The sequence below is a fragment of the Ammodytes marinus genome (genome assembly GCF_949987685.1).
Source record: "Ammodytes marinus genome assembly, chromosome: 1".
NCBI classification, from domain to species: domain Eukaryota; kingdom Metazoa; phylum Chordata; class Actinopteri; order Uranoscopiformes; family Ammodytidae; genus Ammodytes; species Ammodytes marinus.
In genome coordinates, this window is record NC_137230.1 from 8,937,795 (window position 1) to 9,081,973 (window position 144,179).

At 42.1% G+C, this 144,179-nt stretch overlaps 4 protein-coding genes across 4 annotated transcripts; all 4 read right to left on the reverse strand.

Moving 5' to 3' along the window:
• Nucleotides 1-797: 797 nt before the first annotated feature.
• On the reverse strand, nt 798-4,607 carry cplx3b (complexin 3b; the record flags this gene model as incomplete). Its single annotated transcript, XM_080031212.1, has 3 exons — nt 798-1,022; nt 1,283-1,370; nt 4,444-4,607. The coding sequence occupies 3 exons, from the start codon at nt 4,605-4,607 to the stop codon at nt 798-800; spliced, it is 477 nt and encodes a 158-aa protein (XP_079887338.1).
• A 31,070-nt stretch (nt 4,608-35,677) lies between these two features.
• On the reverse strand, nt 35,678-86,548 carry cskl (c-src tyrosine kinase-like). Its single transcript, XM_080039844.1, has 13 exons — nt 86,381-86,548; nt 55,100-55,184; nt 52,351-52,464; nt 51,287-51,399; nt 45,034-45,253; nt 41,274-41,367; nt 40,212-40,277; nt 39,987-40,086; nt 39,679-39,769; nt 38,812-38,885; nt 37,644-37,839; nt 36,831-36,917; nt 35,678-35,864 (listed from the first exon to the last, which is right to left on the reverse strand). The coding sequence occupies exons 2-13, from the start codon at nt 55,112-55,114 to the stop codon at nt 35,682-35,684; spliced, it is 1,353 nt and encodes a 450-aa protein (XP_079895970.1). The 5' UTR covers nt 55,115-55,184; nt 86,381-86,548; the 3' UTR covers nt 35,678-35,681.
• Nucleotides 86,549-92,460: 5,912 nt separating this feature from the next.
• LOC307249693 (enhancer of mRNA-decapping protein 3-like) lies at nt 92,461-111,397 on the reverse strand. Its single transcript, XM_080026543.1, has 7 exons — nt 111,356-111,397; nt 110,370-110,542; nt 109,388-109,569; nt 104,275-104,637; nt 96,648-96,801; nt 94,310-94,527; nt 92,461-93,364 (listed from the first exon to the last, which is right to left on the reverse strand). The coding sequence occupies exons 2-7, from the start codon at nt 110,531-110,533 to the stop codon at nt 93,030-93,032; spliced, it is 1,416 nt and encodes a 471-aa protein (XP_079882669.1). The 5' UTR covers nt 110,534-110,542; nt 111,356-111,397; the 3' UTR covers nt 92,461-93,029.
• Nucleotides 111,398-111,720: 323 nt separating this feature from the next.
• Nucleotides 111,721-115,599, reverse strand: cyp1a (cytochrome P450, family 1, subfamily A). The gene is made up of 7 exons (XM_080034315.1): nt 115,498-115,599; nt 114,214-115,088; nt 113,953-114,079; nt 113,750-113,839; nt 113,368-113,491; nt 113,098-113,184; nt 111,721-112,814 (listed from the first exon to the last, which is right to left on the reverse strand). Exons 2-7 carry the CDS (start codon nt 115,051-115,053, stop codon nt 112,517-112,519), a joined length of 1,566 nt encoding a protein of 521 aa, XP_079890441.1. The 5' UTR covers nt 115,054-115,088; nt 115,498-115,599; the 3' UTR covers nt 111,721-112,516.
• Between the last annotated feature and the right edge of the window lie 28,580 nt (nt 115,600-144,179).

Consider the following 144,179-nt stretch of genomic DNA (forward strand, 5'->3'; position numbering starts at 1 on the left):
AAACGACTACTACTGGCTGTTGTTTGGTCTGGCTGTGTGATGATTAGATTTTTCCCAACATAAGTGATCAAATTGTTCCCAATTCATCTTGACACATACACATGGGCTACTCGCTGAGCTTGTGCATGGCCAGGTCTATGTATGTGTGTGTTTCCATTCCAAACAAGCAGCTGATCTCAGCGATCCTCACTTGTTAAAAGGTGTGTGTGTTCATCAGTGAAAACAGCTGCTGTGTGTTTTCAAAGCACACCTGAGACCAATGCTGCAGAATCATATCAGGTTATCGTCAGTCACATGAGGTACATGGGAGAGAGGGGGAGGAGGGGGGGGGGGGGTTGATAGACAAATGTTAGTCAGAGGAGGAGATGCTCTAAAAAGGCAGAAATACTCTCATTGGTCCAATCTCAATGGGGCGGAGCCAAATAACCCCAGTCTCTCAGAGGGCAAGTTAGCTCATTTGAATAAATATGAATGCATTAAACATCTGTGACTTTTATCTGAAGGTTATCAGGAAAGCAGACTAATCTACCTCGCCTACGAGACACTACGGTCACATCTTGTTTTTCCACATAATAAGCAAACCCCGAGGATTCATAATGTCTGCCTTCTCATCTTTTAATTTCTGTATTACTCTTTGCACGGCTAGAAAAAAACGTTTACGATGCGGCTCAAGCCAAATTGACATTCCACCAGAGCAATGAGAATACTTCTAACACTAGAGCAGCTCTGCCTTTGAACCATTATGTATGTTAAACTCTAATCTTCTGGCTCTCAGAGTTGGCCGGCCAGGCAGCAGATCACATGAGACTGCAGTTCTCCGTCTGCTTCTTGAGGTCTTCCAGTGTGGCCTGGGCTTTGTCTTTGAGCTGGTCCATGTCTACGTTCTGGATGCTGGTCAGCTGGCCCAGCACAGACTGCTTGTGTGCCTCCTCCTGGCCGTCCTCTGCGATCATCTTGGCCAGCTCTGTGGGCAGGTTGACATCGTCCCCCGCCTGCTGGATCTGGGTCTCATCCAGCTCGTTCTGGAGGTGGAGATACACACACATTCAGGCATGTCAATATTGATACACCCAACAGGACAGCACAATGGAGAACACAATTAGAACAAAAGGTTCAAATCACAGTACAGAAAATATATGGTACTAGAATTGATAGCTTTTTCACACATGCAGAAATTCTGTTATAGACATCTTTATGTGTGCCTCTACATGGCTATAAATGCAGGGATGCACAGTTTATTTTTCTTACAACAGTTTACAAAAGTAGAGTTGGATTAGTTTACCTTTGGTAGTCTGTACTTATCCCGGAAATGACTTCTAACTGTGGCTCTCTCGGCTTTCTTCTGGGCAAAGTTGGCTTCTCGTTCTTGTCTGTAAGAAAGGAAGAAAATTATTATTTTTTGGCAGAGTGAGTGGGAATAGCAACGCTAAATCCAAACACCACACATGTAAGGGGGCGGGATATCCACCTAATATTACAAACAATCCACACATAAAATAAAGTTGAACATGTCACGTGGAGTTGCAACTCTGTGCTTTAAAGCTAGAGTTTCAGAAGCTTTTCATATTAAATGACTGTCAGTTACATTCAAGCCAATGCCAAAGGAGTTGACACAAAGTTGATCATGCCTATCAGATCGACAAAACTCTATGTATTTCTCAGTATGGCAGCGTTTCCACATTTGTGTTGCCCCCTGACACTGGCGCAGGCGCTCAAGAACAGCCCAAGAAATGTTTCAGTTGTTGGGTCAACAGAACAACAGAAGTTACACACTATAGCTTTAGAGGGGTGTTTATCACCCTAACATTACAAACAATCCACACATCGCTGTGCTTTAAGAGCACCATACGGCTGCTGCTGCTGCGTTTGGACCTTTCAGGCGTTGGAGTTTAGCATTTCCATGTCAACAGCAGCAGCGAGACGCCACAGGGGGGGAAGCAGAATATGTCATGCATCTGTTTAAGAGCCCCAGGTGCAGCATCCTGTCAGTCCACTGCTCCCCTTGATTTAAGTCCTCTTGGGATGTTGACTAGAGGTAACCTACTAACTACACACTCACTACACCTCCCCCACACTCACAACTGTCAACCCAACCCCATACATATCGTGGATCGACCTCACTTAAGCTATGCAAGAAGGCCACCTGCCTCCCTAACTGCTCATGCCATGCCCATTTGTGTGTTTTCATCCTTTAAGGCAGGAAAAAGAGGCTTTAACTTTAACTAAGAAATGGCTGATGACTCCTCAGCCATCTTCAAATATCCTTCGTGTCCAATATTCATCTGTCAGCCTGTTAGTCATTTGTCCTCTCAAACTCCCTCTTGCCAACAATCCAGCCTACAGTACAATGATGCCTCCAGCAGAGGGCAGGCAATAGGCTGCTGGCAGTGGCAATGCTCTCTCTCTACTCGATGTCAACGGCATATTTACGGCCTCAGTGTAGTTCATAATAGTCCCTCGTAAATTGCCAAATTTGCTGGAATGCCTGTAATGTTGTCAGTCAACAATGTGACATGATGCTCAACAAAACTAAAGACCGCGTTTCTTCAGAGTCAGTGAAATAGCAGTAGGCGCTTGTAATGAAACACAAGCAGGGCAGTGGTAGCAGAGGTTACATTGTGTGCCTGGAAGGATCATATCATCAGCAGCTTAATGTAAAGGCGGAGGGACAGTGTAGGACCACGGGCAGGGTCGGCAAAGTGTGTGTGCCCATTGTGTCAGGGGGAAGGTCGTTCTATGAGGAGTTGCAGCGTCCATGGCTGGCTGTCTGTGTGGGAGACCTCTGTTCACTTTGTATTAACACGAGCAACATAAAACACCAAATGGCACATGGGCCCACACATGTAGCCAATGAGCAAAGCTTTGTGTCTTCCCCGTCTCAAGGGCATAAGATGACCTGGGTTGTCACTGTGCCCCGGGGGGGTTAAGGTGATAAAATGTCTACATGTGACAATGTCAGGCCACACACACACACACACGCACGCACGCACGCACACACACACACACACACACACACACACCATCTCCCTCCCTAACTCTGCTTTAATGTGACTCATATGTCGCATCTCTGATTTATGCTCATGTTTAGCATGTCTGATTGAGCTCACTTCCAGCGAAGGTCACATCATGACGGCAGAGTGTAAAGCATCTCTCCCTGCCTGTAGAGCTCAGTGTGCTGGGCTGAGTTATAGGACTACACTTCCCACTCGTGCCTGCGTATGTGAGGCACTTTGGTTCAAAAGCGTTCATCAAATTGTGTTGATGGGATTGAGACATGGATTATTTGTAGTATTTGCTCCACTCACAGAGCCTACATGCAGTGCTGGTTTGGATGCCTGCAACAACAATTTTTCTATACAAATCTGGATGCTTTATTCCACATTATTAATCTATGACAGCTTTTTATATGACCTAGACACTAAACACCTGATATGGGACGTGGAGTCCTACTCTAAAAAAAGCAGCACAGTAATCAATAGTCAGTTACTGCCTGCTGGGTGGACTCTGTTTGCCAAATGACCTTGTTGTTACCTTATACCAGTAGATAAAAAGATGTGTACATCACCAACATGAAAAAAAATATTAAGAGAAATTTGAATGAGAGAAAGAAGGATAAAAATACCAAATGAACGAGTACATCATACATACAGTATGAGAGATAAATGAACTTGTATGTTCATGTAAACAGACTAGTATTCATTTGTTTGTACCTTGACATGTTTCGACTACTTGTAGTCTACTAAGTAGTCGAAACATGTCAAGGTACAAACAAATGAATACTAGTCTGTTTACATGAACATACAAGTTAATTTATCAAGTTAGACTAAATTAACCTTTTTGAGTTAGTATGAGAGATAGAGAGACGCCATACCATGCCAATGTATCCACCTTTTCTTTTTTTTTTCTTTTTACAGTGTACAGTTAATTTAAAAAAAATCAATTGAAACCACCTTGAGTTACTGGTTAAAGTCGCAGAAAGAAAGAGCCGAACTAATTAATATTAGTTCATACTGTCGGTAGTTTGGCGTCTGATAATTCGATTAGAGGTTCGACTTTTCCCACTTTATTTACCGCATGGTCTGGCTCATTATTCAGCTGCACGCACAGCAATGGGAACATGTTTCGCCCTGGGCACGAATCCCTGTAGACATGTTACAGGAAAACCAAATTAAAAAACGATGCTACACAATTTTGCTCATAAGCTAAGTGACGGCGAGCTCCCTGGGCGAGAGGAGCAGCTGTGTGTGTGGAGCGCTCATGTTATTGCATTGATGCGTAAAAAAGCGCGCGGCGCACTGGGAGCGCTCTGCTATTGACATGATATACACACAAAGAAAAACGCACAGTTTAAATATGTCATGCTCCCACTGCTTTGAGGAAACACATTGTAGGGTTTTTTCATTGCTACTTCACAATAAAACAGCTTTTCAATCATTGCCTTACTTTTCCTCCTCTAACTGTTCCTTGTACTGTTCGAATTCCTCTTCAGTCATCCCCGCCGCGGCCGCTTCTGACTTATCTCCTCCTCCTTCTGGTTTCTCCTCCGCCAGTCCGCCCGTCATGCTCTTTATCTGTCCGCCCACCATTTGTTTCACCATGAAAGCCATGGCTGAACCTCGGAGAGTCTTCTATGTGAAAATACCAAGAAGTTGAAGGCTTGATCAAGATGCGCTCTTGGATAGGTCGGCGACGGTGGTTAAACTATCCGTCGAGTGACTTTTAAACCGAACGTCTGGAAGAGCCAGCAACTTTCAGAGCTTGGGTTGGAGCAATCAGAACCCAAGACGGAATTATTCCAACGGCGCTTCGGAAGCTGGCACTTTCAGCACCACTGGCCCCTGGACAGCTCCGCGCCGTGGAAAGGATGGAGAGGAGCTCGCTCAGTTTATGAGTCAACAAGTTTGGCGCTGAACTCTACCAATCCCGTGACTCCTCGTCCGCAGCCCACCACTCCCTCCGCCCAATCCAAGACACCGCCGGACTGGGTGTGCGCTCGCATTGCGCGCGACGGCATCGTCATGGGGCCGCTCCCCTTGATTCGCTGTCTGATTATAACTCAGGCAGGACTCCGGGAGGGGGGACAAACAACACGTGACGTGCCTCAGTGTCTCCTTTGGCTGTTGTGGTGCTCTTAATGTCTCTCTCAGGGTCATCTGCGCGCTGGAGCCTAAAATGCAGTTTTGTCAACACATAAAAAGCTTTACTAATTGCAAATGAGTCAAATGGCTGTACATTAACCCAGGGCGTGAGTTTAGTTTATTTGTCTAATCCCCTAGAAATGATTCTGAGACAAGCCGCTGTCTTCTCTATTACACTGCACACATTCTAAATCTTACCCAGTGCATTGGTCTAAATTATAGTAAAAAAACAGCATGTTAATAATTGTGAGTTCAATACACTTGAATACAAGAAATCTTATCAAGGGAATCTTTACCTGTTCAATTGGCAGATTTCAAAACATTTTTTTTTTTACTTTTTACAAGTGAAATACACCTTGTATTGCTTGTTTTTGAGGAGGCATTTTCTTTCTTCCAGTGAAGGTCTGTTTGATGCACACGAACAAACCCATTTGAACAGGATGAGAGGAAACTGATATAATAGATGCATATTTCATTGTTAGCAGATATCCTCTATCCTCCATGTGCTTTTCAATGCCCTTGTAAATATCTGAACCTGCAGGAATTGGAGCTGACATACTGCAGTTCACATTCTGTCTCGATCGCCATATTAATTCTGCAGTGTGACTCATGTGTCTAGGACCCCCAGGCCAGTTTATCATTTCGGTGTCTTCTGCTTATCTGGCCTCCTATAAGATCCTTATCATCCTCTCATGTTACCATGTCCTGTGTGTTTGATGGGGTAGGTGGGTGAACTTCCATCACCAGAAAATATGCTTTATTAAAACACTGGGTGGTTCTTGATGTCACAGTGTGACAGTGTTCAGCTGAAAAGCCTCATTTAAAAAAAGAAGAAGAAATATATGACCTACATGTGCTCTCTCTCTCACTCACTCACTCTCTCTCTCTCTCTCTCTCTCTCTCTCTCTCTCCCCCTGTCATTTGTGACATCAAAGTGTGAGAAGAGAACTTTGAATACAAGTCAACATCTTCGGCGTCCTGATCCTCGCAGCAGTCTGACACATACCCTGGCCTACTTTAGCAAGTCCCTGTGGCTCAGGGGAGACAGAGCTAGTCTTCATGTCTTTTTGTCATTGGCTTAGCGAGGCCCGGTTAACCTATACCTGGCCCTCCCTTTTTTTAAATCCCTCTTCAACTTCAAAGCCCATGAATAGATGGAAACATAACGCTGTGAATAAGATCAAAAATGTAATCTCTGTGAAATAATTCAATGAAACAGGAGGAATTTGCCTTACCAGCATGTTACAACATGTAATTATATCTTCTGGCTTTCGATATTCACCCCCATGGGATCTGTTCCAAGCCCAGGTCTCACTGACTTTTGTATGGACTATCAAAGAAAGCACTGACTACATTTGCTCCGGCAGGTATCACAGCATGAGGTCTTCATCCAAAATAATGAAAATTACAAACAGACAAGAGAAATTCATACCTTTCCGTGAAGGGGCCTGCAGCCTTCACACAATGAGATGCTCTGGTAGCTGAGCCTTACAGAGCAAGTGTGTTGCTCTAGAAAGGGAGAGCTGATACTGGATTGCTGGAACACACTGTTGGTGTTGTAGGCCCAACTCACCGACACGCTAGTTATTGAGAGGGTGATGACCTATTGCCCCTGTGGACAAGCCCACACTCTACAGTCACAGCCAACTCCACACTAAAACCTTTTATTCCTATTTTGTAAAACAGGTTCTACTTGTGTAAACCATCATTTAACATGAGAAGCTTCGATTTTAACCTAAATATATGACAAAATCCAAGTGAATTTCAAAACTGCATTTGCTATTCATACTCAAAATATAGCCTACAAACCAAGTGAAAAAATGGGTTTTATGTTTTTCATTTCTTTCCTTGCAGAAAATGAGTGCCTCGTGAAAATATAGAATACATTATTGCACATTCAACATAACAGTACAATTAAGATACTTAAATAATTCTGACTCTTTTGTCTCTAAATAATGTCATAATCAGTCAAATTGAACATTACAGAATATTATCGAGTCTTGCAAAAGAGGATGCAATCAGCTGTATGTAAAATATGAGCATATGGCAAAGAAATTAGACCTTCACGGTCAAATACAGAAAAATAAGTAACATTACTAAAAATACCTGATTTATAAATATCTCGTGTTAATGCTAGCTACTGTATAGCTCCTGCTTGTGTTCAGTTGATTTGACTGTCTACTCAGCTTTGACTGATGCCTCAATGTACTGCGAAAAACTAACCGTTGATGTATACAGTATATTACGCATATTTGCATGCAAAGGCCACACAGATGTTTACCTAAAAGGCCATGCATGGTTGCACACAAAGCTGACATGTTACTTTCCCTTACTGCATGAACATCTGTCCATAGTATTTTTCTTGTAAAATCAATTCTAATTGGTTCAAATCAAATCAGAAGCAATGTACAGAAAAACTATTCAGATGTAGAATTATGAAACGCACATCATAGGATAGTAAACATTTGGCCTTTGAATAAGAATGCGAAGAATGTTTTTAGGGAAAAGCAACAAAAAGGTTACAGTAGCGTGACATATTGGGGTTTGTTTTGAGGCAGGAGTGATCACGGTGTGAGTCAACATCACCGAAAGCATGGCGCCTGCTCCCGCCCAGTCACACTTCCAATTTGGTTACACTTGATCTTCTAGGATTAAGAGCCTGTGTGTGTGGGATTGGGAAATATGGGTTTATATAGCCTACACCATCACACACACACACACACACACACACACTGATCCTCAGCAGCTGGCTGTCACACCTTTTTGTTTCTTAAGACATGAGATGACAAGGGATTAGACCCATCAAACAAATGTGCCCTGCAGCAAACACTATGCTCATTCAGGGAGTGGAGGTGATGCTAGTTTGCGTGAGTAGCGCCCCCTTTATGTGAAAAACTAAAATATCACGATAATTAGAAGTGAAAAGTGCTCTTTCGTCAACGACAAAACCATTGTTTGTGTCTAGAATACATCTGAGGCCATTTGAATGGGCCAAAGGTGAGCTGAGATCTATTTCTACCTGCGCAAGGTCTTGACCAGAGATGGAACAGACAGGTGGGGTAACAGCAGTGTGGCAACATATGGTGTTGAGTGAGTCCCCCCAACAGAGGTGGTTTGATGCCCTGCAGGCTGTCCAGGAAGTGTTGACTCCACGGCATGTGAGCATGGCAACTGTCCACCCAGCTAACATCAGCTACCCCCCCCTCCATGAGCTGGATATGTGGCCAAGACAATCTTTTACCTCTTGAAATGTATACAGTATTGCTGTATAACTGAGTTTGAAACATGGTTTGTGTAAATGCCTAGTGCCCTTCCATGATGATGGTGTAATGGTTGCATATGCTCTATACTTTGCGCTGTCTTCACTGACATCCTTGCTCCAACAACTTCAGGGTCACCTGAATCCCTGTATTGCACCATCTTGCTTGCACTTGCAAAGGACTTCAGTTTGGACCTCAGTTTGCAGCTATTTCCACGGAAGACGATGCCGATCAAGATTCTTGGTAGACCCAGCCATTTTCTTAGGTACCAGCTGACTTTACTCCTGTGGTTCTTGATTGTACATATCGAGATTTGTAGATCAGCAATAGCCACAGTTTTATCGCAGAATTGTCGTTGGTACATCCATGCCTTGAATTCCCAGGGAGGCCCATCCTGTCCACCTCTCTCTGTCCACCACCTTTCAGCTCTTCACATCTGTTCTGGAATGAAGCTTCGGCTTTAAGCTGGTGTCATAGAGTTTTCTCAAGCTCTTGTTCTGGCATCTGACCTTACCCTTTTCCGTACCACCTCGGATATTGATTGTATGTGCTTCAAAGACATTCTGCCCATATATAACTAAGCAAAGGATGTGTTATAATGTGTGGACGCGCCTGAAATGAAATTCAACTAATGGAGGTATTTTCCATTGCTGTATTTAGATCCAAGAGTATTAATCATCTTCTATGAGTTGAAGTATGTATTTTGTGATTTGCTTCAGATTCCAGACATACACCTTCAGAGTGGGGCAGTGGCTTCTAAACGAGTCCTTCAAGACAGAAAAAAAATATGTTTACCGGAAAAAGTGGCAACTGAAACAGGAACCTATACTGGGATTCTAACTACACAGTGGCAGTGGGAAAAATAAGTGGCTAAGTGACGCATGTAGTGACTGCAGAAACAATGTGCAGATCAAAAGTGAGAAAGATGAAACACAGATGTACAGAGAATTGGCTCCAGTAGGTTGTGAAGTTGAGTGTGAATGGAACAAAGGCCCAAAATAGCCAGAAACATCGCAGAGCAGCTGCCTGCCACTAAAATTGCAATCAGACGGGACTGCGATGTAGAAACCAGAAACACAAATGATCGAATGGAATAAATGGAATGTCAGAACTGTTAAGAGATGTTGCAGCTGCAAACAGTACCGCAAGATAAGCTAAGCAGTGTCTCCTTTGCACTCTCACAAAAGCATTGTTTTAATAAAAACTGAAAGACAAAAGTGGAAGGTAACTATCCTGATGACAAAGATGATACAGCAATACAACCAAATCCTTCAGGGAAGAGTACCTCATCATGACAAGATGAAGAATTAACAACAGGATATCAAACACAAATTAAAGCAACAGTGACTTTGGACAGAACCTCCATAGACTGCAGCTTGATCAAGAAACTTCATATTGACTGGGTTGCCAAGAAGTTAGCAGATGAGGAGCCTCCAAACATCTGACCAGACAACAACAATTCTGGAACCCAATTTTTCCACCCACCTTTATGTACCTGAGGAGTCAATAGTTTACGGCTACTCCCAGTAGTTCCTTTCAATTGAACTAATTGTTGCATCATTTGTGGAAACATTTTGGGGAAGGCCTTTCCTAATTTGTCAAGACAATGGTTTTCTAAGTTTGGTGTGGAAGAACTTGACTGGCTTGCAACAAGCCATGACCTCAACCCCAACTAATGCTTTTGAGATGAACTGGAATGCTAACTGCCAGCCAGGTATTATCCCCCACCTCACTAATGTTCCTGTGGCTGAGTAAGCAGAAAATCCCATCATCAAGGTTCCACATAGTGGAGGTTGTTATAGCAGGATATTAGCCTTTATCGTTTTGGAATTAACTGGTCATAGATCTAAAATGTGTACAATGTTTGGTTGTCCACATTTTTGTGTATTTTGTTACAAAATTGTCCAAATTGACATTTGAGCTTACAACTTCTTATCTAGGGTTCCCCTTTGTCACCTTACATCTTATTTGCAGAGTCTCAGACTCTCTGTCCCTGTAATAAATCTCAACCCTGCTTTAACTAGTGTTGTTTAATCCACACACTGTGCATGAAGTGTGCTTTTGTCCCCCTGTAAAACATCTTTCAACCTGCTAAAACCACTTTAAAGAAACTAGCCTACATCAAATGCAGCTCCAATCTCCATGTGAGCGCGTACAACTATGTAACACGCTCCACTTCTGTGCGTTGAAATGCATGAACTTGTAGTAGCTTTAAGTAGCTCTGGTGGGTTTAAACCCATTGCAGCTTTATTGCCACGCTGTACCCACTGGGCTACAAAGTGGGCTAAGTCGCCGCGCAGTGAGACAGTCTGTGATACTATCTGTGTGCTGGACGTCAAATGATAAAGAGGAGGGGATTTTCAATCCACATTTCAGTAAGTCGTTTATATGAGTGACCCTTAGTTGCATCTCTTACGAATTACAAGCAACTAGTATTAGGCAGTGCAAATCGAATGTAATGAAAGAATGAGAGACATTAGCATAAGGGAAAATGTCATTTTACTGAACACGTTTTTATTTTCAGGAGACAGAAAAAAGGCAGAGAGAGAGAGAGAGAGAGAGAGATTGGTAGCGGGAAAGGTCATGGGTCAAATTTGAGTTCACATTATGAGCATATGGCTGGCAGCTAAGCCCGCTCAGGCGCAGTAATTTCGCTGCCTATTTAAAAATGTTGCCTCCTCCTTTTACACCTCTCCCTCAGCGCAATGTAACACATTTGCTTTACTCGTCTGCCTGTCTGCTCTCCTAACCTTTTTCCGCTCATCCTCCCTCACCCCACCATCACTCCTTCTTTCCCTCTCTCAAATCCCTATCATCCTCATATTCTCCATCCATCCTTCCATCCCTCCCTCCCCCCTGCATGTCTTCCCTGCCTGATTTAGACCTCTTGCCTGGGAGAAACATCAGAGCACAATGAGTTAGTGCTTGCTGAGCTTAAATGGAATGTGAAAACTGGAAAAAAAATTCTCTTTCATGAATAGATGGAAACAATCAGCGGTCAGTGTGAGGGTGAACGGAGGATAAAGAGAGGAGTGAGTCAGGGATGGAGAGAAATGGCTGCTGAGACGGGGTGAAGGTCAGAGCAGTGGAGATGGAGCAGCAGGAAGTGACAGAAATTGATTAGGGTCTTCAATACCAAAAGCCCTTTTTTTGAAAACAAATGGTCTTCGTGCCATTCATGACCTTAACCATATACTGTAGATAAGCTTGTGATTGTTTATGTGGGGTTTTAAGAAGAATGGGTCTCAATTTGCAAAGACATTCAGTTTTCTTTGCACAGAAAACACAGTCTCTTCTTAGTTTCTCTACACCCGGTTACATTTATTAATAGTGTGTACGTGTATGTATGTGTACATTTCACAAAATAATGCATCCACCCAAGCAATTCTGGGGAACACTTCTTGTCAAAATCACTTTTTTGTCAAAATCAGTAATATTTCCTCACAATCTGCAACCTGAATGCACTGTGTGAAAAAAAAATCCAGTGTTTATACATGGCCTAGGCTCTGTAAAATGATAGGCCTATGTAAACAAAGTTGCCTACCGGTAGCTAGCAACATACCCGTTTACAGAACCTAGGCTATGTATTAGCACTGGATTTTTTTCAGCTCACACAAAATATGGACATCTAGCTGATCATGAGGAGATATTGACTCATTTTGACAAAAAGAGATTTTGACCACAAGCATTCTCCAGAATCGCTGATACCACCTTTGGCTTAAAGCTTGTTTGGGGAGATTTTAATAGCTTGGAGGAGCTTAGCAGTATTTAGCCATGTGTATTTTATTTTTAGATTTGAGCCATAGTGAAGTTCTGTATAGTTGACCTCTTTTACGGTCTCAAAAACGCTATTTCTTTTTTTGTATAGCTTTTCATTTGCTTCTTTTAGGTATTTTGAATATTTACCTTTGACTGCTCGTTCCTTTCTGCATGGTTCTTCACATGGCTAATGTTAGTTCGTCTTGGCAAGCTTTAGGTAGATATCGCTGTTCAACTGACCGTACAGAGTTTTTGGACTTACAACTTCTCTCTTCTTGTGCAGCTGTTCCATTGTAATTAAGCATTGACCTGTAATGGACACTTGTGGCCAATATTGCCTCGATGCAGCAAATGTTACATATGCGTGTGAAATTGATGCAAGTGCTGTTTTGCCTCAGATGTGTTGACCTCTTTAGGCCTTTGTAATGAGTTGATTTAAAAACTCTTGTATCAGAGTGTTTATTTCTGGAGCTCTTTTGTGGCTGGCAAATGCTGCAAATTTACATCCCGTGAGGTTACATTACACTCGCCTTTGTAGCCGTGTATCATTCACTTTCATCTACATTTTTTTTTAATTTTTTCGTTGGAGCATTAAACCATCATTATAATGCAATTTGCAGAGTAATTACACACTATACAGTATATAGGCTACTTAATTACTTCATATTTCCCATGATGCTGCATGCCATATATTTTCAATACATCTTGTCATCTTGTCGTGACCCTGAGGTTTGCCTGAAGCTTCATACTCCATCTGTTTCTTGTGAGTTGGTGAGTAACATCGTCTTTTTTTTCTCTCTCTAACGCAAAGACACACACACACACACACACACACACACACACACGCGCGCGTGCGCACACACACACACATTTAGGAACAGACACAGATATGCACAAACAACCCTCAAAAAACATCTTCTGGCAACTAGCGGTTAGCAATGACAGCTAAGATGGGGGTGTTGGTGTTGAGAGGATACTCATGTCTTCATCTGCTGCCATAACACACACACACACACACACACACACACACACACACACACACACACACACACACACACACACACACACACACACACACACACACACACACACACACACACACACACACACACACATTTTCCCCATCTCCCCTCATGTGCAGCCATGCCAGCAACATGCATCCTTTTATCCTCATTACATAACTGCCTTCCCCCACACACACAATGAGAAGGTATGACAGAAGTTGTAACCTCATGTCTGTAACATGCTTCTCACTACTGTTTCTCCTGCAAACACACACACACACACACACACACACAAACACGCACGCATTCGGGCGTGCTCCCCCAAAACTTGGTGGGTTCTACAATTGAAAACAAACCAGAGAGAAGAGGGCTGGGAAGAGAATGTCTGCCTCAGGAATGAGAGCAGTTTTCTAGACTTTTGGAGCCCCTTAAAATGTTGCAGGCTGACACTTGGGCTCTGACCGTCTGTGCCACACTGACCCAACTTCCTCCGAAATGTCTTCACTGACCACGGTGTGTGTGTGTGTGTGTGTGTGTGTGTGTGTGTGTGTGTGTGTGTGTGTGTAGATGTTTGTTTGCCTTTGCGAGAAGCCTCTCTGTCTGACCGTTCACTGGAAGGTTATGGGCGCTGATGTTTACACGGTCCCAGCGAACACAACCATCTAAGGACAGCTGAACCACTGCAAACATGAGGGTGTGTGGAGTCTGGGCCGAACAAAACAGGGGCATTCGTATGAGCTCTAATGTGCTATAAAAAGCTTTTAATTTGCACTAATGCAAATTTGACTTTATGACTTTAATTAGAGCGGCATGCAAATTCAATGTTCTGACTAACTCGTGGTGAGAAGCATGTATACTTTCATACTCCAGTCAATGAAGGGCAAGACTTGATGGAGAAAAAAGCTAATTAAAGGTGGAATGAGCAATTCTGGAGAACGCTTGTTGTCAAAATCAGTAAATATCTCCTCACAATCTGTCCATACTGTGTTTTTGCACTGAAAAAAGGAGGTGGTAATACACAACCTATAGGCTCTTTAAACTGACATGTAAACAAAGGGTTTGTAAAAGCCGGTAGCGAGCAACATGCCTGTTTACACAGCCATGGCTGTGTATTTACACTGGATTCTTTTTCAGCGCGCACACAGTTCAGACAGGTAGCGGATCTTGAGGAAATATTCAAGGATTTTGACAAAAATCTATTTTGACTTCAAGCATTTTCCAGGATTGCTGACTCCACCTTTACATTCCCATCTCTACCCTCTCAATCTACCAAATTTGTCTGACTTCTATATTTGGTCTTAAACATAAGCTCTGTATTTTTTGTACGCAACATTTTTGACAACTTGATCTGTCCATTGTAAACAGACACCAAAAGGTCAGCATCCTGACGTATGCTGCAATTTAGAGCTTCTCCTCCACTATACTGTTCCTCCCTCTCTCGTTGTACCTCTCTTAACACACACACACACACACACACACACACACACACACACACACACACACACACACACACACACACACACACACACACACACACACACACACACACACACACACACACACATTTGACTTCCTCACAGAGCCACGGCTCGGGACAAAGTCCTCTAAGCCGGTCATTGCCTGATGACCTCATCTGATCTTGGCCCTCACACATCACTGCTTCTGAATCCCAATTATCCTTAGAGGCCTCATATCTCTAAACACCAAGCACACACACACACACACACACACACACACACACACACACACACACACACACACACACACACACACACACACACACACACACACACACACACACACACACACACACACACACACAGTGATTTTGTGTTGTGTTGTTCCCCATGTGAGGAGGGAGTATGACTCAGTGTGTGTGTGTGTGTGTGTTGTGTGTGTGTGTTGTGTGTGTGCACATGGAGTGGAGTGGGCTGGTTGTAGGTGGGGCTTCTCGTCCTCATCCTGTCACATCCTCTGTTCCTCTGTCTGCTCAGGTTATGACTCTACACATAAACACAGACAGAAAGTCTTATAGACGGACTGCCAAACGTATCCGCTACTTCCTTCAACTCACACTGAGGGTCACAAAAAAGTATTTTCCAAAAGAGACATTTGTTAGATGCTTCAAAACGCACGATGTGCACAGTTAGATCTGGCCTCATCACCCTGACAATATCATGAGAATGATACATACATGATTGATTACTCGAAGACTATTTGTCAATAGAAGAGAGGTTTGTGCAAGACTGGATTACCAGCTGAGCAAAGTGACTGTAACTGTGACTTGGGACTCTGCTTTTTGCTGTTTATCCTTGAGGCTTACCGAGGTCAATCTGTGTCAAGATCTAGCTTCATATTTTTGATCAAGCCAATTAAACAAACATTTTAGTTGATGTTATGCAAAATAATGTGCATATTGTTGCACAGATACATGTTAAACCAAATGATCAAAAGCTTAATGACACACAACAAACACAGCGTATAAATACTGGTTAGTTAATGTGTTGAGGAAATTCATGTATTTAGGGCTAAATATAGCTCAGACAAAATGTTACTCTTCAATATCTAAATATATGTTCAGTGCTGTTTACCCACCAGAGTCAAATCTATTCAGCTCCATAGTATTTGGGATGGAGGCAGAAATCTCCAGGACAATAAGTCAAGACCTTTCCTGGACACATAAAACCAAAACTATCTGCATGGTGTTAAATCAAAACTTGTTCTCAATGACTTGCCTGTGAGAATAAAGGTTAAAATCAAATCAAAATAGCTTTAGAAAGGCATTTCCCCGGTATTTTGGGCTGAATCAACACTTTGGAAATGTTTGTTGAAAACATTTCTAACATTAGAGCCAGGTTTTCCCCGCAGCCTCTCGCCCAGGGTACAGCACAGGCGGAGGTTGCATAAGCTGCTCCTGTGTATTGGTAAAGGTCTCTGCTGCCCAACCCAAACAACATGAGGCCATGTATGCAGCGCTGAAGAAATCCACTGAAGAAAAAAAAAACAGCTCATATGCTCTAGTGAATCAAGCCGTCACCCCTGAAGGCAAATTCATCATCTTCATCCCTGCTGGAGCGCTAACGGTCCCTTCCTTCCTCTCCTCCCTCTTTCCCCAATGTCAGACCTTTTGCTCACCAAAATTCAATTAACTCGGGCTCAATCAGAGCGTCTCTCAATATAGGCTGAAGGCCAATCTAAGCTTTCCACAAAAGTATGCTGTTGACATCTGATGAAGGAGTCAGGGTCGAAAAAACGCCCAAGCCATCAAACTTGCCATGGCCGGACAGGATGTGGGATTTATGTGACAGGCTGCCTGAAGACGTTAACTTTTCCTGGGCGTCATTGGACCCCACCAAGACGTCGGTCTCCTCTGCCACGTGACATAGAAGGCTTTCACACAGGCTAGCTTAGATGTTTACTTCCCCAGCCGAGAGAGAGTCCGTCACGACTTGTCCCCGCTAACCATGCGACCTAGCTGTCACAGTCCTTAACTACACACCTGGCTGATACGCCATGGAGGAACACAGCAGTTATATAAACATCAGAAGAAGACTCTGTGAAGTTTAGCTGCACTGGTAATGATCAAAATATGATGCAAACCATACCTGTCGATCAAAAGAAACGTCACTCAAAATGAGAGATAAACAATAAAACGAATGACATTTTGAGAAGATGAAGCAAGAGAAAATGTATTGAGGGACATGCTCGAAAAGTCTTCCTTGCCACTGAAAGACAAAGCTCAAGATGGAGAAGCCTTTGATCATGTATAGATCTGTCATGTAATAAGAGTGATGGTGTGTAGTTTATACTAGGCACATCATGGATGGATAAAATATGACACATAGGGACTCAAAAACATCTCAAAACTAGCATCTATTTTACATCAATTTTAGGCGACACTGTATTTCAGAAGGAAAGTGTACTTTTTCTTTCACTACATACATTTAAAAAAGAGAGATTTCATCTTTCAACATCTCAATGGTTTCTCTTCAATCCCTGTTGACGTCAAAAAAGAAAAATTTTATCTAGATGATTGAATAGCACAATCTCAGTTAGCTACAACAGTAAAATGCTACTTACATCCCAATACATCAGTATTGAAAAACCAATAAGGTCCTATATAATTGTATCCATCACAGGGTCCATTTAACTGCATGTTGCTGATTATACCATTGTTTGTAAGTAGACTTTAAATGCAAGACCTTTACATGTAATGGGGCTTTGTTGTGTGCAGTGCACATCAGTTTTTCTGAAGGTTCAGTTGACTCTCAGACTTAGAATGAATTAAACGTTATGCTTCAAGGACATGAAAACCTTTGTGAAACATTGCCGCTGTTTGTAATGTGATTGACAGCAGCGCGTTGACAGCCAATACTGTCACATGTTATCTGAGATGATGGATGCTCTCTGGTTCTCCATCTCTTTCTCACTATTTTTCTCTCAATTCTTCCTCGGGACTAAAGTCTGAACATTGAACCATCCTCCTTCAGGATCAGGCACGTGCACAGATAGGTGCCAACGGGTGTCTTAATGAATAAATAAATACATTTATTTTTTATTTCTATCAAATATAAAGACAGAAATGTATGGTATATCCACGAAAAATATGCTTTGTAAATTAAGGAAGTCCTGCGCACGCCCCGCCCCTCTCAAATTAACTATGCAACTGATCCCGACTTGTAACCCAGGTAGGCACTGTTTAGATATGACACCAGCCCAAACGACACTGACTTTTTATTTTATTATCCAATATAAAAAGAAAGCAATGAAGTATGTCAGAAGGATTTGGTTGTAATTTCCTCATTATTAACCTCTGTAGGCAGTACTTGCCAGCAATCAAGCTAGTCTCATTAACAATAAAACTGTTTTCCCTGCAGGGGGAACATACAAATATGCAATTAATTTCTGAAGCAGATAGTTACATGTTGCACAGTATTGATTATTTTCTAAAATAGTTCATTTTCTTTTCTTTTTTGTAATGTAAGTATTTATGTATTTTGTGCTTATAAACAAATCAAATAAATTGCAATTAAATCAACCCTTTTGTGTTTACAACCTTACTGTAAAGTTGAATAAAGTCTGAGAAAATATAAGTGACTGGTAGGCTGCTGGTTTAACTTTCTGGACAAGCAAACCTTAAAATGGAACATAATAACAACCATTTGTCATCCATGTCTGTCCTTCATGACCCTGAGGTGCTCTTGACACAAGGTTACCACTCCAGAAAGCCTGGAACAAGGAGGCACAGAGTGGATGAAGTGAGCAGCTCAATGGATGTGGATGAACATGGATCCATATATGGATATATGGATCAAGAACATTCAACAATAGAATCGACCAAGGTCAGGCTATATGGTACAGTGGAGTTGTGGTGATTTAGATGACAATCTCACTCAGACTTTTACAGGTAAAGTCTGCCTCTGTGACATTTTCCCAAGGGCCATTCAAAAGCCCTTTTTTCTTCACAAATATCTCAATACTTCGATCACCTCTTAGTCAGTGTGGAGTTAGTATGAACGTTCCTTGAAGCCACGTGAGTCATGCACAACATCTCTGCCCACGTCTTTGTGTGGGGGTTTATGAGTAATCCAGGCTGGACTGAGCCTTTAAAGCAAATCCTGCCAGAGTGTGGAAATATTGACAGCTCCTGGCACCTCCTGATTGGAAGGGTTTCCAGGAGACGATTGCTAATTACAAATACCCATGCTGGCTGATCTCCTCAGCTATATAAGCTGTAGGAATCAGTCACTTTGGTTCTCCCTTCATTGATGTATGGTTTGGTTTGGTTTGGTTTTGCTTTGCTCAGTTAGTTTTGCTTTGCACATACATTACACTCTTCACTCACACAGACACAGCACTCATTACTGATTACTGACATTCACGCACCACTTAGTAGCTTACTTTAAACTTTGTTTAAATAAATTATTATTTGGTTAATCTCTTGTGTGGTTTCCTCATTGTCATTCATTCCCTTGAGCCGGGCTGTGACATGGGGGCTTGTCAATAAGTGGTTGGATTGATTAATTGAACAGTTTGGAGGAATATCACACAGGACAGGTTGGTAGTTTGTTTGGGAGCAGCTTCTTTTCATGGGGTATAGTATCTGAGTGCTTTTGATTTAAAGTTGTGAGTGATCTCCCTGGTCAGTTAGGCAGTGTGCCAGCTGGGCAGAGCAATCTGTCCTTCCATCAGTGCACTATTTGTTATTTCGCCTTTTTTATTTTCGAGGTAATCCTGGGTGGAGACTTGTCTCTGGTGGGGGCGAGCGTTTCAGGGCCTTGGCCACATGGCTGAGGTTAACTGAGCTTTGCTTTAAAGAAGCCTCGAGCGCGACACGCCTCAGAAGCCAGTTAGGTTTAGTTTGAAGTAAGGCAGGTACCAGGGGGCTTGCTTAGATTATCATTTGCACTTGGAGGCTTGCTCACTGTGCTCAGCAGTGATTTATTTCTAAAGTTATTAGAAACTGCTATTGTAAATTTTTTATTTTTTATTTTTTGGCAGTATGGCTTCTTTAATGGAAGCGTGTATTCAGTCTCCTTCTGAAACCTTGCTGGACAGCTGTACAAAGGACCAACTGTTGACAATTGCTGATCATTTCAAAATTGATATTGCAACCACACGTCTGAAGGACACACTCAAACGTATCCTGAAGCCGACTTTGATGGAAGAAGGGGTTTTGGCTTCTGATGAAGGTAAGGGTTTACCAAGTACGATGGTTTCACCAGTGGGGAGTCTCACCTTAGATCAACAAAAAGAACTGATGTCATACAAATGGAACTTGAAAAAATTAGAATAGATAAAGAATTGGCTCTTGAAAAAACAAAAATGGACAAAGAGTCAGCACTTAAAGCAATGAAACAAAGAACAGAACAGGCAAAACTGGACATTGAACAATATAAACTGGATCTAGTTAAAGAAGGTAAAATGGCCGTAACTGATATAACTAGGTCTGCTGGTTCATCTAGGGTGGATTGTACTAAGAATCTCAGATTGCTGCCTAAATTTGATGAGGATTTATTTCTTTCTTTGAGCGTCTCGCTGATGCACGGGATTGGCCTGATAGTGAACATACGTTGTTGCTTCAATGCGTTTTTAGAGGTAAAGCCCAAAAGGCATATGCAGCATTAACAGCAGAACAATGCAAAGAGTATAAAATGGTTAAAGAAGTCGTTTTAAAAGCTTATGAATTAGTTCCTGAAGCATACAGGCAGCGCTCCAGAAATTGGAAAAAGGGGGAGAAGCAAACGCATGCGGATTTTGAAAGTGAGCTGGATATACATTTTGATTGGTGGTGTTCTGCATCCAGTGTTGTTTCCTTTGAAGAACTAAACACACAGCTAATGCAAATCTAATGCCAATGAACGCACAAACAAGTGACAGAATTCAAGTGTATGATTTGATCCCATTGTTTTACGTCTCAATGAAATAATATGATAATAGTAGGTCATCATTAATACAGCCAGCTCAACAGTATATACAGAATAAACTCCTGACTCTTTACTCACTTGACTAAAATAATCTGCACCAGAGCGGCTGCACAAACATGGAAACAGTGATGTAAAACTGGCCTCAGGCTGCATGAACAACAAAGGGTTTTTGTTGTAATTCTTATGTAAGGTGTATCAGTGGGACGAGGTCACTACTATCAGCTGAACCAGGGTTCAGATGTCTGCTGTGTCCAAACCACTCAACCACTCACACAGAGACAGAACAGACATTCCAGAGGAGAAGAAAGCACCAACCACTTGCCTTCTCGATCGGAGGAAATTGATCTGCAATTATTTAAAGAATAGATTAGTATTTAAATACTTTTGCAAACACAAAATGAAAACATTTAGGGGTTTGGAGATGGTCCAATGTGAAAATTTGCGTATTTCAGCTGTCATTCTGGAAAATTGTCAAGGGCATTTGTCCACTAATTCATGCGGTTGTATAGACTTGAAAATGAATACAGCAATTGGCAGATAATGCATAATGCATATTCTCAGTTTTACTAGTTTGCAGGACTCAAATAAAGGCAACAGGAATACTGTGAGGTCTCCAATACTTGCTACCATGAGTTATCAAGAGCACAACAGATCACCTCACTGCTCCTGTCCCAGAGGCTGTCAGCTTGAATGTTAAAGTCACCAACTGTCATCTGCACAGTCAAATGTTATGCAGACGACTCACAGCAGTTCAACAAAATAATTTCAAAAGTTGTACCAGGCCAAATAAATACAGGTGTACTGTGCTCATGTGGCTTGTAGATGTTTAAGAAGGCAGCTCAATAGATAAATTCAAGTGAGGAGCAACATTTTCAAATGAAACAAACATTCCTTTCAGACATCTGTTTGCACTGGATATACTATATTTTTTAAATACCATGTGTGAAATGAATGCCAATGTTAACCAGCACGTTCATTTTATCAGTTAATCCCAAAAGGGGATTATCATCGTACGGAAATTGGGGGTTGCAATGTTTTTCTACTCATCGCGCCGAGGATGCTGACTGTCAGGGGGCATCATCTTAGGCCTGACCCATGGGTGAACCAGTCTACCAGCACTTGAACTCCAGATTTGCTTGTGTGGAGCCCATCTGCCCTGGAAAGATGCCACATCTCCAGAACCAGTGGTATGCAACCTTTGATTCAGAGTCCCTTAGTAGTACCCTATTTGAAACGTTTATTTAAACCAGTGTATTAAACCTGTTGGCTAATGTGACTTCCAAACTTGCTCTAAGGTCCTAAGTTCTCAGGTCCTATGTTCCCTAGTCACATAGAAAGCGGGGAACATAGGACCGGGGGAACAAAGGTACACTCCTGTTATTTCACTTTGGAAACACTATGATCTGGTTCACGATTGGGCATCAGTTTTGGTGGAAAAGGGGGTAGTGGAGGAGGTGCCCTATTTTAATCGTCACCCCTAACCTTCAGAGAGACTGTGTATACTATTGCCTAAAAGATGGAAGTTATCTATACCAGTTCATCCCTTTTGGTCCGCAGGTTTTGCTAAACCATGCACTGAGAGTCTACTGAACCTTATAACTCTGTTGGCTTTTTGGTAGCCCTCCACAAAAAAAAAATCATTTCTGGACAGTTGCTCACCGCAATTACTGAGCTGAATCAATAAATGTTGCCCTCTGTTGTACATTTGTACCTATTCCACTAAGTTACTGTAAGGCTTGTGCTTACGTTGAGAACAGCAGAAGGAAGTCCAAAATATTTAAACACAACCTAGAGTTTTCATAAATTCTCATTCCATTTATTTAGTCATAAAGGACAACCTCCTTCAATGTTTTCTTAAAATGAGGTCCAATAATACAGTTGGTAATTATGATTAGGCCTTTTGTATTTCACAAAGTAATGACTCATGTACCAGTTAGCCATCACCATGCAATTACACAAAGTCCACCACACACACATACAAGACATGGCGTGATGTTAATAAGCAACAAGCAACATGATTTTAAATAGCACTCTATAATAAAGCAGCAAAGATGTATAGGGTCCACAAATCAGCACAGGAATACATCACCCATTGTAAGCCACTTGCGCAGTGATCCATTAAATTGAGAACACAAAAGGACAAAGTGAAAGGGTCAAGTGTTGCCCTGAGTGTATCTCTTGTTAGACCTACATAGCACGACATCGGCCGAGTCATCCACATTGGAAATGGTTTTTCAAACAAAAACCTAAACTGTGTACTGCCTTCTGTCTGGCGATCATGGAGAATGCTTGCTATAACAGCTTGCTTTTCTGCGGCTATGTGATTATACATGTCCGCTCACATGTGAGTTGCCACGATGCATCAACTTAATTAATGTGAATGTGAATGTGCTCGGAGCAGCCCAGAGTCATTCCTGCCCACGGTGGAGAGGGGTCTCACATCACTCACACACACACACACACACACAGCTGAAAAAAAACAGGAACACACACATAGCTACTTAGAGCCATTTTCCTGCCTCTACGTGTAGACTAATGTTCTCGCTCTAACATCAAAGTCAAATCATTATTCATTTGTTGTACTTGGTGTGCAATTCCTGCCTAGTTTTTTTTTCTTCCATTTATTTTCTTCTTCAGACCAGCTTCAGTGGGCTAGGGTTGTTGGCTGTGTGGAGCTGCAGCTGCTGAGCCACATACTGACTTCTGCCTTGCATTCATTATCTCCTGTGTTTCTAGTGAGGGTCTGGCTAACAACCCTGCGCAGGCTTTCAGTCCTCATCTGTGTCTTTCCTCCCCCTGCCCTCTCCGTGCCAGGGGAGCAGGAGAGTAAAGCTCAGACGGCGTGTGTGGTCCCCCCCCCCCCATGGGTGAACAGGGGTGCTGGGTGGGCAAAGGGGAGGGGATTCTGTGGGCCCACAGAGCCAGTGTTTCCTTGTTTAACATGTTGTTTGGCACAACTTCTTCCTCAAAAAACAAAGGAAAATCAATCTTGGTGCCAAAGTAAAAGCTATAATGCGTAACTTCTGTCACCCCCAAGAGTAATTCTGAATAATTAAACCTACACAGTCTGCGCTTATACATGAGGTAAGCCTTAGGTGATTGCGTGATTTTAAGTCCTTTTGCTGTATGTCCAGGTTTTTTCTTTGCAGTACAGAATCAACAGAAAAATGTCTTGGCTGTTTCTGGAGCCCCTGCACCAGTTTGTAAATGCTGCCAAACTGAGAAATACAAAGATACTGTGGAGCTGATAGGCTTACTCAACTTTGTGTCAACTCATTGAATGTAACTGTCATTCATGAAAAAATGATGCACAATAGTTTTAACAAGAATTATATTCTGTACATTCAGTACATATACAGTATATTTTACCGAAAGTTTTATTTATTTATAACCATTCAAGACTTCTCCAGACCAGGATGCCTTCTTAATACATGTTGCTGCAGGAGTGAATTGATGTGCTCTCCGACTCCCTTGGCAGCCTTCAAATTACTAACACCCCTACCCCCCAAAAATGTAGCTGTGAACGTACAGTTTTGACAAGCGGGGTTTTATTTGCCGTCTCAGAGGCATTCCCTGAACCTTAATATTACTTACGGTTGGCTGCAGCTCCTCATGTGTCACAACAGTTTATAGTCTGTCCTGTGTGGATCCTCGCTAAGTCGCCTAAACAAAGCCTGGGTCATTTGTGAGGGCGACAGCTCATTTTCATTTGTGAGACAGGAAATGTTCAGACATCTTCTCCTATTCAGTTTATCATTACATCTCCACAACTGTCGCACCATGCATGTTAGTATGGACAGTCTGACTCATTGCTTGGCTATGGTGAATATTAGTATGATTTTAGGGTTAAAATGTATTGTGAATGTTAATAAAGCTGCAAGTAATCCCTGATTTGTGGCAGGTTCTGTGTGTTCCTGCTATGTTCTGCTATAGAGTTGGGTGGCGTAGTCTCTTCTATAAATGGTACACACAAGGACATGGTTTGCTTAGGCAGCCTGCCACCCAGCCCGCCGCTGGTCTATAAAAAGCCATAACAAACTCCTACTTCTTCACGACAGCGAGCATGATGAATCGTCACTGTCAGACTGTTGCTCTGACTCATACGACAAGGATTCATCAAAATCTCACATCGTCTGCCAGGCCTGTCGGGGAGAGAAGATTATGTCAAGCTGAACAAACAAACTTTGGAACACTAGCGTCTCCAAATGGCAGCCGGTGGCCTGTAAAAACCATTTGAATTGCAAAACGCAAAAATCATGTTGCCAAGGTGACGTCATTACACTGCACCTTATGTTCACCAACCCTACCAGTATGTGTTGCTTTGGACCACAGGACACGTAAAAAAAAAAATAGGCAAAGGGGCTTATGTTATTGTGCATGTGGACAGGGCTCTCAGCTGTTGACTTTCAATGTTGATGCATGACATGGATGGTTAATTAGGGTCCCAGGTGTGCCCCAAGATTCCAAAAGTATGAGAAAAAAACAACCCTCTCTCTTTTTCTCCACCTTCACCTTTCTGAAAACCTATGTTCAAAAATATATGACATCATAAGGGAAGAAGTAAAGTACACTCTTTAGTAATCTAATTTAGCACTACCTCCTCCTGTGATAAGCACAGCCCTGGATACCCCTCACTCTAACTGGCAGTTAGATTCAAACCACCAATAAGATTCAGGGTCAATAAGAGACTGACCTTTTTGGAAGGCAGGGCTTAAAGAGATAGGCTCTTAATCGAACCATTTCAGACAGAGGCTAGCAAGACGAGATTGTGAGAAATACGTATTTTTGTTGACGCTACACGAAAACAGTTTCTAGTAAAAACCCAAATTACAGGTTTGTACCTGAAAATGAGCAAACAAAGTAGACCTGAGACATAATTTTCAGTGATGTATAACTGCAAACTCCCCCCTCCATATAAAATGTAATAATTTGATCTGCTAATACAAAAGAATAGTAAGAACAGTTTTAGAGGACATTTTTAATATTGAAATGTATTGATTTTACATTCCTCTTTGACACATCTTCATATGTTAAGTTCAAATGCCCTTTCAGGAGGATGATGTAGGTTACTACTAAAGTTACTACATGGAGTGGTTTCAAAATGGTGGCTCCCAGGGGCCTCAGGGCCCTTCAGCCTCTCCTTGTTGGGATGTGGACTGGCACATTTCCCCCCGCTGGCAACCAGCAGGCTGAGGGGCCCGGGGCAGGGGGAGGTGAAATGTCAAGAGCAACATGCAAATTCATGCTGACAAGCGGTGCAGAGAACATGTTTTCTGCGACTGCAGGGTAACTATTTGGTTATTTAAAGAGGACATCCAGAAGGCAGGGCCGGTCTGACATCACAAGCAGCTGGAACTGTTTACTTACAAGGCTTGTCTTTGTTGTGGTTGTTATCCTCCTTCTCCAGTCTCCCCTCTGTCTGTGATCCATCATCAGCTCTCATAGTGAGACACAATGAGGGTGGGCCCATAGAGGAGACACATGCTGATTCACATTAGTCCGTCATTACACCGCTGCTGCGCTCACATCCGCAAGATCCACTGTCGGACCTGTTGTCTGTGTCCAGCACTGAGCTCCCACAGAATCACCATGCTGCTCACAGCTCCAACAGTCAGCACAACATCAGGACTGTAGAAGCAGATTTAACTTCAAACATTATCCATTCTCTTTATAAATGTGTGTGTGTGTATATATATATATATATATATATATATATATATATATATATATATATATATATATATATATATATATATATATATGATATCGTGATTTTGACTGCTTGTCGTGTTGTCATGTGTCTTGCATTCCCATGATGTGGATGTACATTTCCATGACTTTGGTCCAGAGTGAAATATCTTTAAAAGTATTGACACTATGTTGTACCAACACACGAATGAACACTAATGACTTTTGTGATCCACTGACTTTCTGCTTTGGTAACACTTTACAATAAGGTACACAAAATTGTAGTAGCTACTACATACCTACTACATAGTTTTTTTTTTTTTGTGCTACCTATGTGTTAGGTAGCACAAAAAAAAAACCCAATGTGTTAGGTAGCACATAGGGTTTTTTTTTTTGTGCTACCTATGTGTTAGGTAGCACAAAAAAAAAAAACCTTATGTGTTACCTACTACATAGTTTTTTTTTTTGCGCTACCTATGTGTTAGGTAGCACAAAAAAAAAAAACCCTATGTGTTAGGTAGCACATAGGGTTTTTTTTTTTTTGTGCTACCTATGTGTTAGGTAGCACAAAAAAAAAAACCTTATGTGTTACCTACTACATAGTTTTTTTTTTTTTGCGCTACCTATGTGTTAGGTAGCACAAAAAAAAAACCCCTATGTGTTAGGTAGCACATAGGGTTTTTTTTTTTTGTGCTACCTATGTGTTAGGTAGCACAAAAAAAAAAACCTTATGTGTTACCTACTACATAGTTTTTTTTTTTTTGCGCTACCTATGTGTTAGGTAGCACAAAAAAAAAAACCCTATGTGTTAGGTAGCACATAGGGTTTTTTTTTTTGTGCTACCTATGTGTTAGTTAGCACAAAAAAAAAACCCTATGTGCTACCTAACACATAGGGTTTTTTTTTTGTGCTACCTAACACATAGGTAGCGCAAAAAAAAAAAAAACTATGTAGTAGGTAACACATAGGGTTTTTTTTTTTTGTGCTACCTAACACATAGGTAGCGCAAAAAAAAAAAAACTATGTAGTAGGTAACACATAGGGTTTTTTTTTTTGTGCTAACTAACACATAGGTAGCACAAAAAAAAAAAACCCTATGTGCTACCTAACACATAGGGGGTTTTTTTTTGTGCTACCTAACACATAGGTAGCGCAAAAAAAAAACAACTATGTAGTAGGTAACACATAGGGTTTTTTTTTTTTGTGCTAACTAACACATAGGTAGCACAAACAAAAAAACCCTATGTGCTACCTAACACATAGGGTTTTTTTTTTTGTGCTACCTAACACATAGGTAGCGCAAAAAAAAAAAAACTATGTAGTAGGTAACACATAAGGTTTTTTTTTTTGTGCTACCTAACACATAGGTAGCACAAAAAAAAAAAACCCCTATGTGCTACCTAACACATAGGGGTTTTTTTTTTGTGCTACCTAACACATAGGTAGCGCAAAAAAAAAAAAACTATGTAGTAGGTAACACATAAGGTTTTTTTTTTTGTGCTACCTAACACATAGGTAGCACAAAAAAAAAAAACCCTATGTGCTACCTAACACATAGGGTTTTTTTTTTTTGTGCTACCTAACACATAGGTAGCGCAAAAAAAAAAAAACTATGTAGTAGGTAACACATAAGGTTTTTTTTTTTGTGCTACCTAACACATAGGTAGCACAAAAAAAAAAAAACCCTATGTGCTACCTAACACATAGGGTTTTTTTTTTTGTGCTACCTAACACATAGGTAGCGCAAAAAAAAAAAAACTATGTAGTAGGTAACACATAAGGTTTTTTTTTTTTGTGCTACCTAACACATAGGTAGCACAAAAAAAAAACCCTATGTGCTACCTAACACATTGGGTTTTTTTTTTTTGTGCTACCTAACACATAGGTAGCACAAAAAAAAAAAAACTATGTAGTAGGTATGTAGTAGCTACTACAATTTTGTGTACCTTATTGTAAAGTGTTACCAATCTAAGCATACATATTTAAACAACTAACCAATCTGTTCAACCATCAATCCAAACTGTGGAATGTTGTATCTTTTGTTAGTGTGTGGCGACTGTGGATGTTGTCCCCCATCTGTTTCTGCAATCATCAGGGAAAGTGACCTATTCACTGTAATTTTAATTTTTAAGTTTTAATGAATCCTGTTTCATTGTACATTTGGGCATGTGGAAAGGTATTGTTTTAAGATAGATTGGAACAAATGTGAAGCTATCCTGCAAGAGTTTAAATAGGTGTGTATTACACCAAATGTAGAATATAATTTTGACATGCAACATGTCCGAATAAGCCTTGAGCCTATGATTTGCCTTAAATTCATAGCCGTCGATTCGGTGACGCCCAAGGTCGTGCTCCCTTCTGCCTTGAAGTGTATGGATCGTTGCTTTGCTGCTGAGTAGCTCTGTTTACAAGGTTGTGCCGCCTGCAGTGGGACATAAAAAAGCCACGCTAAGCTGTCAATGCAACACTGAATCAGAAGCTCCGGATGTGACGGTGTAACATCAACGTTCACGCGGCGGCAGACACAACTAATGCAGTAAGTAGAGCATGAGGAAGAATAAACTTCATGTTTACACACGGCCAAATGAACACCACTACTACACTACACGGCTGTGACACAGCACAAGAGCCTGAACACAGTGCCTCAATTAAGGGCATAACAAGTGGCAGCCTTTATCTCAAAGGCTAACATCTGTGTATGTGCCAGTGTTCCCAAAAAGAAGCAAATTGAAACTGGAAACTGCATATTTTTAGGCTGTTCAGTAAAGTGGCACGAGTCCAGACAAAAAGAAAAGAAAAAAAGGGATGTGAATGTGATGGGACTGAGTGATATCCATGTGAAACTATCTGTTAGTGAGACAGTGTGCACACTTGACGCAGCCAGCCACACATCGGCCTAATAATGTCAATATCATTTCCTTCATCTCCTGTCAGCTCGTTCCTCGTCACTGTCTGCAACAGGCTGGAACTGGAAACTCCAACAGTGCTGGAGCACTGTAAACAAACCTTTCAGTAATTCAGGTCCATCCAGACTTTCTAACTGCCTTTTAAGGGATTGTTAAATAATTTCTGGGCAAAACACTGTTTCTCCTTTCTTGCTGAGTGTTATGTGAGAAGATCCACACCACTCTTTTGTCTGCAGTGTTAATATGACACCATCGTCATCTGTCAAAAAGGTGCCTAAATGTGACCGCCAGTATCCGTCATACTCACCAATTAACTTGCTGTATGTCATTTGCTATCCATCACCTTAATGTACACACCATAAGCTAAGCAAACTGCTTGCTTGCTCTCGCTCCATATTTAGCGTACGGATATGAAAGAGTGAAAAAATGTTCTCATCGAATGCCTTGTAAGAAAGTCAATAATGGCTCAACAGTTATAAAAGTTCATAAACTGGTTGGTTAAGGTCTGTATTAAGGAATCAGATTTGACTGGTTCAGTTTAATCACCCCGTGATTAAAGTAATAGTATTTATAATGTATTGCCGTTAATAGAAATGGAATACTATTTTATACTACATAGAAGTGGGGTGCTGAGGTCGCCATGTTGCGCACAGTCAGGTTTCTACAGTAACAGAGAACAAACAAACCTAAACTAAAGCATTTTTATACACTGTACAGTGGGCGTCATGGGGAAATGCACCTGTTGGAAGACGAAGAATAAGCACAGGATACATTACTAAAAATACATGTTCACCTCATCACTTGATATTGTGGAAATGTAGCCTACCTTTAATAACGCATGTTGTGGTGCCCTTCAGAAAAATAAGACCCCATAATAAAGTTATACATCTGTGACGTTCTCAGAGTGGGTGTGAAAGCACGGATCAGTTTAATGGCCACTTATCGGCATTAAAAGCCTGAGAAACCTGGGAAAGTGACAAGCTGAATCCCTTCACGACATCCTGTATGGAGTCATGTGGCTTTCAAGAAATCATGTAACCCAGCAACACAGCACACATAGCCAAGGCTGAACACGTTTAGGCTATAGGGCCTATTAAAAAATAACCTGACCGGAAACCTCCTTCGCCTCACCCTCATTCTGTCGCACATGTAAACCTGTCATGTTTGGCTTGATGTGCTAGAAAACAATGCACATGCCAACTCCTCAAAAACATGTGCAGCCCTCAGCATCTTCCTCGGACTCTCGAAAAAAAAATTGTGTCGGCGTAATCAGATTAATTTAGAGGCTAATTTGTTGCCGTGGAGTGTGCGTGCCTGGCTGGCTGCCTGTCGTCAGTAGCACAGATCCATAACTTATCGAAAGCTGATTAACACATCAATCCTCCCGCTCGTGCCAGGGCTAAGAACGCGGAGCTGTGCGGCTGTCAGGATTACTTAAGTGTGAAACGAAAGACCGAGGATGCCAGAGCTGTGCATTAACTCTCCCTCCTGTCACCACAAGCCCACGTCATAGTGATATGTGAAATCCTTTCACTGTAACTGGGAATGCAAAAAAAATAAAAAATAAAATAGTAAAGCAAATTAGATGGTGATTATAGAGGCAGATGGTCTCAAGATGAGAGAATCTGACTTCTGTGTCCGGCCTTCACACAATACTCATTGAATAAGGTATAGAATGTCATTAAGGGGATGCTGCTGCTGCTGACCCTGACCTTTGACCTCTCCAGAGGATTGTGCACATCTCAAAATCTTCCCTGCGTTCAAAATAGCATACTTGGAGGCTCAGTCAAGGAGATGTCACTGCGCACTGAATTGTGGGTCAGAATGGTCCAAAAAAGCATGCCGATTTCCAGACTAAATAATACGACCGGCTGTAGTAGCTAAGGTATCTTGGTATTATGAAGCATGCTGCACCTGACCACATCCTAAATATTTTCCTACCATACTAAATAACAGGGAAGTACGAGTATTGGAACGCAGCCCTTATTCCTGATATCATGAGTAACTCGATCCCAAACTGTTGCCTCTTTTCAGCTCCCCTTGGGACTCAATTCTTTAGGATAGCTGGTGACTTTTGGCATCAAGTCAACATCCAAAAATGTTCCCCCTAATCTGCTAATGAGTTGTGCTTTTCACCAGTGAGCCGAGCAGACACACTTGAGTGGAGGGGGGGGGTCCTTTGTAGCGGCTGTAGCAGGATGGTAAACTGGAGCTGGCTGGCTGGATAGGTCCTGACAGCAGCACAGTCTTTGGCCATGAGCAACAAACTGCCTTGGCTTACGTAACCGGCCCATTGTTGCCGCCCCGGCCGTCACTGTCACATTAGAATTCATAGGGATCACATTAAATTACGCCCTAAGCAACACTTTGCTTTTGCAACGGCAGATGAAGAGGCTTGGGTTTGGCCAAAGTAAAAAAAGATGAGGTTTGAATGAGAAAACATTATATGAAGAACAAGACACCAGAGGATTTCGGGCCTCAAACCATCCCTGTAAGTCAGCGTAATAGGGGAGAGAGGGGTCGCTGTGCAAAGAGCAGAGGGCTTATGTTCAACGCTTAGCTGGGAACACTGCTTCACATCCATATGCTTCTGACGACACCTTTTTAGCAGTGCTGTCACAGAAGGATTTTATTTATAGCTCTACATCTGTGGAGAGGTTGGGCTTTGAGATAGACGCATGACACTTCTTCCATCACCTCCTCACGTATAATCATGTTGTCTTGTGATCCTCTGCAGCATGGGTTGCTAACACACACAAGTGAACAGTTAAATCAAAGAGCTGTTCCCTCTTTGGGTTGTTAGTCATGATTCAAGGGGGCAGGGAGGCTTAAAACTAGTAAAACCTTTGTACAACATAAACCTGTTGAGGAAATAGGTGCAATGACAAATCACAAAAAGTATTTTTACATCCTGTAAGCCATCTTAAAGCCCTCACATTTATCTGTCAGCAGAACACTGTGAAGGTCCAGACACTTGCAATCCTTTCCCCGTCTTACTGAATCTGATCTACAACTGTCCCCTTGAGAAAGAAACTTATAAAGTGGAAGTCAGCAATTCTGTAAAATCCTTGTTGTCAAAATCAGCGAATATCTCCTCACGATCCCGCTACCTGTATGTGTTGCGTGTGCGCTGAAAAAGAAAATCCAGAGTACAGCGTAGGCTCTGTAGACTGGCATGTTGCTATCTACGTTGGGCCATTCTTGGTTTACATACCAGTTTACAGAGCCTAGGCTGTGTATTAAAATCTGATTTTTTTCTCTCAGCACACACAGTACGGATAGGTGGCGGATCATATACTGGCCACGATGTTATCCCTTCATTGCATGACTCCATTGTAAGAGAAAGACAAAACCGTAAATCCGTTTTTCAGGTAAAACTGCATTCAAAATGAATATCAAATCCTTTAAAGTTACCATCTCATTTGTACTTTGCGTTATTATCCTCTCCCCTCAGCAAAAATGCATTTTCTCACCAAAGGATTGAATTTGTTGCCCATTTCTTCCTTTTTTAAGGCCAGTGTGAATAGGACAGGATAACTTATCATTACAGCGACCAAAAATAGTTTTAATGTTTAAATGGGCATGTGGATATTGTTTTTAAGACAGACTTGAACAATTGTGAACATATCCTTTAACATTTTCCCTCTCGTCCATCCTTATCTTAATGATGAGAGAACCACATGTATGATAAGTGTTGGTGTGGTCTCCATTTTCAAACCTGGATGGGCCATGAAAATGTAATTGTACAGAATGAATGTCAAACCTTCAGCCTCCTCATCAACTACTATTATCAAGATGCCCCTGAGCAAGGCACTTAACCCTGATCTGCTCCAGTGGATGGTTTGAGTAACCTGGCCCTGTGACAGGCAGCCTCCATTTGTGGTTGTGTGGAAGAAGCTGCATATAAATCAGCTTAGCTTAGCTCTTTTAAAGGAATAGTTACATATTTTTTTTGCTTGTTGCCTCATTCTCAGGTTCAAGGCAAGGCGACAGAAACCATTCCTCTAACTATGCGAGCATTTTTGAAGGAGACATAGCCTGCCTCCACCAACAAATACACTTTACATCACTAAGTGGCCATCTGTGCACTTGTTTACTTACCACGTTATGTTGCGCACTATATATTAATTGCACTTTGTTATTTTAATAATTCATATAGGTCGAATACATAGTGCTGTGTCTAAACATCTATTTTGTTGACCTAGTAACATGTACGTTAGCAGTGGTTTGTGCATGGAAATGGTAGATAAACAAGTCCTAACAAGCACCAAGGACCGTGTTGTGATGTTGTAAAGTTTATGTCAGGGGAGGCAGGCTAATACTTACCATTGACTATCATTATTTGGGCTGAGCTACTTATCAATGAGAGTGTCCTTTGCCCATGTTTCTTTCAAAAATGCAGATACAGTTAAAGGAATGGTTTCGGTCACCTTGTTTAATAACCACCAATGTTCACCACCTTGTGAGGCAACAAGCATAAAAAAATATATATATTCCTTTTAAATTTCTAAACTAGATTAAGCTAATCTAAAAAAAAAAACGCAACAAGACCTACATACTGTTGAATGTGTCTTTGCTGAACATATCCCTTATGTCATTTGAAAATCCTGTATGAGAAACCATATTCCAGTGTGCATTCGCATCATACTCACACTCTTTACCCAAAAGCACTCTCTCTCTCTCTCTCTCTCTCTCACATGCTCGCTGATTCGATGACGCAGGTGTCCTCACACTGTTCAGATGGAATGATTTATTCATAATCATGATAGCATAATAAAACAATGAACATTGAAAGCACTGACAGTTTGAACCCAAGGCCTCTCACACACAGCATGCACCTACCCGCCCGACCCCAGCGTTCACAGAGACACTGAACATTCCTAACGCCAAGAGACCCCCTGGCTGTTGATAGTCCTCCTTTTTTTAATGCTCCGCCCCAGTCAGTTTTTGTCCTTGTTCTCTCTTCTTTTTTTTTTAATCCTTTAAATATATTTTGATATAAAAAACAAGCCCACATATGATGAATCAACCATGTTTGTGAACTGCTTCACCCTCTTCTCCTCCAGTTATTGTCCTGCTCCCCACCACCACCACCACCACTTCTTATAGCTGTATTATGCCGGTGTCAAGACTACACAATATCAGCCCGATTAGTCATTGGTAGGGTGTTGTGTCGTATCGGGAATCGATGCATTTATCTTGTGTAGTGTGAATAGTGGACAACAACAGAAGCCGCCTGTAGATTGTTGGAACATTAGAACGGCTTGCGTTGCTTCCATGACGTTGAGCACAGCTGACAGGGCTCTGCCGTAAGAATGTAAACATAGAGGAGCCAAAGAGGAGTGAAGTTGCCGTTGTAGTTTGTCATGTCTTTCGGCTACGACAGGGCAAGACTCAGTCCCTCTATAATCCTCTAATCTGACATGTAGTGACCATCGTGACAGACAAACAAAGATTGTGTAGTCAGACACCAGCATTAGTTGATACCAGTCCCCCCCCCAAATCTTCTCTTCATGTAGACGTGGGTTGAAAAGAAGTAATAAACCCATTCTGGTGGGGCGATGGTGGAGGTGGCAGAGACAGCACTTAAAAAAAAAACGGTTTGATAACCTCCCTGAAAAAATAAACAAAAAACTAAAAAAGTTAAAGCAATAAAAAAAGATAAAAAATAAAAGTAAAAAAAAATAAAAAATAAACCATAACAGTCCAGTTAAGGGAAGTGCTGGAGTGAAGTCTGGAGCTCTGTAGACTGGAGGCACTTTGGCACAGAGCGAAGGCCCCACACCTGACACCACGCTGAGGGGAGAGAGGGGAGGGGAGGGTTGGTGGAATGACAGAGAGCTGGGGCTGTATTCATGCAGAGCCACAGGGTGATACAGAGATCCAGGAATGATGTGAGGGGTAGGGGGTGGGGTTTAAGGGGTTTGGGGGGGGGAGGCGGAGCACCTGACAAACGTGGAGGAAAAGGCCAGCCTCCCCTCTAGGTAATGCCATGTTCAGGAGAGGAGGAGGAGGAGGAAAATAAGAAAGAGAAATTATCCCCCAGGTTAGAGGAAGAAGAGAAACTTGGACCAAGAGAAGAGAGAGAGATAGATAGATAGAGAGAGATATATAGATAGAGAGAGAGAGAGAGAGAGAGAGAGATAGAGATAGAGAGAGAGGGGGGTGAGCAGCGGCAGGTAAAGAGGGAGGAAAGAGCAGCGGCCCGTCCGTCGAGAGAAGAGGAAACTGTCCGGCAAAAAAGCTATACAACACAAACGGGTAAAACAGTCCTTGTATGGAAGCAGAGAGCGGCTGGCGGATGTCTGAGGTTTCGGGGGTCGGGGGGGCACAGTAAGGCAGTCCCATAGGTCAACAGGCTGGGGCGGGCAGGAGGAAGGTGTCATGGTCCCTCTTCTTCCTCCAGCCACCACTGTACAGCTGTTCCGGGCTGCGTCTGTGGCCCCCCCCTCTCCTCCTCGTGTCCCCCCCCCCCATCCTCCCCAGGGCCTGCTCCTCTTCACAGGTAGAGCTCCTTGGCTCTGATATGCTGCATCTTCTCCCTCAGCATGCGGAAGGAGGGCCTCACCACCGAGTCCAGGGTCCAGCACTGCTTCATCAGGTCGTAGACCACGGGCGGGCAGCCGTCGGGGGCGTCCATCTTGTATCCCTTCTCTACCCGGGGCACCACCTCTTTCAACGGCTATGGGGGAGAGAGAGAGAGAGAGAGAGAGAGAGAGAGAGAGAGAGAAGGAGATATAAGTTCTCTAAATAATCTTTTTTATTTTTATTAAATGTATTTATATTTCATATTTCGGGCTTATGCACAAATTGCCTTCCAAAATGAATAAAGGTTCAAATGAGCACCAACCCCTCCCCCTCAAAACATCAAGCAATACCATGAAGTTAAAACATTAAAGTTAGAAGGTGGATTCAGCAATACTAGAGAATACATGTTGTCAAAATCATTTTCATTGTCAGTGGATATCTCATAACAATCCGCTACCTGTCCATAATGTGTTTGCGCTGAATTAAACCAGGTGTTACAGTCTAGGCTTTGTAAACTGGGATGTAAAAGGGTATGTAGACAAAGGGGCCCGTTTACAGAGCCTTGGGTGTGTATTTACACCAAATTTTCTTTTTAACGCACACACACAGTAAGGAAAGGTAGCGGATCGTGAGGAGATATTCACTGATTTTAAGCATTGCCCATAATCACTGACTCCATCTTGAAAATATTAAAGTCAAGCAAAACAGTCTAGTTAAAACATGAACATCCAAATCATCGTTAAGTAAAGAATGTGAGAAAGATACATTCAAGAGCTAAATATAAAATGCTACAGTGATGATAAAAAAAAAAAAAAAAAAAAAACGTGTCAGCCTATAAGTGACTTCCCAGCTGAGGTTATCCATCATAATAGCATACGACTACGTATGTAAACGTGGTGAGGCGTGCAGAAATGATTATTTTCCTAATTTACACTTGTGTCACATTTTCACCGGCTTCATGGCACAAATCTAATTATTTTGAGGTCAAGAAACATCACTCGCATCACTGCAAAGCAAATAAATAAATAAATCTTGCTCCCAGCAATGAATGGCTGCCATCTGCTGGTACACCTCGGACCTTAGTGAGCCAGAGAAACCTGCTGTTCAGGATTATACTTACAATTCTAGGGTAAGGCACGCGCCCAAAGGAGTAGATCTCCCAAAGAAGGATTCCATAACTCCACACGTCAGACTTGGTGGAAAACCTCTGTTGGACGAAAAACACAAGGGAAGCCAAAAATGAAACAATGGATTAGATAAAAGGGTGTGTAGAGAGCAGCAGAGTTATTTCTCTCTCTCGCTCCATCACAACTGGCTTTGTTGTTTGTTTGTTTGTTTTGGTGCTATTTCAGGTTTTTCCGGTGAGAAAATGGAGACGCAGGGTTGCTTCTTAGTTCAACTGCTGCAATAAAACAGAATTGGATTCCAGTGACTCCATTGGAATAGTGAACTAAACCGGCGCCAGGAGCAAAAAATATCAGATTAAAGTCGTCTAAGCTTTTCTATAAACACACCAGGCTCCAAGCATAATCACCCTTACCAACACATTCAATCTTAATGTGCATGTATGAGTGATTTCAGACAATGTTTTAATACCCGTCAACAAAAAGTCAAGACCTTGTGCTGGCTGCATGGTTAATATACCAGACAGACAGACAGTCTGCCTTTCTAAAGGGAGTTAAACACATAAGGCTTAAGACGACTTATTCTGTAATCATTTGGAGCTTTAACATGATATTGAGAACAAATAAATTCAAGATAAAAATAAATAAAAAATAATCCAAAATTAACAATGACATCATCATATTTTGCTAATTTACAGGTTACATACATAATCTACATACGGCTACCTCCACACGTGGCTTACATCTTGGCTGAAACAAACCATTCATGACAGCAAATAGAGAGCCCATGTGTGTGCTACCCGTCTCACCTTCTCTCTTAGTGCTTCCGGTGAGGTCCATTTGACGGGCAGCTTGGCGGTGTCCTGTATGGAGGAGGCCTCCTTGGCCAGGCCAAAGTCACTGACCTTGGCGATGTTGTCGTCGGATACCAGCACGTTACGAGCTGCCAGGTCTCTGTGGACAAAGTTTTGTATCTCCAGGTACTCCATGGCTTCACACACATCACTGGCAGGGACAGAGAGAGAGAGAGAGAGAGAGAGAGACAGCAGACATGAGGAGTGAGTTCATATACTGGTACATATAACCAACTGGTGTGCATCTACACCACAATGTTAATGTGCATATACAGTATCTGTGGATGTGGTTGTCACATTCATCGTTGGTTTGTTATTGGTGATATATTCAAATATACTTAAATATGGAAACCTGTAAATAAGAAATCTAAGTATGTTATAATATTGGGTGTTTTTCAAAAAATAAAGTTCATAAATATAATAAAACTAGCTTTTACTGTCTAGAATGTTTGAAAGGACGGTGTGGACGAGTCTGTATCAAACCGTCTCCACGGCAACATTTATTGTTTTAATAGAATGTTCGGGCAGAGAACTGCCTGATTGGTTCATCATACATAATGTGTCATAAGAACCAGAGTATGTCCCGCCTCATCTAAACCAAATTTCGGTAAAGTTAATCGATCTTAGATGATAATATCTTTAAATTTGCCTAACTATGCTAAGATGCTTACTATCACGCAAATAACTCCCAAAATGACATAGTTAGCTGGATTTTGGGGATTTTGGGTTTACTGAGGCTTCAATGAAAAAAAGATGGTGGAGGTCGAAAAGGCTACATCAGAATATCCTAAACATCACTTTCCCTCCTTCATTTGCCTTATGTTCATGCAGTTGGATCTAATGCCTAACACTTCTCAAGGGAACAACACATTTATTCAAGGGTTATATGGCTTGAATGAGTCATGAAACACTTCCTTATGGATGCATGGTATTTATGTCTACTGATCTGATTGTCAGAGTGTCTCACATAATGGATTCACTCATTTCAAGTATGGATGGGTGACGGCATCCGCTAAATGAAAGATAAAGACACCCGTTCAGGCTCTTGACGTGAAGAATAGAGCAGCTGTCTATCAAAGCCAAACAGAAGTATTGAGTGAACAGAAGATGAAGAGTGACTCACAGAGAGAACTTGAGTAAGCAGTCTCCGCCGAGCACAGTCCGCCCTCGAGAGCGCAGGTAGTCCACTAGGCTGCCCTAGGACACAACATGACGAACATAATGTCAACATGGATTTTTTGAATATCTTATTTATGGATTTTTTAAATATTTTATTTATGGATTTTGTTTTCACTTTTTCAACATAAACACAACAACATAAACACACAACTTGAAAAACCAACACACAAACAAAAGACAAAAGAAAATAAACAACCAGAGTGTTTGTGTATTTTGAACATGTTGAAACACGTTTTTTTTCCCAATGAGTTCAAGTCAATCTACAACTTCAAACTTTAAAGTGGCTACGAACAGGACAGATTTATTGTCTTTTCTATGAAATTTGAGATTAGATGAGATATTCAGAGAACTTATTTAATAGTTCCAAATGTTTGGGAAATATGCATATTTTGAGACGGATGAGAAGATCAAAAGCACTCTGCTCTACTCTGCACAGTAACTGAAAAGCTTTACCCACAGCAGTTGCTTAGCGTGAAGATTGGAAACAGCAAACATAATCTACCTGCCAGTATCTCTTATGCTCACTAATAAACATATCATGTCATTTCAGCATTAAGTTGTGTCCTGTAATGTGCAGGACTATTTCTTGTCATTGAGCAGTTCACAGAGGAGAACTCATAACCTGGCCAAGAAGAAAGTACAGGACACAATTCCCCATAGAGTGGCTTTGTTTTTTTTTAATGTAATTATTTTCATTTGATTCAATAAACAAAATACATTTTAAAATATGAGCTTATTTTAAGTATGTGTTTTTAACATGTAAGAAAAAAAAACACACACACAAGAGGAAACTTAAACTTGTGTGACAGACCTTAGCCATGTACTCTGTGACGATGTAGAGACTGCCCCTCTCCTCCACGATAACCCCTAGCAACTGCACCAGGTTGTTGTGCCTCAGTTGCCTGTAACAAAACAGAACAGATAAAAAAGTGTTAGCATGCTGGAAAAACATGAAGGTGTCCACAACAATACATTTCCTTCTCGAACAATCTGATGAAACCTCGGAAAAGCGATAGAAAATGAGAGACAATAGTGTACACACACACACACACACACACACACACACACACACACACAAACACACAGTGAAGGTCAAGAGCAATAGTTGGAGGATCTTACGTCATGACGGAGGCCTCTGCGATGAAAGCCTGCGCCGTGGCGTCATTCTTGATACACTTGACCGCCACCTTGGTCCCTCTGTAGTCTCCTACCATCACATCTGACAAGGACACAGACACGGTGAAGTTTTAGTACAACATCCACACTAACCTTGCCCTCTGTAATGATGGCTCTACTGTATGAAATGAAAAGATGCAGACATCCTTGGGAAATTATTTTCCTCACCTCCAAACTCCCCTTTGCCAATGGTCTGCAGGAGTTTCAGCTCCTTTCTGTTCAAGGCCCAGCCGCCTGCCAAAGAGAGGACAGATAACACTTAGAATACCATCATTCTGTGAGTGTTATCACAGCACCGTAAATCACACAGGGAGAAGTAGCATTTGATGAGCCAAAAAACCCTGATATTTATTGTTATTATCAACACAAATCAACGAACCACATCTTTTTAACTGTAGAGAAAATGTATCTACATTTTCATTAGTGAGTTTCACACATATCCTCTTCTGAATGATGTACATTTCATTTGTGAGGAAAATCATGGATTTATTCCAACATGTAGCTTGTTCCCCAGTTCTCTGCTGTTAGAATCAGCCAGGTCAGAAGTTTCAATGAAGGGGGCTGAAGAGAGACAGAGGTGGAGGAAGACTCAGATTAACCTTGAGAACTGGTGAAGCCCAGAAGTGGTCCCCAGACACATAGACTAATTACCCTGTGTTGATTAATGCTATTAGGACTGGGCTGATCGCCAGTTCTTGAAGGAGTAGTTGTCAGTTCACTGCGTATGAGCCATAGACTTAATGCATGGAGGGTTTAAAGAATTTGGAAAACTGGTCTAAAAAAAGTTAAAATCAAAATATGATATCAAAGTTGGGTCTCTCAATAATCTTCTACAAACATCTGATTCAAAATAAATGTTCATAAATATTATGAAAGGACTATGAGGGCATGTTTTTATAGAACGTTGGGGCAAAGAACTGCAGTGATTGTCTCAAAACACTTAATATGTGATAAGAACAATACAATAACCCGCCTCATCTAAACTACATTTCTGTAAAGTTGATCAAACTTAAATGAAAATACCTTAACTTTGGATTGATAAATATGCCTAACTCTTTTCAGATGCTTTACTATCTTGCAATTAACTCCCCACATGACACGGTCAGAAGGGTTTTGTGGATTTGGGTTAACGGGGGCTTTAAGTGCGTATCAGAAGCACATTAAGGCCCCCAGTGTGCCTCGATACCACTGTCCCTATAGAGCAGTGCAATGAGCTCTGTGTGTCCTTACTCCTGGAGAACTCGTCCTGCGCTGCCACCGTCCCCTCCATCACCTTGGGTTTGATCAGCCTGGTGCAGAGGCCATCTGCGTCTTTGGTGTAGTGCTGTGGACAGAGTTAAGAGAGGAGGAAATGCTGTTGAAAAATATCACCTCACCATCTGCTACCTGTGCCTACTGTGTGTGCTGTAAGAAAAAAATCCAGTCTTAATACGCAGCCTAGGCTCTGTAAAATGGCATGAAGACAAAGGGGTATGTAAACAAAGGAGCCTGATGTAGCTAGCAACTGGCCAGGTTTACAGATCACATAGGCTTGTGTATTAACATTGGGATTTTTTTTTTTCAGCGCAAACACAGTTAGCTGTTGTCAGGAGATATTCACTGATTTTAATAAGAAGTGATTTTCACAATAAGAAAGCCCCAAAATCGCTGTCTCCACCATTGAAGTGTTGGAAATTACAATAGAAAATCCAGGTTGTTATTTTACCAAAGGGAATCATTCGTTTAAACTTTTAAAAGTCTAAATGTTTAAAAGCTCCGCAGTATACGGTGGAATGGTTCACTCTCACTCACACTTTCAGACCTCATTAAAACAATACAGAGACTGACATTAATGAATTCAATCTGAAGGCTGACTCTGTATGAAAGCTTTTGATGTGAAAAATATAAAGTGAAGGCAGACGTTTCCAACATGAAGGTAGGAATGAACAGAGGTTTTCCAGGCTGTGTTCAAAGTGGATGTGCGGGGGGCTCCGTCTATTTAATGTGTACGGGATATATCAGCGCTGTCTTTCTCCTCCAAAGAGAGAAAGCACAAGAGAGCGTTGATCAAAACGTGTCAATGTTAACGAGGAAAGCGGTTAATATTGAAGGGCAACAGAATCAAGGCCTCACTAAACAATTAAAGATGCATTGTTTTGATCATCATCAAAAAAATCAAAACTTCACAATTCACAACCATGAATAGAAAGAGGAAGCGATGTGGGTTGCAATCACACATCAATTAAACAGAAAGTGATCCGTTTGTAGGTTTGGGGGTTTAGTTACACTTTAATAAGGGAACCTTTTTTTCAATCTCGTCTTCATTTATTCAGTGCAACTGCCACCAACGTCATTTTGCTGTGTCCATACAATGCCGATAAAGTACATCTTATCTTCTGAAGATTGACAGTATGTGTAGGACTGTTCTTCACTGTGGGAACCAGTATAGAAAGAGGAGTGAGTGGGTGTGAGAGAGGTCACTGCATAGACAACCTTTTCACCCCAAGACACACGGCAAACCAAACAAATCCCCAGAACCCTCGTCAATATCCGCTCATCACCACAGCATCAGATTGGACTTTAGCAGTGGGAAAGCAGATATCCCTGGTTTAGTGAGTCTCCATTTACACAAGTAAGATCATTTTAAACTGGATACCCCATTAACAATTTGATTTGATTCAATTTATTTCAGACATATCAAAAAAAGAAAAATTAAAAACATGAAAATACAATAAAAAAATATATTCAAATGATTTCACAAAAGAAATAAAAATAAACAAAAAATAAACATATTGAATTGATATGCCTGAAAAGGAGTAGGAAGAAGTATACACTTAAATAATCCAGTTATTTTAAATAATAACTTAAACAATACATTTTTTTTTAACATAACTTCATCATGTAAGTTACCATGATGACCACCAGGGGACAGCATGGTGACGGCGTGGCTCAGTTCCACCACATTATTCAACAACAATGCTCACATGCAACAAAGCACCAGCCTCTATGCACACAGATACAGACAAATGCACACATTTAGATCTGGAATGTTTCATAGTTGACACTGCTTGTTTAATTCTACCCTTATTTCACCTTATCCTTTTAATGCACAAGGGACGTTATTCTCAGTACACAATGGTGCTGGATAAATCAATATCTTCACATATATAATTAACACGGTAGGGAGTAATCACAGCGGAACAATACCATATAGACATTGTAAATAACCCATGGAGCCATCTTTGTTTCACTTGACCAGTATGCCTGCAGTGCAATAGATGTGACTGACATCAATGTTGTTGTAGTGATTGATAGAAAGGAGGCCCTGGTCTGTCTTTAAGCTATGTATGCACATAGTGTGTATGTGTAGGTCTATGTGGACCCTGCTGTGAAAGGACAATAAGTGCAAGGCAGGGGAACAGCGAGCAAGCCGGAAAAACATACAAGAATGCAAAGAATCTTCTCATAGGGCTATTATAGAAAGAGAAGGCACAGGGGAACACAGCCAGGGGAGAGGAGGACAGGAGAGAGAGAGAGAGAGAGAGAGAGAGATACAGAGAAAGATACAGAGAGAGAGAGAAAGATACAGAGAGAGAGAGAGAGAGAGAGAGAAAGTAGGAAAGGTAGGGGAGGAGGTAAGAGGTTGAGATGGATAGCAAAGAGAGGAGGAAATAAAGCAATGTCCGGTATCAATGAGGGTACACAAATGCCTCATTTCCACTGAGCAGCAGACTTGGGTTCGGCAGAGAACGGTAACCCTAGATCTGGCTTGTGTTTCCACTGTCAACAGTACTGGCCTTACTTGGCAGACGGGCTGAAATAGCCGCGGTCAGAGTATACAGTCTATGGGTCAGAGCTGTTGAACAGCGCTGGTTTATCTCTCGCACTGAATTACTATTCTGTTGACCAATCAACAGACTGCAGTGTGTAGCTGCACCCTTTTGACACGGTGACAGAAATATGTGCAGCACAGTTTGCTTATTTCTGTACCATTCCCCACCATTTGAAAGTGGAAACGCAAATAAATGTGTGCCCGAGCCGCACTGAAGCGCACAGCTCAGTGAAAACGAGGATAAAGACGTAAGGGAGGGAAGGAGGTGGAGACAGAACCAAGCCTGAAGGGTGTGAACAAGAGGGAAGGAGAGAGAGAGAGAGAGAGAGAGAGAGAGAGAGAGAGAGAGAGAGAGAGAGAGAGAAAGGATAAAGATTGTGGATGGCTGATAACAAGAATTCACCCGGGACGTAGATGGACTCGGTGCCAGCTGGCACATTCCTGTCATCGACTTTCAACGCCCCGCAAGGCAAAGAGATGAGGTCCAATTAAAAGTGTGATAGCCGCTAATCCAGCTCCTGTCTTTTATCTGAGATGATGCAACCCCCCTCGCTCTCTGTCTCTCTCTCTCTCTCTCTCTCCCTCCCTCCTTCACTGTGCCAGCTTGTCTCCTGTCCTGCCCTCTACTCACTCTGTCCTTCCTCTGAACCAACTCCAGTAAAAGGCAGAGAGAGACAGGGTCGGACAGCTCTTTGAAGAACATGGGCATGTTCTCAAGTCTGAAACTCCATGGGGACACTGACTGTGTGTGTGTGCGCGCGTGTGTGTGTGTGTGTGTGTGTGTGTGTGTGTGTGTGTGTGTGTGTGTGTGTGCCTTGAGTTATGAAATCATACTGCTGCATGATTAAACACAGTGTAACTTTTTGATTGATTTTATTTTATGCTTTGGGAGCTGCCTGAAGGTGTCGCTTTACATCTGGACTTTCAGGAGAGCGGAAGTATCTCGTGGAACATGAAACAGGAATGACGTTCACGGGCAGAGGTCAAATGTTTCATTTCCCTTATCAGCAACTCCACTTTTTTTCCTCTCTGTGTTAAAGTTCCCCCTTTTCTATTGAGTTTACACACTGGCTTTGGTAATGAGTAACCAATATCGTCAGCCAGACCAAAATCCATTAGGAAAAAAACAAGAGCTTTAATTGCCAGCTTGTGTGTGTGTGTGTGCTGTCCCAACCTCACCTCAACCAGCTGCATGAGGTTCTCAAAGTACTCCTCCTCGTCGATGGTGAGCTTGCCGTTGTGGTAGATGATGCGGTAGTGCTCCACCTTGCCGTCACAGCTCACACACAGGGTGTAGTCTCCGGGGTAGTTGGTGCTCTCTCTCACCAGGTACAGGCCCGTCTCTGGAGGGTAGAGCAGGCGCTCCGCAGCCTCCCGGGTTATCTTACCGTGGAACCATCTAGAAGGGAAGGGACAAGGGGACAGACCATTAAAGGACAAGGAGGAGGAGAAAGGCCGAGATATAGCGTGAGAAAGGAAAGAAGAAAGGGAGAAATCTGGTAACGGCGATAGAGATTCAAAAGCACACACACACAAGTTTATATGGCTATACTTGTGGGGAAACTCATTATGCATTCCCTAGCCACTTACCCTAGCCATCAAAACTGATTTCCTAACAACAACCCTTACATTAACCCTAACATAAACCTAATTCTAACATGAAACGTAAAACCACATCATAGTCAAGTCAAGTCAAGTCAAGTTTATTTATATAGCACATTTACAGACGGCTAAGCCCCACCAAAGTGCTTCACATAAAGAACAATTAGTGCATTAAAAACAGGATTTAACACAATTAAAAAGAAACAAATAAGAAAATAAAAGCAACAACAACACAGAGGTTAAAACGACAATGCCTGCAGGAGTAGTCTAGTGGAAGGCAAGAGAGAAGAGGTGGGTTTTTAAAAGTGATTTAAAAACATTTAGGGACTGTGCTGCACGGATGTGGAGGGGAAGGCTGTTCCAGAGCCTGGGGGCTGCGACCGCAAAGGCTCTGTCACCCCTGGTCTTTAGCCTGGATCTGGGCACCTCAAGCAGCAGTTGGTCAGCTGACCGTAGTGCTCTGGTGTGGGTGAGGTGGTGTAGGAGGTCAGAGAGGTAAGTAGGGGCCAGACCATGGAGGGATTTGAAAACGGTTAGAAGGAGTTTGAAGTCAATACGGTGACGGATGGGAAGCCAGTGGAGTGATGCAAGGACCGGGGTGATGTGATCACGTTTTTTGGTGCAGGTGAGGAGTCGGGCGGCAGAGTTTTGGACCAACTGCAGGCGGCGAAGCTGCAATTGATCCATGCCAGTGTAGAGGGCGTTACAATAGTCCAGCTGTGATGTGATGAAAGCGTGAATAGCTCTCTCCAGGTCACTCCGAGGCAGGTATGATTTTAGCTTGGCTAGTGTTCTCAGGTGGTAAAAACTTCTCTTAACAACTCCACTGACCTGTTTCTCAAATTTAAAAGCGCTAGATAAGGTCTCATCTAGGCGAGATCATAAGCCTAGATGAGACCTTCAAAGTGAGAACTGGACACAATGTCCTCACTCGTAAGGTCTTGAAAGTCAAATCCATGCACAGAAACACTACATGTGCCAGTTCTTGTGGATAACAATTAAAGTACTTCAACACTTCCTACAACAGCTCGAAAACAGGTTTTTCATTTTTCACTAAACTCAATTTTCCCATTTGCTACTGCGAGCAGACAGAGAGAGAGATCCACTTCCACGTGTCACGGCCCATTGCCCTCCTCTCTAATGAGGAGTGAAAAACAAGAGTGGGGCGGACATGGGAAGCCAGCAGCAGCACTTCCAGGCTGTTCAGCTGGAGCGGTGCAGGGGCCGGGCCGACTCTGCTCAAGGAGTCAGTGAGAAAGTACCTGAACCCAAACAACAGGAAACGTGCGGACACAATCACGCACACACACACACACACACACACACACACACACACACACACACACACACACACACACACACACACACACACACACACACACACACACACACACACACACACACACACACACACACACACACACACACACACACACACACACACACACACACACACACACACACACACACACACACACACACACACACACACACACACACACACACACACACACGGCCAGAGGCAGAGTCGGAAAAAGACACACAGACACGGCAAAAACAGGAAAGTGCGAGAACTGCTCAGATAAGGTGGTGGGCAGGACGGAACACACACAAGTCATACACTCCTGTCTGAGGTCAGCGAGACCAAGAGATGGACTATTATGCCTCGTTTCCACCGAGTAGAGCGGGTCGGGTCGGAGCGGCTCAGAGCGGGACAGCTCACTTTTAAGAATCTCGGTGATGTTTCCACCGCCGACCCTACCCTTACTGGTAGGGCGGGGTTTATGCTGGACTGCGACAGCCGCCGCCAGAATGTGGGTCAAACTATCGGGCTGTGGAACAACTGTGGTCAAGCCAGCGGTCTCTCGTTTTTGCTTGGTCAAACCAGCCGCTTCTTTATTTATTCCCCCCTTGTTGTTGTGGGCACAAAGACGGCTCGGTGCAACTGATAGAGACAGTGAGCGAACAGCGCTGGCTGCGGCAGCTACGTGACATCGTAGCAGTGGGACACAGTGTAGCCAACTGATTCTTTTAATGACGAGGAAAAACACCACACAATAAACAGTGCTGCGCTCACATTTTCGCCAAAACACAAGACTCCCTTCACTCTAGCCGAGGTGACTACACACGGCGGAAATGATTATTTCGACCAACTGTGGTCAAGCCAGCGGTCTCTCGTTTTTGCTTGGTCAAACCAGCCGCTTCTTTATTTATTCCCCCCGTGTTGTTGTGAGCGTGTATTTACTACTATCTAGGCTATGGCGTAAACACACAGAGACGGCTCGGTGCAACTCATAGAGACGGTGAGCAAACAGTGCTGGCTGCGGCAGCTACGTGACTAGCAGTGGGACACAGTGTAACCTATCTATGAGTGTAACCAACTGATTAATTTATTGACGAGGAAAAACACCACACAATAAACAGTGCTGTGCTCACATTTTCGCCAAAACACAAGACTCTACACTCTTGCCGAGATGAATAGCCTACACATGGCGGAAATGATTCTTTCGACCAATCAAATGACGGCACTGTGTAGCTTCGCATTTTTGGCACCCTTTCAGGTGGCTAGTACCCCTACGGAGGAGTACTGAGATTAGGAGCGGCTCAGAGCGGTTAGGTGCGCTTAAATCGTACCCTACCCAATTTTTGGCAAATGAAAAGCCAAACTACCCGGACCGAACCGCTCCGATCCGACCCGCTCTACTCGGTGGAAACGAGGCATTAGAAACACATTGCAGTAAAACAAATATATACTTAAGCTTCTGTTATGCTTAAATGCTGACCACTTATTGTGCTACAAATAAAGCTTCTTTATTTAGAGGCTAGCTATATATAACCCTGCTCCAGCCTCACAATATGGCCTGGTGGATATGGATCTATAATGGATGGATTACACAGCTGCATTACAGCGGGATCATTTGCATGTACATTAGTATCCTGGATTTCAGTCTTATCCTGGATGTGATCACATTTGTGAACATGATGTGAAGACAGAGACAGCTGGTTAGTAGTGTCCCTGTTTACATGATCAGAACACAGTATCCTGTCCCTGTTCACATGATGACATGAGTATCCAGGTGTGTGTGATCATCTGTGTGCGGCTGTCCTTTCATAAACTACATGTCATTTCAGCCTGTGGTTCCTAGTTAGACCATTTACAATCACAGAATTTTCAGAAACCAAGAAAAAGGCTCCTCAATCTAGCACATTCAGGTTTCTGAAACAATGATAGGGGGATTGCCATGATGTGTAACATAACTGAGGATGGTCTATATAAACTTCCTCTATGCTAGCATACACATATGTATTAGGACCTTTGTGTTTCTGTATGAAATTAAATTAACTAATTGTTACCTGTGATTTACACACAAACAAATACAGCTGGACTATGAAACCGTCAGAGTCCCTCAATGCAGCCTAGTATCCCATCGATGGCTCACCCTCCCTGTGTACAGGGCCGTATTAGCCGCTAACAGTAGCAGTTTACAGAGTCTCTCTATCCATCTTGGCCTGTGAACAACAACTATAATTGATTTAGCCCGTTTTCCTGTCCCTGCCTCTGTCCCTCCTTCCTCTTCCTCCTCCCCATACAGCCGTGGTGCTTGTGGCAAAGCGGCTTAATACGGGTGGAGTTGATTAGATCAGTGCAGGCAGCTTCTCCGACGGACAGCAGCTCCGTAACTCCCACTAATCCCAGAGCAGGGCGCCAAGCGTGGATGACCCACACACATACACAAAGCCCTTTAGTTGACACATACACTAGCCGTTTTGTCCATGGCAATTGACTGCAATTTTTCATACATTGCATCATAATGGGAGAAAAAAAAAACACACACAAAATGCAGCTAACAACTTGGTGGGGATAAAAGGGTAATGAGGAAGTTGAAGACCCCCTTTCTTTAGGAATGGTGCTGTTATGTGAGGTGGATGTGTGCCACAAGGGGGCAGCAGAGAAGGCAGGTCGTTAGGTGCTAGTGAAGAAGGCCAGAGAAACTCGGCAGCAAATACCAATTGGTCAGGGGGAGCACATGGGGGGACTCAAGACCACAGCTGAATCCTTATGCAACACAGAGAGCGGGAGTGGTCTTCATCTGTTACTGATAAACAACAACACAATCCACTAGTAGTCCCTCCCTCCCTGTGAGTGTGAGCAACAGCCAGTGGCTCCACTTTCGATGGCTTGATAAAATAAATCTCAAAAAAGGACTTCCAAGACAGACAGCAAGTGCAACCTTACTAAATATTTAGAAGCCCATTCCTATGACTGAACTCAAGGTCAGAATATCCTGTAGTATTGACTGTCAGCAATCAACATCTTTGTGCACGTCTTGTTCATCTCAAGGAAAAACATTTACCAGGAAAACCTACTGTGACGAAAACCTGGCAACGTCCATACTAAAGCCAGGAATAATCACATGATCAATCAATGTGACTGTCTCTATGTCAGGTTATATCTAATTCAGAGCCACCATGGGAGTTCAGTCGCCAGGCTGTTTGTTGTGGGGTTTGCAAAGCCCTCAAAGTTGTACTAGGCTAATTTAAATTTACAACTGGGCTTCTGCAGACCGCACATGCACGCACGCAACATGCCAGAGCTGGATGACCCTGTGACCATGTTTTAAATGGTGGGGACAGGCAGAATGAGTGGTGGCAAACGGAGATGTTAAAGCGTTCAGCGGTTGAAGAAGGCAGACAAAAGGGGGTCAAAAGTGTCCTATAAATGTATCCTGCACAACAAGATGTCACAGTGCCATACAAGCATCTACATAAAGCACTGTTTAACTACAGATGTTAAACAGTGTGAACGCCTAAAAGTGTTACCCACTGACTGATCTCCGGATGGGTCTGCTATGTCACAAACCAAAATCGGTCTTTCTGGAAAACAAGAGGACCAACCAGAAAAACAACAACAACAACACATCAAACATACAGAGCAGTGTTTTCTGTAACCGCACAAAAGTCAAATCTGAAAACAAATTAATATTTATAAAAAGATTCTTTCCGAACGCTGCTTCATTAAAATACAGTCGATAGTGGAGCATGTCCCAGGGTGCACCACTTCCCCCAGGAGAGTGACTAACCTCGTATTCAAATCCTACATCTCCTCACATCACACTGAAAAAAAAAAAAAAAATCCTCCTAATCTGCAAGGTTTAAATACTGGGTTACGATACATCAGTTGAGGGGAAAGGCTTTGGTTCTATTCAGATGACGACACCTCATAGCTATGCGATGATACTGTAGCAAGCCCTGTGTATGCTCTCATCCTTCCTGTCTCCTTTCATTTGCATATGCCTCTCGCTCTGTTTTCCTCTGTTTGAAATAGCTGGGTGTTTCAAAGAGCCCCATTCAAATGTGGTGCGTGGCCGCTGCTGGCCTCCGTGGCAGCCAGACACAAGACTAGGAACAAAACAGACAAAAAAGTGTTGTCTGAATTTTGAAATCAACACTACACTTTGCCTCGCAGCAGGGAACAGAAGTGTACAAGGGGGAAAGACACACACAAAGAGTAAACACAACAGCCATAGCTAACAATGTTATGACTGCTGCATAGCGTCATATCACACAATCTGGATTTCATGCTACAGCGGCCTATTATAGAAATGATGTCTAGTCTAACATTGCTGTTCTACTGCAACTTTAGCCGAACTTACAAAGCTAAAGAAAAAAGGTTCAAGTGGACCTAAAACATTACACAACAGTGTAAAATGCAACAAAAACTAAATTCAAGCATTGTCTATGTTAACTGTCTGAGCATGTGTATTTAAATGACACACCCAGCCACCAAACCACACACTTTTACACTTTCTCCTTCACTCTTGTTACTTACGGCATAAGACTGAGTTTGCCTCCTGACTTGACTCCTTCCCTCTTCTGGACATAGTTAGCGGGGATGGTGCCCTCTCTGCCCACTGTGTTCCTCGCTCTGTACCAGTTGGGATCCTGAAACGAGCAAAAACACAAAGCTGAATACTGGTGCTTAAACCTGCAGCTTATGGGACCAATGCACAGTAACGCATAGTGGAGGATGGATGCAGGCACCAACATGAGCCAGAGTGTGTACCACTAGCTAAAATCAAACCCAGAGACTACAGGGCTACAGGGGGATTAGATTTAACAATGTTCACAGGCATTACACATTGATATAGTGCATCATGTAGCGCTTTGTTTGTTTGGTGCATTGCCGACATAACTGCATTAGGATATCAGCATTAGAGGTATGGCCCCACTTTATCTATAACTACATTGTTGGTTTTGTAATGGTACTTATAATGAAATACAATAAATATGAAAAGCAATCCTAATGTTGAGACAGGAGTCCTATATTAATATAGATAGTGTAGGCACAGTATCACAGAGACAGTAAACAATTGCTTTAGTTACTAGAGCTATACTGTCTCATGAACAATTCAGTTATATGAAATTGCTGCATTGGCTATCTCAAGTTATTAGAAGAAGCTATGGCCTGTAATCACCAATATGAGTTGGTTCCTGAGATGTACACAAATGTATTAGGATAGCAAAGACAACTTTAGCTGGGCTAGTGTTGAGATGAGTGGTGGGAACGCAAGAAACAAGCACTGAGTGGGTTGAGAATGGTACTGCTTGAGTGACAGCATAAATAGTACATAGTATATCAATGAACTTTAACTTGTCCAATACTATTTGGCAATTGAAGAATTCCAGTATGATTAGCAACTTGGGAAATTAAAACTAACATATCCTTTATTACATATACTTAAATGTGGAACCTCACAGACACACACATAAAAGTCTCATTGATTAACCCTTAACTCATTCCTGGAGTAATTATCAATATGCAGCCATGATAGCAGCTTTGGGGGGGAAACCTGACACATTTTCAATAACAGTCCGAGCCACCTGCCTACTTACCCTGGTGACTCCGATAATGCTCAGCACGTCTCCTTTACAGAAAGGCAGGTCCTGTTCGTTGGCTGTCTGGAAGTTGTATTTGGCCACACACTCTGTGCCAGTCGCCCATGGTACCTACATCACACAGGACAGAGAGGAACATGACATTAATCAAAGCGACGGAAGTTAACTCTGCTGAACTGAGGTGTCTGAGACTGACGAGTTACAACACACTTTACAAAGGATTAAATATAGAGGTAACAAGCCACTAAGGGGGACATGGAAATAAGTGGTGGTATTTAAAAGTAATAAATTAAACATATTTCATAACACTAAAGCATGCATGTTGGATAACATCCACCTTTGTCAATCTGCATATGTCTTTGGCATTAGCTAATTATAAGGTAGATATTAACGTTGACCTGAGGAGATTTCTATTCAACCTCAAAACAAAACAAAGAAGATTTCAAACAGAAATGTTGTGGGTGTGCTGTGTCTTTTGAAAACCAAACCCATCCGTGCTTCCTGTGAGAGTCTTTGCCTGTTCTCTGGAGAATTATCACAAAAGCAAACAGCAGCAAACCAACCTTTAAAAAGTAATTCTACCACTTTAACATTTCTTGAAAGGTTAGTTGCGATCATTGTCAGTTACTCTGAATGCTGTAAGAGAGGAAGCTAGCTACATGATGACATTACAATTGTAAAAGCCAGCAAGGATGATGAGTACTGTCACTTTGCACTGTGAGATTAGCACGGCGCTGCGATCAAAAACATACTACAAAAGAATAAATGAGAAAATCCACAGCACAAAGCAGCAGCAGGTGTGGGTAGCAGTAAGGTCCTTGCACAAGCTTCACCGACATCACACGGTAGGGTAGAGCTGAATGATGTACTGTAGTATCAGTCAATACACAATGATGGGGAATGTTTGGGGATGCAGGGGATGTCTGTCTGGGGGAATGCAGATAAAGAACAACGCTGCTTCTCCACTGTTATTAATATCCATTCGGTCACTTGAACCAAAGGACTTTATTCATGAAAATAGGATTTTCTAGATAGAATGTCATTCCAGGGAGATTTCCTTTCGAGGATCTTAAGTAGTTTGAAACGATGCTTAATGGAAGATGCAAAGCAACTGGGTGGGGGGGGGGGGATGGGGGCTACATTAAACCTGATGTTGCATTCACATATTTCAGAGACAACAAAGGCTTTCTTTGTATGTGCTTCTTAAAAGAAAAGTAACCCTTAATCGTGGTCTTATTATACATTTTGAAATAGTATAACAATGTAACTGTCTTCCCCAACATAGTCACAGGCAAAGTCTGTACACCTACTGTAGTTCACTTCTTGGGCGACCTACAAGTCAGTCCGACAGATTACCAAATGTGTTGCTCAAAGGTCTGTGTTTTCTGGATGGATGCTGGTATATGTGCACAACAGTAAATTCATTTTTGACCTTTTAGTCTTGGTAAGATTGCCAATAGGTCACACCGCCGCCCCCGCAAAAATATAATATATTAGAGCTTTATGTGATCTCTTGACCTAGAGAAAGCCACTGTATACCGACATGGATATTGATTGAGGCATTGCATCATGAAGTATTAGTTGCAGCCTGGATACATTCACAGTCAAAAACATAACATTCATAGTCAGAAAAAAACAGTACAGAAGCACTTTGGTGTGAGGTATAGAAAAAAAAACCATGATCAATAAGGTCATGTGTGTGTGTGTGTGGGCAGATCATAATGCAAGAGAGGAAGTAGTCCTACTCTGAGGGCAGAACTTGAGAAGCATTAGCAGAACCACAGACAGACAGGTAATGTGAAACCACTAAAACTGTGCCAGACACTTTGATGTATGTGTGCTCTCACCAGCTATGTACATGTACATTAAGATGGGGCTTCATTTCAGCACCTCGGAGTCATGCATGCATTCCCTTGAGTGTGTGCATGCATTGCTTACATGTGTGGATGTAAATGGACTCATATTACAAGAAGGTTTTTTAGGCTGGGCAATACAAGTTCTGTAAAGGTATATTTGGAATATTGGTCGCTAACAATATATAGCAATGTGCTTCTGTTTATATTCTCTCATTTTGTGTTTCAGTTTACTGCTCAAGTTATATTGTAAAAATGCAGAGTGCCTGCTATGCACAGACTGCTGAAAGAACACCAACAATTATCTATCCACTACTTCTCCAATGGGAAGGTTCTCTTTGATATTATTATTATCATCATCTAATTGAAATCTGAATATCTTTTGACTTTGGATAATTGGTTTGACTTAAAATGTCACATTGAAACTGTGATTGAAACGTTGCACTATTTTAGTGATTCATCAAAACAAAAGGCTGATTCATTGAAATGGAGATAATCATAAGTTGCAACTTGTACCCCACTTTACCGTTTAACTTCTACATTCCTTACTTATATGGAGTGTTAATCTGAAGCAGCAAAGTGTGTGTGTGATAACCATGTAAGTGAAGTGGGGTGAGGAGGACTGGAGACTCAGTTTTGGCGTGTCTTAGCCATAGATAGTATATAAAGCTCATTTTTTATTGGAGACAGACTAGAAAGGACACTGATCAATAGAGTCAAAAACCTTTGGCAGATCAAGGAGGGGTGTGGTGCAGCGTTGCTTAATATGGATGACAAAATTAAGACAAGTGAGTGCTTCAAATACAACAGTAAGTTAATGCTGGTGTTGGAGTATATTGACTCCTTGGATGATAGTTTTTTTTAAAGCAAACTGCCATATGTGTTTGACTTACGAGTATCCCAGACATGGTGAGGGGAATTTGGGCAGCAGGTGTCCTTAGGCAGGAAGCGGTCACTGTCCAGCTAGTACCATCAGAGCTGGAACAAAAGAAAAAAGGGGCAAATCATCAGAAACACATCCAAAAATCTGTTCATTCTATTTGCTAAATGCAAGCTACATTCTGAAATTGGCAATGATAAATCCATGCTCCCCATTGCTCATTTTTTAAATTATTTCCAGAAATACAGTTTGATAAAAAGACAGTTACAGGAGACACAGGAGAAATAATGTGAAGACAAAAACTAAATGCTTAGAGGCAGAACACGTTTGCACCTAAGGCTGCGTGAGCGATATGGTGTGAGTGTTTGCCTAGAGGGGTGTCAAAGAGTTCGGCTGAAAGTGGGAGAAAGATTGTATAAGGTGCTAATGTGTGTCTGACAGAGTGGGTGTGTACATGTGTCCACATATAAATCCATATCTGTGTGTGTGCTCTTGTGTGCCTTAAAGAGTAAATGTGTGTGTGTGGTTGGTTGCTTTTTAAGCGTTTTTACACTGCCACACAGCCATACCTAAGAAAGGTTATTTCACTGTGATGCTTCATTGTGGATCAGTCGCAGTATACTAAATACTACAGCAGTTTAATGGTGCAACAGTAACTGAATAATAGTAAGACTCCATTCAAAGCATCTCACTTCCGACCAGTCCAGAGAACAGGAAGCTGAAGTGGGCAGGGAGATGGAGGAAGTGGCTGACGCATATTTTCCAGTGCTGTGTACTATGAGATAGGGAGGGGCTGTAGCTGGGAGTCTGATGAGAGCAGCAGGGGTATTCTATGGTCACTCAATCAATTTACTACAGCCACTCTTCCTCATCACATTAGATAAACACAGTGAACAAAGCACTACTAAACAACTCAAACATAATGCATAGCTTAACTATCCTGATAAAATGTGTTCTTTGATGCCCCCCCCCCCCCCCCCCCAGATTATATTGCATGTCTGAAGTGATCACAATTATGAAGAGCCCATAGTGTGTGAGCGAATTGTTCTCCACTTGAAGTAACTTAGTGCTCTCAGTCTGATTTCAGAGCAATTAAAACAATGCGTCTACTTCAGATGGCCAGGCTAACTGCTGGATAGCCTAGCACGGTCCCTGGGAGCATCAATGGCCAAGCTTCACAGCACAGCCATATCCTGTCTGAAACAGGAAACAGCCTAATTGCAGAGCATTGCAGATCTGTATGCAAACTGACGGAGCCAAATATAATCCAAGGCCGGGCTGCTCCGCTGCACCCAGAGGGCAGCCGCTTTTCCCATTCTTCACCAACAGAGCAGTGCGGCTCTCCAACCCACAGCCACACACTAGAACTGGCCAATATAGGATAGAGACAAGTGAGTGCTATTCTTATCTCTCTCTATCTATCCAGTGCTGAGGAATGCCTTGGAGCTATTCAAGAGCTTCAGCATCACACTGCTGCTCACATTGCTCCGCTTTACTTAGTCAAGTAGTGTTCACGGCCTTGAGTGGAAAAGAGTTCTTCTTCTTCTGTTCCATTTCTTGAAACGTTAAGCATTGTGATACCGTATGTGTTAGGCGCCGAGGTAGAAGGTGTTATGCCACCCTGCAGAGTGTAACATCAGCCTGGTTTAGCCTGGTTTAATATCTATGTTAAAAACCCAAGACTGTGTTCAACCCAACAATGGCACTGTGTCAAAAAAAGGAAAAAAAAGGGCACAAAGGGCTACGTGTGTTTGGGCACGTTGCTATGGTTACCGGTCAGAACGGAACATGAGCCAGGAAGTCAAGTTTTGAAAGTTTATCAGACGCCAAGATGCTGCACCATTGTATGCCTTTAAAGGTCACCTATTATGCAAAAGAAAATCACTTTTTATGGCTTTTCAACATTAATATGGGTCCCCCCGGTGTGATTAAAAGACTCCCAAAGTCTGAGAAAAACAACCATATCTCTATTTCTCCAGCTCCATCTTTCTGAAAACCTAGTGTTCAAAACAAAGCTATAGTTTGATAAACAAACCCTGGCTCTTCATACGTTAAGGTCAAACATGCACAGTATATAGCGTTCTAGTTCACTCCAGTTCCCAGATGTAGGCCTACTACCACACACTAGTCGATATCACTTCTGCTTCTAAATGTTCTCTTCCTGATCAACATGAGATGCTGGAGAGTGAGACAGTTTCATGGCAACACACACTTAGACTGAAGCATCGCTTTTTCATTTGCCATGTCAGTTAACTTATATTATCAGTTAGTTACAGTGCTGGATTTATTACAAAGGAAAGCCGAGATGAATCTACACTAAAGCGATAAAGTGACTATGGGTTTCTGTTGACTACCATTGATTAATATTTAATGCGCCGTGCCTATACCAGACAAATCCCTGCTTGTTCATAATATACTTTGAGTATATAAAGCAATGTTCACTTTTGTTTCTTTACTATGCCAACATGGAGAACCCTGAAGCCACATTGCTCTGTTCAAGAAAGTATAACTGCATATAGGCGTCAAATAACATCCTATGCCAAGTCTGTGTCATATGGGGCACGTCTTCTCAAAGGTGTTGGAAAACAAACCATCTCTGTCAAGACAATCAAAAGGTGTCTCTCCCACCTCCAGAGAGAGAGGCAGCAGTGAAGAAAAGATTACGCCTACGCTAAATATGTCAGGGGGGGAAAACATCAGTGGAGGGGGGGGCAGGCAGGCAGTGATGTGAAACGGTGCTGCTGGATAAAAAAAAACAAGAAATGTTTAAATTATAAATGATCAAAGTTTGAAATTGTCATATTGTGGAAAACAAGGCTTTTCTCTGAGGGCTATGCTGTAGCTTGTATGATTCATTTGGGTGTCTGCTTGTCATCATTTGTTTCTTTTGCGGGAGAGTTTTTCACATGTTTTTAGCGATCGTGCAGCTTCTCTGGGCTTTACTTTTTTTGTTTGCAATTTAGATAATTTCAATTTATTTTCAAGTGCACCACAATCTCTGGATGAGAGACTGGCTGGATCCAGTGAAAGAACAAGACTGACTCACAATTGCACTGCTGTGTAAGCCAATCAAGATGTAAGGAGCTTAAATCACAGTCTTACAATGGCACAGATCAGCCTCCCTGGGCTCCTCTTCAATGAAGCATATTGGTATCTTGATGGAGTTACAAGTCTACCTCTTTGCTTTAGTAGCAACTTAAGTTACCATCTTGGACATTTCACTCACACTCTCATAAACACTTGTTAGCTGAATCTCAACCTAAGAATCACAGCGTCGTTTGAACTTGACACCTAACATTTGCAAGCAACTGTGAGAATGTTCAGCTGATTGTTACTCTGTCAGCTTTCCCTGGATAAATAAACGCTTGTATTGAGCGGAAATCACCAGAGAGGGGCTGGTGCTCAACTGAGACTGCCGTTTCCAGTTTCTTAAAACTACTGTGGCAAAGTCTGGGGTTATGTAAACAGAAGAATGGTCCAAGTGTAGGCCCATAAGCACAAGGCCATCCACAGATTAAAGACCTGCTGCTGGCACAGTGTCTACCAGAGGAAAATAAAAGGCTACTTTTACTTGCGGCGACCACTATTTAGCCTGGCCCAGATACATGTTTGTCCATTTAAAATCAGGATGTCATTAATTGTCCGGAGGGATATTCAATTTACCAATCCAGCATTAAACCACAGCTCCTATCGCACTCTACAACGGACAGCATTATAGACTTTAACCAGTAAACAACATTCCCATCAAATTCCAAGTCTGGTAAGTCAAGTAGTACCACACAACAGCTCTGTATGCAGCATAGAGAGCACTGCAATATACAAACTAAATGCTTTTACGTCTGTTATGAGGCAGCCGTGTGGCGGTTATTTCAGAATGCAGTTGTTATTGCGTAAATGCTGTACGTATAGTATTCTAGTACTCACAGGCACTTCTACAGCAATGCACAAAGAGGATGGGCAAGAAATATGCTCTCTCAAAATGTATAGGCAGAAATGTGACTTGTGTTGCGTAATTCTATACAGGTGGGCCCCACCTCGGCTATACGTTAAACTGTCAATCGTCTGAAAGTGTCCAGTAGAGCCAACCACTAAGATCAGTGTGCAAACAAATGAAAGACCAAAGGGAGTAAATAGAATAGCTAGAATTTGAAAAAATACAAATATGTTCTCATCAAAACGAACATCTTCAGATAGCAGTGGAATACATTGTTCTTGTAGCTGCATTCTTAAAATCGTTGACGTATCTTCACTATGTCATGTGATCTGCTACTTAAGCACACTATAAGAAGCACACTATAAGAATAAATAGTATAGGAGGAACCAATACAGATAATTGCAGATAAACATTTAATACCCAGGAATTCACATTATAGACACGGCCAGTATATAGCAGATGAACCGCATACAGGGTCCAGCGGTATACTAAGTTTCCACCAGTTTAAGTCTTGTCTCCTTAAAAAAAAGATGTTCCAGTCAACATCACAAGTAGTGCAGCTATGGCTATCGAACCTTGACACAGGCTCAGTAAAGTATTTTTATGGTAGAGCAGATCTACAGGCAAAAAAGAAACAAAGGGGAAAAAATATGGAAATGTGACCTACTGGGTATGCAAATATACAGTATAAGCTCAGAGAAAATGCTCACACTGCTGGAGGCTTTGCAGAGTGGAACCCATTGAACTGTCGGTCAACAACAAATTACTCGTGGCTGCATCACATTTCCACAAATGTAAAGTACTTGACAGCTGGCCTGTTTGCAACAGCACAGCAGCACACGATGATGTAAAGTAGGTGGTGTGACAATGTCAGACAGTAAACAAATAAGAAATGGACACAAATTTAGACGGGTACATGAGGTAATACTTGTAAGTGACTGTCTCAAGGTTTGATTTACAACACAATTTGTATTTTACCTTTGTCACGTTTTACATTTAGATTGCAGACATGCAACTGAGGCTGACACGTCAATTTCAACTTGTGAGCCTTTAAGAGTGCTGGTGTCCATTTTGGAGAGAACAGACTCTATTGTGGTAACTTTTATATTTACAAGATTAACCTTTCATCTACTAGAAAATGTTGGACATCTCTAACAAGACAATGTCTTCATTAAATCACAGCAAGAACAACAGAATGGATGTTGAATAAAAGAAGCAATATGGTCAGAAATATAGTGTCTAATTTTCTCTGAACACATCTTGCTTTTCCTAAGCGAGCAACATACCGAGAAAGAGACTTGTCCACTCCAAGGACTGTACTGAATACAAAAAGGCAACAATGCATATGCTACACAATGTAGCAGGGCTGTAGCTGGGGGAGCATATCCAATTGTCCACACATAGACATGGAGCCACTCTTTGTGTTGAGCTCTCTCTCTGCGTCTGCAACCATATGTGGATGTGTGCTAGAGAGAGTACATCTAATGTCGGAGGAACCAGGAAGTGGGCTTCAATTAGCGCAAGTGCAGAGAGATGATGTGCAGTCGTATCCCCAGACATTTAAATAACCTTTAATGTCCTCTTCATATGGTTGAGCCGTATCCCACCACGGCAGGCAGTTGCTCCTCGTCCTCCATATGCTTCAATGATCACATGACACTCACAGACAGTGTTCATTGTTCAATATCAATATAAAAAGGTGGTATTTAAAACACATTTCCATTTTGGTTCCCCCGACACCAGAGGTGGCCGACTTGGACATATTTTAATCCTTCATTGTGTGGCAGCGCCTCTCTCCTTTACAACAGCCGGGCGCTACTGTGTGAGCATTCCACTGAGATTAGAGGGTGTGGGTGTGAAAAATGATTTGGGCGAGTCAGTGACCGAGTTCAGACAGAGAAAGTTTGCAGAATACAGAGTCACTTTGATACTAACTAAACTATCATTTGTCCTCTGTCTGTCACATAAAAATGATATCAATAATTAAAGATTTGTAAATGTCGTGTTAAACCTGGACCTCCAGTATTAGGATAAAGTAGCTTGTAGATAATAAGATGTCAGATTTAGTGGGCTACTTCAATATGACAAAACCCATAGTTATTCATCATTTAGGTAACTAAATGCAAGTTCAATATTCACCCTTTGTTTAAGAAGAATGGCAATAATAGCAACGTTCTGAAATTACTGGGACACATTATGTTTAAGTAAAATGTCCCACTTGTCTCCAGCAAAGGGAGCATTGCACCTATCAGGATCATAAGTGAGCCATTCCCTTATGTCTGAGTATAGACCATTGGAAGCTATAATGCAAAACACTGGCAGTATTTCTACATATTCTTTGCATTAATGATGAAGGTCCATGATCTGTCAAGTATTCAATGTGCTGTATAAGCAAAAAGAAGAAGAAAAAAGCCGACGGCAAAGTTTTGCTGCTGAGCAGGTAACAGCAGTTTTGCAAGATAGAAATATGTCCCTCAGAAAGCCCCTGCTGGCTTGGTTATCAAAGTCAATGTTGACACCAATCTTTGAGAACATGCTATGCAAGTGATTTAGGCAGCAGGGGGGAAAAAAATCAGAATGGCTTACAGAAGTTGAGTTAGTATTTTTTTTACATTACAGGTGCATGAAAGGGACACTGAAATCTCAAGCAGAGCAATGAGACAGGAGAGAGCTGCGAGGGATGGTACATGATAAAGGAGAAGATCATAGCGTTGAGATAGACTGTGGCGTACTCGATCATTACAACTGTGTGCCTTCCTCTGCCATCTGCCACATGAAACCTCTCCAGCCAATCCATCTTACCCTTTTTCTCAGCGTTGGTGCCATTTGCACCGAGCTACAGAAAGTCTTCCCTGTTCTCTTCTCAACAGTGTGGGGTTGCTTCTTCATGGCCTATTAAACATGCACTTTAAAATGATGCCCAACACAACCACAGACTTGCAGCATCCATTGGCAGCTGCACTACAGGGATTAGATACAAGTGCCTTGCTCAAGGGTAAATCAAAGTTAATCGTTTAGGGAGTAGAGGGATGTAAGATTAATGTTGTTTCCCTTACCAGATGGCGCAGAGATTTCAACTTACAACCTTCATTTCAGAATCAAAACCGGAATTTGGTGTATTGCCACTGTAAGTTTACACATAAAAAGGAGTTTGCCTTGGTCTGGTATACAATAAACATAGATAAGTAACAGCAAGTCAATAATATAAATGGAAATTTGCAATCAATTTGTTTTAATGTAATATGTCCGAATGTCAGTTCTTTATGGGGAAAGAGCTGTTCATTGTACAGGAGTAAGCAGAAGGATCCAACATGTGCAAATGATAACAGTCTGCTGTCTGTAAAGATGTAATGTAAAGCATTGACTCAGTGTAGGATACAAATGTAAAGTGTAGTGTCTATGGAAGGGGATAAGAGTTAGTGTCAGTGGGGATCATGGGGTTTGTTAATGAGGACGACTGCAGACTGGAGGACAGCTGTTCCTGGGGCGTGAGGTTTTGGTCCTGATGAATGACAGCCCCCCCACCGGAGGAGAGTGACTCAAAGAGTTTGTGTACAAGGTGGGAGGGGTTAGACACAACTATTGTATGTCTCAATGTCCTGGAGGCGTACAGGTCCTTTAGGGATGGAAGATTGCAGCCAATCACCTTCTCTGCAGAGCTGATGATACATGGCTGACTGCCTTTGTCCTTGGCAGCAGAGTACCAGATGGTGATGGAGTAAGGTGAGGATGGATGGACTCAATTGACAGAAGGTGAACAAGTGAAGCATCACTGGCTTTTGCATGTTGAACTCCCTCAGCTGCTTTATGAAGTACACCTACTTCTGAGCTTTCTTGGTGACTGATAGTAAAGATAGTGCCCAGGAAGTGGAACAACTTTACAGTGTCCACTGGGGAATCATACAGGAGGATAGGGGTGAAAGGGGAATGGTTGTTCCCAAAATCTACAACGTGGGTTGTTCTTTCAGCACCAGGTTACCAACTGGCCAACCTGTAAGTACACTTGTCCCCACCATAGATGGGCCCAATGAGGTTGGTGTCATTTGCACACATCAGGAGAAAGGACGTAGCCTTGAGGGGATTCGGATGCAATGGTACGGAGCTCTGAGACTTGTTTACCCCGGTAAGTGCTTCTTCCTGTCAGACAGGATGTCTGTGATCCACCTGCAGATGGAGTCAGACATGCCGAGCAGCGAGCGCTTGTCCTGCAGGAGAGCTAGGATCATGGCATAGGTTCTTAAGGAATCGAGTTGCTGGAGGATGAAATGGAAGGCCATGTTTAATATAGCATTTGTAGAACTGTTGGCTTTGTAGATGGACTACAGGGGGTGCAGTAGTCGCTAATAGATTTAAGGGCACACTTTAATAATGAGATCCCTTTACTGAATCCAACATCCATTTGTCCAGCTCCTTTTAGCAGACAGCAAAAAGACATGATGGCTGGAATTGGTCTGAATGTGTTTCACCATTTGTCACCAACTCACTAGACTGCTGAACTGAGCAAGAGGAAGGAAAAAAAACACACACCCTTTCTTTGAAGTCAAGCAAAAGGAGTCATGTGCGTGTCTAATCCACGGCTGTCGTCTCCTGTTTTTATCGAACTGAATAAAAAATAGAGCAGCATGAGAGAGAAACCTCTCCCATCACAGACAGACCGGTGGGTCGACAGGCATCCCTCCTGCCTGTCTCTCTGACGTAGCAAGTGCCAGGCTAAAGGCTCACCACCGATGACAGATTACAAAAGCAGGGAGGCAGGATGTGGAAGAAAGAAAGGAAGAGGGAGAGAGAGAGAGACCCCCCCCCCCCTCCCTGGAGCTGTGGGAGGCGGCCGGACTGGAGAAAGCAGTGGGGAGGAAGGGTCGTGGTGACAGCTTATTGTTTGAGCTCTGTGTGCTGTGGTTCCCGTCCCAGCCCACACTCATCCACCACGACTGGCTATTTATATCCATGCAGGCGGAGACAGGCTACAGAGGTTTTCATCATTGCATACATTATAGAGATGCTACATTAAATTGTCTGCCTTCTGTGTGTGGACTGCTCTTACTAATTTTTGTTTTTAAATGTCCTCATTTATATATCTGGACAATGTCAGTGCGTTGTATCCAGGATTGTATGCATTTGAATCGATTTAAAAAGCAACAGGAATAAATCAAATAGTTGAAAATGTAAACCTTATTTATCCTGCTAAATATTTTTTTTTTCTGCAATGCTAGTGTTAGCAAATTTATTTTAAAAAATGTAGCATTGCATTTCATTCAGTTGGTGGACCTGTTGGAGACAGATGAAACAATGGTCTATATTGAAGATGCTGAGATGGAGTCTATTCTATGTTTTATTACTAAGCAGGACTAAAAAAAAAATGCAGGATCATTTCTACATTTCCCACAATGCAACTCAACGGTATCCGTCCTGATCTTTTATGAACATGACATTATACGGGTTGTATTCTCAGTCTTAACAAGGTTACTTCGGGAGCCATAGAGGAGAATAAACCATGGTTTTCAGCTGAGCTTCATGTGCCCATCCAGGGTTCAACATAACTTTTTTTTCCTACTGGCCCGCTGGGCCAGTGGATCCGAGTTTTACTGGCCCCTTGTATATTTTCACTGGCCCTGCACACACTTTTTTTTTCTTCATAATTTAGTGTCAATAATTATAATACCTGTATTAGAAAAATAACCAGATCTAAAGGGAATATCTATAGTGTAACAGTATAGATATTCCCTTTAGATTTGGTTATTTTTCTTTTAGTTAATTACATGAAATGTTGATATTGCTCATACACATAATATAAAACCAGGCAAACATATTGAATTTGAAGCCTACAACTGAAAGTATGTTGAAAGAGTCGGCCAGTATTTTAAAGTCCAGTAATTTGATTATTGTTTTTATTCTTGAATTTGGGCAGTTTAATGAATAGTTCACCTGCAGAAGTCATGAAGTCATGTCATTTGATGTTTTTGCATTGAATATTTTGTTTGTATTGTTGTTTTGAATTTGTTTTGACTCGACGTCATTGAAAATGAGGGTCACCCCTCAATTGGTCTCTCGAGGATAAATAAGTCAAATGAAAAAATGTTCAAACATAAAAAAAAATAAGAGATGAAGGTCTGATCATTCTTTGTGGTGTGTTAGGCTGTTTTTATTACTTTCTCTATATGCATTAGGGATGTGAATGTGTCGACCGAATGACCGGTTTTTCACTTGCGCTCAAGTTGACTTTAAAAATAGAATAGAAATCCGAAAATCAGGGGGTTATGCCGTTTTTTTTAATGGGAGATTTCATTCATCTGGTCGTGAGCGCGCTGCAGCCTGCAGGAGTGTCACTTCTCCATGAAGTGTCAGCTTCACATAAGAGTCCGGTGTGGGACCATTTTTTCAAACTATTGATAAAAAAAAATGCAGAAAAAAAAGTTAAACGCTCGTCTAAGACTATGACGTTAAATCACCTTAGAAACACACAATGCCTTCGTCCGATCACAGCAGCGTTTCACCGTGTGATCTCGCCAGCGAGTGAGCCGCCGCGCAGATGAACTGTGGTTTGTGGCTAAAATAATAACCGGGGATATTCTCCCCGTTAGCGATTTCAATGGGAAAGACTTCCGCGATCTGATTGAATGCCTCGAGCATGAAAACACAGTGCCAAACTGCGCGACTATAGGAACTGTACAGTGAGCGGAGTCCCTCAGTTCGTTTCTGTCTACAACCGACACAATCACCGGAGACGCATTCACAGCGTTTAAATAACGCCTCTCATTTGTGTTACCATTGGGGCTTGGATGCAAATACTGTAACATTAAAGATAAAGGAAAAGCGCAGTTATCATTTTCTGCACCTCAACCTCTGCTGTGGGAAGAAAGAAAGGGGGCAAAGCAAGTCGATTGATTTGTCGACTCACAGGCGGACGGTAGGCAGCTCTGCCAACGGCGCGAGAGTGCACCCGCTTGTTGCTCCGCCTGTCCGCCCACGCATCGGTTGTCCACTGGCCTTTCATCAAAAAATATATTTTATATTAGGTTTATTATATTGAGTCTTAAATAAACACTGCTTTCATTCCGACTCTCAACGCGCATTTCAATGAACCATGATATAGTCTACAAAAAGATACTGAACTGTGATTGGCCAGCCACTGGCCCGGGCGGGACAGTGACTGGCCAATCAACTTGCCCTGCATATGATTTTACTGGCCCCGGGCCATCGGGCTATACGTTATGTCGAACCCTGCCATCCATATAATTAATCGAAATGTCAAACGAACTGAACTCCTCAGCCCGTAAAATCAGCCAGTCAGACCTCGAGTTACTCTTGAATAAAAAACTAAATAAAAGGAAAATGTTTACCAATGCAACAATAGGACTCATTCTTTTTAATTGTTTTATAATAAACTTGTTTCATGTCTTTTCAGTAGAAATGCTAATAGAACAATTGTAAAATAGCAGACAGCAGGAGACAGTCAATCCAGGCTTTAGCCATAAGGGGGGAGGATGTTTTACATTGAGCAAGCAGGGATGCGAGTCAAGGAAATAGGAAAGGAAACATTTTCAGTGCATAGTATAGTAACAGCAGTATATGTGTGTATTCCTTGGCACCATCTATCCATTAGCTATTGCGTGTGACTGAGGACTTATCTGGCCCAAGTGCAAAATAATATGTGCAGGCAAGTTAAAGAGTGGTCCTGGGAGAGGTAGGTGTGTATGGGTGTGTGTGTGTGTGTGTGTGTGTGTGTGGAGATAGGGGGGGGTGAAGAGATTCTGGGAGACTGCTCGGCTGACAAGACATCTGCTTGGCATGTACACTCACACGCATGCACACAAACCTACCCTATCATGTCAATGAACTCTGAACTGACAGCCACACACACACACACACACACACACACGCACACACACACACACACACACACATTCCCAGGGGGTAAGAGAGAATGGGTGAGGAGGAAGGGGGGAGAGAGCTGGATGCTGCTGCTTTCACTGCCTCTCCTCCTCTCCTTTGATGGCAACACATGACAAGTCCCTCCATTCAGACCGGAGGAGGAGAGGGAGACGGGGAGGCAAAGCACGAGGACGGACACACAAAGAATGTCATTAGCAGCAGACCACAGCAGGGTGCTGGTACAATATGGCAGCGGCATTAGTGGTGACTGGAGCTCCAAATCTCTTCAATAAAAGAAGCATTCAGAGGCAGCAGCATCACTGACACCATGGAGAAAAACTCTAACTGGGTGGACTCAAAGGAAAGGAGAGGGAGAGAGAGGAGGGAGGAGGGAGGAGGGAGGAGGGAGGAGAGGCGCATGGGGAGAAAATGGAGACAGAGAGAGAACGTAAAGGGCAAATTCAAAATCCCAAAACGACACTGGAATACCGTACTCTTTGGCTCAAGGAAGAGATTATACAGTTTTCCTGGGAAGCGAGTAATCCCAACGTTGAGAAAGAAATTGCCTTCTAAATTGCTTGTTGTCAAATTCAGTGAATATATCCTCACAATCCAATACCTGTCCATATTGTGTGTGCAGTGCACTGAAAAATGTGCAGTGCTAATACACAGTCTAGGCTATGGTGGACCCCTTTGTTCACATAGTCTACCAGTTTATAGAGCCTAGGTTGTGACTTAACACAAGATTTTATTCCAGCACACACACAGTACGGACAGGTAGCGGATCGTGAGGAGATATTCAATGATTTCACACAGCGAAACAAGGAGACAGGTTGACATACAGGTGATACAGAGGGTAAGAGATGCTAACAAATGGAGTGGGCAGAGATCGGGAGAGCAATAGCATAGCAGGGTAGGAACTGGAAGAACATTACATGGGGTGGTGGTGACAGAGGTTGGAGGCTAATGCGGGGATGAAGTGTTGAGTGCCTGGGTTCTTAGCAGAGGGCTGTGTGTGTCTGCTGGTCCTTAATATTAACAGCAGTCATCTGTCGGTTCCAATGCCAACCATGAATAATAGAGGCTCCACCCACAGCTCTGCCACCAGCACTCTGAATTATTAATTCTAAACCACAGACTTGCATTAGCACACGCACAGTGCGGGGTGCTCTCCACTGTGGGCTGCAGTCAAGACACGTTTGCCTGCTTAGACGTAACCACGCACGCACGCACACACACGCACACACACACACACACACACACACACACACACACACACACACACACACACAGGAAGTACATTCAGTACCACAGACATACATTATATGGGCGCAGACAGTGAACGCATGCACATTCCAGCATGCATGTATACACAGCGACAGGAAGTGAAATTAGGGTACTGTGTCCAGCAGGCTTTTCCCAACAAAACTTCTCTGGCCCAGGGCTGCTGGTGAATAAGTGTTTAAGAATGTAGTGTCGTTAAGTTAATGTCGCAAGTTTACAAGACACAATGATTGTTATAGGTGTTCAATCAACACTCATAATGCACTTCTATTTAGAATGCATGTTGCCCTACAATGTCAATACACCAATGTAAAATATCAGAAGGGAAGTATTTGGTTCCCCAAGTTTTTGAGAGAGGAAAGTGATAACCAACTGATTGTAGTCAGTTAATAATCATTACTCTTTAAGCCACAATTAGGGCTGCAACTAACGATTATTTTGATAATCGATTAATATGTCGATTATTTTCTCGATTAATCGATTATTAATCGATCAGTGTTTTGGTCCGTAAAATGTCAGAAAATTGTGAAAAATGTTGATCAGTTTTCCAAAGCCCATGTTGACGTCCTCAAATGTTTTGTTATGTCCAAAACACACAGATATTTCAGTTTATTGTCATAATGGGATTAAAGAAACCATAACATATTCACATTTGAGAAGCTGAAATCAGAGAATTTGGACAATTTGTATTACAAACGTACTCTAAACGATTAATCGATTATCAAAATAGTTGGCGATTATTTTAGTAATCGATTAATAATCGATTATTCGATTAATCGTTGCAGCTCTAGCCACAATAGTAAAACCCTAGAGACAGTGCTAACTAGGTCAATTGTTTCTTTTCATAGGCTAGGTTAAGACATGTAGCCTAATTAGCTGAAAGGAGAACCTGTCTGATTTAAATCAGTGCACCATATTTTTGGAAGAACGTTACGCGTTGAGTTTCTTTACATGGTATAAGTGTCTGTCTGTCTGTCTGTCTGTCTGTCTGTCTGTCCCTCTGAATGTGTCCAAGTCAGACATGTAAGACTGTATTGTCATGTATCCCATTCCCCATATACACTGTGCCCAAGTTAAAGCCTGTCATTAAATCACAGCACACATTCAACAACCATGATTCGCATGCAAGGGCAGTCATGTGCACATAAACAACTCTTACGCGCCCCACACACATCCTACCTCTACCTCTGGAGCGCGTCGCCTTACCTTACTGCTGCCTCTCTCGGACTTTTCTCGGACACACATGCAACGTCTCAGCAGCTGCTGCTACTGCTGCAGCTGCTGCAGCGCTGCTTCAAAATCACTGTCTTTCTCTGTTGTTTCCCTTTGATTATTCTCGTTCACATTGTAACCGAGGGTGTATAGTGTGTCCTACTTTGTCACTGTAGAAATAAAGATACGGGAACTCCATTCACTGAACTGCACTTTATTCTAGCGCTCACAACATCGAACTTTTAGTCAGACACATTTACACTGCTGACACTTCGGTTCTGCCCCTTCATAATAAAAGCACTCAAGAGGAAATAGATGAGATTATGAAAATGTTTCATGCCTTTGTATCATACATTTAATATTGAGTTCGTAATCCTAATGCCTTTGTATAAAAAGTAAAAGAAGGTCGAGAAATCCCTCTCACCCATTTCACTTGGCCTTGTTTATTTGACAGAGAAAGTATTATGTAAGATAGCAAAGTAGCCTAGTAAGTATACAAGGTAGTCTCAGGTTTCTGGTTTTCTCTCCCCAGTGAAGGGCTTTTTAGTACTATTGAGAAGTTAATTAAAGAGTGGGAGGGCCTAACTTTAGCGCACCTGTTTTATATATGGAATTTAGCGCATCAGTCTTAAAAAGGGAACTGATCCACAGTGTCACACCGACTGCTTTGGGAGATGCACATAGTTTTATTAAACTAAACTCTTCACATTTGAGATCCCCCCAACCAGAAATGGGTAAGTCATCTTTTATTTTATTGTATTAAGAAAATATGGAATATGATTTGTATATATAATGATGATTATTAGTAGTGTTTAATTATATATAATTTCCTTATTTTTATTTAACTTTAAAACGTTTGCTATACATATCAATTCGAATTTTCTATATCATAACATGTGTTTAATGTTGGTTTTGTTTGTTTTCATTGTTTATAGTAGCTGACAGAAGAAAAGCCATAGCGCTGTATGTTCTTCTCAGAAGGCTCCGGAGGAGAAACAGGCGTAGAATATGGGTTCATCCATTAAATATGAAGAGGAGGCAACATGGAGCTTTTCACCATCTGGTTTTGGAACTGCTCTTAGATCAAGACAGACACCTCAAATACTTCAGGATGACCGCAGAGCAGGTTGAAGGTATTCTGGCCCTGATTGGAGGCGACCTGACAAGGCAGACAACAACATACAGGGCTTCCATTGAACCAAAACAGCGCCTTGCTGTTACATTACGGTATTCTCATTGTTTTACTATAATTGAGCATGTTATAACAAAGCCAAGAATAGAGAAATGTTTTGTTTGTTTTAATAGAAACATAAACAAGTTATTTACATCCTCTCCACAAAAAACAGGAAATAAAAAAACAACAGGTAAACGATTTAGAAAATATAGAAGTAGAATTGTACAGTCCTAAAAACACCACTATAGCCCTCACCAGTGTTTCTAAATCTTCTAATTTAGTACAACCTGCATCTTTTGGATCTCTCCTACCTCTTATAAGAACTATTTACATGGTCAAAGGAAATTAAAATATTACTGCAGTGTTGGAATTCAAAATGTGATATAAATTTTTGTTAATGAAACTTGTGGTAATTTGGAGGAATTGAGGGGTCTGCGAGGTCTTCCATAAATGATATGTGCTGTGTTTGGCTTGTGGGAGGTGCTGTGTAACGTGGATTAGGGGTTGGGTAATATGGGTGGAATCCTGATGGATGTGGCTGATGTTGGCTTGATGTTGCTGGGGTGGCTGAAGAGGCAAGCTGTCCCTCTTGAGCTTCTAACCCTGCCAGATATGTTAGAATATGTAATTTTGCCTGGACCTGAGACCCACGGGACAACCGGTTCAGCTGAGGAACCAAACTAAGGGCAAAATAGTACATTTCCTCACCTGGTGTAGGGACATGTGGTGAAGGAGCATGTGTTGGCTGCGTTATAATGTCTAAAAGCTGTTGCTCTGCTGAGGGAGAAACTGATGCCCTTCTCCTGACCCGTGTACATTTTGGGGGTTGGGGCTCTGAGATCAGAGGCTGCACTCTGGAGGGGGGATTGGGGTTGCTAGACCTCTGTAGCGGGAAAAGTGGAGTTGCAGATCTGGAGCTGTGACCTGATGATCCTGCAGCCTCAACATCCTCCTCAATGGCTCTCAAGTCCATGGCCTCCTCCACCTCCTCCTCCTCCTCCTCCTCCTCCTCCACCACATCTTCCTTGAGCTGAAGTGTGCTTCTTGAGCTTCAATAGCAAAGAGTAGATGCCAGTATAATAACCAGTTACTAAGTATATTCAAATATAAATCATATAAGGTAGAATACATTTGTGGAGCAAGTCTACATACAATTCTTGAACAGGATTGGTGTTAGATAACTATGCATAGACTTTAGCTTATTACAAAAGGCAGACTAACCTTCTGGGCTGCACATGAGGAAGTAGGAAAGACATCGCCTTGTCATACTTCCACTGCCTCAAGGTTCCACCAGCAGAGCCACTTGGTGGATTCTTTTCTTTTTTGTGTTTAACAAATAAATCCCGGAGCACCTTCCACCTCCGTTTGCATTCTGCCACTGTGGGGGGGAGGGGGAATGAAATTAATTATAATAACATGATGAAATAATACTTTTGTTTTTTTTTCACAGGTTCCTCGCAACAGGGGAAACATTCTCAAGCCTTGCATTCCAGTATCGGCTTGGGATGAGTACTGTGGCCCAATCAGTACACATGACATGCAGGGCAATTGAGAGGAAGATGATGGCAAGTCACTTCCCTAAACCAAATAAAGCCATCTGGAAAGCCATTGCAGCTAAGTTCTGGTCCAGGTGGCACTTCCCCAACTGCATCGGAGCCCTTGATGGGAAACATGTCTGCCTCACAAAACCGAGATGCTCAGGGAGCCTCTTCTTTAATTATAAGAAGACATTCTCGATTGTGCTTTTAGCTCTGGCGGACGCAGACTATAAGTTCACATTTGTACAGGTGGGAGACTATGGAAGGGCAAGCGACGGTGGGGTATACTCCAACTCTGACCTCGGAAGAGGCATGGAGGCAAGAAGCCTGGAAGTGCCTGATGACAGCCCCTTACCCGGGTCAGGTGCACAAGGAAAAATGCCCTACACCATGGTGGGGGATGCTGCATTTCCACTCAAAAAGCATGTGATGAGGCCCTTCCCTGGAACCAACATCCCCAGATCGCGGAGGATTTTTAATTACAGACTATCCCGTGCAAGGATGGTGGTGGAGTGTGCCTTTGGCATCTTGACTGCAAGATGGAGAGTGCTCCACACCAGGATCAACCTGCATCCAGACAATGCTGAGTCTGTGGTCATGGCAGCCTGCATTCTCCACAATCACCTGACTCCATCCCAAAACCAACACTGGCTGGATGAGGCTGAAGAAAGAGGAGACACACTACCACCAGTGCAAACCATGGGAGGAAACAGAGGAAGCAGGGATGCCAGTGCCATCCGGGAGAAACTGTGTGCGTTTTTCATCTCCCCTGAGGGTCAAGTGTCCTGGCAGGACAGATTTGTGTAGTTTCTTTTTGTTTAGCATTATCATATATTTGTAACATAATGTTACATTAGTGCATTTTTTTGTTCATAGAATATAAAAGTTGTTTTCTTGTTGGCCTAAGCTCCCACAGTTTCATTTTATGCATATAATTAGTTAAATGTTGCACTGTACCAAAATTATTTACTTTGAACTGTTAACACAAAGCATTTGATTTTTTGGTCCATTATCAACATTTTGTAGCAAGACTTAGCTTTTTTTTTAGAGGAGAACATTCATTTACATTAAAAGACAGTGTGAAACTGAATGATCAGGTGTGTCTACTTAATGATTAGGAGGAGGGGGCAACTGGGCCTTTTCACAGACATTCTTGACAGTGAAAACAATTATCTTTTAATTAGCCTAAATAAAAGGACACAAGAGTAATTAACACATATGTGTAGCCTTGATGTAACACCTATGATTTGCTCAAAAGTTGAAGTAACTCTGGTAACAAACAAGTCATGCATCACAAATAAATAAATAACTTACCAGTTGCGCCAACAGCCGAGGCAATTTCTTTCCAGGCTTTTTCTTTTCTCTTCACATCTTTATAGAACGTATTCCGAGGGTCATAGAGCACGGTGTACTTCTCAACGACAAGAATTAGTTTGGTGTCATCCATTCTTGAAGGGAACTTCGTCAGGTACAAATTGGTAACCAAGTTGTGCGAAAATCACGTTACTGATTTTATACGGGAGAGAGAGAGGGGGGGGTGTGGTCGGGGAAGTAGAAGGCCGTAGACACAGAGCAACGGAAAACTGTTGCGCTCATCATGATCTTTTTTATTTCTTCACTATATTGGATCTCTATATGTGTCATTTATCCAAAAATGAAATGCCAGAACTAATTGAAAATTAGGTTTTGAATCCCTCGGATTTTGATTGCACAATTACATCGTGAAATAAAGGGATTATTTGCGTATACGACTGAGGGATGTTTTATTTTGAAATAAACACACCGGGTAAACGTGTAACTAGAGTGAATGCTGCTGGTATGACTGTCAGCAGAGTATTTCTCTATCAGTTAAAGCACAGAGACGTGAGAGAGACGCGCTGCTCTCAGAAAAAAATAGGCGAGCCTCCTGAGGTGAAGGGGAGCAGCGCTGCAGACGTGCCTCCGACGCGCCTCAGCAGTGCGTCTGAGGTTGGATGTGTGCTCGCTCTACGTTGATTTCACAGTCTGTGACCAAAAGTCAGACGCAGGCGCGAGGTAGACGCGCAGTAGAGGTAGGATGTGTGTGGGGCGCGTTAGCCCTTTCACTGACTTTGAGTCCACTGGAAGGAGCACTTCACCTAGAAGACAGCTTCTCCTAACACTCCACACCTCAAAACAACTGTGCTTCCACACACACAAAGCCAACCTGTATCTAGTGTGGGAAAAAGAACATATCAGCTGAAACTGAAAGGAAAAAAAGAAAGAAAAGGCTGCTGTGTGTGTGTGTCCTACAGAGATAGTGTGTAGGCATTTAAGCTCAACATTCAGTCTGTTTAGAAGAGGACATTGGGTTATAAGGTGAAGGATAATGGTGTTAGTGAGAAAGCCCAGGTAGATGGTGTAACACAGAGGAGGCAACACAGAGGAGAACATATTCTCACACAGAGACAATGTTTACAGAAGCAGCAACTGCTAATCTTGCCAGCGGAGAGCAGGGCTCTGGGATTTCTTCAGTAAATTCACAAAAGCCGCGCGCACACACACTGCATGCGGTGTGTGTGTGCTGTGTGGCTCTCACAGCCTGAGGGACAGGCATACAGCTTTAAATTAGATAACTTGGGAAAAAAATCGATCAGCTGTTATTTTGGTTTTTGATTCGTGAGGGGGAATTATTCAGAGAAACGCTTAGACTTTCTGGTTCCAGCTTCTTAGATTTGAATATTCTTCTGGTACTCTTTGATTTCTATTAAAGACAACTGAAGTAGTGAAGTATTTTGATAGCAATGTTCTTATTCTATTAATCACTTTACTATTTCTAGATGAATTATTAATTTTCCAAGCTTATAAAATGTCCAAGAAATAGCATTAAAATACCTGTTGCAATTTCCAAGAACCCAAGATCGCAGGATAAAATGGCTATTTTCTTTCTGATCTATAGTTAAAGAACACAATTATATAAAGTTTACAATTATACAAAATACAAATCTTCCCATTTGAAAAGCTGGATCCAATGACAGTTTCAGCTAGATGAATGACCTAATGCAGATTCATACGTCTATCATCAATTCATTGTTTCAGCACTTAATTATATGTGTTATTGTAATATGTGAGTGACCAGCTGTAGAGACACAGCACATGGACACACTGAGAAAACATCCTGACCATGCATCATGCATTTTACAGTCAAACACGCAGGCTCCTAAGAATGTATCAAAATAACACTTCAGCCATGTGTGCATATACTGGTAGATGGCCATACACTTATAACAGGGTTCAGGAGTCCAAGAACATTGCTTTCGCAAGTATATAAACAGAAAGATACATTCATATTTTCAGTAACATCATAGCAACAACAACGTGAAGCGCTTCCTCTGCCAGCAACAATAGACAATCTTCTGCTTGTCTGGCTGGGCTAAATACAGGAAGCATCTTTGGCAACAACAATAATAAAAAAAAATTATCTACAACCTCACATTTATCCAAACCCTGCCCCTGACTTGACACAATGAGGTTAACACACTGAAACAAGTCCCAGAATATGCAGGGAGGGGTCGGCGTATCCTAAATGGCTGGTACATTCTTACGTTCCCAGGAGACTCAAGATGGAGCTATGCAGAAACTTGAGACGACGAGTGGCTTTATTTCCCTCTGATGCTGCTGCTGTGACCCCACCATTAGAGGCTTGGACATTAGCAAGAACAACACAGAGAGAATGACCAAGTAGAAATACATTGGTCTGAGTGGGTGTAAGTGACTGAACGTGTGCATAGGTACAGTAGGTAGGAGAGTGGGAAAGAGACTATGTGACTGACTATGGGTATGCAAAAGGTGAATGTAATTGTGAATGAGGGAAAACCAACTAAAGTCAATGGGTTAGCAACATAAGCATCTCCTATACAAATCACCACAGAAACTAAACTGTAGTCACCCATTTCCTCAATTGACGGATTTCTTCGAAGCAGGAGCTGAACTAGCTGCCTCCATGTTCAAAGGCAGAAATAGACGTGATGACTTGATACACTAAGGGGCACTTTACAGGGTGAAAACGTATGTTCATAAAAAAATAAAAAAATTGATAATAAAAGTATTTAAAAATCTTATCCATCCTGGACAGGCTTCAGTCTATCCCTCCAGATCCAGTTAGCCCTCTGCCCATGTCTCGATCCATCATTCTTTATCCATTTATCCATCCAGCTAGCCACCTCACACTGATCCATGGAGCTTATCAGCTGCCGGTTCAGAAACATGCCCAGATGTAGTCCAAGGTCAACCTCAAAACACCTCTACACTGTACAGATCTACTGCTTTAATCTCACTATTTAAAACATCAGGGAACTTATAAGAACTGTATAATACTTTTTTTTAAAGATAGCCTGAAGGGTTTTCTACATGAAAAGGTAAGATCAAGCAAAATCTTCCTTTAATAGAAAAAAACCGTGTTAGAGAAGACCTAATTCAGGTCACTTAACTTTTCAGCACTCCCTTTTGTCATCATCAAAGCAGAAGGGTTTACTGGATCTTTGAAGTCAGTGCATGTACAAAAACCACTCAAACGTCAGCTTAAAGAGGAAGCTGCTGGAGACTCCCTGCTGAGACAGGATGTGTTGTCATTGTAATCATCATCAGTGATTCATCCTGGATTCTTTCTCATGTTCAAAATGAGCAGAGTTTAGCCAGCATCTATAAATGGTGAAAAAAAGCCATCTACCTTGTAATGACTGCACTACTTCCTTTCTATCTCGCTGTATGGGCCTGTAGATATGAAGGACTTGAGTGAAGCAGGATACAGGTAGAGAGACCGTGTGATCAGAGTCAGACACAATGGATGTAAGCAGGGGGACGCCTGACATTTTGGCACAGTTCTTTAGTAAGAGTCGACATGCTGTTTCAATTTAAACCTTCTCAAGACCTTAATACACATTTTAAACAAAAGGTGTTGCTAGTACTATTGTGTTCCATTGTTCACACAATCTCTTCAAGCCAGATGGCATATAAAGGCCAGGACACACCGGCCCGATAATCGCCGTCGTAGAGTCGGGAGGGGGCGGGGACACAAATCTGTTTGATGTGTGCCGTAAAATCGGTCGTCGTAGATGTCGTCGGGCTTCTTTTGAGCCGATTGAACATGTTCAATCAGCGGCGGGCAGTCTTTCAGTTGGAGCACTTTGATTTGTGGAGGGCTAGCGAATCAGTGAAGCCCGGAAGTGAGGCGGGTAGCACAAACAGCTAACAACAGTTAGCCATCGTTTTAATATGTTTGTTTGTTTCGTTCAGCGAGTACTCACATGCATCAACTCTTGTTGACTGCTCGACATCATGCTCGAATGGTGCTCTTTATGGTCCATAAATATAAATACGTATTTCTATCTATGTTTATGGTCTAGAGAGCCGTCCCATCATTTCCGGCTTCCGTATTTTTTCGGGCCACAATACAGATTAGCGCCGCCTGCTGTTATGGAGACATTACGTCCCGCGCAAGTGCAGAGCGTACGGAAAGTCAGCAGTCGGTTTGGTGTGTTCTTTGCACTTTTTCGGCCACGACGGGAAGACTGGAGCTCCCTGAATCGGCAGTCTCCATTTTCGGGTAGTCGGACTGGTGTGTCCTGGCCTTAAGGAAATAAGCCCAGAACCAGACTAGTTCAGACCATCATTAGTAACTTTTTTAATTGACAAACAAGGTGCTATAAGGATCTCATCTAACTAGAAGATGACAATGAGTGATTCTTGGTTTCCATCGAAGGATCGATTTGCAGAAATTGGTTCGAATGGCAGTGATTGAGGGTGCCGTGGCAAAAAGTTCAAATGTCCTAGCTTTTAATAGGAAGAAATTCTGCGACAACTTTCACTCAAACCGTATAATTCATGGCACATGTAAGACATCACTACTGATAAAGCCCCATTTAGATGAGAGTGGCATCTCAACTTAAAAGAAAATTCCTGATCATGCATTGCATTTGGCACTCAAACACAGGAATGACCAAGGCTGAAAAACATCACATACTGAGTCCATCAGACAACACACAATTCAATGTCTAGAAATGTGTGGCTATAAACTTATAACAGTGATTATGACCAGCAACATTACCAGTAACAGTGGTTGCTATTGGTTGCTTTTTCAAAGTTCTTCTTAGTTTATTTTATTGGAGAAAAAGTCTGTTCGTCCAAAACATCCTAAGGTTTAATTGTATCACACATACAATCTAGGAGCTGGCTATCTAACATTAAACATTCCCTATGAAAGCTCTGTCACTTTTATTTGAATTCCCCACGTTTTCCCCTTATGTAATAGAACTATAACCTGTTCTATGAATCCTATCGTTACATGATTAATTCTTCGGCGTCCAATATATACCATTAAATCCTTTTCCGAGCCACACGGTGCCACAGCATGATCTTGCATCGTTGGTCCATCACGATTGGTCTACACCAGTAATCCTACATTGCCTGGTAGTGATGACCCTGGGCTGTATAATATATGGTAGGACACTGGCCCTGATCATGTCATTTGTTATCCGATGGTTTCAAAAGTAGGCAGATTGTGAGAAAACTTAGACCTGCATAACATGTGCACGGCCCGAATGGAAAGATGCTCCAGGCTTCAACTCTTTTTTTTTCTGCAGGAGGAAGTGACCGACAGTTTACCTCCGCTGAAATGTTCCCTTGTCCTCATTAATTCAAATCAGCTCTCACACAAACCCCAAAGAAGCGGACTGATGGAGTCCAGCTGATCTGGCATTTAAATACCAGAACATTGTGCACCAGCGCTGTGAAGGTTTCCACCTTGGAGAAGGTCTGGGTATAGAGGTGGGGATGGTTAATAAGGGTTGAAAAGGCACCCATAGCAGGTCTTATCAAAGCTGGTGTCTTGGTAGTATTAGATGACGTATGTGTTGAGGAGCTGAGGAATTCATCATGGTGCCGTTTCTAAATTATCACTCAAAGTAGAAAATCATTATGTGGATAATAAAACATTTCAGCTGCAGGCTACAGCAACTGGTGGGGGTTGTCAGGGTTGCCAACTGACAAGAGGAGGCACTAATATGAGACAATTACATCTTAAAGGAATAGTTCAACATTATAGAATTTTAAGGTTGATGCCTCGCTCTCGTATTCAAGACAAGGAGGCCGAAGTCATTCCTTTAACTGTGCGTGTGTTTTTTAAAGAAGAAATGGGCAAAGGTCGCTCATCATCAGTAGTAAGCTTATCACAAATTCTGGTAGTCAGGGGAAGTATCAGCCTGCCTCTATCAACCGCCAGAAGAAAAACTTTATAACAGCTCTTAACGGTCCTGTGTGCTTGTTGTGACTTGTTTATTTACTACGTTATGTTACGCTCTATATTTTTTGCACTCAGATACATACAGGAGGGAAACCGTGCTAACGCTACCTGTTTGACTACCAGTATTTGAGCTAAGCTAACAACCGTTGGCCATTTCTTTGTCAGAAATGCACGCACTTTCAAGGAATGCTTTCTGCCTTGTCTTGAACCCGAGAGTGAGGCAACAAGCTTGAATTTTTTTTTAACCATTTCTTCAAATATAGCAAGTTCATGTGTTTTTGTTTTTGCTTTTTATAAAGTTTTGAAAATTATTTCAATGTGATATGGAGACACACATTCATTCATTTCTCATCACAAATAACACAAACTATGTATTTAGAGATGATAAAAGCTAGTCCGCAGAATACAGCTACTCCACGGCAATATAACGGACAAAATGAAACCGTTTTCCTTTGATGGACTGTTAACCTTTAACAGCAGCACCACAGGTCCAGTAGCAACACATGAACAGTGTTAAGAGGGAAACTAATCAATAAGATACAATGGTCTGAAATCAATGGCATGTTCTAGAAATGCTAAGATGCTGATGGATTATCCTTTTTCTTTGTGTGAAATTGTTCCCAGAGGGGAGTCTCCGGAGGCAGTGGTGGGCGTAGTGAAAGACGAGGCATGTGGCAGGCCTGCGGCTCCACTCATTGCCCACATTGTGCTGTTGGCCAGCAGGCGTGGCAGTAGCAGTAGCAGCCCTTCAAGGAGCTGCAGCCCAACTGACCAGCCGTTGTCCAGATGGAGGAGGCCTTCGCTGAGCTAACACGCAAGATGGCAATGCACAATGCAACTATTCTACTGGCCGGCGGGATCACTAGGAAGGAGAGGGTATGGGGAAAGATATAGAGGGAAACATATTTAGGGGCCGATAATGATTGTAGTGTTTCTTTCTCAAGTTCAGTTTTTGCGGCATCTACGTTTATCAAGCACCTTCATTGTTTTGTATTAAGGATTATAGCTAGTATTATTATAGTATTATAGCAGGTTGAGTTCTGGTGCTGAAAGATGGTGTTTCTTGTTAATGTAGTTTAAAGAGAAAAAAACAAGGACTTCCAGCAACCACGCACTAATTGTGCTTGTGAATTGTGAGGGGGACTTAATCTAAGATGCTCATTCATCATATCACACTGCAAGACCAAAAATATTGTCAAGGCAAAAAGAAAAAGTAATTTCAATTTTCTGAGATTTTATTATACCCATTAACTTATCAATTGATCGTTTTTTAATCATTATATTCATTAATAACTCAGATTAGTATCAGCCCTTATGGGAACCCATATGTAAATAAATAACACTATCAACTATCTATTGAATATTTGCTACACACTACTGGCAGTAATCTGATTAGTGATATTATGAGCAGGCAGCATGGTAGTATTCTCAAGAGTAGGTCAGCCAGATGACGATCACAAAAGAATGCCTTAATCACTCCCAGCAATACAACTGTAGTACACAAACAACTGTCTAAAGCACTGTTTTATGAGACACCTATTGTGCCTCTGTACACGTTTAAAAAGAGGAAGCACTGCAGGTGCAGTGCAGATCTCCAGCCAGTTTCACTTTCCATCATGCCCCCTAACTAGGTAGACCGTGACACTGCCTCGCCACTTTGCATCTTGCCATGTCTAGAATAAACCTGCATAAATCAGAATGGGCACATCACCTTATCAGACACGGCAGAATTCATCATGGTGTGTGAGCACTGTGTGTGTGTTTAGGTATAAAGGCTTTTGCACTGCTAACACTTCAGTGCACTTCATTTCACAGCAACTAACACAGTATACCAGGCTGATGAAATGCAGACAGCCATGAAGTAAATGCTGTTGAAGGCATCTAGGCCGAGCAATACAGCCATACTGTGCAGGGGTACATCTGGCTCCATCTGTGATGTCCTGTTGCTTATGAGGGCCAGTATAATGTTAAGCTCTGCACCAAAGTCGCCACAATAAATCCTCCTTCTGTTATTGCACTCGCTGATTAAAGAGAGAGACATTGGACGTTGAAGAGGAAGAGGCTGGAGGGAAAGAAGTGGACTCAACGCGCTCATTGTGTTGAGGTCAGCAGGGCCTTGGACAGGCTTCAAATGTGCAATGAGATGGGCAGTGTACAGACAGTGGAGCCATTACTTCCCTGCTGAGTGACATAAGCCAGGCTCAGAGCTTAACATAAGACAGTAACACAGCTCAGCGACTCGCAGCTTTAAAAGGCAATGTCAGCGATTCTGTAGAATACTTGTTGTCGAAACTGTTTTTTTTTTGTCAAAATCAGTGAATATCTCCTCCAGCTACCTGTACGTACAGTGTTTGCTCTGAAAAAAAAAGTGTTATACTCAGCCTAAGCTCTGTAAACTGGCAGGTTGCTAGCTACCGTGATCCCCTTTGTTTACATATGATTTGTTTACATACCAGTTTACAGAGCCTAAGTTTGTGTGTATAACACCAGATTTTTTTTGTTCAGCACACAAAGACAACACGGACAGGTATGGAGATGGTGAGGAGATCATCTCTGATTTTGACAAAAAGTGGTTTTGTCAACAAGGATTCTCCAGAATCACTGAACCAAAGGATTCAAGCGATTCTTCCCATCATCACTACAGTATTACTCATTGCTTAAAAGAAGAGCCGACATGTGGCTGGGCTTGCAGATGTGTCCTGTCACCTCTGGTCGTCATCAAGCTGCACCTTCATTAGACTAGACTACTCTGATCTAACCATCAGTCAGTCAGTGTGAATGGAGGAAGGCTATTGACAAACGGAAGATAGGGACGGAAATAATTTAGAGCGGTCGAAGATTTAATCTGGGAGTCTTCTCTGCCACTTTACTGGATGGGTCTCTTTCTGACTTCACAGATGGAGAGCTGTCCAGTCTCACCACTACTGAGACCATGGATGAGTCACATTGTGTAAGAACTGCTGCATTATAACAGTGTTAAACGTTATGCCTCAAATTCTGCCACATAGAAATGAGAAAGGCATTAATTGCGACTCAGTACTCTCGGCAGCACAGACCCTTATGCTGTACATGGTACCAGCAGCAGGTTAGCCCCGACAGACAGACACAATGGATGCCTAACATGTTACAGGCTGGATCACAAGATTCCTCACCCCTACCCCACTCGCTCCCAAACCAATCGGGGGGACATCTTTCTCCAATAGAAAAGCCCACTAGAATGCTCCTTCATCAGCACTCTGCACTCATTGTAATCGGCACAAAAGACAGATTCAGACAGATGGCCATCAAAGTGAGTCACTTAATGTGATCGTCTATCAAATCAGACTGATACCAATGTCTGTTCAGTTTGTAACGTGGTTATTAAGATAATAATCAAGACCTGGAGGAATTATACTCAGCAGAAACATACTTTACTAGGGATGTTAAACGACTCATTATGTGCGTGTCGACGTGTCGGAGGCATGAATCGGCAAATCGATCGATTTATTGTGCCATTAAAAAAAAAAAAGGCAGTGTTCCTTTTTTTGCGGCAGCAGCACGTAGTTGTGGTGCTGATAAACTGCGCTTTCCTTTAAACAACACTGCTGCCGCCCGCTGTGTGTGTTCAGACTTCATCTGCATCAAAGCCTTTTTGATAATAAAATAAGAGGCTATAATTTTAAAAACGCTGTCCATGCGTAGGTGTCCATGCGGAGGTGAATGTAATTTACTCGGCTGAAAACAGAAACCAACGGAGGGACGCAGCTCACTGTACAGTCCCTTCAGTCGCGCTGTCAGTTTGCCGACATGGCTCTGTGTGTTTATGTTATTTAATAGACTCGAGACATACAAACAGATCGCGGAAGCCGTTCCCGTAGACAAAGTTAACGGGCAGAATACCCGCGGTTATCATTTTATCCATCAAACCACAGAGTTTTTCTGCACGGCGGCTCACTCACTCATACTTGCAAGTAGAGCTGCAACGATTAATCGATTACTAAAATAATCGGCAACTATTTTGATAATCGAAATAATTTGAAATTCTCTGATTTCTCAAATGTGAATATTTTCTGGTTACTTTAATCCTATAATGACAGTAAACTGAAATATCTTTGTGTTTTGGACATAACAATACATTTGAGGACGTCAACATGGGCTTTGGAAAATTGATCAACATTTTTCACCATGTTCTGACATTTTACGGACCAAAACACTAATCGATTAATCGCGAAAATAATCGACAGATTAATCGATTATCAAAATAATCGTTAGTTGCAGCCCTACTTGCGAGGTCTCCCGGTGATCGTCACCGTCACAGTGCTACTCGCTGCTTTGCCCGGGCGGAGGCTTTGTGTGAAGGTGATTTAACATCACGGTCGTAGATGAATGTTATAACGTTATGCTGCATATGTTGCACTGCACTGTTGACCCACACAAGACATTTAATGCACATTGCAGAAATGAAGCGCCTGCAGCGCGCTCACGGCCACATGTGAACTCGCATCACGGACGTCTCCCATGTCCCCAAAACATCTAATAAAGTAAAACACCCGATTCACCAATTTCTATTTTTAGTGTCGTCTTGAGCATGAGTCGAAAATCGAGCCGAGAATCGACACATTGTTCACATCCCTATAACATACCCAATAAGATGTGCAAACACAGAGTTAATTATGCTTGCAAATTAAAAAGATTTGTTCCCCGAAAAAAACCCACGAGTAAATTTGTATGTGATTCAGCGTGTAACAAAGAAGAGCAGCCAGGCAATCCTCACCTGGGAAAACTATGTAACGAAATAGCGCAATACAGACACAATGTCGCTTTTGTCAGTCACGCCACAGCTTAAAAAGGTATGCAGGCACTTCTCAACATCTCAATCACACAGTAACCTTGAATTACTGAGTGAGTGAGTGAGTGAGTGATTGAGTGGACAAACGCGGCCAACACTGCGGGGATGGCAGACTTCCACGCCTGTCTGATTGAAATCCACAATTCATTTTCAATGCATTTTGACCTGTGTTAAGTGGGCTTAAGCAAGACACCTGAGCCCTACCAGGTGTTGACCTCGCTGTTGACGGGGACAAGAGAGAAACAAAATCCCATAAACAGCATCATCACAACAGGGCTTTTTTTCTCTCCAATTGAGTGCTGCCATTGACAGCAGGACACCTCTGTTGTAGCACTCAGTGCGTTTACATGCAGACTCATAATCGGGTAACTAAACGAATAAGACTTCAACAGGACTTTTAAACTGCATGTAAACACCTTTATCCGATCTACTTCGCACACAAATCGGCACGATAACGGACAAGAGATGTCGGATAAGAACACCTAGATAAGTCGTTCGTTGTCGGCATTCTCTCTGCATGTAAACAGGAATCGGACATCTCATATCGGACTTCTCGTTCTGTGCTTGTGTGCCTGCGCGTAATAGGCTACACCATGGGTTGTTGCCGGAAGAGAACCGGACGTGGCTCTTTCAACACTTGTTGAAAGCATGGTTGAAAGGGCTACAGCGCCACCTAGCATAGTGGAGACAGCCATGCATTGGACATTTATCCGATATCTTAAAGGCCATGTATACTCAGACAAGTGACACGGTCCGTTCGAGTGTCTTGTTCGATATATGTGATAATCCAATCTAGTTGTGCCATGTAACCGCACTGAGTGTTTCATCTCCATCATTTAAAAAAGGTGAAGTCAGTGATTCTAGAGAATGCTTGTTGTCAGAATCACGTTGTTTAAAGTCAGTGAATACTTCCTCACGATCTGTTATCTGTCCGTACAAGACTTTGCTGAAAAACTAAATGGTGTTAATAGACATGCAGCCTATAGGCTCTGTTAATGACAATGTTGCATACTATGTATGGTGGCCCCCTTTGTTTACATACCAGTTGTGTTCAGTGCACACACAGTACAGAGAGGTAGCAAATTGTGTGGAGAGATGTATTGACTGATTTTGAGAAAAAGTGATTTTAACTAAAAGCGTTCACCTTTAACAGAGCGATTGTATATTCCCTTAAACCCAGTACACATCGTACAAAGAATGCAATGTTGTGAGACACATTATAGTCAACAACATCCGTGGAGAGAGATAGGGATCAGTGTTTCCTCAGTGGAAGGGGCTGAACCCCAGCTTCAGCCCTGTGTCCTAGTCTAGTAGCAGCCTACAGCGCGGAGGTGGCTAAAATCCATGCGTCCATTATCGGACAGGATCATTCTTGCACGCTTTTCCTCGTCATTTGCCAGCGCAAAACACTGCCAAAAAGGCCAGAGCACGATAGTAGGACATGACAAATATGCACACGGGGATGCTCTCAATAATAGCTGTACCTCTACAGTCACAGTCCCACCTCCATGACAAATCTACAGATACAAAAACGGCGCACGTAACCGACTGCTACTAGCTTTATCTTTGGGCTTCCCTTCGCATCGTTTCAACAAATACTTGCAAACGACAAAGAATAGTCAAAAGGTAGAGGTCAAGACCATAAGGCGTTAGCCGAGACCAAGGCGCCCGACTATGCCGAAAGAGGAGAGGAAGGACGCTGACGAAGAGGTTTGGGGGAACAACCACAAAATCGCCCTCAACAAGAACAGCATTGTAGGTAATAATACAGACGAGCGGCACTCACTATGTAGCAGATGCATGGTTGTAGGCTATTTGTGTTTATGTATTTGTTGCCAATTTGCAAAACCAAATGAATGTGTATAGGCTATATAGGTACAGTCTGGAGGGGGGAAGATCTGTTAAGACCTAGCATCGATAGACAGTGTCCGATAATGGGTCTCGTGACGTTTCATTCTATGTTGACTAGCAGCTAGCGCTAACGCTCCCACACTGGTTAAACGTTAGCTCTGTGTAGTGAAAACTCGTTTACCCTGACACGTTGAAGCAGCTAGTGAATGCTAAGTAGACAAATACAGCATATAAAGCCCAACAATGACACCGATCTGCGCCCTATCCCAAGCTAAAAGCGGCAGCAGCAGCAACAACAACACCACAACGAGACAAAACAGTGACTGCGCTTTGAGCTACTCACCCAAAAGATACCCCCGTAGAGTCGACCAGATGTGGCTGAAAATTAGCGATGAAGGCCCATTAGGATGACTCCTGCGGTTCGGGGGCGTCCAGGTCCAGCGGCGTGAAAATAGACAATCCCAAACGTGGCTTTGCTTTGGCGGTCGTCCGTACTCCTTGTCTGCATATGTGTGTGTGTAGCCAATGTTTGTGTATGTGTGTGTGGTAAGCTGTGCGAGGCCTGCTGCTGCTGCTGGAGGAAATGGTCTCCGCTCCGTTGGCGGAATACGCATGCGCAGAGGAATCATGGCACAGCTACGGGCGTGAGCGGTCTGTGAGCACAACCGTGTGGCCACATGGCCACAACAGGTGAGACTGTCAACTGATGGTATACTTGTTACGGTCAGGTGGGATATTTTCCCCAAGTCTCTGGACTCCAACGGAGGGATACACACCATTTTCCAAAACAACAACAAGTAATAATTTATAAATATATAATAATGATATTACTTTTCTAATTATCAAACCTTTAACCCTTAGGGCCCGTTATAATATTAGGCACACTTGTACCGCTAAGGTCCGTAAAATGGACATTTCATTGAGGTAGCTATAAAAAATATTATACATTAATTTTTTTCTACTTTTTTTTTGCCAATTCTTTTCCCCTACATCTGCCCTAACTATTAATATAAAATATTCATGAATTTTAAAAGATGTTAACCCTTTAAATGCCAGGTTTTGGTCATGATGCCATCGTATTTTAGATGAAAAAAACTGAAAAACTGAAATATTTTCAATATACTACATGCAAACTAATTTTTTTTGTGTTGAATTATTAGGCCTGTGATGTGTCAATGATGAGCAGCAAAACTGATTTTCAGGCATTATTATTTTTTGTGCAGTGTCAAATACTCACACTCGTACCGCTAAGGTCCGTAAAATGGACATTTCCTTGAGGTAGCTATAAAAAATATTATACATTAATTTTTTTCTACTTTTTTTTTGCCAATTCTTTTCCCCCACATGTGCCCTAACTATTAATATAAAATATTCATGAATTTTAAAAGATGTTAACCCTTTAAATGCCAGGTTTTGGTCATGATGCCATCGTATTTTAGATGAAAAAAACTGAAAAACTGAAATATTTTCAATATACTACATGCAAACTAATTTTTTTTGTGTTGAATTATTAGGCCTGTGATGTGTCAATGATGAGCAGCAAAACTGATTTTCAGGCATTATTATTTTTTGTGCAGTGTCAAATACTCACACTCGTACCGCTAAGGTCCGTAAAATGGACATTTCCTTGAGGTAGCTATAAAAAATATTATACATTATTTTTTTTCTACTTTTTTTTTGCCAATTCTTTTCCCCCACATCTGCCCTAACTATTAATATAAAATATTCATGAATTTTAAAAGATGTTAACCCTTTAAATGCCAGGTTTTGGTCATGATGCCATCGTATTTTAGATGAAAAAAACTGAAAAACTGAAATATTTTCAATATACTACATGCAAACTAATTTTTTTTGTGTTGAATTATTAGGCCTGTGATGTGTCAATGATGAGCAGCAAAACTGATTTTCAGGCATTATTATTTTTTGTGCAGTGTCAAATACTCACACTCGTACCGCTAAGGTCCGTAAAATGGACATTTCATTGAGGTAGCTATAAAAAATGTTATACAATCTTTTTTTTAACTTTTTTTTGCCAATTCTTTTCCCCTACATCTGCCCTAACTATTAATATAAAATAGTCATGAATTTTAAAAGATGTTAACCCTTTAATTGCCAGGTTTTGGTCATGATGACATCGTATTTTGGAGGAAAAAACTGAAAATGTTTATTATTTTCAATATACTACATGCAAACTAATTTTTTTTGTATTGAATTATTAGGCCTGGGATATGTCAATGCTGAGCAGCAACACAGATATTTAGGCATTATTATTTTTTGTACAGTGTAATAAACTGACACTCATACCGCTAAGGTACGTAAAATGGACTTTTGAAAAAGGTAGCTATAAAAAATATTATACATCGATATTTTTCCAACTTTTTTAGGCTTGAATTTTAAACCAACATCAGTACTAATCATAAATTGAATTTTTGTGTTAGGAAAAGAACCTCACCTGCAGTCCATGCACATTTTCCACTCTTTTTGTTATTATCCAGAAGTGAACAGTGAACAGTGAACGGGCCAAGAACAGTGTAACAGGGACATCATTGGCTAAATAAAGTTGTGTGTATGAGAGAGACTGTGTGTGTGTGTGTGTGTGTGTGTGTGTGTGTGTGTGTGTATCCCCATGACCTAGACATTATGAGCAAAAGGCTAGTGGTTTTCAAGTGGCACTGTTTTCATTCACTCTGTTCCATGTGTAGTTTTTCATGCAGAGGTTCAAAATCCCTCTAAAGATGACTTTGTATAAATGCACAGCACACACACCTACCTGAGGTCCATACACACAAGCATGTGCAGTGCACTGCTTCAAATAAGTTAAAACATGGGCCATCTTCAATCACATCAAAGGTGCAGCCGTCAGAGACACATAACAAGTCGTTGAGCTGTTTACACAGCTGCCATTGAAACCAGAGTTTATACAAAGCAAACTGTGGAACTAGTTATTTCTTACCTGGCAATATGGAGGGAGCCTTTACACAAGAAGTACATGAAGCTTTGGAAACAGTGATGGAGTCTGATTCTGATAGCGAGTAATAGGAATCTGACACAGACAATGGTTGCGTTCCGAATCGCGTACTTTCTACTATATAGTATGTAGAAAAAAGATTTAGGATGTCCCGATTCTTATGGCCAGATTTAGGATGGTTAGAAGTACCCGGATGTCCTACTTCATGCGGCCAAGATTGTTAGTGTTGAAAAGTGCATCCTATTTGGGCGATTCTGACCCACAATCCAGTGCGCACGTGAAGTGACGTAACATCGACGAAGCCTCCATATGAAAACAAACGGGGATGCGACGGATATAAAAGCAAGAGGCAAGATCAAGGCGCAATGTTATGATGAAATAAGAGAGTAAAGTATGTCCCAATAGTATGCCTACTGCATCCTAACTAGATTCTTTTTATCGTCGGATGTAGTATGTAGAATAGAAAAAAGAAAGAGTATGAGATTCGGAACGCAACCACTGTGTCTGAAACCTCCATTAACGCGTAACAGGTGGGTCCCTGTACCATTCCAGTGGCTGCAGGAGTATATCTCTGTCTATGGGCGTTGGTGGGGCCAACTGAATTCTCCACTACTGAAAGTCAGAGGAAACATCCCAGCTCTGGAGGAGGATTCAGAGTAAATGAAAACAGTGCCACTTGAAAACCACTAGCCTTTTGCTCATAATGTCATAGGTCATGGACACACACACACACACACACACACACACACACACACACACACACACACACATACACACGTGCACACACACCCACATACACACACACACACACACACACTCCTCAGGGTTAAAGCTAAAGGGAGAGGAAGGGGGGATTGTGACAGTGCTATCTAGTGGAAATAGCCTGTTTTTTCTCCATATGCCAAATATGGTCATAATGACGTAACATGGTGGAGAGTAGTAAAAATTATCAATTCCAAGGTAGAAGCCCAGATTGACACCCAGATATAAAAAAATGCATCAATTATGCTTTAATGGCAGTGTGTTGAAAAAATGGTGTTTGAATGGGTGTTAATGGACGTTTTATGGACCTTAGCAGTCTGAATGTAACTCTTGTTTGTATACAGTGTATTTTAGCCTTACTGTAGGAGCTGAGCTGGAAATAACATTATCATATAAAAATACACTTCCTTACCAGTTTTCATGCCATATGCATGAACACAGCCAAAATTATCCAAAAAAAGAAAAATGAAATGTCCGTAAAATGGACCAACGGGCCCTAAGGGTTTTAAGTGACCCCCCATTGTCATCCCGGAAGAACTCATATGTGGATAAACATAGGATAAAAGTGATCATTCAGAGTAACTGTGTCTTGGTTTGCAGTGACCTTTCCCCAAGGGACAGGATCCAATTCATGCCAACAAAATGAATGGCGTGATTTGGCTAACAGCCAGGCCCGTTTCTAGACAGTTAGATTAGGGTGGGCCTGTAGAAATTTTAGGTGGGCACACTGGGCAGAGAGACCGAAGATGCGAGCGCGCAGAAGAGCGCGCGAGAAGATTTTTTTTGCCCTTGTAAGATATCTGCGTCTGCTTTTTGGCACATTTACTGTGAATTGTGTAGAACACAATATGCAAATAAACTTTGAGTGTTGCTGTGTGGGAGATTTGATTCTTGCATGTTTTTTTTCTCCAAAATGTTTATGAATAACGTATAATATACATTATATACAACATAATGTATCTTTTTTTTATCTCAGTATTAACTGTAGGCAGCCTGAGCTGATTGAAGAGAAAGCTTTGGGACTGGGCAACCTGGATGCTGGTAGTCCAGAGCTATACTAAACACACTATATACACTGTGTGCACAATTATTAGGCAAGTTGTATTTTTGAGGATTAATTTTATTATTGAACAACTACAGTGCTCTCGGTCAATCCAAAATGTTAATGCACCTAAACCTGAATGTTTACGAAAGTAAAAGTGAGGTTTTGTCTTTCTTACGAGAATATATATATGTTTTGCTATTGTTAGGCAACTATTAGTATGCAGAATTATTATGCAACTAAATAAAAAAACTAAAATTTTCCCATCTCACTTGTTTATTTTCATCCGTTAAAGTGAGAATAATAAAACAACTCAAAATTTACAAATAAAATTTCCGACATGTCAAAAAAAAACAGTGACCAATATAGCCACCCTTCTTTTCAATAACTGTCACAAGCCTTCCATTCATGGAGTATGTCAGTTTCTTGATCTGTTGACGATCAACTTTTTGTGCAGCAGCAGCCACAGCCTCCCAGACACTGTGCAGAGAGGTGTACTGATTTCCTTCACTGTAAATATCCCGTTTAAGCAGGGCCCACAGGTTCTCAATAGGGTTTAAGTCAGGTGAGGAAGGGGGCCATGTCGTTATTTTTCATCCTTAAGGCCTTTACTGGCTATCCATGCAATTGAGTACTTCGATGCATGTGACGGAGCATTGTCCTGCATAAAAATCATGGTCTTCTTGAAAGATGCAGACTTTTTCCTGTACCACTGCTTGACGAAAGTATCTTATAGAAACTGGCAGTAGGTTTGGGAGTTGATTTTGAGGCCGTCTTCAACCCGAAAAGGTCCAACTAGCTCATAGATGAATGGAAGGCTTGTGACTTGTCATAGTAGCCAGCCGAGGTCACGACCATGCTAGGGGAGTCCGGGGGTGTGTTAGAAGCAATGCATGGTAATGGTATATTCTTTAGTATTAATTAATTGTCTGAATTTTATTTGACATTTTCTTGGACAGCGAATGAACAGGTCCGTCCGATAGTGGGTCTGGCCCACCCTGGCCCCTGGCTGCCGCCGGCCCTGCTAACAGCCATATAGGGGATACGGTGACATATTCAGGCCAATACCGAACCATACCGGTCTCTATTTGAGAAGGCCACAGATGCACTCACCCACTAGTGGAGAATATAGTGAAGGATGAGTCATTTGACCCCATCACTTTTTTTCTGCATCTCTGCAGAGCCATACAAATGTATTTTTTAAACCTCTTACAGGTTGACATTGAAGTTTTTAGGTGAGAATCTGATTATTTAATTTTTAGTTTTGAATTTCACAGAAGTGTCACATTACAATGTTATTTATTTAAGCATGATAAGAACTCTTAATTCCAAACAATGTAATAGAGTTGATAAAAGTAAAAATAGTGATGTGAAGTTTTAACAAATCACACTGCTGACCTGTAATGAAGAAGTCGACGTGACTGGAAAATGTTAAACAATGAGTTTTCACTACATAGAACTAACTTATTGCACATAGTGATGATGTTGGTCATTGGCGTGTGTGCTAAAGAAAATGTATCCTCACAAGTGCCGTGCCACAGTACCACTTTTAATTTCCAGTGTCAGTGGTTATAAACACATACAAAACACCCAGCCGTACAGAAAGAGTTCACATTTCTATTTCTCATTCATGATTCCTGAGATGTATTGCAAAATAAATACAAATATAGATTCTGTGTAATATCACCTACTCCGTGAAACATGCTACAACCATGGCTAGACAAAACAAACCCATTTGACAAATAAAAAATAAAAAAGCTTAAATTGAAATACAATGGACACGGATCAAGTATGGGGCAGTGTGGTTGTCTGTGCTCCGGGTCACAGGGTCAGGATAAGACTGCACATGTAATCTAAAGGAGGAAACAGGAACTGTGTCTGTGCCTCTGGCTGGTCACTGTGTCAGAGGTCATAGACAGACTCACATTGGTCAGCATTTTGTAAACATAATCACAGAGCCCTTATCAAAACACGCTGAAGAACAGGAAACCATTCACTCAAAAACAAAAGGTGTCGCACGCAACAACCACTGAGAGTTTCCAGAGGATATGAGGAAAAACCGTCACCATATGCACCATTAACTTTGTAACAAAATATAGTGTTGGTCATAGAGCAGCTATTCCCTACCACCACTTACACAACCTTTACCCACTGTGGAAAAGCACAACAATCCCTTATATTGTCCATTTGTAACAAAGTGCAATGTCTGTGGGTATTCTGTTATGCTGAGTGCAGAGGAATGACAAATTTACACCCAAAGGGTGAGTGGTAGCTGATTCCAACTTCCCTGAAGACCTGCTTAGGGATGCCAATGTCACAGAGGTAGACCCTGCTCTCTGGCTCAGCTACAGGTAGTGGAAGGCCCACACAGAGGGTCCACTTGGCCTGGATGGGCTGAGGCTGTTCGCTGGACGAGGGATCCATACTTAGGACTGGAGCCCGGTTCTGGTTGGCCCATTCTGCAGCTGACTGGTACCAGGACTGCTCCCTCAGCAGGCGGTTCTCGTGGCAGTCTAAGCAGTTGATGACCAGATCAACAGGGCTCGTTGGCAGGTCTGTGATGGGAAGGGAGATTAAAGACACATAAAGATGATGGAAGCTTTGTTTCAAAGTGGTCTTACAAATAATGCAAGAATAAAAAAAATTGAGCACATTACCTTACTACTAAAAACTGAATCTAGAATACACTCTAAAAATAACATTTACTTTTGATCTACAACAATCTAAAATGTTTGGATTCATCAACAAGAATCAACATGAGTTGTGCTCAGAATGGTGCTGCTCCACTAGAGGGCGACATTTATCTGAGATTGTGTGTTGTACCAGGGCATCTTGAAGTGATCCTTTCACATTCAGATACTCTGAATCATGTTTCCATCAATCATCTTCACTAAGATGAGGCCAATCACCTAGTGTCAGTGTCAGTCCTAAAGATTAGGCAGGAGCCTATATCCGGTTTCAAGGTAAGTCAAGGTTTAAAAACCATCATACGGTTCTAAGGTATAAGCAGATATTTATTTTAGGCAAGCATTTATAAATTTGGCGAAAAAAAAAAAAACTGCTTGCCCCCTCTGCTTACAAGTCCTTCTGCTACAGCGATGTCTTCCCCAAACTCAATGACAGCTGAACTCCAACTCCATAAAAGGTAACAGATTAACTATGCATAAATACATCGTACAACCCCACTTCAAAAATACTCAATTATCCCTTTAAACTGCTCCTTAAAAAGGACTGCTTTTGTTTAAATTTTGTTAAGAATAATTCAATTATGTATTGTATTATGTTATAATACTTAATTAATGTTCAGAATATTCTATATTTAAAAATAAAAAGATTGTGTTCAGCCAGGAAATTTACCCCAGCATTTAAAAAAAAAACCTTTGAGAGCTGTAATCGCAATACCATGAAACCGTGCTAATTTTGCTGAAGGTTATCATACCGTCCGAATATCATACCGGCCGATGCCTACTAAAGACTGGATGTTTCTTGGAGAATTCTACCTTTTATGCTGGCCACCTGCTTGCCACTGGTTCTGCTGTACAGGTTGAGCTCACTGGTGACCGACTCCTGCATCTTGAGAAAGTTTGGCAGGAACAGAATGACTTCAACTTCGTGGTTGGCTAAGTGTCTCCCAGAGCTGATGCCCTGGGCTCCCTGGATGTGTGGCCCACACAGAACCACCACAGTGGGCCTCTGGTGGACATTTTTTGGAGTGAGTCTGGGGGGACAAACCAATATAGTATTAATGTGTTAAACAATAAATATGCTCTTAATCAAATTGCACAACCACCACGTCATAAGGAGATGATGTCGTCTGGCTGATATCCAAACCTAACCCAGTGTCAATTAAGGTCATTCATCATGGTTATTTAAGGACACCAGGGAATCCTGCCAGTGTAAAGGCCTGTGTTATACTGAACCTGTATGCAATGTCAACGCATACTGTGATTCAATCTTTACAACATACGTTCATTTGGAAAGAGATTTAACAAAGTGATGAAAGCCATTTTAAACAAACATTAACAACAGTAACAAAGCTGTTGTTAAAAAGTTAAAGCATCGTCAATGGTCAACACATCCTCGTTAGTGTGAAATATTCACTGATGTTATGCTATTTCAAAACGTTTTATAACTTGGCTACTCATTTCCTCCAAAGAAACCACTTTAGCGTATGTCTTCACAGGCCTGAATTTCTGAGAGTTCAGACTAGGGCCCGATATAGCACATCTCCGAAAACTTTTTTTTTTTTTTTTCTTTTTTTCAAGCAATCATGTTGAGTGAGATGCATTACTTCCCCTGAGGTAGCCTACATGCATAGCATTAAACGTATAGCCTATTAACAGCAGCAGCAGGTGTGTTGGATTAATTCACACTTGAACAGTTCCCCCTGACACCAATAGAAGTCATTGGTCTTCTCTTGACTGTTAATAGTAATTGATAGAATTTATATAGTGCTTTATTGGAGGTCATTCAAAGACACTTTACATCATACATATAGAAAATCATACTTATAGAAAAAGAAAACAAAATACAGACAAATTAAAGAAAAGGTTTGGAGTGGAGTCAGGTGTAATTATGCTTTCTTAAAGAGGTGAGTTTTGAGTTGACTTTTTAATGAGTTTATCTAGTCTGAGATGCTGATGTTTGGAGGGAGGGAGTTCCAGAGGGTTGGGTGCTGTTACATAAAATGCTTAATGTCTGAATTTAAAAATGTGTCATGTCACTTGAGACATATTTGTAACGCTTTAGTTATTTTTAGATAATGCATATTTCAATTAATAAAAAGTTCCTGTACACCTATTGACAGTAACAAGTATTTATATATATTTAAGGGTTCAAAAAAGTAAATTTTTTCAATATATATTTTGGGGATTTAAAAAATAATAATCGGCCGATTTAATCGTTATCGTAATTTTTCTCTGAAAATAATCGGCATCGGCACTCAAATCCATGTCGGTCGGGCCCTAGTTCAGACAGTTTCAAATAGACGGCAGTGGTGCACTATGCAGCGATTAACAAAAGCTTGCCGTGTAATGTCAGCAATTCAGCTGGTAGATATTCATAATATTGTTGTAACGAGTGGGACAAGGGTGATGAGAAAGCAAATAAAATGACTGCACATATAAAAAGTTAATAATAAGGAAGCTTGACGTAAGGCTTTCATACCTTTATATGGCATTAATTGAGTGTCTGTCTGAGAAACAGTGGGTCAACAAAGTAGTGTCCGTGATCATGGCATTAACAATACAAAATAAACCCTGAACTCACAATAATTCCTGAGTAAACGTCAGACATTCAAGTAGTACAATGCTTAATCGATCAAAGGATCTTAGATCATAAACCTGTTTGTTATGCAAGCCTCTGCGCTGAAGTTCTTTGATCTTATGTGAAACTACACTGCTAATAAAAGGTGCAGGAGAACAATAGGAAACAGTGTCAGTGTTCAGTCTACTGGGATGTTCTTCACCTGAAGGGTGTTTGCTTGAGGATGTGCTCAACTAAGAAAACAAGCCCTGAGGGGGGTCAAGGTTATCACAAGCCAACTCATGCAGAAACATGGTAGTAAAAATGATTGCCATAGAAACTGAAAAACATAACATGAAAACAAAGTTGAACGGACCAGCTCTAATGATTGTATAACTACTCAGACAGGGAATGTTTAGCACAGTGCTGTGCATTCTTCTTTTATTATAGGAATGACAGTGGCTCCATCTACACTGAACTGTACATCAGATATGAGGTCAGGTATGTGAGGAACAGATACAGTTAATTCCTTTAGACGCTTAGCAGACATGGATAGGCTGCCCTATAACAGTGGGCAGGGTGGTTATTCCTTACCTGTTTGGTCCGCCCAGCAGCGAGAGAGCCATCTGACAGGAACAAACACCTATGGTCTCCAGCCTGCGCTCCACAGACAGGCCCCAGCGCTCTGACGCTGCTAGCAGACGCTTATGAAGCTCATATGGCACGCTGGGAACCACCAAGCCAGCATCTGCAGACAGAAAACATGTTGAAATAAATAGTATGTTAATGCTATTCCTTGTCATTAACAGTCTCCATGGCTATCAGAGTCATGTCAAGTGGCCATGCTAAACCACAAAACTGAACCTTGCCTTTCTTAGAGGTAAATGTAGGTTACTTGTCTCGCCGAGACATGCCAAGATAAAAAGCAACAGGCATTGGTGCCAAAATATTCAATTTAAAATCTCTCCCCCTTCACACTCAGAGATAGACACAAGTAACATGTATCAAATGGAGTAAAAGGGTAGGAAATCTAATCAGAGGAAATATGTCCAAATTGTATTCCTATAAAAAAATAAAGGATCTCCATACACATATCTGACCTATTGCAATACATCTTCATGAGCTCTGTGTCACTTGCAAATCATCTTCATTAGCTGGAGTAGAAGCCAGAAACCTGACCTCTAAGATAAGCATAAACTTTGAGTCAACAGATAAGAGCGCTCCAATGGTTTTTTTTTTTTGGGGGGGGGGCAACACACATCCTCATGCAAGAACTTATTCTTCAGGGAAAAGCCCTTCCTCCTCCTCATGACCTGATCTTGTTCTCATCACAGAAGATTCTCCATTTCCTGTCCTGTTTGTCACTGCTGTCTGCAGCAACAAAGGGAAGATTGGCAGCCTTTACAAAACATGACAAACATGAGGCATCCAGAGTGAGACGCCTATCCCCGTGGGCCAGGAGTTCACACGCACCATCACATGGTCTCTGACCAATCCCAAACCACTAGCTGTGGGAGGGGGCTGCACTGGGCTGGACCCCCCACATCGGCTGCTGCCTCAGTCAAAACATACAGCAGGTTGGCGTGACAAAAAAGGGGACAAACATGATATAGTTATGAACACCTGTACCTGTATCCCAACGGCTCTTGGTGAGAGATTGGGGAGGATTAAACATAGGGGAGACATGGTGAACTGAAGAGTGGACTCAATTTGGTGTTTAAAAATACATTGTTTAATTATATCTACTAATGTATCAAAAACAAACTAAAAAGAAAAAAAATATATTTTATGGATTTAACACTGAAAAACATTTAAAGGAATTGAATTAGCTATATAAGTGATGGAGTCAAGAGTAGAAATACTATCAAAACTCAATAACAAATGTAGTGCATCCCACACTGTTTTCATGCTTTGAGAGCTGTAGGAAACAGCAGCAGCTCTCCCTGTTCACGAGGGGCCAAACTCAGATAGTGGTTGTTGTTGTAGACAAAGTAGATTTGGCAACATGAGAGCAATACTATCACTATGGCAAACGTGTGTGTTTTAGAGGTGTGCTTGCCTGGTGAGCTAGAATACATGCACCACTGAGTATACAACCTTTTCATACATCTGCACAAATAGTTATACTTAGTAATAACATCAGGACATGTGGCAGAGAAGCTGGACAAAACGGAAAGGTTTAATGAACAACCCGACCTTCCCTCACAACAATACAAGTTCATCTTGAGACACTAAAGGCACTTTAAAGGCTAATAGTGATTCCACTAGTTCAGAGTTTAGTACATCTGCTAAACCAATATATTAATTTTTTTAGTTTATATATAGCCTGGCACCGCCCCCCTACTACTTCCGCTCAATTTTCATTTCCCTTCAGTAGTCAGTCTGGGTGTGCGGTATATTCTTAGGTTTTCGCCGGACAGATTTCTGCCGGTCCAATCAGCGAACAGAAGGAGTGGCTCAGAAGCCGGCGCATGACATGGTTGGTTGACAGATCTAGAGTGGCACTGGCAGATCCAATAGTTTTAAACTTCAACAGACACCCGCCTTCAAGTGAGTTAACGTTTGTCAATTCAGCGATTCCAGACCTTCTGTACAAATGACATGAAGTACGATGGTCTGGTAGAACCAGGCTACTTTATATAGCATCCTCAAAAGACTTTGATAACATCTCAGAACACTTTACAGTTGAAGAGCTAATGTATGCATGTTTTAAATGACTGACCATACATACATCTTTGACATTTCTGTACTGCAGTTTCTTGTTACTTTACAGCCAAAACAATACAATACATCTGCAAAAAGCTGATACTCATCGACATATTTTGTCTAAACAATTTTGCCTCTACTGGGAACCAAAGAAAATTGTGTCGACTTTGTGCTGCATGTTTTGGTCCATTCTTTACATAAGGATTAATCTATTATTTATGCTGTTGCAGCCTCGATATGAAACACAATAACTGGTTTCAAGAGCAGTGCAATGTCAAACAACCAGTGGCTGGTGACGTCATGTTAATGAAAGTCTTTTCTACTGGGCAAAAGGATTCAATCCCTTTGCTTGTATGAGTTGTCATGTAAGGTCACTTAACCGTGTCAGAATTCTTATCTTCTGTGTATTTTCTGTATTACTGTATTACAGACCTACAGCACAACCTTTTATCACTGTACAAACTGAAGTGTGTGGAACCCTTTAAAGAGCCTGTGCTAATCCCTAGCTGCCTAATGCCAGCGGCATATTAGAAGGGTAATGAAAGTCAAGCTGGGGGAACTGCAAGGCTCAGGATCCCTTTGATAAATAAAGCTGCTGGGAGGCAGTTAAGTCCTTAATGGCCTCCTAAGGATCTCTGGCCTGGTAGCTGAGAACGTGGTGGCCTTGCTGGCGTGCATAAATTCACACCGGTACACACGCGCATACCAGCAGCACACACCTCATCCTAGAGCACGCTCACATCAAGTTGATGTACAAACACAGCAACCTGTGACCTGTTACTTTTCACCCTGGCATGCAACAAGGACAGAGTGACACACACATTCAACCACACAACATATGCACACACAGTCATACACAAGATAATTACATGGAAACACAGAGAATCATGCCGTGCCTGCAATTTTCCTTATCTTTAGGTTGGCCTCGCATGCTCCCCTCCCACTATTCTTTTATTGATACCGCACAAACAATGCTAATACGTTTCAGTGGGGAACAGAAATCAGCAGCATGGCAATCCTCACGAGAGCGATAAGCACAGTAAAGTCAACTGCCTCTTGTCATGCAAACTGATGCCTTGAGTGCCAAGCTCAGGGGAAGTGGGAGTTGCACCACTATGCACTAATTGCTCTCTCCAACCATCCCACCAGGTGCACGTCTTAATAACTCTCATGTTGCAGTTGCTGCTATCACCCCTCCTCCTACTCCTCTCACATTTACACGCCATCTCCTCCTCCCTCATACACAAGCAGTGATTTTTGCACACAAACATACACACACACCCACACCCACTTTCGGTGTGGGTGAGAAAACAAACTCAAGAGTCAACTAGCTAAACCGGGTAGCCGTGAGTATGAAGCAGCACTAAAATAAACTGAGCTGGAAGCAATCCTTCAAGCATGACAAGGGAACTGACGGGCCTGAAAGCAATACACGCCGGCTGGATGTGGGCCATGTGTGACTAAGGCTGGTATACAGTAGAGAGGGTTAGCCAATCCCCTCTGCTGCACCGCAAGAGTAAACTACTGTACATTGACCTGCACTCTGAGGCAGCAAGATGAAGCACCCGTTCATGGGGCAAAGACAATATGCTTAATGCAGTCATCTGTGAGATTCCTTTTATCTATTTAGAGAATGTATTTGGTGCTGACAGCTCATTGTCGGGGTCAGATTCATGACTTTTACTTAATCATTGGTGTGTGCAGGACTTTTATGAGGACGTTTATGATCTCATCTCACACATTTGTGTATATAACACTGTCTGGACTCTGGAGTTTAAGACATAGATATGATGAACGCATATAAAAGGTCTCTGGATCAAAAGTGAAACTTAAAATGCATCACTTACAAGACAAGTTTAAACACAAGGTTCACACCTATCCCAAAGTCACAGGGTCAGACGATACGGACACTCATTTTCGTCCTGATTTTTCCAATGTGAAACAGCATAAATAAATGAATAGAAGAAAACTAGAGAAACCAGTTGACATTTGGCTTGGTTGTAATTTGTGTTGCGGCCTGGCATGTTTGCGCTGAGGTTTCACTGCACAGCTGGAGTCAATCACACCGCAGGAAAGCAAGACAATAACAGGACCAAACTTACTCAAGACTGCACCCTTTACAATAAACAATAGTCTATAGGATCAGGCCTGTCAAACCCCCCCATGCCAGTGTGTTATGGCAACACTAACATACACCACGGCGGCACGTTGTTTTTCTTTCCCTATTCTCGTATTGTTGATTTATCTGTTTACTGGCAAATATTCCAGGTCAAGAGCACTGTGGTTTGTTCCTGCTTCAGAGGTGCTGTTTATGTAAGGCTGTACAGCGGCATGCTAATTACAGAGTGCAGAGGATGGGGATTATGATGACAGCCCTGGGAAGCAGAGCTGCCTGCACAGTAAGAGAAGGCGGCTCTGCTTGGCAGCTGTCTGCCGAATAGACACTGTGTCACCGCAGTCACATGGATATTCTGGGATAGTAGTCTTATAAACATCATGACTACTACAACTAGCTTGTAGCATACACAGCCAGGGGGAATAGGTCACTAAATCGCATCAACCTCCATCCTCAATCCACTCATTCAAATCCTATTATTCTTAAGGTCAGGGGAAAATACGATGCAATTTGATATTACATGAGAATAAATATTTTATGCACTGTGTTTCACATGCCCACTTCTTCACTATTCTTCCTCATAAAAACACAAATTACATTTTACTTAAGGGATCACTTAATATCCTGACCAGTCAAGAACATAACTTTTTGAGCACAATGAAAATTATTTCCCTCATATAAGCTTACCCTGCCTATTCCAAATTTGCTACATCATCTACCTCATTTTGTGATCAGGAATGTATGGAATTTGATCACTGTAGTTGCAATACAGCCTGAGACTGATACACCATACTATACCAGTGAGAACTTTCTCTATTATCATCCACTCGTACACGTTCTCACAGCTCCGACTGTGCCATTTCTCTCACACCTTGGGCTCCGGGGCCTGTGTTAGCGTTACATGTTGGCCTATTGCAAAAGGCATCTCTATATAAACAGTAACGAGAAGGTAACCATGTAAGTAAGCCTACCCCACGGTGACCTCTCTCTGGACTGGAGTCCATTGTGACCACCACCCCCTCCCCTTGTATAGTGCATGTTGTTTTTCTCATTGTGCTCAATAGAAACAAAAACCACAGCACATTCCTCTGTATTATGCTCAGGATCAAGTGTAAGAAAAAAGTAAAAGTAAAATATTTCAACTTTTTGTCAGAGCTGTAACACTGCTAGTTATGGAACTGATGATTCTCCTGGTTAAACTTTAAACAGTGCAAATACAACTGCTCCATTCAAAATAAACACTGTGTCCGCTACGCTGACATGCTCACTGATAAAAGAGGGGATTCATTCTATCTCTATCTCCAGGTATTTCCCACTACAAAAGACCCAATGTTAGTAATCTCATGTGAAATGAGATTATGGCGAGTGGTTAAGATCTTGGAAAGCACAGGAAAGAGTAGCAGGTGAGTAAGAGCTGGGGTATCAGTAAGGTTGTCAAAGTGGGTCCATAGAACAAAGCTTTCAAAACGCCTGAATAAATCTTTTCCTTTCCCTTGTATAATTCACACAAATATGACAAAGTCCTGTAGGCACACAACCTTTTTTTTTACACCTTTCAGGGCTGTACGCTTATTTTTTTAGGTGGTAGCACTGGTGCTAGCAAGCAAAAAAAATCAGTAGCACAAAAATAAATTCAGTAGCACACAAAGTATGATCGAAAACTTGCATAACCTTAACCCATGCATTTCGCTCTAATTACCTTTTAGCCTGTCATCTTGGTCTCATTTGAAACTCTCAATTAATGTCATATCCTAGTGTGTGCAGTAATAATTGTAGAAAAATTAATAGGGGTGCACTGATTGCAATTTAGACAAAATAATCTAACCTGCCTGCCAATTGCAATTTTTTGCTGATTCAGAAATATTTCTCCCCATAAAATTAATATCTATATATTTTTTGTATATACATATCATTATTATATTCATAATAATAAACATTTTTGGTAAATGTCCTTCTGTTAATTAAAACCTAACTTTAAAACATATAGCCTATTAAATAAATAAGTATACATATTGGTACAATTTAGGATAAGTTAAATAGGTTGTTGTGAATGTGTTGGGAGTAGTTCTTCAGTGGCTTATCAGTTATTTCAAACTTTGTTTAAATAGACTACTGTTGTTGACTGCTCTCTGCAGCTGAAGCAGTTGATTTTCAAGCTAGCGCACTGCAGGGCTGTGAAGCACGAACTTCCTGTTCTTACCGGCTTCAAAAAAGTCAACTCACGTTTGGCTAGTAACATGCTTTTAATGTGAAGGCGCACAGGAAATGTTTTGTTTGCACACGCGCTAACTTAACTGCGTGCGTGCCGTCTCCTTCCGGTTATTACCGTTGGTGAAGTGTAGACGCTAGGTCCCGAGCACACATCTTTCACCAGCCAAAGTGGAGGGTGGACTCAATAACTTACTTGCCTAAGACTACATTTACCCGAATTTGGAGAGTGTTAATGTAGAGCCCTCTAAGCAGTGTTGTGCAGCACTCCTCTGTGTCTCAAACAGACAGCATCTGCTCATTAGCACTCGTGCGAGTGTACTTGTATTCATCATCGCACGTGATCAATTTCAGTAGCAAATGCGATCAAAACTGTCGCACTGTACAGCCCTGCCTTTGTATAAGAATTGATGTGCTCTTAAAGGGATAGTTCAGTATTATTGAAGTAGGGTTGTACGAGGAGTCACTTCAAGGAGTTTGGAGACATCGGTGACGCCGGTCAACCGTTTATTTGACCTTTGGGTAGGCTGTGGACAAAAATGCCTTGTTGAGGTCAGAGAAGAATGGACAGACTAATTTGATATGATAGAAAGGCAACAGTAACTCAAATAACCACTCGTTTCAATCAAGGTATGCAGAAAACCATCTCTGAATGCACAAAACGGCCAACCTTGAAGCAGATGGGCTACAGTCTGCCCATTGTCCTCTAACCTCTGACTTCAACAAGGCATTTTCATCCACACAACTGCCGCTCACTGGATATCTTTCCTTTTTCCGACCATTCTCTGTAAACCCTGGAGATGGTTGTGCGTGAAAATCACAGTAGATCAGCAGTTTCTGAAATACTCTGCCCTTCCGGCACCATCAACCATGCCACGTTCAAAGTCACTTAAACCCCTTTTCTTCCCCATTCGGATGCTTGGTTTGAACTTCAACAAGTTGTCTCTTCCAGGTCTACATGCGTAAATGCATTGAGTTGCTGCCATGTGATGGCTGATTAGTTGTATGTGTTAACAAGAAATTGAACTGGTGTACCTAATAAAGTGGCCGTGAGTGTATATAACAGGCAAGAATTTAAAAGATGAGGCTGGTATAATGTCATATATCAACTGCCTGAAACTAGTTTGTTACTCTGCCTCAATACTTTGAGCTTTGTGTGTATGTAAGCATGCAACATTGTATTGTTCTCACCGGTACAGTAATCTTTGCCCCCATGCTGAGGTACTGTTATCTGTCGGTATATGATGGGCTTCCCCTTCAGAATGTTTTGGTCATGGCGATAGGAGACAGGATTGTGTTCACCCTGTGTGCTCTGATGCTGCGCCCTGTTGCTGTGGTTGTTGGTCCCTCCCATCTTGGAGAAGACAGCAGCTTTGTCAAAGAGAGCCAGGTTTCCCTCAAAGTCAAAGTCCTTATCAAGGTCTTCATCGGTCCCACCTCCAAAGCAATCATCATCCTTTGGCCTAAGCGGGCCTGCAGCTCCTCCGTTCCTCACACCGTTCTTCTTCAGTGCAGCCTGTGTAGGCCCTCTGCTGTTAGATGGACCTATAGGGGCTGGAGAACACAGGGAATTTAAGATGTAGACAAAAACATTGTTACAAACAAATATTTGATCCCATTTTACAGAAATAAATTTTGGCACCACTTCACTGTCTTTAAGTCTTCTTATTTAGCATATTTAAGCATTATATAAACATGTAACAGTAACACAGCCGACAGCTATGTAAATGCTGAATCCGATATGGGTCCTTAGGACTAGCTTTTATACATTGATGATCAAGAGTGGAGGGCTTTGGGGTGACCACAGGCCTCTCTTTCTTAATCTCAAACTCAAAATGCACCAAGAAATCTTCCCATCTTTGATCTGTGCTCATATCCTAGTCACCCCTGGAAGGAAGTATGGGCTGTCTAAGTAAACATCATGGAGCTGTATAAATGGTGTAATCCACACACTGCACTCAGCAGTTTCAAATTCTGACTGGATGATCGAAACTCCTTTCATCTCGTGTCTGCCGACTCTTCGTATCCTCTCGTGGTTAGTTACTATAACCAGCTGAGAACAAAACACCGTGACACACAAGACATACAATGGCCGACTGAGCGGCTCTCAGTAAAGTTTACATACATATAAGCACAGACAAAAAAAACTAAATGAACAGAGAACAAAAAAAAGAAAAACTGGAAAAACCTGGCCTTCAACCCCAACCATGCTGAGCTCTCACGCTAACCAGGAGACAGAGAGGCACAGTCGCACGCTACTGTCACTGTGACAGCTAAGGTACTTTGGACTCTCTCACGCAAGACACTAGGAGGCTCAGTCATAATACACTGGCATTGATACAAAGCCACTAACCAACTATGAGCTAATTTGAGACCTGCCTAAATATCACAATATGGCCTCACAATCACCACTACAGTGACAGGCAGGACAGATTTGTTTTTTCATTCATTCGGCAGTGGGTTGGTGTGTCAACATGGCATGCAATCGGTTTTTCCCAACGCTGACAGAATATTATGCAATACCTACCCGATTTTCCTCTGAATACAGATAAGTGCAGAGTTCTGTAAGTGATTTAATTGAATCTATTAATATTAGCAAGTGAAACATTGAGAGTGATGGGCTAACGTGTTCACGTGTGAAGAGGCATGAAAGCTACCGTCCTTATTACCACAAGCCAACAGCGTCTTTATTTACAAGGAAGTGTTTTGTCATGCAATGAATCAAATATCTGAATGACCTGGGCACAGCGCCAAGTAAAACAGCCTAATGAATAACAAGTAGCGAGGCAGATGTTGACATCACCAATTTCTGTTTGGACAAACTTACCACCACAAATGGATACTACGGAGCATTTATTAGGGAATATTGGTTCATATTCAGTTCCTTGAATTTATAGACCAAGAGTTTATCAGCATAATCATTTAATGATCCTATTGAACAATGTAATTAAGAAAGGATAAACCAGCTCTTACAGGTATGGAAATACAAGATAAACAGGCTGTTGACACTCCAAACGAGGACATGTGTTTAATGTGTCAGTAACATCCACTCAATAAAAGGAAGAGAGAGCAGCTGGGCACGGCTGTGAGAGAAAAGCAACAGGACAAGGGCTGAAAAGATGGAGCTGCCAACACTTCTATCACTTAAACACACAGGAGATGCTATGTGGTTAAAGGTGGAAGTCCATAATCATGCTGGGAAGCGACTGTGGGCAGTTGTATGTGAAGCTTAACAAAAACACGGATGCACAGCTGAACCTTTCCAAGATATCTATGAGGTTTAAAAGAAATCTGATGCAGGGATTTGCGGGAAAAACACTAATCTGCACACTCCATGAACAGAGGCATCATGCTGGTTATGGGAACCGTTTTCATAAGGCCAGAGTCTGGAGGTCCTCTTCCAAAATGCCCTTTTAATGAGATCTGTTTGGGTCCAATGAAATTTGACTTGTGGAGGCCTATGCATCGTTCAAAAGAAGGAGTTTCTAAATTCCCATCCTACTCTCCCAGAAAGATCAATGGCAGATATTCAGAAACCATTTCTGGAATCCGTGATCTTGTATAAGCAATGGCCCACCCTGCCTTCCCCTTGTTTGTGGCCAGGGGCTTCTTGGGAGCACGACCTCGCGTGTGAAAGGACCAGCCCTGCCCAAGCCACTCAGCACTTCGGCCCCATGCAATTTGGGCATTAGCTCCCTGGCCACCAGCCTGAGAGCTCAAGATTAAAATAAAAACTCAAAGGTAAACACTGCTTCCACAATTGATATCGCTTTGGCCTTCCGAGCACACTGGGACAACATGGCTTCCTGTCGGGGATGGGGGGGGGGGCTGGTTTCCTGTGCTGAGCTTGAGGGAGGGAGGGGAGATGGCGAGAGAGGGCAGGAGGGCACCCAAGCACGAACGCAGGCTTTGCACAACCTTCTCTTTAGCAGCAGACACGAAGAGGGAGGGGGAATGTTTATTGATCTTAGTCACACACATATTGTAAAGAGGAACTTTGGTACAAGCCTTTAGCACGCTATGGGAATCTTAGGAGGGTGGGGGGGAGTCATAACAAGACACTTTTTGGTCCCATGCTCAAGCGCCTTAATAGGAACTAGTTGAACACAGAGGGTAGGAACAAATGATGGACCAACAAGCTATAAATTCCCACGTATATATTTATATTCTTCTAAAATAATATGATATTGTGAAGTCGGGCAGGACTATATAATCATTGTGCTTCTGCCTTCTCGGACACATTCTTGTATATGTTGTTTGATGGAATCTGATTGATTTTTTATTTGTGCATTATCTTGTTTACTGCGATTCTTTTCTTGGTCTTCTTTTAAATTATGTTGATTGTTTGAGATTTTACAAAAAGAAATGCAACATGAAAAGAATCCTTGTCATAACTGAACATCTCCTGAAGAACAAAAAGAGAGTGACAAGCTTCATCTTCCATGCACAGGAAAGGCAGCATGGCATAGGTCATTTTTACAATTACTGTGTCCATTAGCCAATTCTGTTGACCCCTGACTCCTCCATTGTTTGGTGCTCCCGAGTGTGAAAGTGAACCTACTTTAACTGATTCCGACAGAGGCCACAGAGCTGCAGACTTCCTGCTGACTGGATGTTGACAAGAGGAAATGCCATTTTTAACATTTATCTGATCAGGAAGGTTGTGCAACATGTTCTTATTTTTACAACTACACGTACGGCACGACAGGAGAATGCAGATGTGCTTTTCTGTGTCAACCCGTCTGCATGACTGTGTCGTGTGACAGAACCAATGCAACTTATATTATGTAGGTTATTTAATATGTTAATTAAATCACAATTTAGATATAAAAGGTGTTGAGTTCAATTAACCAAGTATTTCAAATGTTTGCTGCCATAAAAGTGAAACCACAGTAAACTATTTGAACGGTTAAAAACGTTTGACAGCAGCACCAACAGCATGCACACCTGAACCCAATGAGAAGCCACCTGAAAGCCAATCTGAGCAGTAGTACATCATATTAAACCTCTCCATGACAGAGCATATTAACTTTGAAGGAACAGATGACTCAAAAGTACATTCTCAAACGACTCTTGACATCTGCAAGAGCCGACCACTTAGTTGACCCTCATCACTATGACGGAACACTAAACAAAACACCCAGTTATGAACGCTACACATCAGGGCATAACAATTTACTACAAAGATAGCGTCACTGAAGGGAATCAACCCTGCTAATAATACAGTCTGAAACAACAATAAAGGCTTTTTAAAAAGTTGGAACATTTTGGCTAGTTACTGGGCTGTAATAGACATTTTTGACCCGTTTCTAAAAATGGATTTCTTCAGAAGGAACTAGTGTGCTAGTAGCTGAGAGACACATACCTTGGGGGGTGAGGAAGTATGTTGAGAATGACTGAGATGGACCTCTGTATTGATGCTTTTTTTTTTTTTTTTTTCTCTCTCTCTCTTTTCATGCGATTTGATAACGTATACAAAAGATGTTGCCAGCTTTATTCAATACACATTCAGTAGGCAAAAAGTTATTAACAACTTTTTATAATAATCTGACCTAAAAGATTATGTCTGTCTGTTGGATAATCAAAACAGTGATGGTGAGTGACTTTGCATTTTCAGCCCATTGTCAGCAATGTGCTGGCAAGGGACCATTTTACGGAATTAAGAAAAAGTTATAAGTTGCGTAATATGTGTCACATGTGTTCCCTCGATGAACAATATCTATTTTCTGATACCTGTCATGTAGTACATGACTACCGATATGCACAATGCAGTTCCTTGATAACTAGGAAATGAAGCTTCACGATGAATAAGCAAAAGCTACAAATAAACTGGGCTTTTCCTGACTCATGAAAACCTACCTCAAGCTTTCTATATATTTTTGGAACATTTGTTAAGTTATGTTTCAATCGTCTAGTATTCTGCTGAACTATGACACTCTGCTTGTGTGACAGTGTTCAGTTGTTGTAGCTTGATTAACAGCTGCAGTGTAAAGGTCACAGGCTTTGGTTCAAAACCAGATTCTGTTATCCGCTGCGGAGACTGTCCGAAAACTTAACTCAGCACTGTTTATATGAGTGAATAAGACAATGGCGGCAAGTTAGGTTCCTGAATAAGCTGATAATCACATCCAGCTATTTCTTCCTGCTCATTAGAACAACAAAATACATTAAATACACAAAAGATGTTAAACAATTCAATCATGCTAGATTAGATTATAGGGATTAGAAATCCATGACGTAAAAGGAATGAATGGGATTTGATTATGTGAGGGTGAAATCTACCCCGGAGAACACATCTACCAACCTCGGCGAAGGATGCTGATTGGAGCAGCGCTGTGGCTTGGCGCAGGGTGACTGACTCTGTTACTGTGCCCATGGTGTCCTGAAGGTGTGGAGCTGGCTTCTGTTGCAGCTCCCTGGCCAGAGCTGTGCTTGGTGGCTGAACTCTGGATATCTAGAAACTTCAGTTCCTTGATATCCATGGCACTAGAAGAGAAACAAAGGACTGACCTCAACTTGGAGCTGTGCTCATGTACTTCCTCATGTACAAGGGTATTTTCGTAAACCTATCTTTTTCTGTGCGGTTTGGTCTTTTATCCACATGCAAACAACACATCAGGACACTAAAAATGGAGCATTTTGAAAAGTCAGGCCAAGCTGGAGATTTCGGAAAACTCTCTATTTCTGTATTTGTGGGGACAGGGAAACCATGACCTAAATTTGCACATGGCAAATGTTGTTTACATTTACTGAGCATGTGCCCCCCTCACTGAGAAAGTCACTCAATGTGCATGCACACAATGTTCTTATATGGTGTTCGATTACAACAGTGTGTTCAGTCATTTCTTGCATTTGTCGGGTGTACGGAGATGTATATCAAAATCAGTGTGCACTGGAATTTTTCTGTAAAAAGGAGGGAAATGTTTTTATATATATATATATATATATATTACATTTAAACAGGTCTGCCAACGTATAAAAGCATTTAGACATGGCATGTGTAGCTCATCAGCATCAAAGGAGGACTAACATAAAATGTGAAAAAGTTCAAATAGGCATCTAAAGATGGATTCTGAATCAAAATGAACATGGTTATAGACAATTGTGGTATGCATGCATGCAGAAGATTAGACAAGTACATAAAATGGTTTAAAGCCCTGTCTCATAATCAAGAAATATCTCTTGACTACTTGTGGATCGTTACACATTGCCTTAGGAGAACTGAATGAATCTGATCTGTTGATGTGCGGGTCAAGTAATTGGTCAGCATCATTCTTGCGTCTCACCTGAAAGTGACCTCGGGAACAGGACACTTGATCCCATTGTGATAGGGCAGTCTCAGTGAGATGGTCTGGCTGCCGTGTTCAACAGATGACACCTCTCCCTGATAAACCCCCAGTGCCGGCCCACAGTTTATAGACACAACACTTCCCAGCCAGTCGGTGGACATTTTTCTTTGCTGTGAAAAGAACAACAAAAACAATAACTACGGACCGCAGTTCTAACAATTACTTCACATATGTTTTGTAGCTACCACTGAGGAGGACAATGAGAATGTGAGGGTTTCAGCAGGCTTACATGATTTGTTTTAATTGTGTTCGATTTAAGATGCATAGAATGAGAGGCAAGAACCCTCCATGCTTGATCCAATTCACAATGTTATAGAGAACAAAAAGCAAAAAAAATAAAAATAACATCAAAATGATGTACACAAAAAAACGGTGATAATAGTATTGAATTAAAAACATAAATTTTATAGCCTAATTCAGGTAATTAAGACTAGCCTAATTAAAATGTCCATGTGTCAGAATATCTAAGAAGGGTGGGGGTTGCGTTAAATAGGGTACCTAAACTCAGCTGCTGATGATTTTCATTAATTGGTTCGCGTGCTGCTGCTGCAATGTAATTAGTGAGTAAACGTCAACGGTGCAGAGAAGAAATTATCACATTTATAGGGAGAACTAATTGATAGCTCGGTATTATGGGGATGCTCGACGAAATAAAAACTACATTTTATTGAAATGTCTTTTTCGTATCACTAGGTGCTGAGCTTTGTGATAAAACCGTGGTAGGATTCATGAAAAAAAAACATTTTATATACAGCCTATGAAAAAAATCCCATAGCGCTCTGCTGGACAGCTAACATTAGCTTCGCTTCTCTCCGCCCTACTTGCTTTGTTATCCCGACGGAATGCTGCACACTTGTGACCAGTGTTTAGTAAGTGTTGAATACTCAACCTGAGTGTATTCAGTATATGGTACAAAGAGTTACCTTGTCAAAAAATCTGTAGCGAGACGTCAAGGAAAGCCAAAGCTCAGCTGCTCAGTGCAGTTTCCGGGTTGCAACGTCACTTCCCCTATCTCCCACGTGGGTTTGTTGTTGTTATTCTCTCAAAATGTTAAACTTGTTCGTGAGAAAATTAAATGTTCCGACGTGATGGCTTCACGTTTTTATGTTTTTATTTTTTCAAATAATTGAAAAAATGGTCATCACTTTATAACTATGTGGGTGAATTATTATTATTATTATTATTATTATTATTATTATTATTATTATTATTATTATTATTATTATTATTATTATTATTATTATTGTTTTATTTTATGTAAAGACAAAAAAAGAACAGGAACACAATGCTCATTACAACATATTTTTACATTTTATTTGTGTAGCTTATAAAAGGTGCTACGATCACATGCCCTTAGATGTTATACAATCACTGATACAGTAGAGATAGAAATACAAAATTGTATAGTCTTCTAATATATGATATTTCATTTAGATGCACAGCAAAACAATTTTGCCTCAGATATATACAAACGCTAGGCACATAAAATTGACTTTATAACATTAAAATAACTTGATATACACACAAAATCACATTTTGGGATACAATTAGAGCTTCAGTGTATTACATCCACATTATAATGGAATACCAAGAAATAGCTTATACATGTAAATTGTATCACAAGTTTCTATCCGTTCAGTTCTGAGTCCTGTGTCACAGGAACATAAAAAACTAGGTTGCTGGGATCTAGATAGTAATGCCAATCCAGTAAAACATACTGTTTGTCCCCAAGGTAAAAAAGACAACATAATCTCTGAGCCTTTTACATCTCCTCAGTAGGAACAGTTTAGTATACAACACGGGAGAAAACCAAGTGTCTCCCTTAACTTCACTGACAAGCACCAATCACGTGCAGGAATATCTCTTATAGAACAAAAAGCATGACAGCGATATGCTCACACAAACCTAGATATCTCTGAAGGTCTGTGGCCAGCAGAATTCACTTATTAGCTCTGACACTTTTACGTTTGTGGAGTAAATTCATAATCCAGTGCCTTACATTCTGAGACAGATGCTTAATTCACTGACTCTTTACCTGACTGTGACCCATACAACATCTATTGAGTCAAACGCTGAAAATAGCCTCACACCTCATTCCTCGCTCGCATCGTGGCTGTCAGGTGGCAGCGTTTGTGCCTCATTGTGAGACCATATTCTGGGGTCATGTCTAGAGGCACTCCGGGCCTGGCGTGGAAGTGCAGCCTCTGGATAATGATTGCCAAGAAGAGGAAGACTTCATTTCGTGCGATGACTTCACCGATGCAGCGCCGCTTTCCCAAGCCAAAAATCATCACCTTCTCCCCTTCCAGCTTGTTGAGCTCAGTGCCGTCAGCGCTCAGGAAGCGGTCTGGGTTGAAGACAGTCGGATCTTTCCACAGCTCTCTGAAAATTGAAGAGAATGATTAAGTAAGATGAGCAAGTCGAATAAAAACTCACGTCCATGATTAGCATGGACAAATTGAGTGTTGGAAGTAAATGCAATTTTTCTTTTTCACATTTACAAATAGGCTGCCCTTGAGTAAAGGCACCCTCCTCTGCTTTAACAGATTTCTCTAAACTGTTTTTACTGGGCTTTTTGAAGGTGTGAACAATAACTTGGTCATTTTCATTTGTTGTTTTTTTAAGGTAAAATGAAAGATAAATAAACATAGGAACATGCACTCACGGATCATGGTTGATCTGCCACTGATTGATAAAGACACATGTGTCTTTGGGAATGTAGTAGCCATTCAGAGATGTGTTTTTCGACGTGCTGGAAAAGAAAAGACAACGTTTTGGTCTGTTGTGAATTTACAGGTTTGTATTACAGACATTCTGATACTTGTCACAGCTATGCTTTTATTCTCACCCAGCATAAACTCAGTATGTTTTAACACCAAATGTCTATAGGCACTATTGTTGGGATTCCCTTACATCTAAAATAGAGGAAACTCACCAGTGAGGGATAGTGAAGGGCAGGAATGAGGAATGACGAAAGAGCTCCAGGATGAAGGCCTCCAGGAAGAGCAATTTGGGTCTGTCAGAGAGAAGAGGGCTGCGATCCAGACCCACGTGGTCCTCTGGGGAGGAAAGATCATGGACTATTAGTTCAGGATGAGGATAAAGGCTGCGGACTACAGTTCTGTCTCACACGTTAACTTGATTGTCAACCATGTTACTGTGATAACAGCAAACTGTGAATCGCAGCATTACTTTCTTTATCAACACAAGAATGACAATGATCCCCTTCTATATGCATGCATTAGTCAGACATTTACTGTGCTGTGAGACACATGTAATATCAAAGGATTTATCTAGTCTAAAATAGCTGTACTTACTCAGTTCTTGATGAAGCCTGTCCTGTACCTCTGGGTGGGCCACTAAGTACATCACTGACCAAGACAGAGCAGTGGAGACGGTGTCAAAACCTAGGAGAGAAACAGAACCTATGTGAGGACAAGTGTCTTTCTTTTTTGTACATGGAAAGATCATTTCTTATCACATCATCTTCACAACATGTCTATAGAGGAAATCAACGTACCGGCTCCAAACAGGTCATTGACAATCCCTACGATCTTCTCATCTGACATCTGGATATTGGAGTTCTCATCCAGCTTCCTGTCCTCACAGTGGTCAATTAGAGAGTCTGTGATGTCACGGATGTTGTCCTGAGAGAAGATGATTGTACAATCTCAATAAATCGTTCATACACAGTGACTCAAAGCGTGAATCATGGTTAATAACAACACGGGAGAAGAACAGACTTATTACATTTTCGTGAATGAGTAGGTGTGGGGCGTACCTTGTTAAAGGTGGTATAGTGCTCGCTGACGATCTTCTGCACGAAGGCGTTGAATCTGGCATTGATGCTCTTGAAGTTCTTCATTGTTCTGCTAGGCAGGTATTGAAGCAGAGGGATGAAGTCTGCAGGGTTACCGCTGCCCACCACCTGGCCGAACTCATCGCTGAGGGTCACCAAGCTCAGGAGCTCCTGGTCGTTGTGGTCGTACCTTCGGCCGAAACACATTCCACAGATCACGTTGGCAACGGAGACAACAATGTGGCGGAAGGGGTCGAAGCTGCCGTCAGCCTTCATGACCGTGTTGAGTTGCTTGATCAGATACTCTCCCTCTTTGCAGATGTGCTCCTCCAGCACACAGGAGTACTGCGGGACGGTGCCCTCCAGGGCGGAGAAGGAGCGCAGGGCACTGTAGGCCAGCTTCCTGCGGGCACGCCACACTCCGGCCTGGTCTGTGCTGAAGGCCAGACTCTTGCCATCGTTAACGAACCTGAAGCTGTACAGGTCAGGTCTACCAGCGAACTCGTCGCCTTGCTTGACGAGAGCCTGTCGGACTGTTTCGATGCCGCTCAGCACGACCACGGGACGCATGCCAATCTGGATCTGGAAGATGTTGCCGTAGCGCTTGCTCATGGCGGTGAGACTCAGGTAAGGTCTGCTGCCCACCTCCAGGACATTCCCAATGATAGGCAGTGGCTTTGGTCCAGGCAGCCGAAGAAGCCCCTCAGGAATCTCATCTTGGAGGAACTTGAGGATCAGGTAGACCAGACACACCGTCGTAATAGCCACCAAACTCTCGGAAACCGACACTGGTCCAATGAATGGCAGTATCATTAGGGCCATGATGACAGCTCCTTTCTTTCTGTTTTCTGAACAACCTTGAAATGAAATAGGAGGGGCATTAGAGTAGTGAAGGGCTGGGAGGAAGAGAAGTGTTGTGTAACATGTTGACTGCATGCACAATAAAGTTATAAGCAACTGTAGACTGACACGCGGTATGCGTTTGGTATTAATTAGAATCTGGATCACATGCTGGAAGAAAACTCTTAGTTGTGTGAAGTGTGAGGCAATGCAAAGTAGTGGGCTGTGTTAAGTGTATCACCACTATGCTTTGACTCACACAAAAAGTCCATGAATCAAACACAAGGATTTAAAAAATAAATGTCCATGTTAAAAGTTGCAACTGTGAAAACCAAACTCATTATCAGCTATTAACAGCACCATGCTCTTATCATTGCCTGCTCTGTTAGAACTCAACCTGACCTCACATTCACATATTAAGCTTACCTTAATCAAGCGGTGACAGAGGAACAATGCTGTAGCCCCAGAAGTACTTTTCGAAATGGTAAAAATAGCGTTCAGTTGAGTTATTGTCCCGGTTTACTCTCTTAATGTCCCTAAAACAGAGAATGGGCTCTTGCTTTATAGAGCGCTCCGAAGCTTCATTGGTTGCTGTTCATGACGTAATCTCTCTCTCTCTCTCTCTCTCTCTCTCTCTCTCTCTCTCTCTCTCTCTCTCTCTCTCTCTCTCTCTCTCATGTTTGTCATGAATGAAGTTAAGCACAGAAAAAAGTTGTGCGTGTTTGCTCGTGCGCATGGGGTGCCTGCGTGCGATCGAGATTTCAAACAGTTTGAAACTTCATGCCAATTAAGAAATGACAGCACATTACCTTTTTACTTGTTGAAACAAAAAAGTTGTATGATGACAGGATTGTATTGCCTAAATGCGTTTCATGCTTTATAGACAGATAAGACATTACAACCACCAGAGGCAGGCATAGCCTACTGTGCTGTATCATTTCCAAGTTACACTATCACGGAATACAATATGTGATAATAGTGTAACTCATGTCACCTACTGTTCTGCATGTTTGTTTTTTTTATGGGATTTGCATTTACAATCTTGCAATATTTGGAAAGATGAATTACAAATGCGCAGCCTGTATATATCCGTGCTGCATGCATCTGCGCTAATGTTGTGCTTGCTGACGCAGAACCCCTTTTCATCTAAATAATCCACTCGCCTATCAATCTGTGTGACCACTTTTTTCTTTTTTTGTGACACATCTCGTGATTTCCATGATATTAACGCTCAGCTTTTAATGGTAATATGTTGTGATTCCAAACTGACTTGAATAGACATTTTTTTTTACACATCTATAGCCTACATTAAAGGAAACTTTTCTTGTATAGAAATAACGGGATACTGGGCTGCAAGAGGACTGTTTCTATACAAGTAACAGTGTCATATTAGGCTATTCTTTATTTTGGCTTTCTGCCTTCTAAAGTCAATCCTGTTTACAGTAATACAATCAAGGTTTCGGGGCGAGAACAGGAGTAGGCCTAAGTGCGACAGCTGCATGCCACAGCAACCAGCCGGGCATGTCTAAGTCCTGATAAAGAAGTCCAATGCCATTTCGTGCTTTCTGCGCTGGAGTTAAAGATTGACCAGTTGCGTGAGAGCGCAGTGATCAAACCCTCACCTCGCCTTTGAAGAGGATGCTGGGAGGGAGGGGGTCGTGCAGCGCTGCTGGAGTGCAAGGGTATATGAGTTCAACATATTTTGTCCCAAATTCAACCTTTAATTCTCAGTACTGTAGGTATTTACAGCACCACCTCACATTCAAAGGCAGCGCTGCGCCATTGGCTCTGCACGAATGGACTAGAGTGAGATCATACTTTTTTTATAACCACATTCGTTGTATGAATTATAAATAGTGTTTATTTTTAAAACATCAGGACTGTTACATATCACACCTGTGACTTGGCGCCTGGTTTGTGCAACAGGTGATACATCAAAATATGTGACCTGTTCAAGTCAGTGACTCGAAGTATCCAAACTAATCATCGCCAGTCATCCAAAGCTGTCAGCTTTACATAACTTGGACATAAAAATGTTAAATTTTCACTCAACAAATTCAGGCTCAGTCCTCAGAAGCAGCAGACCCGGTTCGAATACGGAACGTGGTCGTTCTCTGCATTTCATTCCCCTCTGTGCCGCATTTGATCTTTCTATCCAAACGGTCTAGTTAAAGCATAACAATGCCACACACAAAAAACAACAGTCTTCAATAAAACATTAATTCAGTTTACGTTTTGAGATTTGGATCAGACTCATGTGACAATGGATGTATGAAGGAATGACTCAAGTATAAACAGTAAGCAAGGCCAAAATGGTTTGTGATTTAGTCAGAGTTTCAGTCCTCTGTTATAAGACAATATTAAAAGGTAAATTATAGTGTTTTGATTTAATTAGTGAAATAAAAAATCCAGTTGTTGCTGTGGGATTTTGATTGTTGTTTGAATTGCATGAATGAACCTTTAATAATCCATAAAGTAGACCAAAATTGACAAAAGAAAGAAAAAGACAGCCTCGTGTTTAGATGACTACAACTGCAAGTGGGGAGCATATACAGGAGACGTCCCTGATTCCTTATCAAGAAATTCCGTTTAAAATGTTCTGTCGCCCTGAGGATTCTTTATGTGTCCAAATTCCTGTCTTTTTTTTGGGGGGGGGGGTTTCTATTATTTTGTATTATTATTATTTTTATTTTTTATTTTTTTTGGGGGGGGGGGGGTCATTTACTTAATTGACTGATGGTATGCTACATTATGACTTATTTTGTCGTGCTTGCGTGTTTGAACAGACGCTTGAAGTTACTTAACTGTGTTTGGAAATGCATACTTTGCAGGTAGATGTGAAATCATATGAGGTCAAGGTAAGGTTTTGAATCAAGTAGCGAGTTCGGTGGGTGAGAGTTTAAATTATTCATTATTATTTAACGTAATCCGCGCCTGTCAGCGCCGTGCCGCTCCTCTCTCGGACTGTGTGTGTTGCCTCTCCAGGGACTCACGCCGTGCGCCTCGGGGCTGCGCCTCTGGTGCTGCAGGTTGCGTGAGAAGCGGAGCTGCCGTCCAGAGGGGAGGGTCTCGGTCTTCTGGACAATCCTAAATCTGCTTGGTCAAGTCACGCAAAGCCGGCTGCCTCTGGAAAAGACACAAGGGTCTTAAACTTTGCAGAACAAAGAGCGCGGGACGCGAGACTCTCTCGCCCCCCCCTCTCGCTGCTTTGGGCACGAAGGTGCACATATTTGCGCGCTATAGCTGCTGTAAATGCGAGGATCTTGGGGCTTTGGAGTCATGCAATCTGCCACTCAGGCTTCATTCATCGCAGTCACGGTGGGGCCGAGCTGGGAGCAGCCACACAGGCGAGCACCCACAGAACGGCAAAACAGTTATGAAAACTGGAACATATTATAACACAACGTAAAAGTCACCCCATGCGCAAAGGGTTTGGGTCACGCAGGGGGTTGAGGGTGAAGTGTATTGATTTCATGTTTAACAAACAATAAAGTACAGGAAAATGTGACATTAAAGCCTCTCTGTACTTTAAAGCCTTGTTTTATCATTTTGTGTGAACTGAGTTCTGTGAGGTGCAATAAAAAGAGAAATAAAAACTGAAATATTTTTATTGTGAAAGGACAAAAACAACTGGACCAAGACTAAATGATCATTCATGAATTTACAGCTGCTGATGATATACCCCCATGTCTGCACAAAAATACCAATTAGGCAACTGTTGCGGTGCTGATTGACAAGCACCTATGCACTGATAACTTTGCTTTGCCCTCTCTTTGTCAGTAGGTAAATATAAACCCCATCTCTTATTTGTTTCATGCTGCCTCAATTTAAACCATAAGCCAATGACAGCACCGACTAATTGTACTATACATCTTTTTTCTTTTTATTAAATCGAATACTGGAACAATGTCTCCAAATGAGCTCCTGCTACTGCGCAGAATCCGGTGAGTCTGATCCCCTTTTCAGTCGTCGCGATTTGTTTGCTTTTTTATTTTTTTCTTCTGTGCGAGTGTGCGCGTGTTCCTTTGGGTATGAAATTGAAAGAAATGGAGATGATGAGCTGGTCCGTGTGCATGGACCGCCCGGGGTTAAAGCCGGGCTGCATTCTCGCTGAGCGCTCAGGCTGCAGGAGTGTGTGTCAGATCACAGCAGGTGAGCACCATTCACAGCAGGGAGACGGAGCAAATTTAAATGCCACACAATCGGGCTGAAAACTGTTGGTTCTGTACTGTCCACTGTCTTTCCCTCTGCGTCTCTCAATGGGTCTTCTCATCAGGCCAATCTTCCCAGTATCAAAACTGACAAGCAGTTGATCCTGCAAAAAAGAGAGGATGGGCAAATAATGTATAAAACAAAACAAGGTAACACTTTACAACAACAAGGTAACACTTTACAATAAGGTACACAAATACTGTTCCAAAAAAGAGTAGATACTCTTAAAAAAAAGAGTAGTTACTGTTTCAAAAAGAGTAGTTAACTGCTCTTTTTGAAACAGTAACTACTCTTTTTGTAACAGTAACTACTCTTTTTTGTGTATATTGTAAAGTGTTACCCAAAACAAAACTAAAAAACAAATCTGAAGTGAGGGGGATTCTTCTCGCTATAGGGGAGCAGAGGAGGAAGGATGTGGAAGCGCGCAGATGTGAGTGGACTTTCTGTGGGTGTGTGAGGTAGTCTCCCAACTTCTTACAAAAGATTAAAGAGATTACAGGCTACTACAGGAAGTGAAGAGCGGTGCTACTGTGAGCCCTGCTGGTGCTTGGAGTTGACCAAAGAAGCAGTGGTGGGTCGGTCCTGTCAGGATGCACAGGATGAGCTGGAATGTGGAGTTGGATGCTGGCCTGGAGGTGTGTGTGTGTGTGTGTGTGTGTGTGTGTGTGTGTGTGTGTGTGTGTGTGTGTGTGTGTGTGTGTGTGTGTGTGTGTGTGTGTGTGTGTGTGTGTCCATTTCACAGAGTGGGGAAGGAGTTAAAAAAGAAAAGAAAAAAAGGAGTTGGGGGGGATGTTTTGCCCACAGCCAAATATACTGCTTAAAGAATTCTTGGACATAAAAGCCGGTGTAATGACTGTGAAGGCTGTTACTTTCTACTCACGCAAAGGCTGTCACGCACACACCTTCGGAGCAGGTGTGTAGCGCTCTGTTATCACTGTGTGCGAGTCTCTCTTTGCATACCGGCGCTGTCAGGAGGAGGTTGTTTTTTACTTTGCCGTCTGTGAAGCTTTCCATGATTTAGCGCGTGCTCAATGAATGCATACAGATCTTCGGGTTATCATGAAACCATAATATCACGAATAATGAAGTCCTGATGGCAAAACAAAAGTTTTTTGCGTGATATTTAAAAAACAAACAAACAAAACAACACTATTTCATTTCTGTATGTTGATGGGGCTCTTGAAGAATACTTCACACAAAACTTCCTCAATCCTCAGAACCTGTCCTAGCCCTGACAAATGAGACACTGATCAGGAGCTGTGGACTTCAAGGAAATTGGAGGGAATTTCCCCTCATTGAACTGTCAAGTCTATCACAGATAAACACACGACACGTTGCTCCTCCATATTGGTGTAGCCAATGGCAACAACAATCCTATTTTTGTAAAGTAACAAGTGTGTAAGAAAAAATAAATAAAAAATAAAAAAAAAAGTGAAAAGGAAATGACAATATGTATTCCCCCAAATAGAGCCAAGCATGTACCACATCAGTCTGGCCACAGCACTGAGATAGTCCAAACTGATGTTGACCCTCCTTCTCACTCCAGGACAGCGAAGTATAGCCGAGCCCCATGTGTCAAAGTAATGGGGTGATACTGGGATACATTATCTTCATGTAGTTACACACTGCAATCCCATTACTGCCGAAAGTGACATGCAAGGCCAGGAGCCTGACATGGTCAAAAAAAGACAAAGCAGAGGCTGAGAAATGACTTTTAGTCCATAGCATGGATCACCATATTTCTAAATTTCCCATACATCCCAGTAGTGTATTTCTAGCCTCGCCACCAGCATTATTTTCTTCAAACTTTGTCTGAAGCCACAGAAGACATACAAGCTGTAGTCTTCCCCATGGCAGGAGAAATGGACTTCTTGTGTGAAATTTTTGGAGGGCACCTTTAATGCTTACTCTACTGTGGCATTCATTGTAAATTCAAAAAGCTACATTGTATACTGAAACACAAATGCAAAGATACAGTCGCTGAACTATCAAGGAGAACAAGAGCCTAGTCAACAGGACATAAGGGTGACGGCTCCTGGCCTTGCATGTGCTATCTGGCACACCTAGGATTATTTTGGACTGCAGGTCAATACAATTCACGTGAACCTAGGACCTAATACAAACTCACAGCATATCTCATTTGCTGCCTCCCAAGAATTAAGATATTTATTTATGTTAATATAAGTGTTAAATCGCTATTTATTCATACAGTGATCACTTACATAGTGTGCACGTTTCATAAAGCCAATCTCTCAGTCATGTAATCAGCAAATAAACTTTTCGGGGATCCCGAAACTGAAATCCAATCACAAGAGAGAACCGGCACCCGTCTCACTGCCGGTGCACGCGCAGAGCATAGATGGGTGAATGCTTGTGTGCCTACAATGGCGTAGCAGGTAAAAATCCTTCCCAATGTCTGTGTTGATGGTTTTTATCATGTTTTATCACACTTACTTATCTGAGATGATGCTACTCGCTGTTTGAAGACCCAGTGCATTAATGTGATGACGTAGGGACGAGGGAGGGGACTGCTAACTGCAGTCAGTGACAGGAAGTTAGCTAAACTGACCATTCCGCTTACTGAACCTTTAAAAGCAAAAATGTAACTTAGTAACTTAGCTAAAAAATTAGCAAAGTTACTAAAAGTATATCGCAGTGTGCATTGAGCTGACAGATGAAAAAAAATTGATCAACAAAATATGTTGAAGTTTACCTAAATAAAGTCAATAATGTTGAATGAACTTAAAACATACATGTTAATTTCGTAGCCTACTTCTTCTGAATATGTCGACACCTCATTCTCTATTGGTACAGATTTTCCAGTTTAGACAAATTAGAACAAATGTACCCAATGTGAAGGAATACATCGTCTGAGACAAAATAATGCAAAAGGTGATTGTGCTCTTTTACAGAGTCCAATGGCTCTTACATCATAGGAGGTCAAAACAGAGACAATCAATAGATAAGGAGGGTCAGCGTGGTTCACCAATCAAAATCAGCTGAACGGCTCTGCTGATAAGTCACACGCAATCATGAACTGAAACACGTCAGGGAAGATACTATTCACAATGTGTGCGTGTGTTTATGTGGTGGGGGAGAGAAGGATTTTGTGTGTGTGTGTGTGTGTGTGTGTGGGTGGGTGGTGGGGGGCACTGGATCACCTTCCCTTCCTGACCAGGCATGAATACCAGATTAGTAACTGAGCTAATGGTTCCCCCCTCCCTCCTATCCCCACAACCCTCCCTATGCAAGCCAGCCTTTTGCATTCCGCGGGAATAACAATAGTTGCGTGCGGAAATATCTCGGTCATCCATCTTTCTGTCACCTCTCGCTCTCTTGTGGAGCACGAAGGTGTCATGACTGAGCGTAAATAGGCAAGGCCAGATCATAAAGGGAAACCCCTTAAAATGCGTGTCTGCGGAGAGTCATGACCTGCACAAGCAAAGAAAAGCACGGAACCAGCCAGACACGCTGTGCGTGTGTGAATGTTTGGCTCCGACTCAGCTCAACACAGCAGAATGGATGTGGCTTCCAAATAACGTGCCAATTGATGAAAATGGGTTTTTGCAAAAAGTATTACTGATAAGAAAAGCTAGGCCTATATTAAACCAGCTCATTTAACTTTATAAAGACAAATAAGTGTTTAAAAAACACAGTAAGTCAAAACATTAGCTACTGCTTTTGAAGGCAAACAGTGAAATCACCACAGCCTGATGTAAAAAATAAATACAAATAAATACATGTAAATAACATGTATTTATTATTAGCTAGTCTTCATAAATGCTTCATTTTGGACCAAACATGGCCCTTGGACCGTGTAAAGTAAAGGTTTTGTTGTGACAAATCTTGACTGCAGGCAGCATCACAAAACATCCAGCAGCAAGTGAGTAAATTGAGTGAATGGAGGTCATGACCCTAATTAACTGTCTGGCTATGGACATTCTGGCGCCATGGTTAAGAAAGAAAAAAAGAAAAAAAAAAGTTTTCTCTGACCTCCCAAGAAAACATTTAAAGCTCCATTAATCAATATTTCTATACAGACATTGAATAGAATGACTTTGTTTAATGTGAACAGTGTTGAAAACACGCATTAAGGCAAGACACTGCAGGCAAAAACTTTGTTTTGTCCAAGCACTCGTACATTTTGAGATTTTTGTCCATTTTGTTTCCAAAAGAACTTATACTTAACTCATACTAGTATAAATAAAAGTTCCAAAATGTACATTTAGGTGTTCATTTTAATATAACTTGTCTATTTGCATTTGTTTATTTATGTATCCTATACGGCCATTATCTCAACATTAGTTTTTTTCAACATTCTGAACCAAGAATCTCAACGTCTAATGCTCGATGATCATTCTTAGCACTATTCAGAAGGTTTTTATAGAAGGACTTGTTCATATGTTGTAAATTGTCTGATTTATGATACATTTTCTTCTTAAAAACATGCAGAAAAGGCATTTTTTTAGAGTTGTACATTGTATTTTTGATGTATCAAATTAAAAAAGGCTGTATCACAAATATATTCTGTAAAAACTTTGAAAGGGCATCACACTGAACCCACCATCCCTACCGTGAAACATGGTGGTGGCAGCATCATGCCATGGGGGTGATTTTCTTCAGCAGGGACAGGGAAGCTGGTCAAAGTTGATGGGAAGATGGATGGAGCCAAATACAGGGGGAAAAAACTATTATAGTCTGCAAAAGACTCGAGACTGGGGCACAGGTTAAATTTCCAGCAGGACAACTACCCTAAACATACAGCCAGATCTACAATTGCATGTTTTAGATCAAAGCATAGTCATGTGTTAGAATGGCCCGGTTAAAGTCCAGACCTCACTACAATTCAGAATTCCTTGAAAGAAGAAAAAAGACTTGAATATTGCTGTTTACAGATGCTCTCATCCAATCTGATGCCGAATCTGAACCTTGAGCTATTTTTCAAAGACGAATGGGCAAAAATGTCAGTCTGTAGATGTGCAGAGGTTGTAAAGAGATACCCCAATAGACTTGCAGCTGTAATTGCAGCGATAGGTGGTTCTACAAAGTATTGACTCAAGGGGGCTGAATACTTTTGCACGCCACACTTTTCAGTTTTTTATTCATACTTTTTTTTTTATAACCATGTTTCATTTTCATTACACTTCACAATTGTGCGCCACTGTGTGTTGGTTCATCACATAAAATCCCAATAAATGTACGTGTGTGGTTGTAACGTGAAAAAATGTGGGAAATATCAAGTGGTATGAATACTTTCACAAGCCACTGTATAACAATGTTTTATATCAAATAAACTCTCAGTGAACAAAGCGATTGCAAAGAGTTCGCAACTAAAGTTGCAGAAGAAAGTCAAAAAACAAGCAAAGACCCAGACATAGCACGTAACATGATATGATGTGGTATCTTTAACACAAACTTGATGATTATTAATTAACACCATATGTAAATTAATTTATGTAATATTTTTAAAAAAATAATAGGAATTGATGTGAATTTTCTATTTATTCTAAACTTTTATTTTCCTGTGATTGTCTGATTCAACAGGTTATCACAACAGTTTATGGTCATTTATTAATAGCCCACTTATTCTCTATAGGATAAATATAGTGTAAAGTTTTACATTGCAATTAGTCTGTCCTCTTTTTCTATAGGGAAATAAGATATGGATAAGCTTGGCACGCAACACAAGTCATGCATGATACAAATTAACCTCTGGTGCCCTCACACACACACATGCACGCACGCACACGCACGCACTCACGCACACACACACACACACACACACACACACACACACACACACACACACACACACACACACACACACACACACACACACACACACACATTGGCCCTACCACAACCTTCATTCTTTATGCAGTGCAAACCAATGGGGACGTCAAACAGCCCATCAACTACAGGGTTAATCCACAGAGACTGATTCCAGAAAAGAGGTCTCACTCTGATCCATTTTCTGGGGAACATAAGGAATGGGCATTTTTTGCACAATCAGTTGCTGTGGGGGACCTCCATTGAAATCTTGTGACATTTCTCTAAATAAGCTCCTTGTTATTATTATTGTCTCTACCCATGAGAGAGCGCTGGTCAAATTGAGATAAACGTGTAAGGTGTGTTGGAAAACCAACAAAAGTGAAATACAGTTACTACTAATTCTACATCCACAGACGAAAGATTCCAGCAATATCATAAATAATAAATACATCACAAATCCTCAAAAATAGCAGCAATGATCATCATATTTCAATGTGCACTGGTACAGAAGTGCTCAAGCATATTTTCTATCCACATCATATGCACCTTTAATATAATTGCAGTAAAAGAGAAACCAAACACCTCCTTTGTTCAGTGGGAAAGAGGGCAGCAGTAGGGGGAATTTTGTAGACAGGAAAGTGGTGGGCCATTGTTTGCATACTGAGTGAGTCCTCTGTCATTAGACGATCTACGGGTTAATCATTGTGCATTGCGTGCAGACTGTGTTTGCTTGGACAGAGCCAAGGGTCGGGAGGTTGTGTACAGAACGAGCAGAGGGAGGTATCAGTCACCCTTTTCTATCAAAACAGTCATCTGCGTTTTTTTTTTGGACAGCACGCTAAGTTGTTTGAAATGAAAAGAAAAAGGTTTGCAGTTTGCGTTGCATTTAACTCTGCATTTGTACTATATCAACTGGACAAGTTGCATATTTCTAAACATGAGATCCCCTCCACCTCCCACACCCCACCAAACACACACAAACCTGGTGTTTGGTGTGCTCTTCAAAGTGTTAATATCACAGTTTTAGAACTTCTGGGCAAGCTGTTATAATGGTTTTAGGGAAACGTGTGCAGGCTAGCTCCGGCCCAACCAGCAGGAGTTACTTGGAAGAGGCAAAAGTTGTGATAATAAAGAATGCGATGAAGATGAATGTGGATCCCTAATAATGATAATGAGTTGTTTCTAAGTGTTTATTGAAGGTGAAGTGAAGAGACATTCAGAAACCAAACTTAGTTCCTTCTTCTCCGTGTCTGAAGGAGGCTTTCTGCTGAGGATGTGCATGTTGTGTCTTGGGATGTATCTGCAGTGAGCCATATCTCTTTGGCATGAGTAAGTAGACTTCTCCCAAGGGTGCTGTTGACTAATCAAATTAAACATGTAAAAGCATAAGAGTAACCCTGAGTAATCCTGAGACTTGTTGGCCCACCCAACTGGTAATGGCTCTGAAGTGTATTCAGGTGCGTGCCTGCGTGTGTGTGTGTGTGTGTGTGTGTGTGTGTGTGTGTGTGTGTGTGTGTGTGTGTGTGTGTGTGTGTGTGTGTGTGTGTGTGTGTGTGTGTGTTTCAGAGAGATCATTGATGCAAAGATAAACATATTAAAGTGCTACTGTATATGAGTATTCAACTATGATAACAGGCCTGAGCAAGGGAGCAACGTGTTTAAATTTGTGATTTAAAAAAGTTTTGCCAAAAATGTTTTCTTCTTTAAAATAACAAGGAGACGATGATGCCAAAAGGAGGCTGACCGCAAAGAAAAAACTTACTGCAATTATGCACTGCACAACCACTGTGGTTAAATGGATGATAATAATCCATTATATAAATGGAAGAATAGACTGTCCAGTGAGGAGAAGCTGCTCTGGACTTTGTCTGTTGCTAAAGCACCATGTTGGGGAGAGCACGGCTTTTCAAGCAACCGAAAGGAGACTACGTGCATGTCAATGATTATCACCAGCTCCTAACAGATGATGATGCGTGATAATGGATTTGTTCCAAGACCACCTAGTTTCCATGTGGCCTACAGGTCTACCATCCATCTCCGGCCACACAACTACCAGAGGTGCACAGGGAACTTTTTACACTTGACTTGATTGGCGCTTTGCTCCTTGATTCCACAAATTTCGAGTCTAACCCACAAGTGCTTTCTTGGCAAATAATTCCACGTATCTTTCTACACCCCTCAGTCTCATTTTATAGTTTGTGACCCACATGCATACAGTTGAATACCCCCTTTCTGTCTTCTGCATTCAAGAAAAACCTGGGTACACAGAGGGTGTTAGAATCTGGAAAGAATGATCGACAGAGGTAAATAATTCCCTTGCGTGAGGAAGTTCTAGTTATGCAGGTACACGTGTAGCACTGAGGCAATTGTGTGCCAAGCTTTATCTCCTTAATCAGTTCTCTTTGCCACCAGTTAATCATTCGTGCATGCCAGGGCTAAGACATACTGGATTCATTACACGCGCTGGTAGAACAGAGGCAGGATGACGACACCGTGGCTGATAGTGCTGATTTAGCCGCTGGACAGCAGTGTAAATTACACAGCCACCGGCCCTCTTTTTGTACCTACGGGAATAGATCTAATCGTGTGCATTGTGAAGCACTCCAACATCTGATCCCTCTGTGTCTCAACATGCTCCTTTATGCAACACAGTGTGTGACAAAGAGGCAGATTAAATTGAAATGCACAGGGGCTGACACATTTGGCTGTGAGCCGTGTGTGTGTGTATGTTTGAATGTATGTATAAACATGTGAATATGTGTGTTGCTGTTTATTACCGACATGTGTTTTTTCAGTTTCACAGCTTATTTCAAAGTTGTTTGCAGTGAGGCCTTGCACCGATGTGGTTTATTGGAACAAACCATGAAGGAACAACACCCTTGTCCTTACATTCAGAAAATACATGTATAGATTGTGCAATCCAGGCAGAGGCAGATAAAAAGTGAAGAGGTGGGTTAATTGTGTGTTCCGTGCTGGCTTGTGTGATAAGTAAAGGCAGTAATCCAACGGCTTGTTAGCTCGCAGGACCTCACAAAGCAGGAGATTAAAGATGGCGATCATGATACGGGAATGTCAAAGAGACACGACAGAAACCGCTGGAGAAACTGCCACACCTGGCATATGTACAGTATATGTCGCAATGCTTGTTGGTGTGTGTGTGTGCTCGTCCGCTGCTGTAGGTATGTGTACAGGTACAGATGCGTGTAAGCTTCAGAGATGAGTGTGTGTGAGAATGACAGAGAGTGAAGTTTAGGTGTTTGTTGCCAATGGGTGTAACCTGTCTTAAATAAATTTTGATCCCTACAGGGCAAAACTACTTGTCATCCGCCCATCTCTGGGATGTGAGTATCTCGTAAACACCACAACAAAACAAAAAAAGTTGGCTCCCTTTACACTCCCTCACATGTTTACAGAAACACACTATCCCCGCTTGTCTTGTCTGTCCACACTCTGCAAGGCCTTCTGCGGTAAAACATACATGTTTAATAAAAACCCAGAGCTGATGAGTGAGATGCATAGCACATTTGATAATATGTATACTTTGATTGGGATTGCAAAGACTGTCTCACATGGAAATGCTGCTGATGTTATGTCACATTTGATAACAGGACACAGTGTTCACACATTGTGCCCTCCAGTGCCACATCAAATGAGGTGACAATTAAATCTGCCAACAGCCCTTCACCCTGCCTGTCAAGTGAGAAATGATTCTGATTTGATCGCAAGCCAGTTCTCTTAATCTCAAGCCAGCTTTCAAATGCTGTTTATGAGCAATCATAATTGTAGCAGTTCCACACAAAAAAAAACTGACTAACACTTTTCTGCTTGGCCTCAGGTGATTGTAGCGAAACCTTTTATCGTCGGACTTAGTCTCTTTGATGTTTATTTGTTCTGTTCAGTGATAATCTAAGCTCATTTTGGATCCATTTAGTATGTCACACACGCTCCCCTGCTGCATCAAGTGTTATGTAAACTTGTAAATATAGTACTTTGGTTTGCACGCTCACACATTGTTATTGGACTGTCACTACAATCGGCGAATGTTTTCTTGTGATAGCCATCATTTCCTTAATAAAGACGTTTTAGTATCAGCTGCTGTGTATCATTTAATGTGTCAAGTACACACTGTGAATCCTTTGTTTGTAAAGGAAGCGGCTGACCAAGCACCGACGTCAGCAGAAAAGGTGGATACTATAGCTGCTGTAGATAGTAAGATATGTAGATAAGATACTGTATATACTAAGACCTGCAAATGTGCACAGACAGCCAACAGGAGAAGCACTGGGTTGATACAGTTTGTGTGTGGAATTAGAGAAGCCACTTTTTTAATGGCAAGATTTCACCCGGTTTTGCTCAAAATGACATTAGCAGACAACATACTATTTATTTATGGCTTACATCACAGCCACGGCATCACATCCTTATTCCTGCCGTCTAGTCTGAAGGCAAATGAGGCCCAATGTGGACATATCCTTTATAATTTTATCATCACTTCTGATCATGATCGGTGCGTGCGATCAGAGAAAGATACTGACCACAAGTATCATTCTGTTATACACATGTTTCGGCCAACGATGACAAACCACCGTCATATAAAGTGTGAGATTAATTTTTTTTTGATCACCACCATTAAGTGGTTATGTCACCAGGCCATGTAATTGTTATTCAAAATATGGAGTCACAACTCTTTTCTTGCCCGAATTTATGCCACTGAAGAAAAAGTTTGCAATGTTGGTAAATATGCTTATTTGCTTTATTCTCCAAGGATTACACGAGAAGAGTCATGTCTGTACATTAAGGTGTTAGCGATGCTGGAGAGCGCTTGTTGTCAAAATAAATTTGATCAAAATCAGTGAATATAACCAGCTAGTTGTATATAGCAAGCAAATACGTACATTTCCCAAAATGTTGAGCCATTCCTTAAAATAATCATTCTGATTTTCCATGTTCCTTTGGCTAGATTATGCCCAGAAAATGCATTATAAATTGCAATAAATCTTAATCATCCCATTAGGTTTGTATCTTGATTACATAATAGCCTACAATATACAATAGAAGATAAATACAAAAGACTCAGAGATATTGAATCTTGCACAGGTGTGGCAACAACAATGTTCTCACTAGGTTTACGCCTCTGTTCCTTTTATCAGGCAAAGGCAAGTGAGTAAATGTGCAACTATGCCACTTTGCATTCCCACAGAGTGACTCATAACTCATCTCTATATGCTTTCGAACAATCGGCCTAAAGGCTCCAGACATGTAAAATGTGTTTCATGTTTGGGGGGGATATTTGTGAAGAGAGGTGAATGTGGCTGCTATGATAGGAAATGTTAGTTGAATACAGTATGATGATCCTCAACAAAAATAACGATTTGGCTGTGAATGCACAGATGGCAGACAATGTGCATCTGGGCATTACCTTACAGGGGTCACTGTTGAATAAACAACACCATATCAAAGTGCACACTGAAGGCAACGATCCAAACATGTAATGCCAGATATCCTTGTTTTTCTCCAAATCTAAGCTTCAGGTGTGAGCACATAAGTGAGCTCCACAGTGAGCACATAAGCAAAAAGACACTCCCTGACGCCGGTGAATGAAAAGCTTTTTTGTGAATGACGGTAGCTGCTTGACTAAGAGCTCTATATTTCTTTCATTCAAGAACATCTATATACAGTATGATCAAATGAGGACAAGCATTTTTCATTGGCATAAGCGCCCTCAAGGTTGAACAGGCATGGGAGCCGTTTACCATGAGTCGGTTTGTTTGTTGAGTCAAATACAGTATAACAACGAAAAAAGGACTATAAAAAATGGATGCTGTTGCCTGTAAAGCTGCAGCCGGGCTAGCCTTCTGACGAGCACTGATCTGGATATTGTCTTTTACAGTGAGACTGTTATGGTAAACGATGCTGAACCCAAGAGCAGACAGAGACGGTGTTGCATTGATGAAAAAAAGGTTTATTTTATGAGGTGGGGAAGCAGGTAGTGGATGAGGGGGGGGGGGGAGAGGGCTGGTGGAGACTGGCTTTAAACGAGAGACATGGAAGGTGGGGTGGACGTGCATAGCTGGAGGCAGCTTGAGTGTGACAGCTGAGGGGTTGATGACAGACAGAATAGGGAAAGGGCCAACAAAATGAGGGGTTAACTTTTTAGAGCCAGTTTGTAAGGGGAGATCCTTAGTGGACAACCACACCTGCTGACCCACCCGATAGGCAGGAGCGGGAGCCCGGTGGCGATCGGCAGTGCGCCGGTTCTGCTCAGCGGAGCGCAGCGGTGCGCGCGCCCTTCCACACCTTGCGGCAACGGCGGAGATGGTGCTGTACCGAGGGGACGGAGATGTCGTCCTCCTGAGCAGGAAACAAGGGCGGCTGGTACCCCAGGGAACATTCAAACGGGGACATGCCGGTGGCTGCACAGGACATGGAGTTGTGGGCACACTCGATCCAAGAGAGATGGTCGCTCCAGGCAGAGGGGTTGCGAGCAGCCACACAACGCAGTGCGGTTCCGAGGTCCTGATTTGCTCTCTCAGCCTGCCCATTAGTCTGCGGCTGGTACCCTGATGACAGGCTGACAGAGGCCCCCAGCGCTCGGCAGAAGGCCTTCCACACCTGGGAGATGAATTGGGGGCCACGGTCGGAGACGAGGTCCGCGGGAATCCCGTGGAGGCGGAACACATGCTGCCCAAGCAGCTGGGCAGTCTCGGAGGCAGAGGGGAGCTTAGGGAGGGCAATGAACAGCCTTAGAGAACCTGTCCACGACTGTGAGGATGACTATGTGGCCATTAGAGAGGAGAAGACCAGTCACGAAATCAAGGTCAATGTGAGACCAGGGCCGACTGGGAACAGGAAGGGGGCGTAGCAGGCCAGCAGGGGGTTGATGGGAGGACTTGGCCCGAGCACAAACCGTGCAGGCCAGCACGAAAGCCCGGGTGTCAGCGTCCATCGCTGGCCACAAAAAGTGCCTCTTCAGGAGTGACAGGGTGCGACCCACGCCAGGGTGACAGGCAAAGCGCGATGTGTGGCCCCACACCAGAACCTGAGAGCGCACCGAACTGGGGACAAAGAGGCGGTTAGGAGGGCCGTTGCCCGGGTCTGGTTCGGTGACTTGAGCCTCCCGGATGAGGGACTCTATCTCCCAGGTAACAGCAGCCACCTTGAGGCAGGAAGGAGAGAGGATAGTGTCAGGGGGGGCCGGTGTGTTCACAGTGCCAAACTGGCGAGAGAGGGCGTCAGGTTTGACGTTACGGGACCCGGGCCGGTAGGTGAGGGTGAAATTGAACCGCCCAAAAAACAGGGACCACCGGGCTTGGCGGGAATTTAATCGCTTAGCTGTCTGGATGTAAGACAAATTCTTGTGGTCAGTCCAAACCACGAACGGCTGTTCTGACCCCTCAAGCCAGTGCCGCCATTCCTCCAACGCCAGTTTCACAGCCAGCAGCTCTCTGTTACCCACATCATAGTTACGCTCAGCGGGAACCAGCCGGCGAGAGAAAAAGGCGCAGGGGTGAATCTTCTCATCAGAAGCTGAGCGCTGGGACAGGACCGCCCCCACCCCTGTGTCCGACGCATCGACCTCCACGATGAACTGCCTGGAGGGGTCCGGTTGGATCAGAATGGGAGCAGACGAGAACAACCTTTTTAGACCAGAGAAGGCAGCGTCTGCCTCAGGCGTCCAGGCAAATGGGAGGGCAGGAGAGGTGAGGCGAGTGAGAGGGGCTGCAACCCTGCTGTAATCACGGATGAACCTCCGGTAGAAATTGGCAAACCCCAGAAACTGCTGCAGTTTTTTTGCGGGAATCGGGGATCGGCCAGTCTGTCACTGCACTGACCTTCTCGGGAGAGGTCCTCACCTGCCCGCTCTCAATGATGAACCCCAGGAAGGATACAGAGGTGACACTGAACTCACACTTCTCGGCCTTCACATATAACTTGCTCTCCAGCAGCCGCTTAAGAACTTGCCGGACATGCTGGGCGTGCTCCTCCTGGTTGCGGGAAAAAATAAGGATGTCGTCTAAATAGACAAAAACTGAGCGGTTGAGAAAGTCCCGGAGGACGTCGTTTACCAGGTTCTGGAACACGGCAGGGGCATTAGTGAGGCCGAAGGGCATGACGAGGTACTCAAAGTGGCCGAGGGGGGTGTTAAAGGCCGTTTTCCATTCATCGCCTTCACGGATACGCACCAGGTGATAGGCATTGCGTAGATCCAATTTTGAGAAGACTGTGGCACCCTGCAGCGGCTCGAATGCGGAACTGATGAGGGGCAAAGCATACTTGTTCTTAACTGTAATGTTATTGAGTCCCCTGAAATCAATACAAGGGCGAAGTGACTTGTCCTTTTTGGCCACAAAAAAGAAACCTGCACCAACAGGAGAAGAGGAGGGTCTCATGAGGCCAGCCGAAAGAGAATCCTTAATATACCTCTCCATGGCCTCCCTCTCAGGACGGGACAAGTTATACAGGCGACTACTGGGCAAAGGGGCGCCGGGGAGGAGATCAATGGCACAGTCATAGGGGCGATGAGGAGGCAGGGTGAGCGCACGGCATTTACTAAACACCTCTTCCAGGTCATGATACTGTGAGGGAACCAAGGAGAGGTCGGGAGGTTCCTGTGGCAATGGATCACCTCCCTCTGCTGGGAACAGGGCAGATTGTAAGCAGGTGGAATGACAGAAGGTGCTCCAACTCACCACCTTGCCAGAAGACCAGTCAAATTGGGGATTGTGCCGCTTAAGCCAGGGGTGACCCAGAATCAGGGGAGTGAGGGGAGACAGGATGACATGAAACTGAAGCATCTTGTGGTGATTACCAGAAACAATTAACTCAAGGGGCTTAGTACGGTGAGTAATAAGGGCAAGGTGGCGGCCATCTAAGGCGTTAACATTTAAGGGAGAGGGTAATTGTTCCAAATTAATGCCAACCTGAGACGCAAAGCCGACGTCAATGAAGTTCTCATCCGCTCCCGAATCCACCAGGGCCGACACAGGAAAGGGATGACCGAGGGACAGGAGAGTGGCATCCAGCAGTGAGCGTGAACAGTGAGGAACGGGGACGGAGGGGGAGTGGCTCAGCAGGGCCCCGAGTCTCACTGCTGAGCCCTGTCCTTTTGGCAGTGACGGACAGGTGGAGATGAGATGCCCGGGCAGGGCACAGTACAGACACACTCCGGTCTTAATCCGATGATGCCGCTCTGCCTGGGTGAGATGTGTGCGCCCCAGCTGCATGGGCTCCTCTTCAGTGACAGCACGCGTCACAGGGGCAGAGAGGGGAGCTTTCGGGAAGTGTGGAGAACAGGAAGCAGCGAATGCCGGGGGCACGGAGCTGACTGTCTTCTCCCTACGCCGCTCGCGTAGGCGATTATCCAGCCGGATAGAAAGGAAGATCATTTCATCGAGAGTGTCAGCCTCCTCCCTAGTAGCCAGCTCATCCTTGATTGACTCACTGAGACCGGAAAGAAAAAGTGGAAAACAAAATTAGGTTGTGGTCAAAAACAACAAGCAACAAGAGATGACAGAGCGAGAGCGAGGTAACAAAATATACTGAGGCCAGGCACGTATAATTACCACTGTAACGCATGGGACGATCTGGCACCGACAACAGGGAATCCAAGGGTTATGAAGGGGAGTTGATTGGAGGTGAAGACCAGGTAAGCGTGATTGCAGATGAGGGCCAGGTGTGAAGTGAGACAAACAGGGGGAGTGGCAGACACAGAAGGAGGAAAACACAGCGGGCTGCTGTGACCACAACAGAGACACAATGCAATTTCTGCCTGTGTGAGCCCTTGATTGAAGTACAACCTAATGGATCGATCAATACAGGTTCCTCCCTGATCTGACATTTCAGTTAGCCTACAATCATCACAGCTGTCGTCAGTGGCACAATGTACGTCCATGGCTGTTCTGGGCTTCTGTGCAGAGGTACTGACAAGTCCAAATTTTTTATTTTACACATACAAGTGTCAGTGCTCCGCAGAATTCGAATTTAATTGTCATTGTGAGTTAGTTCGATATATTTGCTTATCTTCTTACTAGTCTGTAAAGTGTTAATTGCACAACAGAGTTTACTGTTGAAGCAGTATTTTCTCCTTTGTTTTTTCAGTGCAAACTCACCTGGCAGATGCTGAATGTTTGCATGTTTGCAGCGCAGTGGGGAATGACCATGGCACCAATAGATATACCACCCATAAACAGCACTAGTTGTGTTTGATGGAACCAGAGGAGCTGCTGACAGGATCATTTTAAAGAAGTAACAATAAAGCATGGTTTGAAAAGGCATGTTTATTTGCTGTGATTATCAGATGATAAAAGTATATCGTGCAGAGCCAGGTTATGTCTTGCTACATCAATTTGCACAACAATGATTTCAATCTGTAAAGCAATGATTGAAAGTTGACAGAGCCTGACGTGTATGTGTCTCAAAACATAATTATTAATTATAATTATTACAAAAAAATGATTAGAGGACATTTCCAAAACATTTGCTATGTTTTTCGGTATACAGGGTTGTGTGAAGGAAGGAAGTGAATATGCTGTACAGCCGTATTAAACTGTTCTCCGTCCCAAGCAAACTACAACAAGTTACGTTTAATAAAAAAGAAAGACGTGGTCTCACTCCTTGGACCTCTATTGCGTTTGATATCCCCTCAATGAATATCAAAAATGGGAGATGTTACACCCTTGTCAGAATCCAGTGCCCATTTTCAACATGCTTGACTTCCTTCTAAGAATTAAACATAGCTCTAACTTCCAAATATTCAGGAAATGAATGCCTTGCTGCATAGTCCAGTACATCCCAAAGGGAAACATGGTCATAATTGTTTTCCAGAATACTAGACATAGTGTAACATAACATAAGGTGTAGAAAATTCACAGACTCTTAATTTTGTTGGCCACCAAGGTGAGGAATGGCTGTACCCCGACGGGCAACCACGGCATGGTTGTTCGGGATGCCAAATTTTAAAGAAAGTAGAACCACAACTGGAGAGACAGCAAGCTCAAAATCGGTGATCGCTACAGTATCTTGGCTGTTTGTTGTGCAGGATGCAATGGCAGAGGTGATTTCAGTGGTCTGCAGTGTTTCACATCACCGTTATGTTCCTGGTACCTACTTTTTGGAACCTCAATGGAATAAGAACCAAAAGTAAGGTACCAGGTACTTTAACATAGTGGGAATCCAAAAAAGGCGAGTAGAGTAGACCCTGTTACATATAATGGAAAAGCGCCATCTGGGACGGTAAAAAGCCAAACACTCACTCTGGGCCATGTCATTGGCTGTCCAAAGGAAGTTGAATATGGTTCCATGATGGTTGAATAAGTACCCTTGTTTATATAAGCTTGGCACTATGGATGGCAAGGGTCCAAACTGAAATACCTTTGAATCTATTGAATGCATTGCTATGGATTTGGGATGGATATCCACAGTGCATCCAGAGGAGGAATTGTAATGACCTCGGTGATCACACTTCCTCTAGCACAACCAGTAGATCAAAGTTTTCACTTATCCTGTGAAATATTTAATCTTATTGACGATTTAGTAGTCGTGGAGGAAGTAGTGCAGTGTCATATAAAAATTCAATCTAATGCCCGTAGGGATTTGGAACTATATGGACTTCAACTTTACTGACAGCCCAACTTTAATGACTGCCCAACCCAAAAACAAGTATTCACACTTGGTTTGACCACTATTTGATCCCATATAATCCAATATTCCACAGCTCTCCTATGCTCCATCCATTGTGTCTGCATTCTTTAGTAACTTTCAACCAGTGCTTGTGTCCACCACCTGTCCTCTGTACATTGTTACTTCACACTTTTTGAAGTAGGTATTGGAAACTGTAGGTTCCACTGTTTCCGTTGTTTTAAACTCACTCTAACTTGAAATGGAGCTGTCCAATCCTGTTTTAAAAGATACAAAACACAACACAACTACCTATTAAAAATCTATTAAAAAGCATAACCTTGACAAGTCAGAGCTTAACCATTTATGTCACATTCTCAAGCTCCTATTCCTGTTCCTGACATGTTTCTAAACACCGCTTCTGTTTCACCTAGACAATAAAATATTCTTGGTGAATTCCAATTAGGCTGTGGTTCTTGTCAGAGCACAGAATCTGCCCTTCTCAAAGGTCTCGAATGGCTTTCTGTTGTCTTGAGACTTTGGTGAATGTGCCATATTGATTCTTTTAGACCTCAACGCGGATCCTGGTACAGTTGATCTTTGCATATAAACTGTCTTGAGGACCAGGTTGGCATTCAAGGAAATGCACTTCAGTGGTTTGCCTCCTATTTACGTAACTGACATGACTGTTAAAATTGGCAGCCTCTCCTTCTCTAATGCCGCAATTACTTGTGGAGTACCTCAAGGCTTCTTTTTAGGGCCCATTTTATTTGCAATGTGTATGCTCACTCTAGGCTCTATCTTTCAAATGCACATTGTCTCCTATCATTGTTATGCAGATGACAAGCAAATTAACTCCTACTGCATTTAAACTCAATTACATCCATCCTTAATTACTTCCAGGATGTGAAATGCTGGATGGCAAAACACTGTCTTCAGTTATAACAAGGCAGAAGTGATGATGATGATGATTGGTTTTGTTGCTAGCCACTTCAGGCCATTGACATCTAACCTACATGTCCACAAAAAGAAACTTGGTTTCTCCTGAAAGTTAGACTATGGCAACTTACTATATTGGGTTGTTGGCCAGTCATCTTTGTGTCTTTGTATCTGGTGAAGAATGCTGCAGTGAGAATACTCGGTACTGGAACAAGAGACACCAGTACTACCATTCTTGCACTGGCAACCTGTTAACAACATGATTTTTTTCAAGGTTCTTTTATTTGTTTTTAAAACCATGCTTGGACTGGCACCCCTGTACATCTCAGAATGTATATGCCCCTATTCTAACTTGTGTCCTCTACTCCTCTTAGACCCTCAAAACAATAACTTTTGACTTTTCAATGATCATGGCTATTTTGTAAGAAAGATAAAGCCTTTGAGCTGGCAGCTCCAACGCTGTGGAATAGTATTGCACTATTAATCAAATGTCCAGGGGATTCAGGTCCCAACAACATTGCTTCCAGAACTACTGAGGAACATACACCCGTCCACCATTAGATTTGTATAATTATGGTATTTATTTTAGATGTCTAGTCCCTCAAGAATAACTCAAAGTTGAAAATCATCAAATTTTACATGCTGAAATGACATACGTTTAGATAACGAAATCTACAATAGGCTGCTTCTTTACAAAAACAAACAGCGGTTTAACTTTCACCCTTCAACATGCTGCATGAGTCAACAGCGACGGTGTATGATTCACAGTTATGCAACAAAGGCATGTGCACATAATGAGGAATTCAACTTAGCCTACATTAACTGAGGACTGAGTACAAAACATAAATACCTCAGAGAGCATCGCCAAGGTTGATTATATGTTATTGTTTCATTATGAAACTCTTATAACCCAGCATGCAATGCTCTGTTGTAACTGCTATAAACAGGATAGGCATGCATTCTCTAATGCCTCGTTTCCACCGAGTAGAGCGGGTCGGATCGGAGCGGTTCGGTCCGGGTAGTTTGGCTTTTCATTTGCCAAAAGTTGGGTAGGGTACGGTTTAAGCGCACCTAACTGCTTTGAGCCGCTCCAAATCTCAGTACTCCTCCGTAGGGGTACTAGCCGCCTGAAAGGGTGCCTAAAAGGCGGAGCTACACACTGCCGTCATTTGATTGGTCGAAAGAATCATTTCCGCCATGTGTAGTCATCTCGGCAAGAGTGAAGTGTTTTGGTGAAAATGTGAGCACAGCTCTGTTTATTGTGTGGTGTTTTTCCTCGTCAATAAATTAATCAGTTGGTTACACTGTGTCCCATAGTCACGTAGCTGCCGCAGCCAGCACTGATCGCTCACTGTCTCTATGAGTTGCGCCGAGCCGTCTCTGTGTTTACGCCATAGATAATAGCCTAGTAAATACACGCTCACAACAACACGGGGGGAATAAATAAAGAAGCGGCTGGTTTGAATCATTTCCGCCGTTTGTAGTCACCTCGGCTAGAGTGAAGAGAGTTTTGGCGAAAATGTGAGTTCCTCGTCATTAAATGAATCAGTTGGCTACACTGTGTCCCACTGCTACGATGTTACGTAGCTGCCGCAGCCAGCACTGTTCGCTCACTGTCTCTATCAGTTGCACCGAGCCGTCTCTGTGCTCACAACAACACGGGGGAATAAAGAAGCGGCTGGTTTGACCAAGCAAAAACAAGAGACCACTGGCTTGACCACAGTTGTTCCACAGCCCGATAGTTTGACCCACATTCTGGCGGCGGCTATCGCAGTCCAGCCTAAACCCCGCCCTACCAGTAAGGGTAGGGTCGGCGGTGGAAACAACACAGAGATTCTTAAAGGCCAGGACACACCGGCCAGATAATCGCCGTCGTAGTGTCGGTAGGGGGTCGGGACACAAATCTGTTTGGTGTGTGCCGTGACGTCGGCTGACGTAGAGGTCGTCGGGCTTGTTTTGCGCCTTGTTTTGCGCCGACCGTCTTTCATTTGGAGCAATTTGATTGGTGGAGGGCTAGCGAATCAGTGAAGCCCGGAAGTGAGGCGGGTAGCACAAACAGCTAACAACAGCTAGCCATCGTTTTAATGTGTTTGTTCGTTTCGTTTTGCGAGTACTCACATGCATCAACCCTTGTTGACTGCTCGACACCATGCTCGACACTCTCTGCTAAAAATTGTGCTCTTATGGTCCATAAATATAAATACGTATTTCTATCTATGTTTATGCTCTAGAGAGCTGTCCCATCATTTCCGGCTTTCGTATTTTTTCGGGCCACAATACAGATTAGCGCCGCCTGCTGTTGTGGAGACATTACGTCCCGCGCAGAGCGTACGGAAAATAAGCAGTCGTCTCGGTGTGTTTTTTGGCCGCGACGGAAAGACTGGAGCTTCCTGAAACGGCGACTCCAGTTTTTGGGTAGTCGGAACGTGTCGGACTGGTGTGTCCTGGCCTTAAAAGTGAGCTGTCCCGCTCTGAGCTGCTCCGATCCGACCCGCTCTACTCGGTGGAAACGAGGCATAAGATTTGCTTTAATTGTGTAGGAATATGTGTGAATAATGTGTATAAAGATACTGACACGAAAGAAAGAAAGAAAGAAAGAAAGAAAGAAAGAAAGAAAGAAAGAAAGAAAGAAAGAAAGAAAGAAAGAAAGAAAGAAAGAAAGAAAGAAAGAAAGAAAGAAAGAAAGAAAGAAAGAAAGCCCACAGCTGAAACTTTAACATGTTGTTGTAGCACCAACATTAACATCTATCTAACTGGCAGCATTCATTTATTTTCATTTACTCAAATTGGTTTTATGAGCGCTGACTGCTGATGGAATGACATTGCGCCTTCAGGATGAATCCATCAAAGAAACACGATGAAACATCCTGTTGATGTTGCCTGATTTCTATGACAGACTGTAAATCATAACTCCTTTTTAACAGTCTGTCAAGCATTTTTATAAGTTTAATGTTTCCTGCCTTGCTCCACCTCCAGTCTACACACCTGCTGATTTGCACACACATTAGCTCCCATGCACACATACCGGCACGTATAGCATTTTATGCATTCTCACCTTCAACAGTTCAGATCAAAGGTTGGTGGAATTTTCATCCACACCTTCAAGACCTGAGGCTGTTGTCTTGCAGAATTGAGTTAAGGTACCCAAATAATTGTATTGTTTATTCAATACCTATCGTGTATTCCCTAGATGTCAACATTGTTTTTTTTTAAAGATATTTTTGGCATTTTTATGATTTATTGATAGTTTAGAGACAGAGTTGAAATGGGGCAGAGAGGGGAGTGACATGCAGAGAACGACCGCGGGCTGGAATCGAACCCGGGTCGGCTGCTGGCCGAGGCCCATGGGGTCCTACCTACTGAGCTAAGGGCGCCCCTGATGTCAACATCCTTTAACATTGTTTTGTTTTTACGCAGTTAAGATCAAATCTGTGCAAGAGGGTGTCTGGAGTCAGATATGAAGGGCCTCTTTGATCTTTCTCTGCACGTCCGCTGACTTTGACTTCTTCCCAGTGGACAATTTTGGTCTGGTGTTCACAGGCAGCTGATGCTGTCTGCATCCGCTACTCTTTCAGTCTTTTCCTTAGGGTCCTTGCCATTTTCCTGATACACCAATGTTATTTACCAATACAAAATAGAATAGAATAGAATTTTAGCCATCCAAAGTAAAAACGAAAAGTAGAAAAAAAACAACAGGTATATATGCTCCTCCTGCACCTGTAAATTCCTATTAAAGCCACATATGTTTAGACTGCTGCTCAACCAAATCTAAACATCCATTTTGTATTTTCATTAGCCGGTCATGGGTAAAGCTGAGTTGCCTCTTACATTCTTGTTCCCCCTTCCTAGTCAACAGATTGTGAAATAATAAAACATTCTCTGGTATGCACAGACATACAGAGAAATGTGTTGTGTTGATGACAATTGAACAATGTCATTTGGGAACTGAAGGTTGGTGATGGCTTTCCGACGGTGAGGTTCAAAAGACCTGCTGTTAAAACTGTTCTGCAATACTCTGTTGAGATAAAGAGATGATATGTATTTATTCAGATAAAGCTAGAGGTGGGTATACAGTTGTGTTCAAAATAATAGCAGTGTGTTTAAAACATTTAGTAAAGATCAAAATCCTAATAATAGCTTTTATTTCCATATACGCAAATATATTGGGGACATTGCACATTCAATTCCAACTCCAAATATGAAGAAACATTTGTCAAATGCCCCAATAGGGGCCGCATATAGTTTGTCAGACGACCCCCAAACACTGAATTCAAGCCACGGTACACTTTGAAGACAGTGAAGCATGGTGGCACAGATATCATGTTATGGGGATGTTTCTCATACTATGGTGTCGGGTCTATTTATCGCATAGCATGGATCATGGACCAGTTTGGATACATTTAAATACTTGAAGAGGTCATGTTGCCTTATGCTGAAGAGGAAATGCCCTTGAAATGGGTGTTCCAACAAGTCAACGACCCCAAACACACCAGTAAGCGAACAAGATATTGGTTCCAGACCAACAAGAGTAACGTTATGGAGTGGCCAGCCCAATCCCTGGACCTTAATCCAATTGAAAACCTACGTGGTGACATCAAAAATGCTGTTTTTGAGGCAAAACCAAGAAATGCAGAGGAATTATGGAATGTTGTCCAAGGCTGAAACACCTGTTCACAGGTGCCATAAGTTGGTCGGCTCCCTGCAACACAGATGTGAAGCAGTTCTCAGAAACAGAGGTTATACAACTAAATATTAGTTCAGTGATTCATAGGAAAGCTAAATCTTCATGCATTTTTCAGTTGAAAAGTTGATTTTTGAGTTGTAAAGAAAAATGCAGACTGCTATTTTTTTGAACAGTCTAATATTCCTTTTTCTTCACTTTCTGTAAAGATAAAGTAACATTTGACAAATGTTTCTTCATATTTGGAGTTGGAATAGAATGTGCAATGTCCCCAATGCATTTGCGTGTTTGGAAATACAAGCTATGATAAGGATTTTGATCTTTACTCACTTTTTTAAACACACTGCTATTATTTTGAACACAACTGTATGTTGATTGGCATCAAATGCATCAGTGTTACCTATTCAAATGAAGTAAAACAGCATGGCTGTACTGCTGAACACCATTCTTGCTGCAACGAGCTGTCAAATGACTGTGTTAGTGAAGTAGGTTTTATTTAGCCTTGAAATCCAGAACCACTTCGATATAGGGTCTGACCACGATCAATATACCTTCCAAACTCAAGGGGCGGCACCTACGCGTGCATTTCAAATACCACTGCACGCAATTGGATAGCACTACGACCAATCAGAGCAATGAACAGGGTGATGTATTAAGCGTGTTTAGCGAACAGCAGGGTTAACTGGTAAATATCACTTTTGCAGTGGTCGGTCGGCAAAACAGAACATTCTTCTTACTTACTAATGAAAGATTTGAGTGCTGTCTTCCAAATCGTTAGGTGTCGAGACTCAAACTCAAACAACGTTTCAAACTCAAACAACGTATGTGCAGCCATCTTTGTTGTGTACTTTCACAGCTTCGACGGCGCATGCACAGCACTGTCGTCATCCGGCTACGCCCGCCCCAGAGCCCCATACATAGGGCTCTGGGCCGCCCATATCAGATAGAACGATTAGATTGGCAACACCGAAAATGTTTCGACATAGTTAATGAGCTCCAATGGTACGTGTCCAGACCAACAGGCTGAACAAATTTGTATTTGCCTGCGGCAGGTTTGGATTTCCAGGTTTTATTAAGACTTAATCAAGATAAATTAACTGAAGGAGTGCCTAGATCAAGCAAGTCTAGGCCAGTTGGTTTTCAAGGTAAAACATTTCCTGGAAGGTACAAAAAAAATGTAATTAAACAATTTAATAATCTGTTTTAATAACATAATTGCGTGCTATGAGAAACTTTCAGTAGTATTTAGTATGTGTTTTTTTTAGCAGTTCACCATGAAAACAGTTTCAAAGCATGCAGTTTTGGTTCAGAAGAACACACTGTTAATAAAGTGAAATCTGCCTGTTTACACTGATTATATAGAGTGAATTCAAACTTAAATTAGTGTTATTTCATACATTTCATAGAGTGGTGCAATTGTTCTCACTCTTAAAATAAGAAAAGCAATCTTTTATTTTTATGCAAACCATTTTTTTGGCTTATTAATTCTTGTTCAATCTTAGCTATATCTTAGCTATAATATCTAGAAAGACAAAGTTCGATATATTTTCAATGTCAAAAGAACAAATCATTTTTTATGTTCTTAAAAATCTATTTTTTGCAGTGTAAAGGGGAGAAATACAATCAAAGAGAGAGAGAGAATGATAGGAAACTACAAGCCTTTGGTGTCCAGACCCACTGTTGGACAAATAATGGTTAAAAAAAAGGGCACGAGGCTCCAGTCTCCATGCCACTCTCTAGCCAGTTGCACGCAGCTGCTGTCTAAGCAATACCTTTGTTATGGTGGGAGTCATTTCGTAATGCTACTGGTGTCTGCACATTGGTCGCCAAGCTCTAATTCAATTATCAGCCTGTTTTCCAGAGCAGGCCACTCGAAAATTCCACTATG

What these genes read in the sequence shown, in the direction of transcription:
- LOC307249693 (XM_080026543.1), bottom strand. Translation starts at nt 110,533, where the DNA reads ATGTCCACCGACTGGCTGGGAAGTGTTGTGTCTATAAACTGTGGGCCG. An exon ending in AATCAGCATCCTTCGCCGAG is followed by an intron (nt 104,638 to 109,387) that starts GTTGGTAGATGT and finishes TGTGTTCTCCAG; the next exon opens with CCCCTATAGGTCCATCTAAC. An exon ending in GGGCAAAGATTACTGTACCG is followed by an intron (nt 96,802 to 104,274) that starts GTGAGAACAATA and finishes TTCTGTCTGCAG; the next exon opens with ATGCTGGCTTGGTGGTTCCC.
- cskl (XM_080039844.1), bottom strand. An exon ending in GCATTATCGGAGTCACCAGG is followed by an intron (nt 51,400 to 52,350) that starts GTAAGTAGGCAG and finishes TGCTCGTTTCAG; the next exon opens with GATCCCAACTGGTACAGAGC. An exon ending in GGCAAACTCAGTCTTATGCC is followed by an intron (nt 45,254 to 51,286) that starts GTAAGTAACAAG and finishes CTTCCCTTCTAG; the next exon opens with ATGGTTCCACGGTAAGATAA.
- cyp1a (XM_080034315.1), bottom strand. Translation starts at nt 115,053, where the DNA reads ATGGCCCTAATGATACTGCCATTCATTGGACCAGTGTCGGTTTCCGAG. An exon ending in CAATGACCTGTTTGGAGCCG is followed by an intron (nt 113,840 to 113,952) that starts GTACGTTGATTT and finishes TTTCTCTCCTAG; the next exon opens with GTTTTGACACCGTCTCCACT. An exon ending in TGGCAGATCAACCATGATCC is followed by an intron (nt 112,815 to 113,097) that starts GTGAGTGCATGT and finishes TTCAATTTTCAG; the next exon opens with AGAGCTGTGGAAAGATCCGA.